Consider the following 144,179-nt stretch of genomic DNA (forward strand, 5'->3'; position numbering starts at 1 on the left):
ACATACATAAAATCTGAGGGAACTTTCCTAAGATTTAACAGATTTCATAGCTTTTCCGGATACAGGTAACATCAACTAAGGCAAATAAAAATCACTTTAAAATTTATTATGCTCATAGGGGCAACTAAAACTTAGATAGAATTGCTGTTTTACTGATGTGAAAAACCAAATGGCAGAGAATGGAGGGAATAACAGCTAAAAAGTGAGTGGAGGAAATCCCAGAAAAGAGAGAGGCACAGAGCAGGAGGCAAATTCTGTGTATAACTTTGCCCGGATTTGTGACTGACTCCTGACATATCCATCTGTTGACTGGACTCCAAATAGCCACAATTAGGCCAAAAGGACCTGTGTCAGCTGCAGCCCACCATAGTGCAGAGAAGCCAAAAACAAACAAACCTTCACTCTCCAGAGAAACCTAACCAAATCCCAGGGTTACTAAGAGAACTAGTATGCAACAGGGATGAGAGAAAAGGTGAGCTGTGGAGGCACAGCTACTAGAATTAGCAGAAAATTATTTTAAAACTACACTGAAAGACATGAAAGTAAATGTGTTTACTGAACAAACAAATATGGAATTTCAGTAGAAAAAATGAAATTATATGAATAAAGAACTTAAATATACACTATTAGAATAAAACTAGATGGTGACTCAGAGTTACACAAAATAATAAATGTTAAACAATGCTAGCGAATTATTGGAGCTCCTGGGTAGGGTAGTAGTGGTATACAAAAGGGGGTGGGATGGATAAAGGACCATTTTGTGAGGAACAGGGTAGGGAAGTGAAAAGGGAAGAATTTGTAATGTTGTGGGGAATGACTCAGTGGGGGAAAATAATTGGCCTTTTTTGTCTACAAATAAAAAAGAGAGTCATGTGTGACCAGTGATTAAAAACTAGGGGAAAGGTGACCATAGTTATCAGTGGAAAGAAATTGTATAAAGGTGCACCAAAATTAACAAGAGGAAGAAGTGAGATGATTAGCAGTTTTATCAAATTCACAAAAATAGGTAAAATGAAAAGAGATACAACCCTTAAAAGTAAATAATAAACAGTACGGTAGAACAATGAAATCCAATTTAATAGTCTAAATGTGAGTGAAGTGAATATCCTATTAAAGGACGAACAAACCAACAGGAAGCTATTATACAAAAAAAAAAAAAATCAAAGCAAGCAAAGAAAGGTTGATATAGATGCACAAGGATGTTTTGACTATGAGGGTGGCAGACATAGGTGGTTTCAGTGTAGACGAAAAGCGTCATAAGAGAACCACAACATGCAAACTTGTAGGAAAAATCGTGAGAATCTACAGGGAATGGATGGTTTCTTGCAATTCCAGCTTCTCAACTTGATCCAAGGACAGGAGCCCTGGAAGTTGCCAGAGTAAAGATGGGAAGGTTAGTAGGTACTGCCCGGAGGTAAGGGCTCCTCAAACACCACATACTCCTTAGAGAGCAGTGCTGAATTTCTGATCATTAAGGTATTACAGAATGGAAGGAGCGTGAGTCCTGAAGAGCGAATCTGCTCCACAGCGCCGCCGAGCTCCAGGGAAGGGCAGCCTATACCGCGGCTCAGGCCCGCTTGGCACCTGAGAGGGTCCGGAGACCTCCGGCTCCGCCCTGGTCACGCCCACACCTTCCCGTGGGGTCCGTGCACCCGGTGCCCTGGGCAAGTTAAAACGTTTGCTCTGCTTTTTGTGTGTGTCGGGTTTTTTTGTTCCTGGAATATAAGGTTCTTCAGCAAGATACCAGTTTATAGGAGACGACTAGAACTCCCCTAAACTGTCAGCACACATCTCAACTAGGAAAACCCTAAAGCCATTTCAGTTAACGTCACGAATGAAACACCGGTGCCTATCAGCATGATTAATATTTTCTCAGAGATTTTTACTGAATGCATTCAAAGAAGAATATGAAGTGACTAATACGGATATTAGAAAACATAAGATGTTTGATAATAGGAATACATATTTTAGTTAAGTCCAAGAGAATAGAGAAAAAATCAATTCAAATAATTATGCAAATTTGGTTAAGGAAATAGGTCATAAACGTTCAAATAAATCAGCTGCTTTTTTATGTTCTAGCAATAAAAATCTAGACATGAATGGAAAGGCAAACTCAAAGTCACATAGAAATAATTTTTAACAGGATTGAAAGCCAATATTGCAAATCTATAATATTAAAAAATGTGGAAGTCTCCTGTGTTCTTGGGTGTACAGATTTATTCATAGTATGCCACTTTTCTCAACTGTCATAAGTTTATATAAATGTTCACCTTCGAAAATTAGGAATAAAGCAAACAGATGTACATTAGTGCGGCTACATTTGGAGAGCAACTGGCAATGTTTATTAGAATTTAGGAGGATTCAAGATCTAGTAAATTTTGCCAATGTCCTTTGAATTATCCCACTCCTTTTGGGGGGAAATTTACATTCTGTGTGTGTGATCAATTTTCATGTCTCATACAAGTTTCCAAATCAGTTGATATTGCTGAGCTACTAATTTCCGTTCGCACAGCCTTCTGACATCTCACCCCCTGGGTGTATTAATGGCTTAGCCGAGCCTGGTCTTGGCCCTGGTCTTTCTTGTTACATTTGCATCCGTTTGAGAGTTGGGAAACTGGTACCCTCCAGAGATCTTTCTGCTTTGGGGGACTGGAGAGTGAGGGTGGAGGTGAATGCGGGTAGAATTTGGAGAAGGGTTTCTCCCTTTCCGGCTTATCCCCTGGTTTTCATTTCGTATTGCTGGTTGGCAGCGCCAGAGAGCCACAGCCCTCAGTCAGTCGTGAGAGAAAGCAGTGCACTGCGTTACTGAGCTAAGACACTCTGGAGCGTAGGTGTAGTCGATTCAGTTTTGGCTTATACTAGTTTCCACTGACAATGGGTTTATTAGGACATAGCCCTATCTTAAGAAGAACATGTTTTTTGGGAACATTCTGACTAGGAGCAGGGCAACTCTTACTTTCAGTCCTTGGGAACTCATTCCAACAACTACACCACATACGACAGAGCTTGTTTTGTTCAATACTGTATAACCTGCACTTGGAATAATGTCTGGGGCAAAGTAGGTGTCCAGTAAATGTTTGTGAAATGAATCAATGGATCCTGTTTGTCAAGAATTCATACTTCAGCAGGCGTACTGAGTCATATCTGGCATCTAATCCATTTCCCCAAACCTGAATTGTTTTTTAATTCCCAACCCTCCAGTTGGTTTTGATGTCTAAAGGGTAATCATTACCGCCTCTCCCTACTTCTTCCCAACAGGAAAAATTAGGGGATCTCTACATTTCTTTAAAAAGTTATTTCTCTAATACTGTTTTTGCTCTAAACTGCTTTCCACCTAAATTCAATTTTCTAAAAAACTCTATTGTACCTTGTTATGTGGATTCATGCATGTCACCAGAGGGTTCATAGGCCTTTTAAAAACTCCTCCTTTCCTGTGTTTTGAGGATATTTGCCCTGTATTAGGATCTATGTCTTATGAAAAGACTTATCTCTAGAAAATTAATAACTTAGATTTCACCAAGAATTATTAGTGTCATTGTTTACCACTTCTTTGTGATCTTCTGTTTGCTGGAGATACATATGTTAATGGAGTTTTTGCTTCTCTGAATTATTTGTATTTTGTTTAAAGAGTATAATTTGCTTTTGGAATCCTCCCACACCAGAATTCACCTCTTGCTTGAACCCTTGTTGGACGCCTGGATTTAATACAGCCCCACTGACTTCCCCCTTTGTGCGTTTCAGGTCAGGCTGATGTCAGGTCTCCCTAACTTTCAAACTGTAGATAGCTGTGAACTCTGGGTTCTTCCTCCCTTCGTTCTCATAATTCAGAGCAAAAGACTGCACAGCTGTAGGTTTTAAGTACAAAGTTATGGAAATTAAAATCCTTAAGGATCTTTAGTTTTGCTCCTTTGTAGTCAAGAGTTGAGTGATTTCCTGCTGAAGAAAACATTGTAGAATTTTCTTGCTGTCATGCAAAAACCAGGAGAAAATGGTTTTAAGTATGTTCACATAATATTGAATGTAGGAAATATTTTTCTATAGAACAGAAATAACCCAATTGCCAATTTTTTGTTTTTGTTTTTTTGGGTACCGGGGATCAAACTCAGGTCATTACATTTGTGAGGCAGGCAGCAGGAGCCAAACTTTAAAAATTATTTTCTAGGATCAAATTTTGAAAGAATAGATCTTTTTTAGAAATGTGTCCTAATGGCTGAACTTTTAGTTAAGAGCTCTACTTGCTCTTTATCCAAAAGGTATGTACTTACTATCTGCCATGTGCTTAGAATTATTTACACTCACATGCTTAGGTGATAGAAATATCCTGAGATCTAATGAAGTGTAATAAATGTTTGCAAGGACATTTATTCCATTCAGTTGGTGACACGGGAGCTGTTTTAAGGAAGAGAGACCATTAAGAAAAGGCTAGAGGGTGGGTGGGTAAGATTTCAGCATGTGGAATTCTGGGAAGGAGGTGAAAAGAAAGGATCCTAAGGATGGAGAAAAGGTATGGACAGGCAAAGGGCAAAGGGATGGATACGACAGGTCCCAGAATACAAAAGGGAAAGGAGGAAATGGGCAGGTACTGTTAACAATGGAAGGGCATTTCAGGGTCCTTCAAGTCACTAGTTTGAAGCTGTCACAGCTAGCACTTTGAAATAAATACAGAAAAATGTGAGATAATTTATACCAGAAAAACATAATAGTAGTGTTTTCTCCCCACAAAAGGTAATTTAACTTAGAAAACTAGGACTGTGGGACTCATTTTCCTGACTTCAAATAAAATGATCTTTGAGACGCATCCTGGATTTGGATTTGTTGCAATCACTGATCACCATTCACTTTGGGGTGAGAAAGGCTGGCATACCTTACAACAGGGCACCATGGCTGAGGTTAATTAACCCACTTGCACAACTAACATTGCCAAGGCATGAGAGTCTGGTTACAGAAACCTGCTTAGGGAACGTCATCAGGCGTGTCCAAATACTAGTAACAGATCAATTAGGTACTTTCAGAAACAGAGCAGTTTGCCAACATCACTACAGCAGGGTACCAATTGCACTGGTAACACACTGAAAGGAACCTCAAGAAAAAGGAAAGTTGTCTAATACACCAAAAGGAAAACCCTTTCAAAAATTCTAATACCATGAAAGAGAAAACATGTATATCTTACATGAGAAAGCTTTATTTTTCCCAGTCTCATCCCCTCAAAACCCTAGGGCCTTGATTGTGGTACTATATTATAAATGGACAATCTATTTCAAAATCTATTTTCAAAAAAATTCAAAAAAATCTATTTCAAAAAAATTCCTACTGGTACATTTATAATAGACACTGGCTTTCAAGTATGCATCTATGGAGTAAGGCAAGGTTAGTTGCTTACATTTAAAAAAATGACTTATTGAGGTGAAAACCATTTTCATCTGCTGCCAAAGATTATCAGCATAGAAAAGGTTACTCTGAGAGCTCCTTCATGGATATCACCTCTAAGCAAGGTGATCTTTTCTATTACTTTTCTAAAGTAGACAGAAGCTGTAAATTTATGTGCTCAGTGATACCAATATATCAGAGAAGTGTTTTCACTTCCTTCAAGGTAAAACCTGCTACACTAGAGAATGACAATTGAAATAAGCTGTATTAAAGTTCTCCAGAAAAACAGAACCAATAAGTTGTGTATCCACACAGATGTTTAAGGAATTGGTTCATGTGATTGTGGTGACTGCCAAGTTCAAAACCGCAGGGCAGGAGACAGGGAGTACTTGTTGCAGCTAGAGTCTGAGGCTGTCTTGGCGTGGAATTCCCTTTTACTTCGTGGGTCCTCAGTCTTTTCTCATAAGGGCTACATGACTGGATGAGGCCCTCCCATAGCATGGAGGGTAATGTGTTTTACTTAGGTCTACTGACTGAAATATCAGTCACATCTAATAGATGTCTTCATGGTGACATCTACATGGTGTTTAACCAGAAACTGGGTGTGGAGGCCCAGCCAAGCCAGCAGACAGGATGAGCCATCACACTAGCCAAGAGGCAACATCTTCAGAATGGGAAAGTTAGCGATTACTGCTTCTTCATGGAATATAATGTAGTTGGATTTAAGACTTTCTGGTTTTGTTTACACTGAAATTGCCCATATTTGATCATTTTTGATTTATAAAAAAGGGGTAACTGTCTGCCCCATGGTTAGATGCTGCTGACCTTTTCATTCAGATGGTCGATCAAGAACAAATTTCTTTCTATAGAGTTAAGTTCCTTGGAACACCTCTAGAAGTCTGCACAAAGTGGTGCACTTTTGATTAAGAAATGTTTAAGTGTTCAATTAATGAAAAGTGACAATGAAAAACTCAAGCTGTTTATAGAGACTACTTTTTCCTCTTACCAGCAAACTATTAGCATGAACTTTCCATTTAACATTTTCTGAAAGTCTCTTAGCCCCATTGGGTTTACAATACAATACATAAACTGCATTTCTAATTAATTTTCCATAAGGAAGAGTATACCTTAAACAAATTCCAAATATACTTTTTCAGAATATTCTGCTCTTGACTATTACAAAAAGCAAAAGCATTCTTCCTTCATGAACTGTCCTTTGAATATTTCATATGAACAAGATTTAAATAAAACATATTCAGTGTTAATTCCATGAATTAGCATGGAAATACATTTAGATTTGCTGGAATTAAGTGAAAAGAGGAACTACCAATACTGGCATCATTGTTTTCTTTATCCTCTGAAAGTTGTAGAGCTGAAGAATCTCTTCTATTTTACTGAGAGAGGTACTATGAAATGCACATTATTTCCACAATTGGCACCTGGATAGGTATTAACAGAATTAATATCCCTCCCTTGGAAGATGCATTACCAACTGTTTAATGGATGAATTTTAGCTGAAATGATAGAAGTCTGATAACCTTTGGTACACATAAATGCCAAGAGTGCTTTTCAAAGCAGAATTTTAGGCAAACAACCTAAGTGGAACTTGGGATAATTGAAAAGACAATTTATAGTACTGACAGTATTGAAGAAATGCGAAATGCCAATTTTACCTCACTCCCAAAAAGAAACACCCTAATAGCTTTTCTGAATTCTCAACTCAGTAGGATTAAAGTTTTGATGTTTTGACTTTTAAAAAATTTACAACTGTTGTCCTTATAAAGGACACAAGTTTTAAAAAAAACAATAGTGCCTAAAACCTTACATTTCAACAAAGAACCATCTTAGAGCCAGCAATAAGAATCTTATATTTATCAAATGAAAAAAATACTTAGAATGAAAAAAATGTCACAAGTATCACCTATGAAAATTTCAGTAAGATCTACATTATCTAAAGTCATTCTATAATTTTATTCAGGTATTTTATAGAATTCACATATTATTTTTACAGCAAACATAACACTGTAGGCCACAAGAAGCTGCAGTACTATTATTGTTTAATTAGCAGCAAGTGAATATTTTAAATCTGAGTACCTGGACAATAAATAGCCTGCTTCTTTGGATGTGAATGTTTAAAATGTAGTATCACTGCAGCTCCAAAATGTGATTGCTATTTTACAGAGCTTATACACACACACAAAAATATGATCTTTATCTATATTTTATACAAATACAACAGTAGTTTGTGAATACATTTTTAAGTACATGATATACATGATAAGCCACTTGATTTCCCAATATCACAGAAGAGCAATTTTAAATGCAATAAAAATATACAAAATTCAGTCTGGAATGCAGGTTTTTTTTCTTTTCTATTTTGACTCAAAACTTTACCATTAGAACATTTTTAGTGTACTAGTCCAAACACTTTTTCATTAGCTAAAAATATAATTTCAGCAGTCCAGCTTATGGTCAGGCATGATGCAATCCATTTCCTAATGGATTCCCAGTTTTTGTTAAATTCAAAGGGCTGTTAGTAATTTACAGCATGTTCTTCACTCCACACCCTATTTATAAAGCCCACTTTCCATTCTGAGTTACAGTCACCTTGTGGACAAAAGCTGGGTTTGTTCTGGTAACATCTGCACGTCCAAGATCTCCTTTTGCAAGTGCACACAAATACACTGTGGTGGTGTAAAAGTTTGTTAATGACATATTAAGTCATAGTATAAAAATATATTGTACACCTTTACACCTAATGCAGTCCTTTTCCTATGGATAAAAAAATACAACTGAACAAGACAGAGAAGTTTGTAGCACCATGAAAAGTTGTATCCCACGTTACATTAGCAGCATGATCCAATGTAACATTGAAGGAGTGTTTCTGAGCAGATAAGACATTCATTCTGGTTCATCTGTACCACTGAAGCTTACACAACGAAGTGTTCTATACATTAACAATAGTTCTGTGTCATTTCTAGAGCTAAGTAACTTATCAAAAGGCATGGCCTTCTGTCCTCAGAGGGTTGATAATGCTGTGCAAAGGCCTAATGGTGATCTAAAGGTGCCATTAACACGGTTATCTTGTTGTATACGATCCCAAAGGAACTCTCTGTGGGTTTTTAGCATGAAAATACATAGTTTATGTAGATCTAAACACTGAGTTGTAGACATGACTGACACAGAGTGAGAAAAACTAGACAAACTCACTCAGGCACTCATTTGTCAGAGAAAACAGTTTGTCATTGCTAGTGCTGCATACTCAACATCTTAAAGATCTCCTCCAATGTCACATGGATCTCAGTAGGCTAGAAGCAACTTGGGTGAACTGGTATTTCTTAACTTACATAACCGGGAAGACAGTGTGCTTTGAGACACGTAAACCTTGTAAAAAAATAAACCGTTGTAAAACCTTATGAAAAGACACACACTGATTCTGTGCAATATAGCAAATTGATAAGAAAACACTGTAAAAATGTACCTGTTTAAAATACCATCTACCGTTTTTGTACACAAAGCATTATATATCAAAGGCCTACATATATATCTAATGGCACTTGAGACATTATAATAAGTCTTAAAATAAAGGCATAACCTATAAGAAAGTTTCTGTAAAGGTTTAGATTCATTTTGAAAGTGCTATATCTTGTAATATGTGTAGTATAGAGGTTGACCAAGCTCTATTTTAAAAAAAATATATTGGCCTAAAATATGTGTATTGCTCACTAGATGAACGATCCTGAAAATACGTACTCTATAACATTCATTATTAGCTTAATAAAGCAATCAGCTCTGGCTCATGTTTCAGTCAGTATATGGTTTTTAAAAACCGCTACTGTCCAAATTAACACAATATATCACTATATTCCACAAATGAGTAAGAAAAATAAAGCACAAGCAACAAATAGTCAAAAATACACAGCTTAAAAGAAACCCTAAATGAAATTTAAAACTTGCACAAAGAGTGGTGCATGATCAGCCAGGACAACTGCAGTTTTAAAAAACTGGACTTGGTAAGAGGGTTTCAAAATGAAAATTTTGAAAGGGACTAAGAACTATATGATATATGTATAAATCAGTGGATAATATTGCTTACAGTGCCAAGATCCTTCCACATTCACACTTCTGTGTTCAGAGATCTAGTTTGTAGACACACAAAAGTCAAACTGAATGAGGTTCAATATCTTGTCTAAGGCCCAAATTCTACCCTAAAATATTTTGATTTAATGTTGCCCCTACCCCCCGAAACCAAGCTAAGGCACTACTAGGAATTTCAAAGATGATGATTCTGGCCACTGAAGAATGAAAACAGCACTGTCAGTAACTACTTATGAGAATATTTACTTCAGGCAAAAATGAATCAAACTTTTTACTAAAAAAAGCGCCAATTCTGTGTTACAACTTTGTGAGAGCACAGTGCAATTAAACAAATCTGCCTCGTCTTTAATAGAAATTCTATCAAAAAAGGTTTAGTGACCACTGCAGTCAATTTAAAAACACAAATTTTAGCTGAATTCCCTCTTAAAAGTGTTATTTTGAGTCTGTGGAGGCAGCAACAGGCAAAGTGGTGCACAGGGAGAATTAAGACCCCATAATCACAATTTTAACCCTAGTGCCTTGGAAGGTGGACCTCCATGTACTTGAATTCCATACAGGGTGAGATGCATGGTGTCATTCCCCGTTTCCAAAATGCTTTATTTCATTAATTCTGATACTCTCTTTCTTTATTAGCAGTGAAATACAGCCTACGAAGGCCAACGTCTCAGTTTAGACAAATTTTAAACAGGATAAAGTAGTGCTTCACACTTGCTATCTGTGACCGCTATTTAAAAGTAGATTTTCTATTTACTTGTGCTCTCTCACCAAATATTTTTTTCCTTTTTAATAGTGATTAAAGCAATATTGAACACGAATCATTCAATTAGATTTAGGTAAGCAATCTGTTTCATAGAAACTAAAGGAAGCAGTAATGAAGCAGAGCAAGAAGCCTACTTTCAGAGCAAATATTCTCCTAACCAAAAGCTTAGGAGCAGTTTGAAAAATTTTAAATGTATCTCCTTATTTAACATATATAATTTTAATGCCTTTGGAACACACTTTAATAAAATGTAATTTTTCATAATAAAATTTAAATACATAGGTATAAAAACTACTGCTCCTAGGATTAAAAAAAAATAGGAGCATGTTAAAATATCAGGAGCTAAAGCTCCTCCAGAGAGCAACTTTGATTCTATGAAGTGCGATATGTGTAATATATATAATATATATAGTGAAACCCCCATTTACCTTATTACAATTTACATTTCTCCACAAATTATACTATTCCCAAATATTTTAAATAATGTATTATACTCAGTAATCTGCACTCATTTTTAGAAATTCTTGGTAAACATTGAAATTGCAGTGATAATTGGCCCTATAAAAGGGAAAGTTCTTCCCATATAGAGCTAATGAGTGCTTAGAAATATTTTTTTTAAAGAGATATATACTCTTCTATAACCCTTTTCCCCCCCTCAGCCCTTCCCCAAAGGACAAGGTCCCAAAATAAGGTGTTAACACATGCTTAATAGATGTATTTCTTAGGGTAATGTCCCAAATGACCTTTTGAAATATATAACTGGACCTTTGAGAAGACTATGGTGAAGAAAGCCCAAAAGTATTTTATTCAATGGAACAATACTCTTGTTATCTTCACATTAACAAAGATGATAGTGCTTGTCTTACTTTTCTTTGCTATGCTCTACAAATTCAACTTATTTGCAACATTTTTCCCATTTTCCAGAGATGTGTAAAAGTGGGGTTTTACTGTATATATCTTTAGTTGCTTAAAACTTTGTGATAATTCCTCAAATTGTTTTAACTTCAAATGCTCCATCTGAAAACAGCAGGGGAAAGATAGATTCACATTTACTAAGAAAAATACCAGGGGGGAAGAATGTTGTTTTTTGTTTTCTGCTTTTGGCTCTTAGAGAAAGAAACATGTATCTTATTCAGCAAGAAGTGATGTAAGTGATATGCTCTTACTTTACTCCTGAGGAGTGTAGTTTTCAACCCTGGCAACAGCAGACATGATCACACAAGTTCCAAGGTTTAACCGTGTGCTTTACATCTGACTTCCTGCTTAGGAGTCTATCACACCTTAGAGGCTGAGACAGTCCACTCTGGGATTAACACATTATTGTCTATAGTTCCATAATAGCTCTAGATTCTGGACTGTGGACAAATAATAACAATTTTAAAAATTGCTGGTGCACTTGAGCCACCATCTGGCTGTGCAAGGCAGAAAAGATTAAGGAGAGCTAGTTTTATACACTGATCCTGAAGACCCTGATGCCATACACTCTTACTATTATTAAATGGGAAGATAGCAAGTCGAGAAGGTTGAATTGTGACAAAAGAGGCTATGTACTAATAATTAAAGGGCCAACTATTATGTAACACAGAGTACAAGTCACCATATTAGGAGTCTCTTTTTGCTACAAACACTGGTGCTTTATGTTTTGGTTTTGGTTTCCTTATACATTCTAGTATTTTAGCAAATATTTTCCAAGACAATAGCAAGTCTTCAAAATATACTGACCTGAAATTATGATATATCTAAGAAATATTTGTTATCTTTCCAAACTGGATTCTTAATTCATTTAAAACATTTGATTATGAATTCATTTACGGCTAGTAAAATTTTTAAAACTCTTGCATTATTCACATGCATTTTATAAAATTTACACTGTATTGAAAAATGCTTTTAATGAGCCAAATGTCAAAAGGTAGAGCCACTGTTATTGGACAAAAATGAAAATTGTAAGATCTAAAAGTAATTTGAACGTGGGACTTTCAAAACTTTATTAATATAATGGCTTTCCTATATGAAATAAAACTTTTAGACTCTGACAATTGGCAGTGAATCAGGACAAAATACTCAGGTAAACATAACTGAACACAAATGGTTTCAAAGCTCATTTAAAAAGCTAGTTTCTATTTTATACTGGCTTAATGAAAACTGGTATTATACAAAAGCAGAAACTTTTATACTGTCTTAACGTAGGCACTAAAATAAAAATGGGCATCTAAGGCAGGGCTACACATACATTTCTGTAATAAATCCACGTCCCAGAATCCTACTGAAAAGCCTGGTGGAAACGTGGCAAGGTGGTGCTTGTGCTTAAGCTACTGGTGAAAGCTGCTGACAGTGAGTGCAGAGACCCAAGACCTATAGTGTTTGCAGGATCCTGAAGATCCTGTGTTTGTGGAGGGAGCTGAGAAACAGAAGAATGTGCTTCATCTTGGGAATAGTTCATTCCAAGGCTCCCCACCGATAAAGGATTATAGGCAGGACCATTTAATGGTATGAAATTAAACAACTGAGAAAAATCCAATGCTGGTGTGTTGAGGGGGTCACTGATAGAGATGGAGCTTTTTGATAGGGAGAGGTCCCCGGCACCATCATCTAGGGACCCGCTCTGAGGATCCAACCCTAGCTTAGCTGATGATGCTTGAGAATCCTGCGATGAAGAGGGCATGCCACCTTGTAACTCCATCAGGTAACTCTCAATTTCCCCCTTTAATGGCTGTTCTTTTTCAGGAATAGAAATTGCATATGAGGTAGAACTGAACGGATATTTGAAAGAAAGGTGGTGAGAGGGATGAACAGCATCCATATCTATTGGGCACGTCATTCCCAAAGGTAAAGTTGTGATCATTTGGTGAGCAGATCCCGAGCTCTGCATGGACTGAAATGGAGTGTTATAGAGGTTTAACTGCAAAGTGTTTGTGAATGGCTTTGATAACAGTTCACTGGAAGGTAAGGACATCACCGGAAGGAGCTCATCTTTTATAGGCACAGACACATTGCAGGTGAATGGATCCAGGAAATCCACTGGTTCAGTTTTGACCTTCAGAAGCTCTTGATTGTGACTCTTCTTCATATGTCGAGTCAGGTGGTCCTTTCTTCCAAATCTCTGTGCACAGTACTGGCAGAGGAAGTCCTTCCTTCCAGTGTGCACCACCATGTGCCTCCGGACATCTTTTCGGGTGTAGAACCTGCGATCACAATGCTCGCACTGGTGCTTTTTCTCTTTCACACCCCCGGATGACTTGCCTGCATGAGATTTAAGGTGCTCCAGAAGCACTCCTGTGCTTTCGAAAGTCTGCAAACACACCTTGCAGGTGAGGTCACCACTGGTTGCGGCATGCAAGGCCAAGTGTCGTTTAAACCCAAGCTTGGTATTATAGTTTTTGCCACATTCTTCACACTTAAATGTCTCTTTGTTGGGGTCGTGTGTATGGAGATGATTCTTCAGATGATCTTTCCGGTGAAACATTTTTTCACAATAATTACACTTATGGGTTTTTTCAGGAGAGTGAGTAGCCATGTGCCTTTAAACACAGATAGAGTCTGTAAGTAATTATCACAATGAAAATGGTATGCATACACTTTTCAAATGGGCAGCTAACTAATATGCTAACACAGCACTCCCTTACTAAAGGAAACCACATAACTTAAAATGTACCAAAAAGATAGTCTACATACCTAAATACTACAAAACTTGAGCCATTTAAATTGCCACTTTAGTTTTTGCTGATTCTTAGCTATCATTACAAAATCAAATGAGCAAGACTGAATCTACTCACGTAAATACCCTTTTCTTGTCATTTCTTTTTACAAATGGAAATTGTACTGTCGTTAAGCATTTTATTTAAAAAAAATCAAGACACTAACACATAAAAGTATGTGATCTAGAATACTAAAAACTAGCCAAGGTCTACTCTACTTAACATTTCCTCTCTGCAAATCAGCTGAAAAATGTGTATACAAATACATACGTTTACAATGGCTTCAAATGGCCAACATAAGAGAAAATATAATCTGAAAGAAAAACAGAGTTTAATACCTTTGTAATTTGTACTTAGAAACAAAGGCCTTGGTGCAGTCTTGTTGTATGCACTTGTAGGGCCTCTCTCCTGTGTGAGAGTAGGAGTGAACCTTTAATTTCTCAACACTGTTAAAGGCCTTGTCACACAGTTGGCAAGGAAAGTTTTTTCTTGGTTTGGTTTCACCACGCTTACGTTTCCCTGAAGGGACTTTCTGGGTATCTCTTACTTCTGACAAATCACCAGGAATGACAGTGGCCATCGCAGCCTAAACCAGGCCTTCTTGTTGGACACTTGGGAATTGCCCAACTCCACTAAATGATATAGCTTTAGGTGGCTTCTCAAGTTTCATGTGGTCGTAAAAGAAAGCAAAAAGGGACTGGAAAAAAAAATAAGAAACAACTAGTTTGTAACTAAACTTAATTAAAAAAATTTTTTATTTGCTATGTGATGCTTTTGAATTAAAAAGAAACTATAAAATGGATTCAGCTGGTCTAATGTAATATCTGTAGATTTCTCTATTATTTGTCAAAACACATATTATCGCATTGCTCAGAATGAACAGTTCGTACACACCCTGAAATTCCACTTGACAGATGTACTTAGGCACAGTAGTAGTGACTTGGGGAACTTTCAGGAAGCATCAAAACATGATTGTAATAGTGGCATTATTAAGCTTCAGTTTTCACAATGGATTAGAGAACATAAATCTGACTAAAAATATAAAAATGTTTCAGGAAAATCATTTTAATTTGTACAGGTCAGCTCTAGTTACACTCTATGTGACAGGAGCAATCTGATAAACAGTGAAAACTCTTGTAAGTACCTTATGAAGCACTAAGTCCATAAAAGAAGTACTTTAAAGCCCAGACACTAGAGGCCTTAAAGAGTTGAATGTACAACCTGAAGTGACAATTTATTCTTTACATCAGGATCAGCATTCTCTGAGGGATTTGTGAGTCAAGAGTAGATATAATTTATTTTTAAAAATATACACTCTTAAAAGGTCAGACCTTTCGATGTTGTATGAGGTGAAGAGCATGGTTCCTTGTCATTTTGGGGGAATATGTTTAATTTTCCTCAACATTTTTTATATCATAGAGAACAATCATGGTCACTGGGCACACTGAAGTTAGTAGATACGCTGGAGTCATTAGGCCTCCCCACAGCTGAGGGTCTAGCCTTTGACACACCTGTAACCCGAGTGCAGCACATCTGTTGTGACTTCTGATACCGCACAATACCTGTGCAAGAATGCATCGTCACAGAGGTGTTCAGGAGGGTAAAAAGATGTGTCAGTTTCAATTCGCTTATTGGTGCTGTGAGAAAGAATGAAATGTATATATGGTACAGCAAAGAGTATGTCTTTTTAAATTTAAACAGAACCTTAAAACTGCATTGAAACCTACGTAGATAAGAGATAGTAAATATTATCAGCTCTTTCTCAGACTAAGAAAACAAATTCCTCCAAAATACAAAACTAGTATGAGTTAAATGATTCCTTGAGATTTCTTTAAGGTAGTTTAGACAGGTATTTTCAAGAGACCGCAAAAATGATACCTGTAAACTCTTTTTAAAAAGATATGATCGGGCCTGGGGATGTAGCTCAGCGGCACCATGCCTGCCTCGCAAGTGCAAGGTCCTTAGTTTGATCCCTGGTACCAGTGCGGGGTGGGGGGGGGGTAAGCTGATCTTTAAATTGAAAGCTTAAATGTGGTTAAATGACTTATCAATTACTAATTGATTAGGTTTTCATCCTATTATATATTTAAAAAATAAAAACCAACTTTTTTTTTTTTAAAAGTAAGAAAAATTTATTGAGAGAGAGCTTCTAAGAGAGACAGAAGGGGGACTGGAAAGAGGGTTGCCCACTAAAATTTTGTTTTGGTTTTTTTGGTACCAGGGATTGTACTCGGGACCTTCTGCTTGCGAGGCAGGCAGCAGAACCACTGAGTTAAATCCCCAGCCCCTTGAAAAAACCAACTTCTTATGTCAATTTTGTTCTGGCATTAGACTGACACTGCCTTCACAAGTTAGGTATACACACTTTAACAGATTTGTTATACTTTTACAAAAGCTGTAAATACGTACATTTAAAAAAAATTAAGTGTATCTTATAATAGGTCTTTTTGTATTTTAATGTAGAGGCTGTCCCTATGCAAAGTATAGCCATGACCCATTAATTTGATTAAAGTAGTGAAGGCATATAGGTAAAGTTAAAGAAGTTTTTCTTGATTAGGTAGCCATAGGCAAGGCCCTCATGCTGTTCAAATTGTCTAAAAGTCCTCCATGCAGTTTAAAAGTGACATTTACATAATGCACTTGACATTAGCAATGCCAACACTGTGTGTTTCCTCTGGTTTTGGATTTTCTTAATCTCACGTACTTGTTCTTTTCCTGTTATAGACTTGTTCAGAAGATAGCTTCTCTTCCTCCCTTATAAATTATAGCCATTCTTTTGTTAAGATAAACTGTTATAAAGCATTCTGTATTGGCAGGAGAAAAAACTGATTTTCAATTATTTGATTTCCTAATGTAAATCTTTAATGCATTTACTTAGAAGATCATTTTTCAATTGTAGAAGCAAAATGGGATATAAAGTATCTACATCCTTGCATATAATTAAAAGCTGAAAATATCTCAAAGATTGGTCATAATTGCCATCGTGTTACAAGACCCAACTGTAATGTGGAGAACCCTAATTGAGAAAAATTACTTCTACGTTACTGGAAAAAATGTATTAAAACTGCATCATAAAACAATTTATAAACATTTGATTCTATTAAAATTGGTAATATTCAACATGGAGTAACAGAGGAATTATTATCTTTGGATGTACATACTGAGCAATGAAGAACTGCACTGATTTCAAATATTACACTTTCCTAAGACCAGCTGAAATTTTTTCATGGCTAATACTTTTTTACCTTAATAAATTACAGAACTCAAATTAGTTATCAAAGGTGCATTTAAATCTACTGGATAAATATAATGTTGTAAACTCAATATTTAATAAAAGATCATAATATGTATATCAACTAAATATATTAAAGGTGCATGCATAGAATTACAGTGATTTTTGTTTGATGCTTACCTGATTACAGACAGAAAAAGCTCCAGACTATGATCTTAGCCAGTCCCATTAACTCTTCGTGGAAGAGAGTGGAATCCAATCTTTCCCATTTTGGCCAATCTATGAAAAAAAAGCAAGAATGGACTATACTCTAAATAGAACTAGCATGTAAATGACAGAAAATAAAGGATGAAAGAATTGCAATTTCATGGCACATGCTTACATTCCTCATACTCTGCCAACAAGTCATGCATTAATTTTCACCAACTGCATATTTTTATTAGTTCTAAGCACATTTACACAACCAAATAAATGCAGAAATAAAAAGTCAAACAGTGTTACCTAGATCAATGGCAATTTGGGATGCTGAATGACTCCCCACTTGTTTCCCAAATTCAATTTAATTTTTTAGAAAAACCTAACTTGTCTACCAAAAGAAATGGATATTAGGGTTACTGTTTGTAAACTAAATAAACTAATAAAAATTTCATTAATTTTAATATTGTGGAAGAGACAAACTCAGTTCCCTCTTGGCATCCATATCTAGAACTGCACCAAAGAACCCATCTCACGTTGAAAGCACTCCCACTGTGCACACTTGTATAACTGGATTTCTTGGAGCCACACTTTTGTTACCTGCTAATTTATTTTTAATAACACTGTAAGTACTGGTCATTCGTAGCAACAATTCTGTGCTGTTTTATATTTCAAAAACATGCAAAGGTAATTAAATACAGGTTTGATATTGGAACAGGAGGTGTTAGGAAGAAAGCATATTTTGGTTTACTAGATCATTGTTGAAAAATCTTAAAATAGCTTAAAACACTTAAGAGAAACTAGATTTCTAGTAGACTGACAGCACGCATGTGTTAATAATTTGTCATTTTACCAGTAAATATGATAAAAGCCAAAAGACAAGAAGGTCTAAAGTAATCTGTTATAAAAGTACAAAGCATACAGAAATTAGTAAAGTCATTTGGAAGATGAACATTCAGAAATCATTATTTATGAGAACTCAAGATGGTAATATATAAATCAAATAGATAAAATAAAATAATGAAAGGATGTGTCCATGACAGATTAAGTAAAAATAACTTCAGAGCTCGAATACTAATCTAATAATTTCCCTTGAAATAAAATTTTCATACTTTCAGAATTTATGGATATATAAATAAAATATTTGAGGACATTCAAGCATCATTATAAAATTACTAAGGGATATATGTGAAAACAGCCTTATTATCACAGTTTAAAAGACAAGAAAAACAAAAAGTTAGATCAATAAAAGATTTCAAAAAGTTAAAAGCAAAAGCTCCATTCTTTGTAAAGCATAGGTCATGCATAAATGGAAGAATTGAATTCTGCACATCAAAGTTGCAAAACAGTAAAATTAACTTTGTAAATACTTACTTGCACATAGTTTTTGGTGGGGTAGGTAAGAATATGAAAGACCATTTTGTGTATTATGCTGTCTTAATAATATAAGTACAAGTATAATATTTCCAACTCTAATACAGTATCTCCCTGGAGTTCAATGAATTTGAGATTTGGATATATTTACCATCATTGCCATTTTGGATCAACAATTTGATAGCACTGTGGTATCAAAAGGGGCTTATGCCCTTAAACTCCTATTTCGCTTTTATTCTACTGCATTTATGACAAGGGCAGGTTAGCCAACCAGTTTGGGAATGGATAAGTCCTTTCACTATACTTCAAAGATCAGAAGAGGGACAGTACCAGTTTTCTCTATTAGAGCTTCCAGCTATGATCTCTAAAAGGAAATAAATTTTAAGACTTAAAAAGTTTAAAAGACAGATTATAAAGTGAACTTTAAATAATTTAAGTAACTTATTTTTCTTCTTTTCTCAACCAATATAAATTTTATTGCTTTTCAAATACATTCATGATTTTTTAAATTTATAATTACTATTTAATGATATTTTTCAATAAAAATACTTTCAGTATTTTAATATACTTTAAACTTATGTATTTTGTTTGGAGAGATTCCAGATGAGATTAGGCACGTTCAGGGTGGTATGGTCATAGATTGGAGAGATTCCAGTACAGTCTACAAAGTATCCCTGCTATATAGCATATAATTTGAAATAAAATAATAAAGCCAAAATTTTAAGTTAGTTATCTTAAGACATCCCAAGTTATGATTAATTTCCCTAAATTCAATCAATTTTGAATTCTTTTGAGTGGCCAAATAAGAAACTGTTATTTCCCACAACAAATGAAATAAGGCGTTAATTAGAATGCACTATTATTTGGAATATATCTGTATCTATCTTGCTTGTATTTATGTAATCCTAATTAAAATTTCAACTAAAATTATCTGTGTATTCTCTTTTATAGGACAAAGAAAAACCTTTTAAAAGCATTGGGATTACAGTTGTGAAGTCTGCAACAAAACTTGTACTTTTAAAAAAAAGTTAAACTTTCTAAGTGAGGAAAATTCTTCTTTGACTTGGTCTGAGGAATTGTGAAGAAAGTAGAAAATTGCTCTAAGATGAAGCCACTTCAGAATACCCTTCCAGTTTTTGTTGGTACCAGAACAGGCATTTATACCCGCCACAGTGACACAGACTACACAGCAATGGTAGAGGAAATTCTGCATGTCCTTGCACACGTAAACAGGTTTATCTTCCTGTGTTTTACCTTATTCTGAAAGTGACTCACACCAAAAAAAATAACAAAAAGTGAATCACACATCAGAAATAAGACCAGTTTCTATGAGATGTTGTCCAAAGAATAGGATAGTGGTTAAACTTTGTATATTTTAAATTCTACTTTTGGGGGTGAGTTTGAGAAAAGGCCTTGCTATGTATTCCAGGCTGGACTTGAACTCACTCTGTGGCCCAGGCTGGCCTCCAACTTGTTGCAATCCTCCTGCCTCAGGCCTTCAGAGTGCTGGGATTACAAGCATTCGCCACCTAATAGGCTTATATTCTACAGTTCTGACAGTCACTTTGTTAACATTACAAATTTCTATAATACTTACCTGCATCAGAAATTCTTTCATATTTAAAAGTCAAAGAGACTTTGCTAAGGGCATATGTAATCAATCACCAACACTTTAGTCTCCCTTGTGCTAATCACACATTATTAGTAAACAATTTAGAAATGTCAACATTTGCTTAAAACATGTTTTCCATAGAGAGTAAATAAGGTGGATTACAAAAGGGAACTTACCAGTTGATAATGTTTTATGTGTATAAAACACTAATAAGAGTTTTGGATAACACGAAGGAATTAACAAGAAAACAAATGAAGACAGTTAATTCTGAAGGACAACAGCATACTCAGAACATTTTTAAAAAACAACTTCAATTATTGTGTGTTAATTTGGAAATGCTTACAGCAGTCAATTAACATGTCTGTAAAATCACTTCTTAGGAGAAGAAAAAAATTATCTTACAATTATAAAAGTCTATGGGAGAATGAACAATTGACTGCAGGCAGCAAAGGGCAGGACTACTGTCAGTTTTATTCACTGTTATTCCCCAGAAAAGGCAGTAAAATAACTGCAGAATGAATGAAAAAAAAAATTAAAGCAGGGCAAGTGTTTACCAGTAATATAATGACCTGGCTTGCTCAAGTGCAGTAGTAGACACAGAACATATGTATTTAAGTCAAAGATAAAATAGCATGGATACAATTTGGTTCAACAAATTGAATAACAGAAAGGTATTTTGTTGAAAATTAACAACCATTTGAAGTCTTAGATTAAAATAATAGCAATTACAATAATAAAAATCTCCTTAAAATACTTATTTTGCTTCAGAAAATAAGTATTCTCTGGATGATCTCATCACTAAGGAATCAAATAGCAGGAGTAAATAACATCAGCAAACCTCCATTCTAATGAAAATATCCAAAATGAAAACATGACTGGTGCCTGTATGGCTCAGCACAGAGGAGGAAAGATGCTAAGACAAGGGTAGGGCTGGTGATCCCTACAGAAAACAAAAAGCCAGACTGTCCCAGAAGCAGGGTACACAGTAACTATAACTCATTTGAATTATAGTAGGTCCTCAAATAACTCATTTACAACCAGAATATGAAAAACTATAATACTTATTTTCCTACAGTAAGTGTCAAAAGATGCCTTTTTAATTGCTATATTTGATACTTTCAACTGATATTGAATAATTCATTCAAATGTAGTTCTGGGTCAATCTTGTTTGAAATTTATCAAAAAGCTGTACTGATATTTGAAAATGTTTTAAAATATAAAAATAATAAAAAAAAATAGAGAAGTGAAGGAAACCTTCTAATCTATTTGCTTTTAAGAACCAACAGGAAAATGTCAACAAATTTTAAAACTGACATTCCAATGTTCCAAGAAACCTCAAAATCACTTCTCTTATTTATCCATACATTTAGGTTGTTCTTTCTCAAGCCATGTGTTCTCTGGATACCCAGACAAAACAGACAACCTGATGAAAATGGAATATTAAAACAAATGTTACCATCCAGTTCAGAAATACTTTCCTTGGTTACTTCATGGAGAAAAATGCCATACTGAGTTAAAAAGTTTTTCTTTCTTAAAAGCTCTCCCATTAACTTAGAACCTAGCATTTTATTTCTAGAGTTGGTAACATTTTTACCACCTATAAGTTAAGTGGCACAGTGGGGGTAGATGGGGTTCCCCTATGACAGTATGTTATTATCAAAATAGGAAAACTAAAAAATACAGATGGGGCTACAGTTGGGTATTTTCATTTTCTTCACATAGGGAATTAGTACTTGCAAATGAGAGAACAGTGCAAGAGGCAGGGAATGATGCAGAGAGAGAAAAGTAAGTGCAAGTAACTGAAATTATAATAATACAAGGTAAGACTAATCGATACTTTATTTTTAGAGGATTTCCTGGGCTTTAAAAAATAATTTGTATAAAACATTTCCAAAATACTCAATATGTAGCTAGTACTATGAAGTAGCCCACAGGTCACATATCCCAAATTGTACTGAGTTTCCTGTCTTATTAACATTAACTCCTTAAGTTTATGTGACACCTACTATAAAAATATTCACACTGACGGACCCTAAACAACCACTCATGTATGGTTATTTTCCTAAAGCTATTAAAATCACAAGTATGGAATAATCCAGGTTTCATGTTTGAATTCTCAATCACTCATACTGAATCTGTGTATAATTTCAAATCAAATGGTAGAAATCAGGGGTGAGATTAGAAAAGTGCTAAAGAAACAAGCTAAAACTTAGTTATAAAAGTTCATTTGAAGAACTAGTTTTTTTTTTTGGTACCGGGGATTGAACTCAATAAATGCGTGCTTTAAAAGGGTTCATGCTCTACAAGGAGGTATAAATGTTGCCTGATGTGCTGTTGTTCAAGTAGCACTAAAAATGTAATGAAAATACAATCAACAACCAGGTAAGGCTCTGTACATATGATCAAGCTGTCCTCGTTAAGTTATGCCCATGTGGCTGCCCAGGATAAAATCACTTCTACAAGCAACCACTTTTCTTTACTCCCACACAGGTGCAAGTAAGTAGGATTGGCTCTACGCAAAAGTGTCCAGTCAGAGGAGGCTGCTCCCTCCCTGGCCTCCAGAGGTCCCTGTGGACCCCTCTAGCTGGCATCATTAGAAGAGTCAATCCCTACGTATCCCTTGACCAATTCTACTCGTGTGGAAATAAATTTGAAAATTATCTTTCAAAGCCTTTTACTGCCAGTGTGGATGGTGGCTCTTCTTGAAATGACCTGTCTAACCTGACTCTCCTGTGGTGACCAGAAACTAGACTACAGGGAACCTATTATTCCTTGTGTCCCCAGCACCTGGCCAGTAGCCATATGGTAGACATTTAATAAATATTTGTTGAACAGAACTGTAGTCCCTTTAAGGGAATTTCAGGAATCAAAGTGAGCAGGTAAACATGCTTCCGAGCTCCCGAATCTCTAATCGGTTAGAAAGCAAGCTCAGGAGCAAACCCAATAGAATTAAATGGTTAGTGTGCTTTGGCACAGGGGTAAAAACTAGGGGTGCAGCACAATCACTTGAGAGTTTTGGCTTCTGAGTCCCCCACAGTAGGCCCTGATTCGGTGGGCCTGGGAAGCGGAGGTCTGGTGTGTGCTACACAGAGGTCTGCTGAGTATGGGGCCAAACGTGATGAGTGTTTTCAGAATATTTCTGCCTTCCAATGCTCTGTTCTAATAATTCCTTAAGTACATATAATCTAAAGCCTAACTGATGGTGACTTATTGTTTGGAAATAGACAATGAAGCTTTATGGGAAGAAAAAGGGAACAAAGTAAATTCTAAATTTTTAAAGAGAATATTCTTCATGTGAAATTAAAATGTAAGAACGATGTTGAAAATATCAGAAAATTTCTGACTGATTACAGATGTAGGAGAATCAAAAGAGAAAACATGTATAAGTGGGGTGTGGCTCAGTAAAATTTCTTCCTCCTATTCTAGCTACTAAAAATAGCTTCATTAAATATAATTTAAAAGCAATGAATAAGAAAATAAACAAGAAAATCTGTAACTTACAACTCTAAAAAATATCCTTTTTAGAAAATATTTATAGCACACAGCTAAAAATGTACGCTAACTTGATTTAAATGCTTAATCTCCATAGAATGTGCTTATTAACATAAAAGTTTATCCAGATTAATTTATGCACCTTTAATTTGATTATAAAGCTCTGTTCACATATACTGTGAGCGCCTATCTGGCCCCCAGGGTGATAGTGGCTGCCTGAGGTCAGTGGAAAGTTTAGGAACTTGAGCCCATGCCCTGGCATGGCCCTCTTTGTTTTTTCTTTATGTTGTACTGGGGATTGAATCCAGGACCTTTACACTAAGCTACATCCCCGATTCTTTAATTTTTTATTTTGGGACAAGGTCTCAATGTTGCTAAGTTGCCTAGTCTGGGTTCAAATTTGTGACCCTTCTGCTTTAGCTTCTCAAAGTGCTGGGATTCCAGATGTCTACCCCCACACCCACCCAACTCACCTTTGTTTTTTCAGGGTCCCCATCCTAGGGGTTGGGGTTGTAGTCCATAAACCTGAACCCTATGTTTGAGGGCCTGTTGACAGACTTACCTGCTGGTGCCAAATTCATATGTGCTTGGATTTCCAGTACTGTGTCACTCACTGAGCTGCATCTATAGGTTGGGAAATCTAGATACCTGTATGTGTCTTCTTCCCAAGAACGCCAGCAAACTGCTCTTGTCACACTGGGTTCCTTATTCTACCATCTGCCCCATCCCAGGGAGCAGATCTAATCCTCCTCTCCACCTGCCCACAGTTAATCAGATCCTTCCCAGAAGATGGAAGAAGATATGGCAACATGGGATAATCTACTGCTACGAGCAAGATCCAAAGAAGGGAGTACTTAATTAAGAGTACATATGTGCTATCTGGGGAAGACAAACAAATAAGCCTTTACAGCAGCTATGTATTTTGTCCAGAGTAAGGAAGACTGCTCCTTGCCTTCTATTAGACCGTAATTATTACTGAAGTCCTGCTGATCACAATCCTTTTTGATGGACCCTAAGACTGTAAGTGGCATGCTTATTATGTGGCATGCTTTTCAAAGCTTTTAGTATTATATCTTACATTATTTAGGAACTGGAATAAGTGACCACTTTGAAAGTCATGCCATATAATGATAAAAGCCACCTACCTGAGACCCCTTGCTCCAAACTCTAACAAGGCAATCTTATTAATAGACCATCACAGAATGAAGCATTCTGGGTGCCAAATACCACCAAGGCAGCACCAAGAGGCAACCTAAAAAGAAAAAAAGAGTTAGTTTGAAATTCCAAAAGTCATGCCTAACCTAGTTAATGGTATATGAACCAAACTCTTTATCATCACTTATTCATATTCATTGCACTTTGTGGAAAAATCTATCTTAAACTCTGTTAAAAACAAATATTTATAGTATATTGAAAAATGAAAAGTAAACATATCAATATCTCTAGGTTCTTGTATTTCCCCCTTGTATCAAAGTAATCTAGATTATTCACATTTTATTCAGTAAAATAGTACTCCAAGCTTACTGCTATTCTCAAGTTGGCTTCTTATTTTCTAAACACATCCACTATCTTCTCTGTAACACGGTTTTCAGAAAGAATCTTTTGTGTTGTCTATCTTGTTCTGAGCAATGGCTGAAGAGAAATCCTGCCCCACGAGTGCTTTCCTTGGTTTCTCTGTTCCCACAGAAGGATGCAAACCACCGAGTGCCCTAAAATGGAGGTAGAATAGAGAACCAGGGTCAATTTTTTGCTCCTGAGTTCATCTTTATAATACAACTAACAGGTGTTACAGAGTGAATTCTCAGGGGCAGGCCCATCTTTAACCACAGACAAAGAAAAAACAAAATGAACTTTGCGGTATTACGTATTATGAGCTACCCTAAGCATCTCCTTGTTGGTGCAGATGATGAAGTCTGACCTCTAGGTCCACAATCAAGATGAACAGGAATGCCAGAAAGTCTATGTAGAAATCATGGCTTTGTGTCCCTAAACCAGAGAGTCAATGCTCAATTTTACAGTTACCCTTTTATAAAGATAAATACCTGACACTGATCTAATAAATATGACATATGGTACTAATATGAGTTACACTTAGTGCTAACCGACATGATCCCTATTCTCTAGGAGTGTGGAAGCTAGTTGTGGCTGCAGAGTATATCTCTGGTTGAGGCCCTGAGTTCAATCCCCAGCACCCTCTCCCCATAAAAAAGAAAAGAAATATGACTGTTAAATAAAACTTGCCGTAACATGGTCCAGGTGGTGATTAGTGTGACAAATCACCAGTTAAAAACAACAAAATAATATATGGGATAAACAAGTACCATAAAAGGTCAGAAAAATAAAAAGAATATTAGGGATTTTGCATATTTTTTTGCCTTGAAAAATCTACAATTAAGAAAGGCCAAGAAAGCTGGACATGGTGGCGCACTCCAGAAATTCCAGCTACTTGGGAGATCAAAATAGAAGCTTGTGGTCAGTCTAAGCAGCTTAGTGAGACCCTGTCTGAAAATAAAAAATTTTAAGAAGGGGTGGAGATGTAGCTCAGTGGTAGAGTGCTTGCCTAGCATCACTGGGTTCCATCCCTAGTTCTCCTCCCCCAACAGAATCCCCAAAAGGGGTGAGTGTGTGTGTGTGTGTGTGTGTGTGTGTGTATCTGAAAAAATAGGCCTGTCAGAAGAATTCATCATGAGTCAGAGTTGTAGATTATTGTGGTTTCTAAGATGACCCTTTGGCTGTAGTGTCCTGTAATGTATAGATTTTGTAAAGATTCAAATGAGTTAATCTTTTGAATCTTCTATGGCCTGAAAATGTCACTCATGGTACGAAAGGGGGCAGTTATAAAACACTGAATGGATCAAAACCACAGAGAAATAACAAATACTTGGGGAGGTAAGAGGGAGGAAAGGAGATAGAATGCTTGTTCAAATGAGACAAAGAATTCCAAAATCAGTGAAAGTAACATTTCCTAGAAGAAGGGCCACATACAGCCTGACCATATTAACAAATCTCCATGTAAAGAGGAAGGGAAACAAAGGCCTATAGCTCACTTTCAGAGACAGAGTCAAACCAGATTACTGGTTAACTCGTCCTGGAACCCAACCACTACCACTCAGAGATAAAATTAGATAATTTAAAGGGGCAAAGGGGCAAGGAAGAAAAAGGTAACATAACCCACAAACAGACAAAGCTGCAAAGGGGTGCTGAATCACCCTAGAATTCTTTTTTTTAGTATCAGGGCTTGAACTCAGAACCTTGCGATTGGGAGGCAGGCATGGTGTCACTGAGCCAAATCCCTGGCCCTACCCTGGAATTCTTGCAAAGCAATCTCCACTTAGGTAGGGAGACATTGGGGTTCAGTAAGAATACTGGGTAAAACAAGAGGGAGCAAAAGACTGATAAGAGGAAGAAGAGAGAAGAGAAGAGAAACATAAAAGAGGAGTGGTGGTTGGGTGAGGAGTAAAGGACTTCCAGCAAGAGAACGCTTTCCTTCAAAGAGCTTCATACCTAAGAAAAAGCAGGAGGGTTAGCTAAAGGGGAACTCAGGACCCCAGGGAGGCAGGGAAAACATGGAACATTTTTGAAGAAACAAAACACAATAGGATCCAGAGAAGGAGGGGAAGTTCTTGTCGATGCAGACCCAAGAGGGATGTATGTTTATCCTGGTAAGTTTTTTGGTAGCAGAGGCAAGAAATTCAAGGAGTTTGCTCAGTTTGGTCAGGGTTGAGAAGGATCCAGTGTCTGATAAGAAGGAGCAAGGTACTTGGCCAGAGGATAAAGAGCTACTGAGGGAAGCAGAGAGGTGCTCAGGACATCCTTGAGGATTTTACAAAAACAAAGAGAACTTGCCAGAAAGGGTTACATCTCTTAGTTACTGTATAAATTGTTGAAACTTTTCTGGAATATGTTGTGGAAATACATAATCAAAGGTTTTTTTTTAAAAGTTCATATATATTGACTTGATAATTCTAAAAATTAAAGCAAAAATGAGAAAAGATTTAAGTATAGAGATGGTCAAAGTATATTTTATTTATTTAATTTTTTTGAGAGGAGCCTGCTACATGATCAAAGTATATTTTAAAATAAAATTGACAGTCCCATAAAAGAGGTGAAAGTATATCTCTATATGATACACTACAGCTATTAAAAACCATGCAGTTTAAGAACATTAAATCACGTGAAAAATAGCAGTTAAAGAGTGTTAAATCATATATAATTTTTTAAAAAATTTAAAGAGCTGGGTACAGAATAAATGTGTACACTTATGATCCCTCATTTGTAATGTATGCTCTTGAAACTAGCCCTCTTCCTCACTAATATCTTTAAACGTACCTAGGCAAGTTATAACTAAAAGACTGGCAAGACGCAGGCTTTATACTTTTCAATGTCATATAAATGTCTTTACTTTTATAGACAGAAAAGTTATTTTAGCAAAAATAATGTTTTTCAACAAATGCTACTGGAACATGTGATGTCCATATACCAAAAAATGAACTTAAGAGCTGTATCTCACACTATGTACAAAGCTTTATGTACATCACAGACTTAAATAGAAAACCCAAACCATAAAACTTCTAGAAGAAAAGCACTCTGAAAATCTGAGTCAAAAATTGCTTGTTTACAGTACCAAAAGTACAGCCCATAAGAAAACAAATTGATAAATTAGATTTCATCAAAATTTAAAACTGTTGTTCAAAGGATACCGTTAAAAGAATGAAAAAAACGCCACTAGAAGATTTGAACAAAACCTTTACACAGTGTGTATTTGATAAGGAATTTTATACAGAATAAAGAACTTTACAAACTCAACATTAAGAAAACAAACAACTGGAAAATGAACAAATAATCCAAACATTCATTTTACCAATGAAAATATATGGATGGTAAAAAGCACATGAAAAGATGCTCAACATCACCGGTCACTAGGCAAAGCAAATTAATACCACAATGAGACCCTTCTGTGGTGCATAAGCATGATGAAGTCCACCCACTGGAAAGACCAAAATTAAAAATGCTAAATATCTGACTAAAGTGTTGATAATGATGTGAAGCAAGTAGAATTCCTATCTGCCATTGACAGGAAGGTAAAAATGGTACAATTATTTAGGAAAACAATTGGGTTATTTCTTGAAAAGCTAAACATATGTCCACAATATGACATAGCCATTTCTTGTATCTTTCCAATTTTAGTATATGTGCTGTTGAAGCGAGCAGTGACATAGCCATTTCAATCAATGTATTTACACAAGATATGGAAAAATGTCTTCCCAAAGATTTATGAATATTCAAAGCAACTTTGCAATAGTCAAAACTAGATACAATACAAATTTTCATTAGTGTGTGAATGGATGAACAAGTTATAGTAGATTCATATAATAGGCTACTAATTAGTAACACAAGGAAACAAAATATTGATGTATACAATAATGTGGATAAACCTCAAAATCATTATGCTTCATGAAAGAAGCCAGGTAAGAAAAGGGTGTATGTTAGATGAGTCCATTTATATAAATGTCTAGGAAATTCAAAATACACCACAGTGACAAAAAGCAGATCCATGGTTATCTGAGGACAGGAAGTAGGACAAGGAAGGACCATTCACAAAAGGGACGTGAGTAAACTTCTGGGCACGATGAACATGCTCACGACGCTGATCGTGGTGATGTTTCAGAGATGTACACGCATGTTTCAAGGGGGAACCTTGTATGCTTCACATGTGTGCAGTTCCTAAAATATTAATTATACCTGAATAAAAGCTGTGAAAAAAATGGCAAAGTCTTCCTACTGGGAAAAACCCCAATTTCAATAAATACGAGAAATGAATCTACATCTAAATTTACTAAAACATGAAAAGCTGAACTGATAAGCTCAAATTCTTTATAAGAGAAATGATGCAAAAATGACTGAAATCTCTTTTCCATTCAGAGAGAGATAAGAAAACATGAGGAACATCAGTTTAAATGTTAGCCGTCTTCAATCCTTGCTAGGAAGGATACTTATTTAGGTACTTTTAAAAGCCACATTCTCAGCTGTCAAACTTGGAGGAAGCCAGTGCAGTTCACCTGTTCGTTATAAACGTGTATATCACATAATATGATTTAAGGGCTCCAGGAATACATTCAAACTGGAATTGAGACCTGTGGATGATAAATACTTCTGGGATAAGTTCCAGTTATCAAATACCAAAGGAACTGAAGTGTTTGAATGTGGCCTTTATACAATCCTTTTAAATACAGAGAGCACTCAATTTACAAAAGATCAATTTATGATTTCTTGACTTTACAATGGTACACACAACCCTTCTATAGTCACTTTCAGTACAGTAACTAATAAATTACATGATATACTCAGTGTGTTACTCAGAAATAAATGCTGCTCCAAAATGCCTGCTGTGGAATTTAAAAAAAGGAATACTCTCCCCATCCCATACCACAGGTTCAAGAAAAAGACGGGACTATTTCATGTGAAAAAAACTATGCATTCCTATATAATGTAAGATTTATATTAAAAATGATTAGTTGAGGCAGTTACTTCTGACCTTTTCATCTTAGTCACATAGTAAGGGTGTATCTTAAATTTTAGGGTAGTCATGGTCACACATAAACCCAAATCACAGCTCAGATAAAACCAACAAATGTGAGGCCACAGTCGTTTTATCAGTTAAACTGAATGGTAATTTGGGCAATATGTGATTGAATATTGACTATCTACAGCTAGACTGACCCCTGCCTGTGGGCTTAGCTGTGGTTGGTAAAAGACGATAATGTACTTGTGAAAATGTTATGATTACTTAAAACCAGAGAAACCAGGCACATATTAGAAAAAAAATCTGCTCTACTGAAACATAATAATCAAAATCCCACACTGAATTGTACAACATGGGAATGTCTCTTTTACAAAGCTTTTCAAATTAATCCCCTTCCCTCCTCCTGAAACTGAAGCAAGGATTGGAAGGAGCTGTGTAGAACTGAATCCTGTCTCCCAGAGCCAGGCTGGTGGAGGGAATAGGTATGGAAGGAAGGCACAGGGAGATGTGGGACCAATCCTGGGGAAAAAAATGAATATTCAACTAAGACTCCTACCACAAAAAGGACTATTCTACCAGGCAGTAACTTTTCATAGTGTTAAAACAAAGCATGGTATTTGATATTTCTAAATTACTACACTTCTATAATTTTTACACCCTTGGTTACTCCTTGGAGAAGAAATGTTTCTAAACTACGTTGGATTGCTTTATTTTGTTTTAAACAATTTTACTGGTATTGATCACAAAGGAATGAATGATACAAAGACCAGTGTGTACTTTCCCATGTATTTACTTGTGCAACACTGGACAAAATTTTAACCTTTCTGAACTTCATTATCTTTAACCATAAAGAAAAAACAGTTAATTCTTAAGGTAACTGGGAAGTAAGAGAGAAGTCCACAAATAATCACAGCTGAAACAGAATTAGTCACTGCTATATGCTGACTGGCGGTCCTTTTTCTTGCTGAACTGAAACCCATTTGGACAATATAAAATTATGGATTGATCCATGTTGCAGAAGAGAGGCGATCCATGCTGGAGAAGAGGGGGAAAGTCTTTGGAAGCAACGAAAACATCAAAGAAACTTGATTCTGTCTTCAGTACAGTATCTTCAGTACAGTATCTTCAGTTGGTCTTGGTGAAGGCCACAGAACAAAAATCTCCATTACAGAAGAGACTTTGCCTTTTAATGTCCATTTCTGTACGACCAATCTAGAATATGGATGCACCTGGAGTCACTCAAATATTTGTTGAATGAATAGAAAAGGAAGAAGAACAGGCAAGGAAGGGAGTTTCTATCCTATTGGCCAACTGGATTTATGAAAGAAAACAGCTGCCAAATCTGTTTGATTACCTCAATGAATGACCAAGAACTGACAGAATGCTCTAAATTTAAAAATTCTCTTGGATTCCCTTGAATATCCAGCAATCAAGAAAACATCACTCTTTCCTGTCTTGGCAAACTCTCAACAGATAGGAAAATGCTGCGGTCACTGTGCCATCTTGTGGTCATGTTTAGAAAATTCATCCTCAACAGACCAGCTAGAACCGCTACCTGCACAGTGGTGCTAGGAATGAGCTGTAAGAACAAACCAATATCATTTCATAACTATCAAGGAGCTTGTAGCCTATTAGGGAAGGTATACCAGAAGAATATTATTTATCACTATTGATAACATAAAACTAGCAGAGTGAAAAATGTCACAAAATAAGTGTAGATTAGGTACAATGAAAACTCACAAGTATAAAAGGTTCTTCATAACTTCAAAGAGGAGAACTTGTGCAGAAAGAGTCAACTGAACTGAGAGTGGAGGGAGGTAAGATGTGGAGCCATGCAGGTGAGCCTGGAGGAGTACAGAGTGTACCCCAGAGAGGCAGGGCCTGGGGAGTGTGCAGACTAGTGACAATCAGGTCAGGCCTTCCTTGATTGGAGCTGATGACGTCCTAAGAAAGGTGTGAGAAGTAAGGCTGTGGAATGGGACCAGATTGGAAGTGGTGAGAGGGTCACTGACTTTGCAGGTCTAACAGGAGAAGGAATTGGTTTGACTTTGCTGTGTTTACGGAAGCAATCTCACCTAGAGATTACAAGGTCATGCAGACTAGCTCTGTGGTGTTGAGTGATTTAACCTTTTTCAACTTCAGTTTCCTCAGCTGTAATGTGAGATAATCAAGCCCTACTGAGTTGTGAAGAATAAATGACACTGTTTGAAAAGAACATTCCACAGTGAGCAGCACTCAGTGAGAATGCTATTAACACTGATCAATAGCCATAGGGTTAAGACTTTGAATGGCAATCTATTTGACAGCTGCCTGTCGTAGAAGCAAAAAGAAGAGAACATTTTAGGAGGCAGCAGTGAAGATAAGGAATAAATGCTGCTTTCTTTTTTCTTTAGTTGATGTAGGCTTTTGGTAATCATAGAAAACACATTTCAGGTTGAGTGCTATGGCAAAAATCCAGGCCCTAAGCATTCCTTGCCATTGGGAAAAATGATATCCATTGAAGAGCAAGGTATGGAAATGAGACAGCTCTATGTAACTGTGGTTTTTGTTTTTTAAAGATGGCAGAAATTTGACATGTTTAAATGTTAACCGGATGGATCAAGTGAAGAAGCAAAGGCCAACAGAGAAAAGATAACGAACTGGAGAGGACAGAGCCCATGTGACACGCAGAGAGGGCAGGGTAAGGTGGTATGTGCAGATGCTGAACTAGACTGTAGCCAGCACAGGAAGAAGGCACAGACAGTAATGGAGGAGGAGAGGGTACCTAAGCAGTTTACAGACGAACCGGTGTTGGCGCTAAGAACATTCCAGCAAACGTGAGGGCAGGCATGAGAAATACAGACTGGTGAGCTAGAGGACCTTAGGAGGCTGGTGCTGGGTGGAAGGGAGTAAAAGGAAGGGACAGAAGGTTCGAAGACAAAGCTAGAGGGTAATGGAGGGTCAAATCCTGACAGGGCCTGGACTCACTACTTGTGCTACTTCTATATCACCTACTAATGCCATTGTCCCTAGTCATCTGGAGATACAAACAAACAAGGCAGAGACAAAGATTCTTCCAGGGTTCAGAGTAGCAAGGTAGGTGCAGAGGGTGGCTGACAGAGTAGAATGTCCCAGAACACGAGCTACAGCCAGCTTGGTAGCACTGAACTAGAGAAAATGAGAACAGCAGGAACACACAGGCAAGAGAAAAGCAGGTGCTAAACGCTTAAAAGCATGGTGAGAGAGAAGCAAGACTTGATAGGAACAAGGGAGTAAGCAAAGGTACAGGACACGAGGCTATGGTCAGCAAGGGCCATTTCAGGGTGGTTCTAAGCAAGGATGGTATGCTGCAAACCATTATGTGAATGTGGCGTAGTTTTAGTATGTACTGGAATTTCAGGGCATCTTGATGACAACTTCTGAATAGCCCTGCTCCTTTAGGGTTTCCAGCTGACATCCCTCAGACAGTCAAGGTGCCGATTTCAATCATGTTTTAAAACAAACAACTGTTGGGCACCATGAACAGTTTCTCCCTTAATTTAACTGCTTTCCAAATCCTGATTCAGTTTGGAAATTAATTATTTCCTCTACATCACCACAAACGTGTAATATCGTATAATAATAAGAGCAACATCAATGATCTTAAATATAGGGGAGAACTAGAAAGGAGGAACACAGGTTCTGAACAAAGTAGATGTGAAAAATCCACGTACATCACACATTGTATTATCAAGGTGCGTGCCATGTGCCTTTAGTGCCAGTAATTCAGGAAAGTGATAACAAGTTCAGTTACCAGAATTTGTGGTGCAGGGAAAATTATCTAACCCTAGATCAAAGGCAAATCTGATGGCAACAGAAGCTGACTGCAAAAAAGTAAAAAGATAAGATAAATACAGAAAAGAGAAAGCAAAAAACATAGACAATGGTTAAGACTTCTTTAAGCAACTGAGGCCATGCTGGGGAAGGCTAAGAAATGGACACTCCCACATACTACTGGTGACTGGAGGTCTTTCCTGGAGGTCAAAATGGCCAAGCAATGGCCAAGAGAAAAAGGGGCACTTCCTTTTTTGCGCATTCATTTCACATCTAAGAATTTAAAGAAAATAACCTGAACTGCCCACAAAGATTTATGCACAAGGCCATTCATCACTGAATTATTGAAAGACTGGAAACAGCCTATATGGACAACTAGAAGAAAGCAAAATAAACTGCAGTGCTCATTTGCCAAGATCTAACATTTGAGGAATACACAGAAGTAACACATAAGCACATGGGAAATAACCTACAGACACATGAGATGTATAAAAGTAGCATACAAAACAAGGAAGTTCCCAATTCAGTTTTTAAAAAGTATTACAGTTTTAAAGAAAAAACAACCGGAAGAATATATCTGTTAGTATTTAAAATGTTTTAATAACGAGAACCCTAATACTGCACCGGATATAAATACCATACAGCTATACTTACTATATTTAAATGACAGCCTTATTTTGCCAACAGCTTATGACACTCAATTCAATATTTACTTCTTCCACATTGTCTTTCCAAATTTCCTTTCTAGAAGCCTAAAAATGCAGAAGCTGAGTCTTACAGAACTGATGGCTATGAAAGTAGGTAAAAAACACAACAGGTATGCAATAAGCAAAATGCAGACTTGTATGAAATGCTATAGGGACTAAACCAAAATCAAAACAGTAGCAGGCCCCGTTTCTTCAACAAATAAATTTTAAGGGGAAAAAATAGGAAGGTGTAACCTTTGGATCAAAAATAACTTGAGAGACACATCAACTAACTACAGGGGTGGGCCTTATTTGATTTGAATCACGAAAACTGATTTAACAAAAATTAAGAGACAACTGTGGAGATCTGCACGCTAACTAGGTATTCTGATGATATTAAGGAATTATTGTATTTTGGGGGATAATAACTGTTTGGTGGTTATAGCTTTAAAAGTTTGTACATTCTGGAAATACCAAAAATATACAAATGATAGGAAATAACTTCACATCATAATTATCTGCAGGAGAGGAGATGCTTGGAAGTAGGGGCATGGGAAACAAGAGTGGCCCTGAGGTGGCAGCTGTGGAAACTGGTTACGAAGATTCATTCTACTCTTTCCTCTACTTTTGTTTATCTTTAAACTATCCTATAATAAAAGTTAAAAATTATTGTTAAAGACAGCATTACACTTAACCTTACAGAGTAGCCCTACACACACCTACACACACACACACACACACACACACACGTTACAAAGAAAAACTGTGGACAGTGGTGACAGAAATGATTTACATACAGTGTATGATGCCTACAACTTTTTTTTCCATTAAGTTTATTCGGTACATTTTAGGTATACAATACAGTTACATTCATCATTGGGATCTTGTACCTGTACATGATGTATCTTGGTTCTTATTTTTTCCCCATTCCCCTGCCCTCCCTTCCCTATTTACAAAGACTGTGTTTCCATTTTTTTCCTTTTCTTGTATTTTTTCTTTTCCCTAGCCTTCCTACTTCCCCTACTCCTTTACAGCCTTTCTTCCTATTTCACAGTATCAATTATACAACTTCAGGGAACTAAGAAATATACATGATCATTTGTAAAACTTTGACCCTGCCACAAAGCTCACGGGCCAATCAACTGATACTCTATGCTACCTAAGCCTAAGAGTGATTTCTTAAGAATCTGAGACTGATGTACAAACAACATAGTAACAAATAATTTTAGTAGTCATGGCCTTCAATATATATATATATATATATATATATATATATATATATATATATAATTTTTTAGCAGCAAATATTCTTGAGAGGGCTCGAACCTTTGGCCTGTCAAGCAGTATGTAGCATATAATGACTAGGTGCTGTTTAACTCTAATAAAGGTAAGAATAAAGGAGTATAGCAAGGTTAAGAAGCTGTCAGGCTGTGCAGGGGTTGTACAAGGAATGGTTGTACTGGGGGGATTGAAATCGTGGAGCAGGGAGACCCAGCACCAGGGAAAGCACCTGCAGGACTTGGAAGTGGTATACGTGTGTCAAAAGGCTTTTGCCAAATGGGACCCTGGCCGAAGCTGCTTCGGCAAAATGGTGAAGTGGGAGCCTGGATTGGTGTGGTTTCGGAAAGAAGGTCAAGTGGTAAAACCCTGTAGGAGAAAGGCGATGGAGATGACAGAGCCCAACAAAGGCTGTGAACCATCACAGTCTGAGAATCTCAAAGACCGCCACTGGCTGAACACAACTTCATATTCAATGGACAGAGAAAGACATGATGAGACGTGGGCAGAAGAGCCCCAGAACTAAGCAAGGCAGAGGCTAGAGTGCAAATAAGGTTGGTGGGGAGAGAGAAGACTGTTGATAATGTGCATCCAAGAGACTCAATTTTCTTAGAGAACATGGTGAGGTAAGGTTACCTTATGACTATTAGAGATCACAATTCCATGGGTAAACTATTATAGTTATTAGGTAGAATTTCTTAGAACAGACAGGATTGTTTAGAAAACAACAGCCTTTTAAATATGTTAAAGGTTAGGCACCAATAATGAGGGTTTTTTCCCCAAGCTTCTCTCATTTTATATCCAGTTACTTAAATCCCCTGGGTACCATTTTCTTCCTCTGTGAACCACAGAAATAGCCACAGCACGACTTTAGGATTCAAGGGAACTGTCAGGAGGATTTCAAAGCATCACTGTGTCTAAGTGCCCTGAACAGTGAGCATGCACACTTCATACCCTGACACGAAGTGCTTCATCATGCCAAGTTACTATTATTCCAGAGAAGGGGGGCAATTCACCGTTTCAGTAACTTGTACCTTCAGAGAAACTCACCAGCCTTAGACCAGTGGGGAGGATGTGCAGGAAACAGGTGGCTAGAGACTGGTACAGGGTGACAGGACCTGCATCACGGACTGGGAGAGGCTGCAGATGGGGAGGCAGACTCCAGAAGACCCCAGGCCCACATCCAAGAGCTGAGACAGGCAGTTGAGCAGCCTGACCTGCCTGAAGCCAGTTCACCCTAACTCCAAGTACCCAGGAGATGCTAAATGCAAAGGGGCTTTTTTGGGAAAGGGAGGATAGGACAAGCCATGAGGGAGCCAGCTCCCCAAGAGCAGTGGGTTCGTGAGAAGGCAGGACCCATGGATATCTTTTTTCAACTGTTACAGCTCAGGATGCTTTAGTCTCGCAAAACTTCCTAAGGGCTTATGGTGTGCAAGTGAGAGGTAATATCCAGGTAAGACCAACTTCTGAAATGCCCACCTTTAAGGGAAAGCAGATCAAGGTCTTCACTGTCATCATACAGGTGCCACGGGACTCTGCGAACACACAAGCACCATTCTGAATTGGCCTGAATGTACGCTGTCTCGGATGATTTGGAAAAAAAGAATACCAAATAGAAGGGTTTTGGGAAGCCAAAGGCATGCTGGGTTGAAAAGCTTTGGGTTTCCAGTAATAACCTACTGTGCTGACTGAATCAAAGGCTTCTTAAATCTACTTATTGTCTGCTGTCAAGATGGATGTGTTCACAACCATATCAAATTCTGAAGAAAAAAAATCTACATGAATAAATATATACCTATACTGCATGCTTTCAGCTTTTTTCTTTTCTTTTCTTTTTTCTTTTCTTCTCTTTTCTTCTTTTTTTTTTGGTACCGGAGATGGAACTCAGGTTCTTATGCTTGCGCAGCAGGTGGTGAAACCACTGAGCTAAATCCCCAGCCCCTTTTAGCTCTTTTCTTAGGGCAAAAGGGATGCAACATGACCTACTGTCTGGAGATCTGTGACTTTAGGAAAAGAGACTGGAGTTCAAGGTGCCTTTGGGGACCCAGCACCGACTTCCACTTGTCTGTCCCACTATGGGAAAATCCAGTGGAATCCAAGGACACAGCATCTCTAGGAACTGATGTGCACTACCAGAATCTGCCTATCTTGAGTCACAGATGAGCTATGAGGGTCTTCCTGCTCATTTCTCCCTACTGTCTGCTGTTTGTTCACTGTCCTTCACCTGACCCAGGGTTCTTCTCTGTGGGCGGGCTGGGTCTCCCCTGACTTGGGTGCGTGTCTCTTTCCCTCCTGGCATATGGACATGCATGTGCCTCTTTCTCTATAAATGTATGCACGCCCTCCCTAATCCAGATGCCTATGTGTAAATGTGTGTGCAATATGTGCCCGCTCCCTTCTGAACCGCTCTGCTGTCTTGCTTCCCCACTTTGGGGTAAATATCACATGCCCTCCCTGGCATGTGCACACACCCCCTCTGTCCCTCTGTCCCACCTTGCGTCTGTGTATGAGCCTCTACTGCCGCCCCCCCCATGTGTGTTCAGGTCTCTCTTCCCCTCTGAAAGTCTCTCTCCTGCTGAGGGGTGTCTGGGTCTCTTTTTCCTTGCACTCTTTCCTCTCACTGTGTGTGGGGGCCCTCTGGGATGGTGAGTGTCTAGTGTTTCCTTCCTTCCCCAGAAGGGAGAGTGTCTCCCTTCACATCCTGGTGTGAGAGGAACTCTCTGTCTTGCCCATCCATGTCCCTGACCTTCCACCTCCTAGATGTGTGGCACTCTGCTCCTCAACTACATGTCAGTGTCTGGTGATGTCTGCCTCTGCAGTGGGGTCTCCTCAAGAAAGGGAAAGAAACATGGCGTGGTCTGCATATCGCCCTTCCCTCTGGGTATGAGCTGTGTGTATGTCTTCTCTTATCTGTGCATTTTCCTCCCCATCTCTCTCCTGAAATATTGAAACAGCTTACACAGACCTGTAGAGGCAGGTATAATTTCCCTAGGTGAGTTTGCTCCTCATCCTCACTGTACTGAAGTCTGTGTGCTTCTCTTTTTCTAGGACTTTAGGTTTCCCGTCTCTGGGTGCTCCACATGTGCCTGTGTCCTCCTCCCTCACTGTGTATTAACCCTACTACCCGACCTTGCTGTCTTGAGCTTTAGAATTAGCAGAAAGCTAGCTTCCTCCAAGATAGCAAACCCAAGCCTCCTCTTGCTGAACTCTCTGTGGGTTCACTGCTCTCCTGTGACAAGACACCCTCTTGGGCAGATGACTCACCAAACAGCGTCTGATCACTGCTCCGGGTTTTCTCAGGCTCCGTGCACCACGATTCCCCTTTAGACTGCCCAGACAGTACAGTCTCTCTCCGCAGGCGCTCACTGTGCTCAGTTCTCAGAGAAAGTGGGGAGGAGAGGAGAGGGTTGGGCGCTCAAGGCCCTTGCCCTCCAGCGTCAGCCCAGCAGAATGCCGGGCGGGGCGTGCGTGGGGCTGGGCAGTGCTCTAGGGCGGTGAGGAGGTGCCTGAGTACGTGTGGTGGTGCCACTGCAGCTGAAGGAGAGAGGCCAGGGCTCCCAAGTGTGTAGGAGGGAGGAGGTGAGGGAGCACGTGTGGGGAGGTCACCGGTCCCAGGGAGCTTTGCTTTTAGGGGCCCCTTGAGGAAGGGATGCCTTTAGGGTGCCACTGGGAGAGAATGGCAGGGTGAAGGTCAGGCCAAGGGCAGAGGTAGCAGCCAGCCTGTAAAGGGCAGCTCATGCTGCTCAGGAGTCTCACCACTCTGGCTGAGCTGACAGTCTCTGAAGAGGGCCTAAGACATCTGGCCAGGTGGCTCTCTAGCCAGTCCCCTGCTTCCTCTCTCTGCCGCCGGTGTGCAGAGCCCTATGCCATGTCAGGGGTTCTGTCAAGAAGCACGCCTCTAGGTTTTTGTGGCTTTATCTGTCTCAATGCTCAGGCCTCCACACAAAGTCCCTTTATCTAGAGGTCTCCCCTGCTCACTGTCTCTAAAGAGTTTCTCCTCCCCCAGACCTTCAACTCTCTTTATCCTCATATTCCTTATTATCTTCCTACCATCTGCCACAATCCAAAGGAACTCTGTTTATTGTCTGTTTCCTTTGCTCAACAAGGGTAGGATCTGTCTTAGTGCCTAACTTGAGGCAGGTATTTCTCCAATCTGCATAAGACACAGGAAGAAAAATGTTCTTATACATAGCTGTAGAGATGCTGGAGTAAAAAGAAAAAGAAGCATTGAGGACCAGGAGACAGGCAGAGATGGAGGCTTTATTAGCACAAGGCTACAAGTCAAAGATACCACAAGAGAGAGAGCTGGTGTTCAGGTAAAGTATAGACTAAGATGAGAAGTAGATTAGGGAACTCTACAAACTCTGGGAAAGGCCAGGATGCTGGTAGTTAAGTACAGGTGGAAGAATAGTTGCCATTAAAAAACAAACAAACAAACAAACAAACAAACATGAAGGAAGTGCCAGAGAACATTAGGAGGTGGAAAAGAAGGAGAGGCAGGAATTTGCAGACGTGTAGAGTGCTGCAGCAGTCACACAGAGATAAAGTGGAACGATGCCACTAGATTTGGCATTAATGGCTGCCTGTGGCTGTTCTCTCCAAACGTGTGTTCAAAATGAGGCAGGACAGTTGTAGAGTAAGGGGAGATGAAAGGCACAGACTGATCACAGACCATTCTTTCAGGCCGTAGGGCATCAGTGCGGAGAAGGATGACTGAAGAGGGGGCAGGATGCAGCCAAAAAGTCTTGGGTTTTGATCTGTTTTTTGAAGACGAAGAAGATTTGAACATACCTTTCAGGTACAATGGAAGAAATAGGAAATGTCAGATCTGAGGAGTGTGTGATACGGCAAGGACTAAAGCGGGGTTACAGTAATCTGTGGCTTGAACAGCCCCAGCACACGCCATGCACAACCATCCTGACAAGACTAACTTTTCCTGGGGCCCCCAAAAAGGGTTTGCACCATTACAGAGGGATCCAGAGGGAGGCAAAGAGGAGCCAGGTGAGGAGTTGTGCTGATGGCCCCAGTCTTCCTTTGGGAGCCAGGCAAGACATCTGGTGAGAGTGTGGTGGAAAGAAAGCTTCAGGAGAAGGTTCAATGTCAAGAATTGGCGGGGACAGGAGTAAGCACTAGAAGCTGGCCGTGGCGATGCGCCTCTGCAATCCCAGCACTCGGGAGGCTGAGGCGGGGGTCACTGCGAGTTTGAGGCCAGCCCGGGCTACATAGTGCGTGCAAGGCCAGCCTGGACTGCCTAGCAAGACCCTGTCTCAAAAAACAAACACACCTGCACCCCAAAGAACCAAAACAAAACAGAACACAAGGAATGAGCCCTAGAACTGAGAACAGAGATACAGATAAAAGAGCATCGTTCCATCACTGAAGATCCAGCTTGAGTCTTAGAGGGCTTTGTCCTCTCAGTGGAACAAAAGTCCTCCCGCGTGGTTGGCCTTCCAGACCTGAGACATCCTGGGCCTCGCACTGCCTTCTTCGGGCACGTGTCTGCTCACTCCCACTACCCTGACCCTCCGCGGCAGGACGAAACTCCACGTGTGCTCTGCGTGCTGGGTCACTCATTCTCCTTCCAGGCCCTTGCTCTAGGGCCACCTCCTCTGTGAGTTTCATTCTCTTCTTCCTGTCCATGTTCACTCTAACAGTGTCTGTACAACACAGTAACTAAAATTTCAACTGGATGTGGAAAAGTCACTAGGGGCCTCAGAGCCCTAGGACCACTAATCATAATGGTTGAAGTAAGAATTGCAAAGAACTGCGAGTTTTAGGCATGTTGAAAGCCATCTAGATGGTTAACCAAAGAGGTACTTGAAAATAAAAGTCTAGAACTTGCTTGCGAGAATAGAAATAGTGATAACATACAACCAGTCTTTCTCAATAGAAGCATGGCTCTCTGGAGTTAGGCAAAAGAAACTTGAAGTCTTCACACTCTGTAAAATCTCGTGATTTCAGACAGTCTTTACAACTCTTACATTGCTTTATTTGCTTTATTAAAATAAGTTTAGCAAATCCAGTCTTACCTCAAGATTGCTATAAAAAATAAAGAATGAAATAAAGCAGAATTTTCTAAAAATTTTCTTTCTCTCAGGGTGATAATATTCCAATCCTGATTCAATATTTAATCATCTTTCCCATACTAATCAAGTTTTTGAAAAGTTTTTAAAGAGCTATTTATGTGTTGTGGGGGAGACAAAAAGGGATAAAGCAAGCAATCCCTAATTCTCCAAACTTATGGAGAGAATCACATGAAGAACACCCTGGACTTGGAATTTTATAATCACTGGGGTACACCATATGCTGTATTGAATTATTTCTAATCTCCTGGGTGGGAAGATCATCAGTGCATTTCTACCTTGGAATCCTAACATCTAAAATTAAACAAACTAAGCAATACTTTTAACTGTCACTCTGTAGAATTATACTGTTTAGTGAACTAAAACCATTAAAAATGCAGAAAGAAATGCCAATTCATTATTTTGAAATCATATGGCTTTGTAATAAATTTGTTTTAAAGTGAAAATTAATTAAACTGTGCCTAAGATCCCTACTATAAAATAAAGTATAGGTTTCTATCTTTAAAAATATCTGTTAACTTAGAAAGTTAATGAATTTTTCCTCTATTCTTTGTTTTGGTACTGGGGATTGAACTCAGGACCTTGCACTTGCAAGGCAGGCGGTGGAACCACTGAGCTAAATCCCTGGCCTGACATGTAGTGCTTTCTAGCTTGAGTTACTTGGTATCAACTTTATGCCTGAAAATTTAACTTTTGCAACAAATTTATCATTTAACTATATTAATATCAATATGGACATAATTTAGGTTTACTCTAATAAATTAATTCCTAATAATTAGCTTCTATAGTTTGTCCATTCTAAAATCTTATTTATAAAAAGTAACAGAATTCCAGTTCCTGAAGTCATTAATGCTTCTTGCATACACATTTTGTCTGCACTTCTTCTCACAGACTGCTGTGAAAATAAAATGAGATAATATAGGTAAAGGCAAAAGACTGTGATCCAGCCAAAGTATTTTATGACTGAAACAGAGCATTAATACTCAAAATATTTGGGGTGATATAATTCAAAAGTCATGTCGGCTAGTGATTCAGGGAATAATTTAACCAATCAAGTTAAGTTTATTTTTCTTTTAAGCAGAAACAGTCTCTTTTTGTACTTATTTTTGGTTTTAGAAGGAACTTTTGCATATAATTTAGCTAAAATTTTGAAAAAAAATCTTGTAACACCTCTCCTCTTTAAAGGATCAGAATCCCTATATCCTTGTTTGAGGAATTTCAAGCGAGATTTAAACTAGCTCAATTCTACTTTATTCTAGTGAAATGACAGATGAAACAGATAAAGGTAGTTATCCTCAAAAATTTTCCTAAGTTCATTTTTTGGCAGTTGAATATCATACTTCTGAACTGTATAACTTTTAAAAATCTAGATTTAGTATACCAAAAAGAAGAGTATATCACAGTATTTTTTACATTAACTTCAATATGTATGTTCACTTTCCAGAAATGGTTTTGGATGTTACTGCGTGACGACAAAGCACAGAAAATGCACTACAGGCACAGCTATACACAGGGTGGCAGCACTGAGAACAAAGCAGATTCAAACAGCAAGAACACTTGGAATACCAATGGAAGCACAAAAGTGTGCCTGAAATCTGATTAGAAAAAGTTCTTAGACATATGGGTATTTTGGATTTGATTAAGAAATTTCTTTTAATTCTGGCAGAAGTATCATGCATTACAAAAAAGTTATTATGGATCAGTCTCTGAATAAGCTTAATTGAATTTCTCTTAAATAAAATTGCTTTCTGTCCCTCTTCCTGCACTGACCAATAGAAGGTAAACTGAGTATGGTTAAATTCAACCATCACATTAGATCCAATGTTTAAGTACAGCAACTCTATCTCTAGTACATATTTAAAAATAACCCAAGATAATGATTAAAAGTGATCCAAGACTGGAATTTAAGAATAACATGATCCTGGGAATAGGAATACTTAAAAAAAAAACAACTAAACTAGTTACAGAATTAAGAGTTTTAAAGTAACTGTTTGAATTAGTTTATAATGCCCCCAAAGAAGGATTTTTAGGAAAAATATCTGTAATAGTAGTTTTTTAAAAATACTGAAAATCACTATAACAAATGCTTAATGATTAAAAATTCAAAAACAATAGTCACTTGACTGAGTACTAGCCCATTCATCACTACTTTTCTTTGAAAAATAGAAAGTAATTGAATACACTAAGGTCTTTTAAGTAATTTTTGCCATTTGAAAAAAATATTTTTATTAACTGCCAAAGGATACACGCCTAGGAACTTATACAGACCACCAGATTTTTACATGTATTCACTCTGTTTACAAACTTCTATTCCTCATAGTTTAGCAGTAAATCAAGTTATTCAGGTAAACATTAAAACCTCATTCTATGTCTAATTAAATTTATTACTTGATAGTTTACTATCATTTTGATTTGGGTAAACGTTTTACATATAGCATGTTGTAAAATGTGGTATGTGCCAAATTACTGCTGAAGAGTATTTGTCTCAGACCTTCTTAGAAAGTGAGGCAAATCATACTAAAAGCTAAGCCTAATACATGTACTTTACACAGAACAGTTAAGTCAGTTATTTACACAACAACTAGATTTGAGAATGCTCAGGTATTATGAAGAAAAAAAACAACAAAAAAAGAAAAGAAAAGCATAAAATGTCATTAACCCCCTTTGGGTGTGACCTATACTTAGAGGCACAATCCTTCTTTGAAATATTTTAAACTCCTCCAAGAAAAGAACTAGTAAAGCTGCTTCTACCACTCTTGGTATGATTAACCTACTTTATTAAATGTCTAATTCTGTTTCAGTGCTAAAATTGTGTGCATTTGAATAGTGATTTTCAAATAAAATATTACTAATATTGGAAGAGAAATACAACCTGGATTAAAATTCTACTCAATTAAATTACCCCAAACAAAAGGAAAATATCAAAAGACATGGAAAAGATTTTAAAAGTACAAAGAAAACAGATTCACATCTGAGATGTAGCTTTTAATGAGATATCCTGGTTATGTTAATATTTGTTTTCAAGGTTATGATAAATCTTATCCAAACAGATACAGTGACAACTCTCCCATAATCTAAAAATGTATAAAAATTTGGTTTTGAAGTAATGCTGCTAATTTCTCTTCTTTGAAATGGAATAATTAAAGAAAGTACATTGAGGGAATGCAAAATGCAATGTAAGAAAAGGAATTATATAAAATGGCATTTTTCACTTAATTCCCTAAAGTTGATAAAAATAAAACTTACTTATAACTCTCTTAGGGTATGATGAAAAGTAATGTGAGCTCTATGTAATTTTAGTATTAAGACAATACAAGAAAATAAAATCAAGTTATTGAGAAAACCTAATAGATTAAAATTCAACTGGTACTATTTTGAATCTGTACACTTTAGCTACTTTAACCTTCTTTCCAGGTTTAATTTCTTAAAATTTTCTCGATCAAGAATAATTCAATCAGTATTTACTAATGTATCTTTAAGGAAACAAAATTGATTATGACACTTTCAAATTTTATCTTTTAGTCAAAAGCATTACATTTCTCATTCTCTAACTGATTTCTAATCTGAGTCTCCAAAAATGTATCTCAAAGTTAAAGGCTCTAATGTTTAACTACTAATTACAAAGACACCATTTTTTAAAAAGTCAGATGGCAGCACTGTAGTTATAACATTTATTCTGAGAATATTCTCATATTAAAATATGAATACATAGAAAATCAGTAATGATCAACCTGTGCATGTGTAACTCCAATGCTGGCCTGAGAAAATAATTGAAATATTTAATAACTGAAAGTCTAAAATGAGGCTTTCATTTTCAAAAAAAGGTAGAGTTTAAGATTCTGCAAAGTTATATTATCCACAAGCTGTAGGGGACTCTTATCAGTTTAAAGATGCCTCCTGAATCCAGGGTATTTTCCAATACTAAGGACAACTTCCACTCCCGAATGTAACAATAACAGGTTTTAATTCTCCATCAAAAAAAGCAATAGCTAATTAAGAAATGATAAAGAAAAATTCCTTTAATCAGCAGCATACATCTAAAACATTCCAGAAATTAAGAACTTTCTTGGTAAATGTTCTTGTCTTATGAAAAGCTTTTCAAATGTTATTAAGTGTATAAAAAAATACTTAAAAAGTCCATAGAACAAACCATTCTTAGATTAAAGTTTTAAAATTTATTTCAGCAACTTACAGGAAAGTTTTAAGTATTCTAATAAACAATGAAGAAAATAATTTTTAATAGTTTTTAAGATTTTCTTAACATTTCAGAAAAGTACACATTTAAAACAATCTTTAAAATCTTTTTTAAAAATAGTAGAAAATAATCTTTCCTTATTTTCTTAAAAAAGAACTCCAAATAATCATTACAAATTATTCTTACAATTTAATTTAGTTTAATCAAAATCTAACACAGGGAAGAAAGGCTTTGGGGATCTATTTTTTAAAGGTCATCATGAACCCAGCAGTTTGTATTAAAAATATTCTTACAGATTCCCCCCAACTAGCTCCAAGTTACTAAAATTGATAACTTTTGCTTTATTCTGGTTATTCTGTGTTCACATATGTTGAATTTTAAATTTGCCATAATTGCTATTTCATTCTGAAATTGTTGTCTACCTAGTTCTTTACCATCAGTTTTAAACGTTTCAGTTCACATTTTTGTTGTTCTTATGTACTTTTCCATTGTTTAAAATTCTTATTTTTAGAAGACATCAAAAAGATACTTTTGCTTCCTAAACCTTCACATTTCTAGGTATTCTATGGTTTTAAATAAGGAAAAAATTTCACTTCAAAACAGCAAAGAAATACTTTATACAAATTGCTTTTCCTATTAACCTAGGGTACAGTTGCTTAAGTTCATCCATTCTGCCCATGCACATAACTTCTTAGGTAGTCATCTCAAATTCCCAGCATGTACTGTGGTGAGTTTTAATACCATTATCCTGTAATAACCCTGTTTACAAGACATCCAGGGACTTTTAAACACTAACAATTTTAATGCAATCTCACGCCACTTCACTTTTTAAAAATGAGAGAGCATTTTTATACTTTTTTTTGTATTCTGATAATCATTTTTTAAAAAGAGTCAAATCCTTAAGATAAAAAGTACCAATGCATATGATAAACAAAAATACTCAAGTACTCATGTTTGCCCCACACTACCATATCCTGGTCAATACCACCCTACAAAAAGAAGGCAGGGACAATTATACACACTAAACAGAACGCAAACTACGGGAGAGTGGGTCAATTTAAAAGTATAAATCAAATTATCCTTATGTAATGATTTCTAGTGGCTCTCATTCAGATATATTTTTCATAACTTCAAGTGTTAATAACTATACACTTCTATTTTATAAAAGTAGCTATATTACTTTTATAAAATAAGCTAAACATTTTTAATTTCTCAAATTAAATTTAAAAATTAAATTTGTAAATGATATATAAAGGTTGCCCTGATATAAAGGAAAAGCAGTAACATGGTGATTTCAGATTCAGGTATTTCAAAAAATTTAGGCAATAAAATAAATACAAAAAGCAAAGATTAGTTACCTCTAAAAGTGTTCTTATGGTAAAACAGAAAAGAATTCCTATGCATGAATTCTAAAATCATAGTTAACTTTACAGTTCATCAATTGGATATACCTTGCCCTCACATTTAACTTATTTGTAAATACTTTTTCAGGGCTACCTAAACACTTACTAATTGGTTAAACATGTTGCCTATATTAATTCCTGTTAAAGAAATTAGAGGTTCACTTTTGTCATTTGCTAGTGATGATATACTTTTAAAATATTCATTGTTTTAGAAAAGGTGTTTATCAGGTTCTTGAAACATTTTAAAAATGGTTCAAGGGATAATGTATAGCCCTTTCACCTTGAAAATGTTCACTATCTTAGATTTTGCTGGACAGATTCAGTTTTCTCCTTGTGAAACTCTTTTCTCACTTAAATAACTAAGGAATCTAAGATGTTATTAATATAAACAGAACAAATTTATATTTATTCTTATACATCTGCAAACACATCAAAAAGAACATGTACTTTAGACAGCATAAGTAAAGTTATTCATTAAAACTTTTTTCTTGATTGTGTATTTGTGTGTGTATATGATAAATTTTCACATTATTTTAATTTCCCAAATAATGGGATTCTAAATAAAAGATGTCAAAACATTCCCAGAAAGATGATCAGTTTGATTACACAGTTCAAGAGGTAAAATGACTACTGTAACAAAACTTCAAAGATGAATATAGAAAAATGTTTTAGTTGCCTGGCTTTTGAAATCTCAGTTAAGAGAGAAACATAGCATTTAATTTAGAGAACAACAATTTAATCCTTAGAAAGATAAATTTCCACAATGCCAAACCAAAATGTATATAGTAACAACCAGGATTATATTAAAAATGAAGGAAAAGTCCTCATATTATATTGATACCAAAACATGAAAAGGATCATTAAAAATTTTAAACTATATTGATAAAAGCAAATTCACTAATAAATCTAGGTGTAAAATGTCTGCTTATTAAAATATTTAGGTTATAATAAACATACATAGAATATTATCAGTATTACCCGCACTTACAAATCATCTTCCACAACCACTGAATTCTTTATACAATTTAAGCATATAAAATTAAGCATATAAATTTTAAATAAGAATCTCTATGAGGTTTCTCTAATTCTAATGGAAATAAAAATATGGACTATACAATATCCCTAGATTAATTCTGTAAATTGGTATAATTTAATAGTAGCTTCAAACAAAGGCTGCTCAACACATAGTATTTCTAAGGCATCAAAAACCCTTAATTCAAACAATTCAAATTAGATACTGTGCCCTACCTTACCTAAATTGGACTCCCTAAGGAATTACAGATTTTATATTTGTGCAGTCTGACTGCATTTTCTAATTCAGACAAGTAGCTAGTTGTGTAAAACCCAAAGATAAAGTTTTATAACACACTATGTAAGAAAGAAAAAAAATCACAATACCAGCACTTTTATTTTAGGTTGATAACAGACCAATCATAACTTGAAGCATCTCAACAACCTAAATAACTCAACGTTCTAATACAACTGGAAGAAATACTTTCCCTTCACTTTTATAGAGGCTGAATTGTTGATATTAGCATCTGATTTGTCCAAGTGGCAACTACTCAAGACCTAAAAGTCTCGATAATTTTAAACACAAAGAATAATCCTGACTATAGCTAATAAAATTGTCTTGAGCCTCCAAACAATGAAAATGCAAGATAAAACCAAAGGGTTTTGCAAGTATTGGTGGGATTCTGAAACCTCTGGACCGAAGATTACGTGGCGAGTTCCTCTCTTTTCAATTAATAGATTAAGAATTTTATCTAATCAATTTTGATTTAGCAGTGGTTCATGGCATAATTTTTTTAAATGAATTCTTAGAAAGTTGTAATTGTTTCCAAAATGAGAAACCACAAGATGATGTATTCCAATACTTCAGATGTAATGTGGTTATGGAGATATTTACAAAAAAGCACAAAGAGCTCAATTATGAACACAAGTTACCATACAATAGACTATAAAATACTGATTTATTTATACAGTATGGCAAAAGAACTCCATTCCATACAAGAAGCTTAACAATTCAGCTCCAACTTTAATCCATTTCTATAAATCATAAAAACAAAGGAAAATAGAGGTTTATTTCAGAAACACCATAAACCTGTGGAAAAGTAACACAAGTAATTTCTAGTCAAGATTAACCTTGATCCCAATAGAGAACAGCTAACAACTTATACAGCACATTTTAAATTTGGAAAATACTATAGATATTTAAAACATAACATAGCTGATAGTTGTTTATGATGCGTAACATTTCCTGTTAAATAATACAAATAAATTCAAAAGATGCAAACTGACAGGTCTCAGGATTTTAAAATATTTTCAATTCAAAGGCAAGAAATTACAGCATAAGAAGAGGCTGGACTTTAAAAATGAATATATATGTAAAGTTTTCCGTGGTGTTGGTGTGTCGTCTCCCCGCCCCGCCACAATGACTACTGCTTATACTGTGAAAGAATCTTCATCACTGTTTTTAATTTCCAACCAGAAGTCCTCAATGTACTTAAAGCCAAATTGATTATTAGGTATTTTATAGCTTTTACAAAATGGCTGTAAAATCACATTGTGGGCATGCATAACTCTTTGATCTCACCGTACAGAATTTATAACTGTTCAATAATGCTATACCATTACACCACACACCTTAAACTTTTTCCATTTTTCCACAATTCCTCCCCAAATCAGCTTCCAAAGCAAAGCAATGTAACACGAAAAGTTCCTGGGAGGGCTTATTACAGAAAAGAACAGCTTGAATACAAACTAAACTATACACATATCCATCTTCTGTTCAGCTTGTTTATCCCTCCTCTCCCTCCATCATTCCTAAAGGTGGGTGCATGTGAATAATGGAAAGAGAAGGCTCTTCCATCACCCCACCCTCCCAGCACTTCTGCTTTAGGTCCTCTGACAGTGAGTCTGTGTAGGTGATGAAAACCATAACAGAAGAGAAGCTGTCCCTTTAAAATGCCCTACTCTGTCCCATATCCCACGTGGAACCAACATCAGCAGCACTTTCCCATTAACATCAATGTTATGCATAAGTTATCCTTTTATATAGATAAAGCCAGAAAACCTCAGCCCAACATTCCTTAGAGAGGATGAACAGGTGAAGCAAACGTGTCAGGAAGAAGAAACCAAATCCCCAACCCTCCCCAAAAGGTACTCCAGTCTTGCACTCCAGTGGCTCAGGGCAGTATCACCGCTCTATCCCTCCTTTGAAGAGCCCGGTTTAAAGAAGGGAGGAAGCCACTAACAAACCCTGAAGCACAAACGCGACGAAAATGCGATCTGAAGCCGGAAAGGTTTATTCTTCCAATCACACATATTAACTCTATTAAGAAAATGGCATCACTTTCTTTCCACTAAAAAAAAACAAACAAAAAAACCCCCCAAAACCCCAACAACCCACCCAAACCTCGTAAAGATCATTAAAAAGGAGTTACAAAATAGCAAATATGGTGTTTATCTTATCTCAGATCAGTCCACATTACCAATAAGATTAGTAGTTTCTGCACCACCACCTCCCCCCTCCCTCCCCCTGCTCCTCTAGCATCGGATTTTCACGTTTTCTCATTGTCGGTTGAGTTATAAAAGGCTTTTGCTCTCCGAAAGTTTTAAAAAATAAATAAATATTAACTCCTTGGTCTCTGCAAAGTCAAAATGGACTTCAAGGGAAAGGCGGTTCATACTTTTACCTTTAGCGAGAAAAGGGGGAGCATCCCGGATTTTTAGGGATTTTTTTGCGATTTTTAAAAAATTTTTATTTGGTTATATGCCTGAGTTCTCCCTCCATTTTGGTTGTTTATGATACTGACAACAAGCTGTCCCTGCTCTGTGCCGATCTCCTGCTTTCATTTAGCACCCCCTCCCCCTCCCCCCTCGCAGCCACACACCCCGGGCTCACACCTCCCCGCAGACCCCGCACCCCGACCCCGACTCGCCCACCTGAGGAAAGGGCAAAAACAAATTCATTTCTCCAGAAAAGAAAAACCTCTTTTGAAAAAGGGGCAAAGTTACCCCAAGTCACTCAAAGTGCCCCCCAAATATTGCCGACTGCGGGTTTCCGCCAGGCCCTTTGGGAGGCGACCTTCCTCCGGGATGTTTTGGTGGAAAATGCGGAGAGTTTACTCTCAAAACTGAATTTATATTAATTTTTCCCTTATTTTTCGGGTCTCTAATGTCTTCCGCTCTCGCTGCTGCCGCTGCCGCTGTCACAATATTCACAGCACCAGAGAGGAGGAGGAGGAGGAGGAGAGGAGGAGGAGGAGAGGAGGAGGAGGAGGAGGAGGAAAACTTTTCAAACTTTCCAGACCCTGCATAAACTTTCTTTTCCCACCGACCTCACCTTCGGGTCCCCAGCCGCAATGCCCCCGCCCTGTCAGAAGCGACTCCGAGTGCTCGCAGCCCCGCTTCATGATTTTATTCTATTTTTATTATTATTTTTCTCTCTGGGGTCCTGAGCAGGGGCTGAGAGTAGCACAGACTTTGCCTCCTCCTGCCGCCGCCGCTGCTCCTCTGCCCCTTCAGCGAGTCCCATAATTTAAATAACCCTGATATTTCTCCCGCTAAGCGCCTCTCCACCGCCCCGGACCCCGGGAGAACTCACCGCGGGGCTTTAACATCCTCCCTCCGGCCCGTCCGCCGCCTTTACACCGCCCGCGGAATTTCTAATAATTTTTTTCTCATATTTCGGGCTGGACGCGGCGGGCCTGGAAATTGTCTCCTTACGCCTCTTTCCAGCAGCCATTGTAGTGTATGCGCTGCCCCTGCAGCCCAACTTGCAGCTGCCGCTGCTCGCCGCCGCCGCCGCCGCCGCCGCCGACGTCGCGCCCACCGCCACCTCCCCCGGCCTGCTCGGCCACCGCCCCCGCCTCCCGGCGGCCCGCCCCCGGCCCCCACCCGCCGCTGTGTCCGCCCCCTATGCTCGCTCCGCCCCAGGGCCGACCACTCGGCGCCGCTGCCGCCGGGGCCCCACCTTCTTGTTGGTCGAAGGTGCTGCCCATCAAGCCGAAGTATTAAGAAGCCGGCCGCGGCGCGGGGGGGGGGGCGGGGGGCGGGAGTGGGGCGGTTCCATGCGTTCCTCCCCGCCCACTCCTCCCGCCTCGGCCCTCCTCCCGCCTGTCGGGGGCGCGGCGAGGCCCGCCTGCCCCTGCCGTGCAGAGCCTCGCGCGCCTGTCAGTCTGGCGGCGCCACACGCCGATTGGGCAGGCGGCAGCGGGGCAGCGGGGACAGCACGTTGGGATGCGCACTACTTAAGGTCCTGCTGCGTGAACTATTGACGTGTTTGGAACTGGAGGCTGCCTGGCGCTAGCGAGGCGTCCGCCCGAGGTGAGTGGTCCCCCCGCCTTATGGCGCTCCGCGGCGACTACGGGAAAGCCGGAGGAGCGGGGCGCACCCGGGCCGCCCGCGGGGTCCAAATCCACGTTTGCGGCTCAAAGACTCTCCCTCCAGGCCTCGCCTGGCCGCGGCGCGAGCCTCTTCCTGTTGCTTCTCTGGCCACGCGGGTCTTTTTGGCCGGAGGTAGGAAAGGAAGGTGATCTCTGCCCGGTCCGAACACCCTCGGTTTTTCTTAACCCTTCTCTCCAGCCTTTGAAGCTATTGCAATCCCCCCGTTTCCGTTTCCCGAGTTTTTCTGGTCCCCCGCCTGTCTTCCTCGAAGGGCCAAGCTAGTTGTGTTCACCTGTGCCCGCCGTCCAAGATCAGACGCTGACTGGCAGCACCGCGTCCGGCCGCGCGGCCTCAAGCCTGAGTCCGTCCGGTTTCTCCTTAGGACTCCCCGCTCACCAATGCGCACCCTCCTTTCCCCGGCCCTGTGCAGCCAGCAGGGGGTTAACGGCCTCCGGTGTTTCTGCTTCACGATTTAACGCAGACCCTGCCTAGGCTCAGAGTAGCCAGTGGGCATGGACGTGTTCAGTGAGGGCCCGTTTCCCCTTCCTCTTCAGAGCCACTTGACGATTAGGACCGTGAGCAACTGTTTGAGAAATCAAGAACTATGTTAAGCGTATTGCACGTTAGAGTGCATTTTGGAGTTATGACTCAGATGTGCAGGAGTTTTGCAGCCCTTCTCTTAATTTGTGTGTGTGCGTGTGCGCGCGCGCGCGTGTGTGTGGTTTCTTTCTGGCTATCCTCCTGGAAGTATAGAGCCTTGTAACTGTTGGGTAGTGCTATCTATACCTTCAGAGAGTAAGTAGATATGCCCTCTTTAGTGAAGCGCTTGGTCTTATCCTTCTGCCTTGTTTCTTGCTGTAAATTGACATTCCCTTCTTTTCCAGTTCATACATAGGAATTCATGCAAAGGAGGTGACATTCGAAAATTCAAACTTAGAGTTGTATTTCGAATCTGGAAGGAAAATGAAATGCGAATAAATTCATGCAAGCAAGCATGATCTGGGTGTATGTAAGGTTATCTAAGTGTCGTTTTTAAACAATTTGACTAATACAGAATCAGATACTTTCATGTAAAGCACAGGACTTCAATTCTGTGTCTGATGGTTGTTGAGATTATTATAGACAAGGTGTATAAACACCTAAGCAGAGGTCTGTGTTCTCATATCACAGAATAGTTGGGAAAAAAGGCTGTAAACTTAATGCCTTAGAGTCAAGCCTGCAAAAGAAGTGTGTTCCTGTGAGAAAGAAGCTTCTAGATGGAATTGAACAGCGTCTTCAGTTTCCTTTCTGCCAAGATGTTTCTGTTGGCTGGGTATGTGCATGTGGTGTTCAGTAAAAATTATGACATGAAAGGATGAGTGAGTACTAAAACTTAAGGAAGCCTCTGAATAACCAAAACCCTTTCCATTCTTCTTTGCAGAGATTAGTCTCTGTTAGCCAAGTATTTCCATAATAGAAGCAATTGATCTGGGTGACTTGATTGAGAATACCTTCTTTTATCGGGGCTTATGGAATTTTATTGTCTTAAATACACTTTCTTTTAACACAGTTGATAAGTTTTATGATCCCAGCTTGGACAAGGAAAGTTGAAGCCATTTCATACAAAACTTTTGACCTCTGGTTATATTGTCCAGTGCATTTTTTTATTCAGTAAATTGTTGTAGGCCATATTACATTATTTGCCGGGTATTCCTTTGATCTTTAGGTAGAAAACTGATCAAGCTGGAACAGGATTTGGGAATATAAGCCCCGTCAACTCCTTAAATTTAGCCCAGAGCATTTTAAAGTATAATGTGTAGTTCATCAATAGTATTCTGATACATTGAAACCCTCCCAAAAAAGAAAAGTCACTTGAAAATAACTTTTTTGATCGTTGTTTTTAAATTTTCTCTTACAGTCTTTTCTATGGCTTTTTTTTTTTTTTTAAAAAAGAAAAGTCATACAAGTTGTAGTTGCGCTTCATTTTGAAAAGCAATTGTTCTGGAATATGGTTGACATATTACATGAGTAGATGACTTGGATTAACTGGTTCTTATGGAACTGATCGTCTGTAATCAATAAACTTGGAAAGATATATTACTAAGTTTTGAGTTGGAAAATGACAGTAGCATTCCCTGACTTCATTTAACCCAAGAAATTACCAGTTAAATTCAAGAGTAAATAGAAGATGTAAATATAGAAATAAAAGAAGTAAGTAGATGTAAATAGAAGTAAATTTTTACTTATGTTTTAAACTCTGGGACTTCTCAAAATGTCAACTAAGTAATAATTTAGCTTTTTGTTATATCGACTACTCTAGTGTTGGCCAAGGGCAAGTGCTGTGTAACTTTAGTTGATAAATGTTTTTGCTAAAGTCATAATGTACTAAATTGCTTATTTTGTGTGTGCTGATCACAATTCTAAGAAATATTAGATTTTGTTAATCTAGTTAAGAAATGAGAGTAAACTATACCTGAATTACGGTCGAGTTATCATACTGAACATTACAATCAAGTTTGCCCTTTGTGTTGAGGTACCCTAGCAACACAAAGGAGAAACACACCTAAGTCAGTACTTAAAGTGCAGAGGATACATGAAGTTTTTTTGCTAGGTCATCATTATGCTAAAGCTAAAGTTTTTAAGTACTTTCAGGGTTAATGAGATTTTAAAATTTATTTTCTGTTATACATTGCCTAACACTTTTTGTTCTGTCTGTCTTCAGTAAGAAGACTGAGGATGCCTCTGGTGACAAAACAACTGAGAGATCCTGACATAAATCCTTGCTTGTCGGTAGGGGAGTTTGCTGTTCATTTTCATTTTGGGGGCATCTGTCTTCTGCAGGTGTTGAATAAAGTTATTGTTGTTAAAAAAAATGCTTGGCCAGCACATTTTATTCCACTAGAGCATTTTTAGATGTTCATAATTTAGGTAACAAAGTTTCTTCTTTAGTTTTGTTTATTTGCATATATTAAGTTGTCACTGTAAAACTGTACAAACATAACACTTGAGAAAAATCTTTAATCCAAAAATTGAAAACTGGAAGTACCTCAGTTTTAAATTACCACTAAGATTTGTACTTTTAATAGCAATAATTTCATCATTTCCTTGAGATAACCTGGCTAAGAGTAATAGGCTGATAAATAAAATTAACCTATTTTAAGCCTAAAGATTTTCACAAAGGTATCTTATAAATAGAGTAAGTTTTTATTTGCATTAATTTGAATCACTTGCAAAACTTTCTTGTGGCTTCGTTGTGAGGAATTGTACTCCCCAATCCTATATGCATTTGTCAAAAATAAATACTCATTAAACATTTGGTATAGAAATTCAACTTTGTTCGGTATATTAAAATCAGCTTTCACCAGCTTTATTAAATAAATCTGTTAGATAGAATATGTTTCTGAGATCTGTGAAGCAAATTACCTGCTGTTTATTTAAAGCTTTCTTTTGCACAGTGTTTCATAATCATACCTTTCACTTTGAAGTTTGTTATCCAATCTGCTTCCAGTTTAGACAGTTTAAATTTTATTCTCAAATGATACCTACTCTTCTAAACTAGCCCTGTGTTACTCAGTTTGGTTTAAAATGGTATTAATAACTATTAAAATTGTTTACATAATATTGTACTTACTTGTGTAACAGAGTAAATAATAGCCAAAAATGCATTAAGATGAATGGTGTTAATTCAGGTTTCCTTGATGTAAACCACTTATTAGCAATTTACTTGGAATCTGGAAGCAAGCATTAAAATCAAACATCAAGTTAGAATGAGAATTAGGGAAAGGCAGCAGAACTGCAGTGTGAGTTGGAATACTGGTTTCTGAATCTGGATGTGCAGCAGTGATTTTGAAACATATTATGTCTTGCTTCACTTTCTGGATCAAATGATCACAGGCAGTGCTTTGGCTCAAATTCCTTTGATCAGATGTTTAGAAAACTGGCTGAGTATGAAAAGGAAGATGTCTACCTCAAAAGAATGAATTATGAGATAGTTGGCAAGGTTATTCAATTTTTATTAATCTACCTATTAAAATGAACAAAAATGAACAGTTTCACATTATGTTTAGCTTTAGGAGGAAAGCAGCTTCAGAAGTTTGTTTTTAGTCTGTTTTAGATCTCATTCTATGTTGTAAATGATTACTCTTAACATTTAAGGAGACTGATGCTTCTGCCAGATGTATGGCTGAAAATAACTATAACAAGGAAAGGTGTTCCAGTTGTTTCTTGAAGTACAAAAACTGCCGGAAATTCTGGGTAAGCCTAACTTGGTGAGCTTCCTGTTAAACCTGTCTCGAAACTGAGGCCTAAGATTAGTCTTTCCCAGTGGTGGCCATAGGGAAACAACTTTTCAGCCTTCTCTGTGTGCTATTGTAGCCCTAAAGAATCCTTGAGAGTTTTTTGTTGTTTTCTCCAGCTCTAAGGTATAGGAAGGCAGTTTTAGTATAAATGAATCCTCCTGGGTATCTGTAGCCCTAGAGCAATCTCCTTAACCTTGTTATATATAACACAGTGTAGGTAACAGTATAATGTTGGGTAACATAATGTAGGTAACAAAGATTCACATACCACATTAGATTTTCATTTCTTGCCTTCTTATTGACATCATGATAATTAAAATGGTCCTCCTTTTCTCAAGGCATTGATACATAATTTCTGTTTCTCTGAGGGCTGTATCCAGCTACTTCTTTTCCCTTTGCTAAATGGACTGTTGCTTTATTTAGCAATTACGCAGTAGCTATATATACATTCTTGTACTGTTGTACTTCTATAGTATTTCCTTGTCCCAATTACTGTTAACATGTCTGTGGGAATAAATGTTAATAGTTTGAAACATTTACTTAAACTCCCAGAACTAGGTTTTAGATTTCTTAAGCTGGATTTTTAGAATTTTCTTTTTGAGAAACAGTAGCAAATTACTGGAAAATTATATACCATTTAGTACTTGAGTGATTCTGGTTTCTTTTATTCTTACACACAGAATTCTATCATGGTCCAAAGAAGACAGAATGGAGTGAAGCCATTTATGCCTACAGCAGCAGAAAGAGCTGAAATCTTGGGAGCAATGGGAAAGATGCCCTATTGAATGTTTGCATTAAAATTTATGATATAACTAGAAGCAGGTGAATATTTTTTAGAAGTGATTACTGTAATGTTTTTAAGACTTGTCTGGCCTCACCCAGACAGATTTTAAGTTTTACAAAGAGACAGAATTCAGTTAGTCATGCATCATTGATATTTGCTCTCAGTGCCATCATGATATGTCACTGCCATGCTGTACCTAGAAGGCTAGGGGTATTAGAGAACTATAGGAGTTGAATTCCTCCTCTGGGTCTCAAAAAGAAAAATATGGACAAATAAGACTTAATAGGGTTGACAGGAAGCAGTGTTTCTAAGGAAAGACAGTGATGTGAGCATGGACATGATAGAAAGCATGACACATTTGGAGCATCTAGACTGTTCTACCTAATGTCTAAGTGGATCCCAGCACTCTGGGAACTTGAAGCAGGACTGTATGTTCAGGCTCAGCCCGGGAAACTTTAACTTTGTGAGATACTGTATCAAAATTTAAAAAATAAAAAGGCCCGAGGATATGAGTGAGAAGGTCCTGGGTTCAATCCCCAGGAAACGACACCCCCCCCCCCAAAATAGAACTTAAAAAGATCAGACCTCCCAGATTTAAAGACCCAATCCGAAAATGGGCATCTGAAATGAACAGACTTTTCTCAGACAAAGAAGTGAAAATAGCAAATAAATACATGAAAAAATGTTCAACATCACTGGTCATTCAAGAGATGCAAATGAAAACAACACTGAGATTCCACTACACTCCAGAAAGAATGGCTGCTATCATGAAATCAACCAATAACAAATGCTGGCGGGGCTGTGGGGAAAGAGGAACCCTGCTCCACTGCTGGTGGGAGTGTAGACTGGTGCAAGCACTGTGGAAATCAGTATGGAGATACCTCAAAGAACTAGGACTGAAAGTCCCATTTGATCCTGCTATTCCTCTGCTGGGGATCTTCCCCAAAGAATTCAAAGAATCATACCACAGTGGTATATGTACGCCCATGTTCATAGCAGCACAGTTTGTGATAGCTAAAACTTGGAAACAGCCCAAATGCCCATCAACTGGAGACTGGATAAAGAAAATGTGGTTTTTTATAAAATGGAGTACTACTCAGCCATAAAAACTGAGAAATTAGAGACATTTATAGCTAAGTGGATGCACATTGAGGCAATACTCTTAAGTGAAATAAATAGGACACACATGTATAAATACCGAGTAGTTTCTCTAGTGTGAGAAACTGAAAATGTAAATAAGGACTAAATGTATAATAGGTAATGTGAAATAGGAAGAAAAGGGGCAAAGGGGAAGGAAGTGGGAGGGCTAGGGGAAAGGATAGAAGGGAAAGGGTTAATATGAGAAAATGGAAAAACAGGAACAAAATCTTTGTAAATAAGGAGGACTGGAGGGGTTGAAGGGAGGGCTGGGCAAGGGTGAAAAATAACCAAGACAGATTATGTAAAGGTGCAAATTTCCAATGATGAATGTCATTATATTGGATACCTAAAATGTACCAATGATTAGAGTGAATAATTGATAATGCAAAATAGGAAGAAAAGGTCCAAAGGGGTAGGGGTAGTGGGAGGGACAGGGAAAAGGAAAGAAGGGAAAGGAAAAATGCTGAGAAATGGAAAAAATGGAAATAAAGTCTCTGTAAATAGGGAAGGGTGGAGGGGGTGAAGGGAGGGCTGGGAATGGGGAAAAAATAAGAACCAAGATGCATTATATAAAGGTAAAATTCCCAATGAGAAATGTAATTGTGTTGTATACCTACAATGTACCAATAAAAGAATTTAATACAAAAAATAGCATGATGTAGAGAAGACTGGAATAGTAAGTTGTAGGTAGATGAGTGGTGGGTATTAGTCCCAGCCCCTAACATCTCTGTATCTGCTTCACTCATTTATCTTTGTTTAAATAGGTCTAATGTACTCATCAGGAGAGAAATGGGTGTGGAAAGATTGGCCAAAATAATGACATGAAAAAAATTGGTGTTCTCTTTTTAAGGAAAGGCTCTGAGATACAGGATTCTGGACTGAAAATCCACAAATTTTGAATAATCTTCTGAACCTGCACCTTTAGTTCTTGAACCATGGTAAAGGAAAAAATGAATTCCTTTAGAAGTAAGATTGCTATTTGCAGGATGAGATGGACAAGAAAGAATATGGTAGCTCAGCAGGTAAATTCAGCACTGGGATGAGACTAGAGTCTAACCTGATTTTATAATATAAAGATTACTAATACTCAGCATGCTGAGATTGATCATGTAGCAGCTTTCCTTACATCCACTGTGTTTTAAAATCAAGGTTATTTACACAGGGTTTTTAAAAGACATTTTAAAATAAAACTTAATGTATTTTTGAAAACCAATGAAAACAAATTCCTGTATTTTTTTCTCATCACTTGGTCCTAGATCAAGAACATTATTTTAGTGGTTGGTGACAATGAATTGAGACCAAAACCCAGCTCAGAAATTTTTAAACCACGTGACCTTGACTTTTTCTTCAGTATTTTTATTAGTAGTACATGTTTTCAGTTCATATTGTTTACATTCATTGTGTAAAGTTTGTACATGTACATAACACAATTCTTCATCATCCCCTTTACCTTCGTCTTGATCCCCTTCCCATTTGGAAGACTATCTCTCTACTTCCTATTATCTATTTTTATTTGTTTATTATTTGTTTTATTTTGCTATTTCTATTTTTGGTTACATAAAAGAAACCATGCCATATTTAATCTTGTATGTCTGATTTATTTCACTTAACATGGTCTCAAGGTGCATCCATTTTCCTACAAATGACTCAGATTTATCTTTATGGCAGAGTAGTAACCCATTGTGCATGTATACCACATTTTCTTTATCCATTCATCTGTTAGTGGACATACTGGCTGTTGTCAAGATTTAGCTATTATGAATTATGCTGCTATAAACATGGGTATGCATACATCACTGTAATATGTCTTTAATCCTGCCTCGGGTGAACCTCATTGGCTATGATACTGCCACTGCACAAAGCTTCCATAGTAATACTAGTTTACATTCTCACCAACAATATAGAAGGGTTCCTTAACCCTGCAGCCTGGTCAGCATTTGTTATTTGCTTTCTTGATGATAGCCATTCCTTCTGCAGTAGGATGGAATTTCTCTAATGGCCAGCAAGGTTAAAGACTTTTTATGTATTTATTGGTCATTTTTCCTTCTGAGAAGTGTCTATTCATTTCAGTTGCTGATTGTTGAATGTGATTCTATTTGAATAAAAAAAGATTATTTCAAAAATTCCTTTATATTGATTGCTGTAAAATGATGGATTAAAATAAGACCTGAAAGGAATTACTACATACTTCTGTGAAAAGCATTTCAGTACATTTAAGCATGTGTAAGAGTTCAGAATTTTAATGTGATTTCTTTGAATGTACATATCAGTATCAGTATTCATTGTATAGCTTATAGCTATTTGTCCTGATAAAGCTCTTATTTTTCATTTATTTATTTTTACCACTTTTGCTTTTTTTGCTAAGTATTTCAGATATAGACATGGATGCCTGCCTTACCACCAGTGCCCTCCTGTGTGCATTTCTTCCTGGATATGTATCTATGAGGTTGAATTGCTAGGTCATGTGGTAACTGTTAAAACCTGAGAGTCTGACAAAATTTTGCGAAGTGGCTGCACTGTTTTACAATCCAACCAGCAGTGTGTCAGAGTTCTAGTTTGTTCACATCTTCATGAGTACTTGTTAATCTGACTTTGATGACAGCCAAGCTAGTGGACGTGAACTGCTACCTCCTTGTGATTTTGCTTTGCATTTCTGTGATGGCTGATAATATTTGTTGAGCATCTTTTATGGGCATATGAGCTGTTTGTGCACTTTGGAGAATGTTTATTCAGATTCTTTGCCAGTTTTTTTGGGTCCTCTTATTGAGCTGTAAAAATTTTTATGCATAATACAAGATAGGAGATACAGGGTCTACAGAAATTTTCTTCCATTCTATTGGTTGTATTTTCACTTTGTGGTATACTTTTCATCACAAAAGTTAATTTTGGTGAATGTTAAGCTAAATAGTATTAACCTTTTTTAAGTTGAAGACAGCGTTAATCTGTTTAGGGTGAAATACCAATTTCATTTTTTCTTTTGTTGGTTTTGGTGTCATTTCTAAGAAAGTATTACCTAATCTAAGGTCACAGAAGTTTATACCTGTTTTCTTCAAAGAATTTTATGAGTTTTATCTCATGTTTAGGTCTTTGATCAATTATGAGTTAATTTTTTACATGTGGCTTTCCAGTTATTGCAGAACTGTCTACTGAAAGAGACTGTTCTTTCCCCCAACTGAATTGTATTAGTACCTTTGTTCCAAATCAGTTGTACATATGAGTTTTTTTCTTTACTTTCAATTCCATTGATTTATATGTGTCTATCCTTATTCTAGCACCACACTGTCTTGGTTACCATAGTTTTGTAGCCATGGTATAGCTCTTTCGTGATGGGTTTTTGTGTATGTTTTCTATGAAATGCTTTAACGACAGACAAATTATTTTGAGATTTTCAGTCAGCAAACTCTTGACATATGCATATGTAATAGTTTCACTCATGCAGAACTATTCAATTATAAATTTGTTTTAACGATATTCTCTAATTCCTAGTTAGCTTCTTTATACTTCCCCTGATAACTTCAGTATACTCTTGGGGCCAGGGATTTAGCTCAGTGGTTCCACTGCCTGCCTTGGAAGTGCAAGGTCCTGAGTTCAATCTCGGGTACAAAAAAAAAAGAAATCTCAGTATACTCTTCTTATAACCTGATTGTTCAAGATCTGATTATACTACTTTCGAGGGACAGAGTGTCAAGGGTTTTCCTCATCACTACTGTTATATTTGTGATTATTGTACTTCTCTTTCCAAGATTGTGCTTTGGGAGAAGGGAAGCTAATTAACTTGGTAAATTAATTGTGTCAGGATATTAGCGAGTGCTGTGAGGAATTTTGGCATCGCGTAAGCCTTTGTTATTCACTGTCAACAAAAACACATGCGTTTTACTGTGTTCATGTTCATCTCTTATAGGAAGTATCTCATTACAGATACTCAGTGGGATGGTGCACTGTTTCTGTAGTAGGTAAAAGCAGTCCTTTTGATAAGCACTGTATTTATTTGTAAGTTCCTGGAAGACATAAACTGTCATTCTTGCTTATATTCATAATGTCTAGTCTGCATCTAGTACGTTATAAATTATCAACAAATGTAAATGTGTGATGAGTTGGTGGCTTTTAAAATTGAAAAAATGTGCAGGTTCAAACAATGCAAAAGGGTAGACAGTGTACATTAAATCTGCCCTAGAAACAGTCAATGTCAAGAGCTTTCAAGATCTTCCACCTTTCATGAATATGAGTCTATTTTTGCTTTGCACCAAAGAAACATTGTAGTATATGAGCTATGTGGCTGTGGCACTTTGCTTTTTTCTCTTACTGATGTAGTTTGGAATAATTTTTTTGTTTTGTTTTGTTTTGTGGTACCAGGGATCGAACTCAGGACCTTGTGCTTGCAAGGCACACACGGCACCAATGCGCTAAATCCCCGGCCCCTGGAATAATTTTTTTAACCAGTGATTATAGATTTACTCCATTTCTGTCAGGAATTGCATTTTCTACTGTATGGTGTATCATTATTGAACAAATCTATTGATGAGCCTACTAAAATAAAGTTGTAACAATCATTGAACCTGGGTCTTTCCGTGCATGTTTTTATCAATAATGTAAATTTCTAAGAGTGAAATCTCTAGGTAAAAATTTCTGCATGTACAATTTTGTACATGTTGACAAATTATTTGCCCTCCAAAGAGAAGTGCATCAGTTTATACTCCCATAAATAAAGTAGTGTTTCATTCCTGATCCCTTCAATCCCACTGGGTATTTTAAAACTTTGATTCTTACCAGTCTGATGAGTTAAGAATGAAACAAGTGTATTTATTTCCTTTGTCCATTTTTACTTGTGGATTATTGGTATAAATAATATGGGAGATCATTCTTATATTAAGGAAATTACCTCTTTGTCATATGTACAGTATTCTGTATATTTTCCTAGTTGATCTTTTTTTTTACTTAAAAATTTCTGCAGTGTTTTATGTTATCATTAAGTGCTTCATTCTTTTTGTTTATGGCTTCTGAACCTCAAGAATATTTAAAAGTCCAAGTCCTAGTACTGCTATTACAGTTCAGTTCAACTCAATACATTTTTGCAAAGTGCACATCATGTGTAACTGTGGAACATGAATAAGTCACCATTCTGGTTCTCAAAAAACTTCACTGTGCTGCAAAAGAGAATGAAATAGCACCACAGTAGGAATAATAAGACACTCCTAAAAGGGTAAGGTAAGCAGCTTTATTAAGCTAAAAGGGTCACACACATGTGCCATATTTGTAAAGCTTTTACTGATTGAAAGCAGAGTATGTAAAGGAAAGTAGGAGAAAACTAGAAAAGTAGAAGGGGCTTAGATTTAGAACTTTGAATGCTGTGCTTGGTACTTTTAGACCCTACTCTATATGTAAGAGAAAGCTATGAAGGATTTTGAGATGGAGAGGTTTAATCCAATTTTGTTTCAAAAGTTACTTTGGAAGCATTAAGACAGGTTATTAGAATGTTTCCAGATTATTAGAATGTTTTCCCCATCAATTTTTGTCCCACTTCAATTCCTTCTTACTGCAGCTAGGAATATCTTTCTAAAATGTGAATGTAGTAATTCCTTCACTTGAAATTCCCAAGACCTGCCGACCTTCTCAGGCTAATGCCCATATTTTTCTCCCCTGGTTTACATAAACTTCTGAGACCTGGTACATGAAAGGAGCAGGTTGGGAGAAGTTAGGAAGGGATTTGTTTTGGACTAACCAACCCAGCCCATCATGCATAACCTTAGATTTCAGTAGAGAGAGAGATGAAAAATATTTAAATCCTTTTCAGACACAGCGTCTTCCTGCCACACTCAGCATCCCCAGAAGCGCCCTGTTTTCTGAGCCTGAACAGTCATACCCTGCGTGCTGCCGGCATCCTATCCATTTAAGCTCAGTACCCATGAATTGTCTCTGCAGCCGTTCCAGCATCCCCGTAGGATTCATCACACTTCATTTTATCCCATCTGCAGCGATCTCAGTGCCAATCACACTGTGTGCCCTGGTAGCTGGGTGTAGTACTAGATGTGGTAAGATTAAACAATTGAAGTCTCTTCAGTGCACCCGCCCATTTTTACTTTTTTAGAGGAAGAATATGAAAATAAAATACAGCTTATGGATCAAATGTTTTATTCTAAAAGAGAAACTAACACAGAGGTGGAATTTTTTTTTTTTTTTCAGTTAGAAAATTTCCATTGACAACTTTCAGTCTTTGGAGTGGTTTCTGCTGTTGTTGCTTGTGTCTGACAGCGTTGACAGGCTGCAACTGTAGACTGTTATTTGTGAGGTCTGCAGGCTTCCTGCTACACTCAGCTCCCAGAAGCCTGAAGGATTTCTCACAGAGCAGCTGGGCTTTTCTTCTGACAACTGGATGGTGCTATTGCACAAGGAAATGCCAAGTCTGCTCCAGAACACCTGCTCTCCTCCAGGGGAAATTAAATTACACTTAAAAATCTGTTCACCTACAAAAAGTCTAGCCTACAACAGTCACCTAAGTGTCCCCTCAATTTTTTCTGCTTTTATCACTGTTTAGCGACCACAAATAAATAGGCTTTGGATTACCTCTGATGCTTTCAGCCTGTGTAGTCCTCCTAAACAAAGAAGAAGAAAGTGAGAGTGATTTTCCAGTATTGCACTTTGGCAGGCTGAGGGAAACGGGGCCAGTTATCTGGAAGGTCAAGCAGGGAAAGAAGAGATGATAGGAACTGAAGAGATGCTCAGAGAATGGAAGAGTAGTGCTTCAGCTGAGCACAGGGCAGGGGCTGCAGAGTCACCATCCTGACGGCTATGGTGTTAGATTAATGGTCAGCTTCTAACGCCCAGCTGAACTACATCTGTGGTTCTGGGCATGGAAGACCTGCCTGAGGATTGTTGCCAATGGCATAAGAAGAGAACTAGAGGAGAAGATTTTGTGCTGTTGATTTTCTTGGGGAAGCTTGCTGTGGCTGCTTTTCCTCATGTGAACTTGGCTGTTCTCGGAGGAGGAGCTTGGGCCCTCCCTGTGGCTGGGAATTACTGTTGTTCTTGTCAGGGGAGCTCTGATCTCCTTGAATGTTGCTTCCTGGCTCCAGTGTAAATCCTTTAGCCTCATGGCACAAATCCTTCACCCCACCTGTGCAGACTTTCTAGCTTCCACCACTAACCATTGGGGCTTTCCCATGCAGATCCTCGATGCAGACTTGCATGAGATATTGCTGTGGGGTCTAGGCCTCTGGCTGGACTCATGGAGGACATTGTCTGTAGGCCTTTAACTGGACTTGTGCAGGACATTGTCTTGGCATCCAGGCCCTTGGCTGGATTCTTTGTCTCTAGTGTGTGAACAGATCTCTTGCACTGCTCTGTATTTGACTTTTTGGGTGAATATTATAAAATAATCCTGTGAATTATGTGACCTATATTAAATCTGTTCCCTTTCAAACCCTGACTACAACAGATACATAGTCATTTAATGGAAATAAAGATCCTGACCTCAGGACTTAAACTAAAAAGTCCTGCTTAATACACTGAAATAAAACATGTCAAGATATAGAAAGGGCATTGTGTTGGGATATGAGTTCTGGCCCTGCTTCTTGCTGCTTGGATGGTCTTGAGTAAATTGCTACACCAATGAACATCTTTACTTCTGTGAAATGTGTACTTAAAAAAATAACTTATTGGTTATTGTGAAACCCAAAGAAAGTTGTCCATGTGTTGTGCAAATAGACAGTATTAATATTTGAAATGTGTGTCTGTATGTAGATACTGGGTTTGTCATAAATAAAGCCTTAGACACTCCTTAGTTAACCCTAGTAAAGCCATAACACCAGCTACTACAACCATCTCACTTCATGTCTCCACTTAAGTTTCCCCTAATGAAACCAACAATAAAAACCAGAATTTTCCACCTTTACTGGGAAAGATTATGAAAAGGCAGATTGATTGTTTATTTCACTCTTTTTCTTTTATAATTTCAGTCTACAATTTGATCCAGAATATTTTCTCCTTGTAATTTTCTTCTCACCCTCTATAACTATTCTAGTCCCTTCTTATACATCTGAAGTGTCCAGTAGGTAAGAACAAGTACAAAAGTCTCACTTGGAAGCAATGGAGAAAGCCTGGAAGGAACTGGACATATTTACCAAGTCATGAGAAGAAACGTAATATTGTCCAGCAATATTCAGAGCATGACTCACATAATGCAACTGCGTGTTGTATGGATTTTCCCACTATCCACAAACAGGAGCTGTCTCTTTTCAAAAGCTGTCCTTGTTTTCTCTCCAGAAACCATCTCTAGGACATCACTCTGTATGCTAATTTTGGCTTGCCTAGTTCTGTTCTTGAAGTAACTTCAACTTCACACAAAGCTGCTTTTTCCCCCTTCCCTGGTCTTTAGTACTGAGTACAGGTCTCCTTAACTCTGTGTGTAGTATTTTGGTGCTGAGCAGTTTGTCCCTGTATTGTATACAGAAGTTCTATCCAGAGAGATATGGGAGGAAGAGGAAGAAAGGGAAGTTGAAGGGATCAAGTATATATATTCCCTGTGATGAATGTATTTACTGTATATCAAAAACATACTAATAAAAAAGAAAACTCATTGAAAGTCCTTAGGACTGTGTCTATTATTTAATGTCATATTTTTGACTTTGAAAATAAAATGCATAAAATAGGCAAATCATAGAGATAAAAAGTGGATGTGAGATTGGAAAAATGGGAAACGACTATGGAATGTCTGTTTCTTTGGGAGGTGATAAAATGTTATGGAATTTGTTAGTGGTGATGGCTGCATAATACTACGAATACAAAATTGGTGCATTATACACTATTAAGTGGTTCCTGTGCTTTAAAAATTTCTCTGCCTATATTGCAAAGGTAGAGACCATTATGGTACTTTATACTTGTGCAGCACATTGGAGTTTAAAAAATTATCAGAAACATGATTATATTTAAAATGCAATACAACCTTGCAAAGTCATTATTCTTCCTGGTTTGTAGATGCAAGACTGAGTCCTGTGCAGTTCCAAGGACCTGACTGTTGACTGCATTGCCATGTTGCTCCAGTTTCTCTCTTGGTGAACCTGCCTCCTCAGTGACTTTCACTTCCTGTGCAGCTCCTGACTATTACTATTATTCCGATCACCATCCATTGCACCTGTTAGTACTTACTGGGTTTGTAAACAAGTGAAAGCCTTCAGTAGAGGATGGAAAAGTGAGAACTTTGATATTCTAGGAGGAAGTTACAAATTAGCCAATGCCATTGATAGGATAGCTGATTGTCTTCCAAAGCTTTTCGTCCAAACGGATTGATTTTGTCTGCTGTCAACCTTGTCTGCTTCTCTGCTGTTGAAATCATAGTGAGAGGTGACGCTAATTAGAGATGACCAGATGCTCTATGTCATTAAATCACAAGAAAGAATAAGGGAAAAGGCAGGGTCACTACAAACAGGACCATTCCCCCACCCCCGCAAGTAGGTTGATTTTCTTATTTCTTATGTTAAGGAGTTCCCTCACACATATATGGCCTTCTTAAATACTTGGGGAGTTGAGGGTGGGGATAGGTGTGTTTTCAGTTTATAATACATACACTTGGGAAGGGGAATGTCATCTCTTTTCCCCCCTACACTTCAAACGTATGTCACCTTGTAGAACAGCATTCCAATCCCTTGACGACTTTTGTATATCATTCCACTTTTGAAGAATGTCATTCTCAACCTTACATTTCCTTACCTCTCAGGAAAACCAAACCACCACCACCATAAACTCAGGTTGGCTAATTCTTATGTAGTCCTGCTAACCATGGGCTACCTCTCGAGCCTTGTGCATGTGACACTGTACTAGGACAAAAGTGTCACCTTGACTAGTGTTGGGGTCAATTACCTCCATCTCTTTGTCTAATCTGTTCTTTATTTTTAATTTTGGTATTGGAAGAGAAGATGTGAAAAGCTGAGGAAAGAAGATATAGTATGAGAGGGGGGTGTGTCAGTGGTGGTTGGAAATGTGACCTCTGTTTGTTTGATTGGGTAGATTTATAATCTTGCTTTACTTCTTTCTATTTGAGGGCTCTGGATAAATTCCTTCAACTTAAAAGTCTCAAGTTTTGCAATTGGAAAATGCCAGCCTCAGAGAGCGGTTATACATAGAGTAAGATAATGTCTGCAGAAAGCCTAACATGGGCACCAATAAAACATACTTGCTATTGTTGGTCCCTAGTTCTGCTTTTTGAGGAGAAGGAAGAATAAAAGGTGCTCACCATTCAAATAACAGGGTTTAAAACTGGAAAGTCAGACATCTTATATTTTTTTATTTGCTGGAATATATCAGTGCTATCTACCTCCATGTTGTAGAGCTCCCAAATAGCATTCTAGTTTTGAGTGAGAATTCTTTAGTGCTGAGTGATTACAAGACTAGTTATAATAATCTCAGTATCTGGGTAGCTGTAAGGGAGAGGGTTAGCTAGATACAATTGTATGATTTGGCAACTCAACAATCTTTGAGAAGACATAATAACATATTCACAAAAATAGAGCATAATGGTAAAGAGCTTGAATAGAGACCTTCACAAAACAGTTGTGACTTAGAGCTATTTAATAGTTCTCTAAATAGTAAAATAAGCAATAGAATGGGTTTTCTTAGAAGGAATGAGCAGCCAAAAGAGAACACATTATATACTGGAAATAGGGCAATCTGATAATATGAATTAGAGTGGGCCAAATGGGTGTAGATTAAAGAAAAGTTCTTGGCAATGAAGAATGGAGAGGAAAGCAAAGAAAGAAAAATAACAAGGAAAAAGTCTAATTTAAAATTTTGCCAAAGCATTGCACCTGGATGGACGAGGAAAGCAGGCAAGGGAAACATTTATAGGTCAGTGAGGTATTCATAATGACCTGAACATTAGCAAAGCATCCATCATTCAGTACTTATTCATTTGTACAACAAATATTTATTGAGTACCTGCTATGTGCTATACTGTCCTTGGAACTTGAAATTCATTACTGAACAAAATTAGCAAAAATCTTTGCCCATATTAAATGTATATGGTAGTGGAGAGAGACAGACAATTCACAATAAACACAATAAATGAACTAGACAGCATTTTAGAATGTTGCAAGTGTTATGAAAGAAAGGACCCAGAAGGAAAAATAAGAGGGCTAAACGTGAGTGCCTAGAGGGCTAGGGGAGTGGAGCAAAGAAACACTGATGCTTGTAGGGGGTAGGTATATGGATGTACTGAGTACCCTAGGAGTCTGGACAGCAAAGCTCATTCCTCTCTGGCAGTTCTGGTGACTCCACTCACATGGCTGATGTTGCTTCCTGCTATTGTATCTGACTTTGCTTTGCTTATGAGCATCTCCTGGGTTTTGCCGTGTAGAAGAGGTCATGCAAAGGTCTGTGTAGGTAGGACTTTGAAGACCCTGGGAATCACATTTACTGAAGTAATGAAAACGCACCCATGGACAGCAACATCAAAGCTTTCCAGGGCCCAGGCAGCAGCAGAGGTCACCAAAGATGGCAGGACAATGAGTAAATGCAATGAATTTTAGAACAACACACACCCGGGAATGAACCGGTTAGGGTTAGGTGTAAAATAGAGTCTGGGCTTAAGTTCAAAACCATTTTCAATCGTGAATTTATAGAATGCTAAACATCTTTGAAGAAAAATTAGGTCTTAATTCAATCAACTACCTGCTGACATGCTGCTAATTTCCTACATGATCGCTTCGGTTTACTGCTTTTATCCAAGACATTATGCTGCATACTCATTGTCAAGCTTGGACCTGTGATCAAAATGCTAACAATAAAATGATCTCAATATTAGTTTGAGATTGGAGTAGTGCAATCTCCAGTAGAAAGAAGAAATACTCCTCCCCCTGCCCTTTTTAGGAAATATGTTGTCCATCGCCCTGGATGCTATACTAACCTCATTTTTTAGGAGAGCTGCATCTCTCCCAGAGGCAAGCCTATCAAATGAGCCCACGTCAAAACCTACAGTGACTGTCTCAGCAGCAGGGGAGTTTGTCAGCCTCTGGTCTAGTACTGTAAGTTCATGCCATCCTGGGGCACTGCTCTCAAATCCCATCCCTGGAGTAGAGAACCAGTTCAGAGGCAGTGGTAGAAACCTGTGGGAAATTCAGAGAACTTGTCAGGGCTGCCCCCAGGATGATCTCAGCATCTCATAAATGCTGCACACATCAGAAGACATGACAGGACAGGAGTTCCCTGAACTACCTATCTAGTTAAACATTGTCTCCCCTTGGATGCTCCAAGTTGGTGACTGGAAACTTAAAGAGAGTCAGATAATACAGTAGCTCCTCAGTATCCATGGGAAATTGGTTTCAGAACTCCCTTACAGACACCAAAATCCATGGATACTCAAGTCCCTTACATAAAATGGTGTAGCATCTGCATATAACCTGTACACGTGGCCCTGTAGACTTCAAATCATCTCTAGATAACTTACAGAACTTGTTTATGGAATACTGACAAGAAAGGAGTCTGTACATGTTCAGCACAGATACAAGATTTTAAAAATATTTTCTATCTGTGGTTGGTAGAATCTGTGGTACAGAACCTGCAGATACAGAAGGGTGATGGCATGTCACTACTCCGATATGCTGCAGGCAGTGCTGTCTGAATGAATGGAATGCATAAGAGAGAATCACCTCCGTACACTGGAACGCCAGGTAGAGTTTTCCCTTGATAGCCCACTCATATAAGAGGTAAATCTTTCACAATATTCCACCCAAGTTAAAACAATGGAGACAACTGGAAAAATGTAACCAAAGGAAGAAAGAGTGTATATGTATCTTAACACCAACAGGCAAATATTGAACACATGAATGGAAAATAGGCACAGGAATTTTTTTTCAATTAGTTTTTAAGTGTGGTGGATTCTTTTGCAGCAGATTTTCTGGGCACTAGAAAGAGGATTACAGGAAATGTGAAAAACAAGTGAAAAACAGAACAAAGCAGAAGCAGCTAGGGGCATGAGAAGCACATTTACTTTTAATTTGAATCTAAACATTTTTACAGACTGTCAGGGTTTGTTGGTTTGTCTCCACAACTCTGCTACAGGTTTCAATTGTTCCATGAGAGAGAAATGAAAAAATGTTTCATGGAATTGTGTTTTTCTCTTTTGGTTTTCCTTGCTTTGGTGCAAAAAGTTAAAATGAAAAAGTTTACCTTGTGGCTTATTCTAAATAAATTCAATTCAGCATCCAGGTAGTATTGCTCAATCAGCCAATTTAAGTACTTATTTTTAAAAGTGTATTTTTTTACTTTAAACACTTAAATCCATTGTGGTTTATCATGTCAATATATGTTTTGGCAAGTGCACAGCTCTGAAAAGGCCTGTTAAAATTCCTCTAGGCAGGCTGTGAAAGACTCCAGCTGCAGAAACACAGCCCCCCACCTCAGAGAGCATACATGTGCACCCCACACACCTATGGCACATTCTGAAGCTCACAGCCCTTCTGAAGGGGAGCCACATTCAAGCCTCTTGGGTAAATGGACCACCCAACCAAATATGCCATTTTTCAGTAGGTACAAACAAAATCCCCAAACTGTAATTTCTGTGGGTGAGTGAGCTCACACTCTGAAATAAAATGAACTTAAATTGGTATAACTGCTTCAATTAAAATTCAGACCCATTTTTTTTCATCTGTACTTCAATAACAACTTTGGAAGACAAGGCAGGGCAAATACTAAGCTTTCTATTTTCACAGATGAGGAAAACTAAGACTAAAAACATAGTCAGCAATGGTCCATATTAGACCAGTGAAAATTTCTCAAATTAAAAATAAGAACAGAAATTGTTTTTATTATTATACCAACTATTAAAATAGCACAAGACTTTAGGCATCTCAAATGAGACAGCTCAAGAGGAAAAAATGTTTTTCCATTTAGAATATTACTGGGTTCTGCACACTCTTGATTCATCCAGAACTTGCTTTCAAAGGTCCTTGCTCTGTTCAGAGAAGATGGGTATTTGTAATACGCTCCAGTCAGGAATAGGAATATTATTTCTGCCAAGAACATTTTTCAGAGGTATGCCACAGTTAATAATTACAAGTTGTTTCCCAAATAGAGCAATAGTATAACCACTACTGCTGCTTTTGCTGCTACTACATTACTACTTTTCTGTTTTTGGTACCGGGGATCAAACTCGGGACTTTGGGCTTGCAAGGCAGGCAGTGGCACTACTGAGCTAAATCTCCAGCTGCTATTACTATTAATAATAACAATAAGTAATATTTTTAAATGCTTGGTATGCACCAAGTACTGTGCCATACACTTTCTGTGTACACATTGCTTTTCCTTGTCATTTATTTCTCATGACAACTCTCATCTTTATATGGCAGCAGAAAATCCTGTAACTCAAGCGTAGAACATTTGCCCCAGTCACATAATTAGTATGGGATGGAACCAGAATTTTAACTCTAGCAATGTAATTTCAGACCTGCAAGCCTAAATGTCATGTGACATTGCCTCCTGTCCTAATCCACCTGTGCTGCTGTAATAGAATATCACAGACTGGCCAGTTTAGTTACCTGAAGTTGTGGAGGGTAGGGAATCCAAAATTGAGGGGCTGCATCTGGCGATGCCTTCTTGATGGATCATAACATGACAGAAAGCATCACATGGGGAAGAGAGGAGAAGGAGAGAAGAAGGAAAGGCGAGGAGAGAGGGAGAGGGAGGGGGAGGGGGAGGCACCCTTTCACCCTTTTATCAGAAACCCACTTCCATGATAACAAACCCATTCCTGGAATAATGATATGAATACACTCATGAGAACAGAGCTTTCATGATCCAATCACTTCTTAACGTCCTCACTTCTCAACATGTTGCATTGGGTTTAAGATTGTAACACACGAATTTTCACAGACACATTCAAACCCTAAAACATTCATAGCACCACTTACAGTAATAATTGCTGAAATGTATTGCTCGCTTATTATCAAACGTGTTACGAAGCATGTTTTCACACATGAATTAAAGGAGGTTTGATGCAGCGCAGTGACTTGCCAACAGTTACATGAGTAGCAAGTTAAAGAACAAAGATCCGGATTCAGATGGTCTGATTCCCCACAAAGAGAAACTAAACCTCAGGATTCTACTTCCCCTCCGTGTGAAGGATGTCACAGATTGAATTACAGGTCTTGATTCTCTAGGAAAAAAAAAAGCCTTAGACCTTACATCATTTTCAATGCACATATCCAAATCAGGAATTTAAACTGAAGAGAAAATACTTTTATTTCATTGAAATATTATGAATGGCAAAGAGCTTGAATGACCTGAAAAATCCAGAGTGCTAATATGATCAGGAAGGACATAGAGAGGGTACAAGAGTCCTTGTCTTGGGAAATTACTTTCTTATTCGTACTGAGCATACTCTGTACCTGGTTAAAAAGTGTTGTATTGCTTTCTAATAAAATCTAGCAAAAGGATCTGTGACAGCAGGTTCTATTGATATCTCTCTGGATACCGTGGCTTTGGAGAGAGTAATCTTTACACAGAGCATGGTGAACTATGAAAACTTAGCTCTTGTCCATCTTTGTCAGGGTCTGGGAGTAATCCATTAGTACTGGAGATGGCTCACTGCAAGGCTAACAGGTGTGTTGAAATGTTCATTCTGCTCCACCATGAGCTAAAATGGAGACCACCATAACCATAAGATGTAAGAAAAAAAGAAAAAAAAAAGCTGTCTTTATTGCCTATAGCTGTAATGAAGGGAATTGTTTTGCATAATGGGAGTACCCCTTACCTCTGTCTTCTCTATCCAGAAAAATCAGAGAAGATACATGTCCAGTGTTCATATGAGTGGCTTCTTTTTCCTTCGGTATACTGGTTTGTATTTAGGACATGTGCAAGGTACCATAATGGCAATGGCTTTCCAGTTTTCCAGACTACACTTTGATGGAGATATAAGCCTTTGGAGGACCATACAGCCTTGTTTTCCTGTCATTGCAAAGAAGTAATAATAAAAAGAGAACATTTGAATAGTTATGTCAGAGGAGCTTTTGTGAATATAGTCCCCAGATCCACTTTTAGAAGAATTTTACTTCTACTAGGGAGCAGGAAGTGGCCATCCTCGAAACCCTCCCCTAGTGGGGAAAAGACTCTCGTACTGCAAAGGAGCTCACTGTACTTGACCTACCTTAAGCTGAAAGGCAGTCCCAAGGATGAAAGGCATTTAGTCAAGGTCAGAAGTGAAATACAGGCACATCTTCAAGAAGACCAGCAGAGACCAGCCCCTCAATGTCTGTCTAGAAGTGTTTTGTGGATGAGCTGCCTGGTGGTGAGATACACAGCCAGACATTCTGGGAGTGAGCCCACTGTGTGTTCTGTGTGATCTCTGACAGGCCACTCAACTAACCTGGTGCTCACTTTCCTCAGGTTGAACTTTGTGTTTTTCATCTCTTGCCTGTTCACTCTGAGTTGCTTTGATCTCTGGTCTAGACTTGTAGACCACGCTTTAAGAACCATTGATCTAGTAACCTAAAAAACAAAACAAAACTGCATTTACCTCCAATCTATTGGAAGTATGAAGGAAGAAAAGCTTACTCATTGCTAGAAATGTTTCAGAGGTATTAATTACAGTATTTGGAGATGTGTCAGTCAACCAAAGCTGGTTTAAATCATGGTCAACTGTTTTATTAAGTCATTTATCATTTTCTGAAACTTCTAGTCTATAATTACCTAATTATCTTCTACCAGTTTGTGTGGGGGAAGTCTTCGGTATCTAAATCCTGAAGTAAATATGTCTTTCAAGATCATCATACTTACATTCTATTGCATTTCAAAGTTTTTCTGCTCTTGAGTTTTTGTTATCTGATCATTTTTACTTGTCTTAGCTTCAGAATCATAGCCTTTCAGAAGTAAAGGTGATTTTAGAAATTATTTAATCCCATCTCTGTTTTTGTTAATTTAATATTGAGAACAGGAAAGTTGATGCAATTTGCTAAAGTTCTATAGCTAGTTAGTGGGAAATTCCTGCTCCCTATCAAATGCCCAACCTTTGAGCTGCAGATTTCCATAAACTCAAGATTCTAGTGAGACCCAAAAGGTTTTGGATAATTGGATCTGAATTGAGAGACTGGATACAGATTCTGGGACTCAGAGATGCCCATGTAAAGAACCATAGTGTGAGGAGTTGGGCAGCCAGCTAAACACAGGGAAGGGAGGGGACAGTGATGGTAGAGTTTGAAGCATTTGATTTTCTTTTCAAGCAGAAAGTGAATCCTAGGTGTGAGTTAGAGTAGAAGGGATTTAACTAAATTAATCAATGTTTGAGTCTTTTCAAATGCTAAAAAGCCAACAAGACTAAAGTATTTTTGCCAAAATCTGAACCATGAATTTGTAAACAACACTGTTAAAATTTGCTTTACCTAAAAAACAGTAATATAATGGCATTTTTACTATGATTCATGAATTCATTCACTCATCCTTTGGCAGATGTTTGTTGAGCCCTCACTAAATAACAAGCATAAAGGGTGTACAATCTCTCTGTCTCTCCTTTTACACATATGAATATGTATTTTTTTCTGAAGCACTTGAAAGTATATTACTCTTTACTCCTAAATGTATGTTTCCCAAGAACAAGGAAATTCACTTACATGACTATGTATAACAACCAAAATCAGGAAACTTTACATAGATACATGGTTATTATTCAATACACAGACTTTATATGAATTTTGCCAATTGTCTCATTGATGTCCCAGGCAGCAACTTATTTTTTTCTGATAAAAAATCCAGTCCAGAATCAGTTGTTCCCTTTAGTTTTCACATAGCTTTAGCTGCCTTTCATTTAGATCAGTTTCTCATCCTTCTTTTGGTTTTCATGATTGACATTTTGAAGAGTACAGGACACTTATTGTAGAATTTCCCTCCACTTGGGTTTATCAATGATTTCCTCATCTCTGAGATCTGGTCCTGGTTATTTTTTTGGTAGGAATATTACCTAGTGCTCTTGTGTTTTCAGTGAATCAGATCTGGAGGCACATGATGTAGTTTGTCAATATTGCTGATAAAGTCAGACTTCTTATTTTAAATGGTAGATACTTTTGTTTTCTTCAAATTAAAGTAGTGTCACTATTAAAAATTATTTTGAAATGCTTATTTAAATTAGCATAGACTCGCATTTAATGTACATTAAAGTTTAGCCATACTTCCAGAGAAAAGGGGTGTGCACAGACTGCGATACCAGCCTGCATTATAGTATAAATGCAGATCTGGGAAAATTCAAATATAACTCTGTGCTGATGTAAGCAAGATTATTTTGTTGTTTCTAGCTTCTACATATGCATATTTTCTAGGAAGTATTTTAGCTATATGTATTTTTCTCAACTGTTGGCTAAAATTTATGAATCAAACATAAATGTTAGCATTTGGGGATATTGTATGTATTTTTGACCTCCTTGTAATAACTTACTTAGTCCTCAATTAAAAATGTATGAATTCAGAATGATATTATACTATTTTAATCTGTGAAAGATCAGTGTTATTCCTATTTGTAGCTATACAGGAACATGATCCTTTAAATCAGTGATGAAATTTCATAAAAATGTTGGGTTTTTGGGTGAAATTTACTTTATTTTTTACAAATCCACTACAGAATCTGATAAGTATCTGAAAGTTGGTCTTGGAAAATGTTAATGGATATATGCTTAACTTTTTTGCAAAACAACACTAGATTTCTGAGGCATCTTTGCTTTTAAACTGATCTTGTTAAAATGTGATTTGCCTATAATCTTGGAAAAGGATGTTTTCTTTTAATAACATTTTCAGCTATAGTTGAGGCACTATGGATGTGAAAAGAATAGATAAAATGCTTGCTGCTGAGTGGACCCTACAATTCTTTCCTTTGAGTGGAAAATGATTCTCTTTTTGGAAAAAGTCAGATTTGCTCAGTCATTCTACATAACCCCAGAACAGCAAGGTGGCATGAAGAAAGTGGACTGAAATAGAATTTCAGAAACACCATTACTTACTTCAGCGATACAATAGAGGGAGTCTGGCTGGGATAATTTCCATTTCTATTGCTGTGAACGAATTTTTCTTGGGAAGCTACGGAGTTCATGTTAGACTGATGCGGCAGTGCGACTCAAGGGTGGAAATGGTGGTGGCTCCATGCTGCCATCTGGTGGGCAACTGGTACACTGTCGCCTGTACTGAGTCCTGATTAGTGAGCCCACGTGAAAAATTGGAAAGTTGAGACTAAATTATGCCAGAGGAACTTCTCTCTTCTTTTGGTATTTTTCTCCCCTGTGGAATGTCTTCCCCTCCCTTTAGGTAACTTGATTCTTTTTGTATTTTTTCCTTTTCCCATCAGCCCAACAACAGGAATAGAACTAACAACAACAACTAGCATCTATTGAGTCTTTCTTAGCTGACAGCTCACTAAGTACTTTGTAAATATTATTCTATGTAAACCTAGGAAAAAAACAAAAGAAAATGATTATTTCACGAATAGTTGAGAAAACATAGTCAACAATGGTTGATTCCATGTTGGATTACTGGCCCATCTGGGTAGAGCCTGAAATTTTTTTCTTTTCTTTTTTTTCCCCTAGTACTGGAGACTGATCCTAGAACCTTCCTACAACCCCAGACCTCATGATGATGATGATGATTTATCTTGACACAAGGTCTTGCCAAGTTCTTAAATTGCCCAGGCTGCACCACCATATCCACCTACAGCCTGACTTCTTAATCACTACATTCATACCTCCTTGTCTCTGTGTGAAATTATTACCTGTACTATGGAAATTTTGACTGGTCTCATTTCTAATTGTGAAATGAAGGATTTAAAAATGCCAAGCAAAAGATGCCAAGCATTAGTGAGCAGATTTCAAAAATATTTTGGGGCTATAGAATAGCCTTAACAAGTGCCCCTTAAAATTTGCTTATAAGTACGGACACCATATTTCTAAGGTGATGAATCTAGAGAAAATTGAGTGAATTGTGAAAGTCAAATGGATATTCTATACCAAAATTAATGATTTTTACTTGATGTTTACACATGACCAATGCAATGTTTACTAAAAGGGTAAATATTCATTTTATGGTGCATTTGAGTTGGATATAACTTGTCTAATTTGGAAAATTTAGAATTCTGATTTTAAAGCAAGGTGATTTTTAGAATATTCAATAAATATATATTTTGTATGATTTCTCAACATATGTTTTAACAAAAAATAATAGTCAACCAGCCATCCATCTAGCCAAACACCAAAGTACTGATTTTTGGGTGCTGGGAAATGAACTCATGGCCTCACGTATGCTAAGCATGAGATCTACCACTGAGCTACACCCTTAGCCTCCAAGTACTTATTCTTATTAACCTTACAGACATGATGTTGACTAGTCATTATATTTCCAAGAATTTCTTTCTGGTTTGTTTTATAAATAAGCAACATGGGGCTAGGGATTTATCTCAGTGGTTTTGCTGCCTGCTGTGCAGGTGCAAGGACCCGAGTTCGAGCCCAGGAACCAATAAATAAATAAATAAATAAATAAGCAAGCCACATGTTTATATTTAAAATGTAGACATTAGATTGTGGCAAGTGCTAGGTGTTCCATAAATACTGTGTATATCTTACAGATTCGGCCATGCCTGGAGATATATGGGAGACCTCCCAGGATTAACCCAGCTGAGATAGAAATAGCTTGAGAAGGATTTTCTTTAACAGGCTTGGCATACTCACAAATTATTTTCAGGGTCAAGCTTTAGAGTAGAAAGAGAGAGTTGTGGCAAAGTCAGTATGGTAAATTGGCTTTGCTCAGACTGCTCTGCACATGCTACTGTCCATGCCCAGTCTCGTGAGGAAAAGAGCCTGTGACACACACTGAAGGCCACAGCCTCCACATTGCAGTAAGCTGCTGAGTGCAACTGATAGGACAGTGCTGGGCCACGTGAGAATGGAGGGCATTGTCTTCACTTGTCCAGACAATGGTGAGAGCATGGTGGAGAGTGGAAGAAAGCAGAGGCACTGAGTCATATACTAGAGTTTGGCTCTTCCAAAAGCTATTCCCAGTATCCTTTCAACTTCCTTTACCAGAAAGACTGGAAAGGTCAAACACTCACATTTTGTTATAGTTTGGATCTAGAATGTCCTCTAAGGGCGTGTGTGTTACAGGGTTGGTCCTCAGCATGGTACAACTATAAAGTGGCAGAAAACTTTAAGAAGTGGGGTCTAGTGGGATATTTGAGGTCATTGAGGCATGGCTTAGTAGAGGACAGAGGGATGCTGATCTTTTCTTGTCTTTTTCATCCCAGCCATGAGGTAAATGGGATTCCTGTACCATGTGCTAGGATGTTCTGCCCTACCCCAGGCCCCCAAACAATGGAGCTAAGTGACCATGGGCTAAAGCCCCTAAATGTGTGAGCTGAAACAAACTGTTATGACTTGTATCTAGATGTCCCAAAGGATGGGTAGCCTGATGGAATATAAGGGACAGAAAGAAGGCTGCTGCTGCTGCTTTGCTGCCTTCTGCCTGCCAAGAGCTATTTCTCCTCTGCTAGAGTTCTTTACTTCCTTAACATACTGCTGTACTGTAGATTTGCCTGGAGGCGGTTACTGGATGCAGGATTTTCCAAACCCAACTGTACAAGCAGAATCATTCTTTCACAGAGCACTGAGAGATCATTATTGCACTGTGCACACCCTTTGAGAAACACTACTTTACAGATATAAAAAAGAGTTCAAATTAATGAGGACTCATTCAACTGTACATCACCAATTTAAGAATTAGAGCCTCTGGCCGGGGATTTAGCTCAGTGGTTTTGCCGCCTGCTGCACAAGCACAAGGACCCAAGTTCTATCCCTGGTAAAAAAAAAAAAAAAAAAAGAATTAGAGTCTCTCCTTTGATGCTGCCTGCAAGTATTTTTCTTGGCTGGACTGGCTGCTCTCCCCTAGGAGTCAGCCTAGGTAAAGTGGGAAAAAAATTAGGTTTTAGAGTCAAACAGATTGGCTTTGGAATTTCAACAATTTATTACATGCGTGAACTTGGATGAATTCCTTTCATTTCTTTGAGTCTCTTTTTCTTCATCATTAAATTCAATATAGCATCATGATCTCATTTATATGCAGAATCTGAAAAAAGTTGCATTCATAGAAGTAGAAAGTAGGAAGGGTCCAGAGGCTGGGACGGTGGTAATAGAATTACTACACAAATGGTACAAAATTCCAGCTAGGAAGGAGGAATAGGGTTTGAGATCTCTGTACAGCAGTGACTATCGTCAATAATAATGTATTGTACATTTCAAAATAAGTAAGTAAACTTCAATTTTACCACAAAAAATGTTAAGTGAAATGCGGAATACCTTAATCAGCTTGATTTAAGCATTCATATTGTATACATGTATCAAAACATCATGATGTACTCCATACATGTAACAACATGCTGATTTGTTAATTAAAAATCATATTAATTAGAGGAAAAGTCTTCCAACTAATCTACTTCACATGATTGTTTAAGTGATACACCAGCTTAGTGACTAGCATACAGAAAGTGCTCAATAAATGCTATTTCTTGTTATGTTTGGACTTTTCAGGGGAACTCAGCAGGGGAGTCACAAAACAAGCTCTGCGTGTTTGGTTCAAATCCCTGTCTGAAAACCAAGTAAGTCTCTTGTGAACAGGGAAGTATCGTTCATGCTGTGCTCATAAGGACTAGAGAGTATATTTTGGGTGGCATTCTCTCTGTTTTGTTTTTCTCCCATCTAGACTGAAAGCCCATTGGTCTGATCTGGTGATTTCATCTGCTTAATTACATCCAACACAGTGCTGCTGAAGCCTTTTTGACAAAGGTTCCAAGATTATATTTAATTGAACATTGTTTGCATTTTGCCTTAAATAATAGAGTTCTGAATTTCACGTTTGTATCAAAAATTCTTCTTCCCTCACAAATTTATTTTTTATTTATAAATTTTTTATTTTTAAATTAATTTTATTGGTACATTTTATTGGTACATCTTAGGTATACAACTCATTTACATTTATCATTGGGTGTTTGTACCTGTACATGATATATCTTGGTTCTTATTTTTTCCCCATTACCTGTGCGCCCTTCACCCCCTCTGCCCTTCCCTATTTACATAGATTTCATTTCCATTTTTTTCTCATAGTTTTTCCTTTCCCTCTTTTCCTTTCCCCTTCCCCTCCCTTCACCCCTTTGTCTTTGAACTTTTTTCCTATTTCAAATTATCAATTATTCATTTTAATCATTTTAACTCTTGTTTACACTATCAGTTTCTCACACTAGAGAAACTATTCGGTATTTACACATGTGTGTCCTATTTATTTCACTTAAGAGTATGGCCTCGATATGCATCCATTTAGCTATGGTTGAGTAGTACTCCATTTTATTAAAAAAACCCACATTTTCTTTATCCAGTTTCCAGTTGATGGGCATTTAGGCTGCTTCCAAGCTTTACCTATTACAAACTACACCGCTATGAACATGGGTGCACATATATCACTGTGGTATGAGTCTTTTAATTCTTTTGGGAAGATCCCCAGCAGAGGAATAGCTGGGTCAAATGGGACCTCTAGTCCTAGTTCTCTGAGGTATCTCCACACTGATTTCCACAGTGGTTGCACCAGTCTGCACTCCCACCAACAATGGAGAAGGGTTCCTTTCTCTCCACAACCCTGCCAGCATTTGTTATTTGTTGATTTCTTCATAGCAACCACTCTTTTCTGGGGTGAGGTGGAATCTCAGGGTTGTTTTCATTTGGATTTCTCGAATGACCAGTGATGTTGAACATTTTTTCATATATTTATTTGCTGCTTGTACTTCTTTGTTCTGAGAAATGTCTGTTCATTTCAGATGCCCAGTTTTGAATTGGGTCTTTGAATTTGGGAGGTCTGATTTTTTTCAATTCTTTGTGTATTCTAGATAGTAGTTCTTTGTCTGAGGTACAGCTGCTAAAATTTGTTTCCCATATTGTAGGTTGTCTGTTAGCTCTGTTGGTGGTTTCTTTTGCAGTGCAGAAGCTTTTTAATAAGATGAGATCCCAGTTTCTGATTCTTTCTGCTAGTTCCCGTGCTGCTGAGGCTTTGTTCATGAAGTCTTTTCCTATGCCAACGTCTTCAAGAGTTCTACCTAACTTATCTTCCAGCAAGTTTAGTGTTTCTGTCTTAATATTTAGATCTTTAATCCACTTCAATCTTAATTTAGTGCATGGTGATAGGTATCCCCCGCAAATTTATTAACAAAAGAAGTGGTGGTTTTTTTCGGGATTCCTTTTTTTTTTGGTACCGGGGATTGAACTCAGGAGGTAGTTTTATTTTTAAATGAATAATAGTCTACACTTTGGAGATATGCTACTCACTAAGTTTTGTTTTTTTAAAAAATATACATAATTTAGAAAAAAACTACAAATTTTAAGGAAAATATGAACAAAATGTGATGTATTTATTAGCAGGCAGGAAATATTTACTGAAATGAAAAGTTAAAAAATATAAATGTTTAAAAAATAATCTAGAAAAATACTCAATAACATATGCAATGTACAGAGCAAGTAATTAGCACAAGGCCTAGGAATAATTTTAAAATGGGGAATCTCTGAGTTACTCAACATTTTGTTATGCTGCATTTTCTCAGTAGATGGCACCCTTCCCCTACCTTTAAAGCTTTTGTTTACACTAAGGTGTAAAGGGTTGATAATTCATTGCAACTGTTACTAAATCATCTTTAAGTCTTTGCTCATTACTTTCAGCCCTACAGCACCCAAAGTACTTTGCACATAGAAAAATAGATTTCATGGTTAAACCAGTGTTTTAACTACAGTAAAAAAATTTATTTCCTAGATTTGCAATGTTTGATTCTTTTGTCTTTTGATGATTTGCAACCATAGTCTCCCAAATTCTCTTCTTTTCAACATGCTAACTTCACCTTAAACCTCTTACTCTAGGCAGATGACCCATCTACCATTAAGAAGATTAAGCTATTTATTTTTCCATCTATCCATCCATCCATCCATCCATCCATCCAGTTATTCATTCAGTCTCTGTTATATGTCTGACTCTGCTAAACTCAAAGGATGCAAAGATGCATGAATTATAGTTTTTGCCTTACAGAACTCAAACCTTATTTCGAGAAAACAGAGAGATACATAATTACATTATATACACAATTATGCTTATTATAATATTAGAATATGCAAAGGGCATAAAGGAAGCCCAGAGAAAGTGGACAAAGTCCAGGCTGTGAGAGCGAGTGTTCCCTAGAATTAACATTACTTAAACTAAGTCACCAGAGATGAAGAGGAATTGGTTCAGCAGACATCAGGGCAGTGCTGCACTCCAGGTAAGGAGTACTAAGGCAAAGGAGTGGAGCAGACATATGTGACAGATGTGTAAGGGCTTTTCAGAGTAATTCAATATCAAATACTGCCAGCAGTTCTCAGTTCTGGCCATACATTACCTTCATTTTGGAATCTTCTAAAAGTATCACTCCCTGGGTTTAACTGCTAGATTTCTAAATTTAATTTTTCTGGAGATGCCTAGGCACTGGTGTTTTTAAAAAGAAATCACTCCCAAGAAATCCAATAAAATCTATCTGAACTAATAAATAATTTCAGTTAGTTTGTAGGATAGAAATCACTTGTTTTTCTATATACTAGCAATGAAAAATTCAAAAATAAATTAAAACATTTGAAATAGAATAAAATAGAACAAAGTACATAGAAATAAAGTTAACAAAAGAGTGCAAAATTCTGTGGAAGCTGCAAAATAATGCTGAAGGAAATTAAAAATTAGTAAGTTTGTTAAATTTTGGGTTAATTGTTGCACAGCAAAAGATAACGAATATACTATGTACTTGTTGGTTACAATGTTCTAGAAACATGCAATAACTTTTTAGCGTTATTATGTTCTTGCTGATTTTTGTTTACTTGACCAATCAATTATTAAATAGGGCTTGTTAAAATTTCCTGTATAATTATGAATTTGTATATTATTCTTTTTAGTTTTGTCAATTATAGCTTTATATGTTAGCTTTATCTATTTTGAGGACACATAATTAAATAACTTTAAACAAATGGGTCATTCTTAAAGGAATAATGGTAAAGAAATTATCTTGAAAACTAATACTGAGAGGGAAATAAATTATAATTTATCCTTTTTAATATGAACTACACCACTGGGAAACCACATGGCAAAGGAGGCAACCTGTCTCTTAGTGAAAAAGGGTCACTGCAAGATGATAAAATGTTTGACATACTAATACACATTCTACCTCTGGAAATTTCTGCTATTTGTAGAGCCCTGTTTTGAAAAGGAACCCTGGTCCATTTATGGAATTGTTGGGGATTAGGCTTTTCCATCTCCATCTTAGATACTGACCTTCTGCAGGAGGGTGTCAACCCCTTCTATTTCTGTTTGTGTTATCAAGTTCGTCCAACACATTTTAGTGTGCCGTGTACCTATTGGCTATTTTTATTTGGGGTTCCTTTGTCCTAAGATGTCTATTGCTAAGACAATAGATGTCCTTTTAGACATCTATTGCTTCTCTGTTGTTCAAATTCTTCTGTTACCAGTTTTTCATCTGTATGTGTAAGAAACTTTCAGATTTACAACACAGATCATTCTTTAGGTGAATCAACTTGTCTAAGTCCTTTGAAAATGGAGTTTCACCTTTTCTAGTTTGACAGCTCAGCCCCTCTCAAGAGAACGGCCTTTACTCACAATTATGATTAGATAATTGATGATTGTAACTGTCCTTTACTCCCCAATAATCTTTCACAACACATAAGCATTTATTGGCTCACTTTTTGCTTACAGGTCTACAGGTCAGTCGAGAAGGCTTTGCATTAAGGTGCTGGGGTGCTGGTTGGCCTAGAACAATGCCTCTTGAAGTGTCTTCTTAGATCATTCCCACTGAAACTCTTTTGCCCAAAGCAAGAAACATGAACAAGTGCAGCATTAGTGGAGCATAGAAATATCCTTTGCCCCAAAAGGGAAGAAGAGGTGAGTAAATATATTTAAAAAAATTTTTCTGTATAGCTGAAATCTATTTAAAGCAAGTCCTTGTTGCAGGTATGGGACGGGGTACTGACAGGAAGATATAGCAGTTTTAAAAAAATGTCTCCTGCATGTTTAAATGATGCAAAAATTTTACTCCATAAGCTTGAAAACATTTCACAGACAATTCATTCCTATTATCTTTAGACGCCATGGCTGTGGCAGTGCTTCCTTCTGCAAGGTAAACAGCAGTGCTCAGTTTGGAAGGAACTGCTCCGTCACTGCCATTGTTGTTGACCTCACAGTCCAGTGGTTCAGTGGAGATGACGCAAGTGGAAGGGCGCCACCACTGAGAGAAGAGGGAGTCTTCACACGTTTCTTGATCTTTTCACCTGATCCTGACTCGCCATCCTGTGTTGAGTCACTCTGTACACTGCAGCCATCCAGGACATTTGTGGCTGAAAGATCCAGAGAATTGGGCCTCTGTGTTCTTCTGGGCTTTGATGGCCCAGGATCTGCCATTGTGCTTGAAACACTGTGTAAGAACATCTTGTTTGGATCCTGGAGTGCTATTGTTGTTATTAGAATTAGTTTGGCCACCTTCTAGTGGCCACTCCCTCCTGTCATGAGACGATCCAGACACCTTCATCATGGCCAGCTTGCTGTTCTCGTCTCAGTAAAGGTTCATGCTTGTCAGGACTGGAATTTACTATTTAGCCGTGTGTCCTCACTAATAAACTGATTCTGCAGCATTTCTTGGGTTCTGTGTGTCACTATATTGGCTGTCTGGCCAGATGGTACTGCCCTGTTTGCATACTGGGTGGCAGTGTGAGAGTTAAAACTATGGTTTCTCCCTGCCACACCATTCATGGTGACTGCCACCATGTGAGATTCTGCTGCATTGATTGTGTTCGTCTTAGCAACTCCACTTTCTACTTGTTTCAAGTTTGATTTGTGCTAATTGCCAAATTTTAATCGGGGCTCCTTTGTTGAATTTTTGGTGTTCAAAGGCAAACAAGTAGGTCTCTTAGGAAGGTTCTGTTGCTTAGGGAGAGAATAGATCTCAGTGGGCAGAACATCAGGAATTAAACATGGTTGGCCATTTGTAGCCTGTGTAAAGTCCTGCTTTTCAGTCACTTCCACTGCAAGCTTTATGACTGGGTAAAGCAAGCTAGAACTGATGCTTCTCAGTGGATCTGGCCCACTGAACTATTTAAGAGAATTCTCCACAAAGTTCTCATCTGAGCTCTCTTTGAGGTTCTTATCAGCTTCTTTTGGGTCTAGCTTATTGGTCTCCAAATCTTCTGTCAGCTGCAAGCACACAGGGGTTGGACCAATCAACTGTGCAACATTTGTGGCACGGGGATTTGTTTCATCTGGGTATGGCAAATCAGATATAGTGGTGATGCCAGTACTTGGAGTGAGGCCAGTCGTGTTTGTGGTGGTCGTGTTGGTGGACAGGCTGGTGAAAGTTGTTTCAGGGCTAGGGATTCAAGCTTGTGCTTGCTGTCATTCATAATTAACTGAGTTTCAGTTCCTTTTCCCTGTAGTCAAAGGTGTGCTGGACATTGAATGCTCAGAGGAAATATTCTTCACAGTGCTATCAGTGTGAGGGATGGAGTCTTCAATGTATGAAGAAGAGGAGTAATCTGGGTAAGGCCCAATTTTTGGCACATGCCTATTATGTGACAGGTTGCACTCATTCTGCGTAGCAGTAGACATTGGATTGACTGTTGGGCTCACAGGTTTTTTTTCTTTCCCATATCATCATGAGTTCAGCCATCCTCTCCTTAGCACACTGCGCTTTAAGCCATGCCTCTGCATCTTGGTCCCAACAGTCTTCAGTTGTCTTCTTGAGTGACCTCACTACCAGGCTATTTTCTTTCCAGGCTTCTGGGAACTTGGGTCTCTGTTTTTCCCTAGACACAATAGCTTGCATATCCTCAAAAGTGGGATGGTTTCCAAGTTCAGTCTAAAAAGCCATCTGGTATTCTGGTACAGAGTCATCTGGGAATATATCTCATAAATATCTCCCAGTAGATCTGTCCAAGTGTCTACTCACTTCAAAGCTGATTCACAGCCCCTCAGGTTTACAGCTCCTTCAAGCACTTCTGGTGCCATATAACTAATTGTACCAACCTCACTGATGGCTGCATTATCTTCTTCCCCTGGGGGCACCAGTCTGTTTCCTGTCAGCCTCATGGACAACCCCAAGTCACTAATAACACAGGTTCCATCATTTTTCACCAGCACGTTTCTGCTGTTTAAGTCTAGATGGCAAATTGAAGGTTTATAATGATCTCCTCCTGGTAATTCTGTGTGAAGATAAGCCAGTCCTTTGGTCACAGAATGAGCCAGATGGCAAAAGCTTACTCAGTCACTTGCATGAAGACTCAAAATCTTGCATAGAGACCCATTGGGATAGAACTCCATCACAAGCAAGTATTCCATGAGCCCATCTACAGTAACTCTCTCATCTCCAACTATAATGCAAGAAATATTGTCATGTTCCATCAAAGGCACTTGGTAAATATTTTTTTCATTGATAGAATTCTGATGATTTGCAAAAGAAAACAATTTTACAGCAACTGGATGCTCATCCAAGGAGCTTTTATATACTACTCCATATCGACCTCAGCCAATCAGCTCCAACAGTTTCAGATTATCTAAGTTAAGAGAGGGCTCTGATGCTGCTACTTCCATCATGTTTATACTGTGTGGACCTTGCTTATGGATTCCTGCCACCATTCTGTATCCGAAACATAAGGGCAACTATCAAAACAGCTAATACAGAGACTGATCCCAAAGCAATGATTATTGTCTCATCTTGGTTAAATGAATGAGGTGGACTGAGTGAAGTTGTGTCAAGAGGTGGGAAAATTCTCGGTAAAATTGACATTACTTAAATCTGCACTACAGCAGCAAAAACGGTATGTTCCATTCTGAAGGGGGTGGTGGTTACTACACATTCTTCATAGTGACACTCTTGGGGATCTCCGATGTGAGACCAACATCTGCACACGAGGTGATGCATGTCCTTGTCTTGGACCACTTCTCACAAAAAGGATGGCCATGTAAATGACCTGAAATTCTGCCCGTTAGAATTATTTCCATTCATCACTTCTTTTCAGCTGCTCCTACCCCCATTGGGTTGCAGTGCAGCAGCAATCTGTTTTTGATTTGTACCAACTGAGCCGACCTTCATCCCATATGGGAAGTTTTGGCCACATAGCTACTTGATATCCTGTAGTCAGTTGCTTTCTCTTCCAATGTGCAGCTGAATTGTCACTGTTGATAACAAGGTCTTGCTCCAGAAACCTAGAGGTATGTTTGTGTCTCTGATTGGACTTCTAGTATCATGTGATCTTCTGGATTATATGGCCCAATAGTAGGGCTGTCTGTATAATATCTTGGCTCTGCTACAGAGCCCTTTTTGATTTTGGGCCATACAAGACGGCAGCCTGCACACTATTACTGATGTAAACATCAACCAATAAATGAGCCAGTTGCTAAAAACCTGCAGGGGAGTGAGGAACGTTTTATAAGGAAGGGGAAAGTGTTAAGGAAGTGTGAGGACAAATGGAGTACTGCCTTGGTGTGATGGGGGCAGTCTCGAGTTTAAATTGCATCACAGAGTTATACCTACTACATCATGAATCAAACAGACATTGGCCACGGGGGGTGGGGTGTTGTCGGCTCTGGTTAGCAAGAGGAGTGCTGTGAAAAGATCACAGGAGTGAGCTGTTAGCAATCACTTGCAGCAGCTATGAGTAGGACTGTGATTAAAAGAGATCTGGATAGGTCACTGAAAGCACCTATGACATTCTCGTTGCAATTGAAAGAACACAGAAAAGAGAAAAAATTTAAGAATCACCCATAGTAATAATTACTCATGGAGGCAACACCTGATATTTTTGGTGCACTTCTTGAAGATTTCCCGCAAATTATTTAAGGAAATTTAAAAAGTTTTAAACCATTTGTTACCAGCAGTTTCTACTCATCGTAAGATTTTTAGAAACATGATTTTCATTGCAATGCAAACATTTAAACATGTCTCATTACAATGAAATGTTAAATTTGAGAAAAAAAGGGAACCTTTGATTTGACATGAGATTTGGATAGGATCTGAATAGGGCTTGTTTGGGTACAGGTTGATACTGTCACTGGTTCAGTGAGAGCAGAGAGCATGTGTGGAGAGAGTCAGCCCATAAACAAGAAGAGGTGGACGGTCTGTGCATAGGGGATCATGCATTACTTGATGATGGGTTCATAATGATTGTGAAGGGCCCACAAATTTATAGATCTGCACAGAAGGCAGATAACATAAGGAGGTAAGCATCAGGCCAAGGGAAATGGTGCATACCTTAAAGTGGATGTTGCTAAGGCAAAGAGTGCCACGTCACACTTTCTTGTGATTTAAGATGAGCTAGAATTCATTCTAAACACACAATTCAAGAAGTGTGTTTATGCATGTGTATGTGAGTGTGCACATGTGCTTGTGTGTTTATGAAATTTCCTGAGTTTTAAAGATTGGCTCATTTTCTTCAGACAGGGTTTCGGTCAAATTCAGCAGTCAGGGTGACATTTGCTGTAAACTTTGAGCAATCACACAATTCTTTCCTCATGCTCAGAGGCTTCAAAAAGATTAAAGTCATATAATAGCCCCTAGCACCCTAATCTCTCCATCTCACACCTCCTCTCTGAAATTTCACCCTCTCACATATTTATTACCATAGTCTCTGCCTTTACCCTAGCTTCAAACAAGCCAAGCTACTCCAAGCCAAGCTACTTGTATGTCCTGGGAAGCTCAGTGGTGAACATCTCTGTGAAAATGCCTCTCCAGCAAATCCCAAGCTCTATTAATTTTTTTCTAGAAAAAATATCTTGTAGATGTTAAAATAAATACAGAAGCTTCAAACACTAATGAAAGTAATGTAATTTAGAAGAGCTGAATTCAATATCATTTATAATACAGAAAAAGGAGAAATAATTATAGAAAAAATAGATTGTGATTAATCAAGACATAATTAATTTCATTAATTCACCAATTAACCAATTAGAAGCAAATAAAGGAAAATAATGATCAAAGCTCCTCCCTTTCAAAAGCCTTTAAAATCATGCAATTTTATAAGTACAGTTCACTGAATTTTCAAGGGAGAATTAGTTTGTTTTATATAAATTGTATAAAAATTTAAAAATCATACTTGCACTTCTAGAAACTCTTGGAAATTTAGGGTCATATGGTGGAATAGTAGGGCTGTCTTAGAACTCATGGAAAATTTTAGAAAACTCTTTGAGTTTTAGGTTCTTAGAAACTCTTGGAAATTTAAGCATAAAAAGGAACTTTATTTGATACAGTTGGTAGAGCAAAAGACCTGTAGTAGATCTTATATTTCATGAAGAAGCTCTATGCACGTTTCTTTTAAAATCAGAGACAAGGTAAGGGTGGTCACTGTATTCACCACTGGAAGGTCTAACCAATACTGAAAGAAAGAGAAATAAGAGAAATGAAGATGGGAAACTTTCTGTAAGGTGGTCTTAGGACTTGGTCTCTTTATTCCATCATTCTTTAATGAGATGCTTGAATCCTGTATTGAGCTGCACACTTGCCCCTACTCCTGTGCACTAGCTGTATGAGTAGACTCTTCAAGGATCCCCGCCGCCCCCCGCCCCTGGGGCAGATAACCTTCCTGCAAAGAGGCTTCAACATTCATTTGGGCTCCTTGACCCCCAAATGACATTTCTGCTTGAGTATTTGCTGAATCTTTTCCCTGGATCCTACCATTCTGAGCAACTCTAGTCAGACTATAGACACACAGCAAATTCTACTAATAGCATTTCTACCATATTCTCTGTACCCAAATTGGGCCCTTGATTTCTGGCAGTGTAGCAAGTCTCTGCTACACTTTGAAATACCAGCTCCCCTTCCTTCATAGATCCTCTCTCTCTCTCTCTCTCTCTCCCTCTCTCCCCCATCTCTCTCTCTCCATCTCTCTCTATATAGAATATCTATCTCTATATATCTATATATAATTATATATTTGTTGCATTTGTTCTCTGCCCCTACTTTTTTCTTTTACCTTTTTTGAACATTTTATGTCTCCTCCCTAACAGCAGTTATACTTCTTTAAATAGTTTTTTTCCCCATTAAGTTTATTGGTACATTTTAGGTATAAAATACAGTTACATTCATCATGAGTCTCTTGGTTCTTGTTTTTTTTCCCCTTCCCCTGCCCTCCCGTCACCCCCTCCACCCTTCTCTATTTGCAGACTTTGTTTCCATTGTTTTCCTTTTCTCATATTTTTTATTTTCCCTTTTTTCCTTTCTCCTACTCCTCCTACTTCCCCTGCTCCTTTACACTTTTTCTTCCTGTTACACAATATTGATTATACATTTTTAAAATTACAATATTAAGATCTAGGAGACATTACCACAAATTTTACAGAATTTAAAAGGATATAGAAAGAATATCACAAAAATCTTTTTTGAAATAAATTTGACAACTTCTAAGAAGTACCTTGGAAGACAAATTAATGAAACTAACTCTGGAGGAAATATAAAATTTGAATAGCACCTATTAAAGAAAGTATATTCCTAGTTGAAAACCTACCTATATGACAACAGCAGGCTCATATACATTTTAACTGACAAATTATATCAAATAATTAAAGCAGAAAAAAGACGGAACACTTCTCCCCTCATTTTAGGAAATCAACATTGTGCTAACCCTAAAACTGGAGTAACATAATAGAAGAAAAAAGTATGAACATAGACAGAAATTTGTTTAACAAAACAAACTATTAGAAGTCAGATCTGGCAGGATGTAGAAAGTGGTTTTGTTATAGGGATGGCAGTGTTGGTTCAGCATTGGAAGATCCACCCCCAAAAGTCATCATTTTAACAGAGGAAAGGAAAAAGCCATATGATCCTGTCACTAGTTGGAGAAAAAGTATTGGACTAAATTCTACAGCTGTTCATGGTAAAAGCTATCAGGAGACTAGAAGCAGAACAGAACCTTCTCAACAGATTAAAGACATGCACTCCATACTTCCAGCGAGAACGCCTTATATGAATGGAGAAGATACAATGCTTTCTCCCTAAGGTGGGGAACAAGGGCAGATATGCTTACTCTATACCTGTCCATTAAACTTTGAAACCTAGGCCCCACCAAAATAGTCTGGCAATAAAATGACACAGTTAGGATAGGATTGGCAAGGTAGAAGCAAAATCTTTATATGTAGATGAAATGATCATCTGCAGAGAAAATACTAAGAAATCTCTAGGAGCCCTGGAACTTGTATTTGAATTTAGCAGGATTAGAAAACACAAGGTATATATAAAAATTCAGGTCTGTGTATACTTTCTATAAATGAAGAATTGGATATTGAAATTTAAAAGTTATGTAGGAGTACAGAGGACCTAGAAAAGTTAAAAAAACAAACAAACAAAAACAAAAACAGTGTTGGAAGACATTTAGTACCTAATTTTAAGACTTCTTCTAAAGCTACAGTAATCAAGGCAGTGTTGGTGTAAGGAAAGATATATAGATCATTTGAATAAAACAGAGAATCTAGAAATAGAACCACACATATATGGGCCACTGAGTTTTGAAAGATTATTTGACATTAGCATTTTATAGAATATAAACTCAATTCAAGAGCTGAGGAAGAGGTAGTGTTTTCAGCAAATGGCACTAGAACACTTGGTATCCGTACATAAAAAATTAACTTCAACCCTTTATTTCCATACATGAAAATAACTTGAAGGGATCTATGAACCTAAATAAGAAAGCCTAAAAGTATAAAACTTTAAGAAGAAATTATAAGGGAAAATGTTTATGAATTCAGGGTAGGCAAGAACTACCTAGGATACAAAAGACATGATGTATAAAAGAAAACAATTGATAAATGAGATTCCATCAAAATTTAAAACTTTAAATGACATCATTAAAATGAAAAGTAGTCCTTAAACAGACCATATTTACAATGCATATAACCTATGACCAGAATATATAAAGAACTCTTACAGCTCATTAATAGACAACCCAATTAAAAAGTAGACATAAGAAGATGATAAATAGCCAGTATAGCACAAGGAAAGGTGTGCAACACTAGAATCAGAAAAATACTAATCAGTACAATAATAAAATTGAATTATGCACTCATTAGGGAGATGATGTTAAAAGTTTTAAAAGCCTTGTCATGACTTTTTCTTTTTGTTGGATTCTCCCCCTTTGCCTTTAATTTGTCACACTCAATGGATTCATTCTGCTGGGTTTCCTGGGGTTGTGATCCTCATTGTCTTTTCCTAGGGTATTGTCTAAAATTTTTTGGAGAGCCGGTTTGATATTCATGAAGTTCCTGAGGTGCTCTTTATCATGAAAGTATCTTATTTCTCCATCCATTTTGAAAGATAGTTTTGTAGGGTACATCAATCTGGGTTGGAGGCTGTTTTCTTTTAGGGCTTGAATACATCACTCCAAGCTCTTCTTGCCTTGAGGGTTTGCATTGAGAAGTCTGCTGTGATTCTGATGGGCTTTACTTTGTATGTGATTTGTTTCTTTTCTCACTGCTTGTAGAATTTTGTTCTTCTGTTGGATTTCTGGAATCCTAACTATTATATGCCTATGTGTAGATTTTTGTTTTTGATCAAGGCTAGCTGGAGTCCTATATGCCTCACTTATCTGTATGTCAAGTTATTTTCCCCTCCTTGGGAAGTTTTCTGCCATCACTTCTGTGAACAGATTTTTTTATGTCATCTGCACTCTCTCTTGTTTCTTTATTGACTCCAATCAGTCTTATGTTATTCTTCTTTGCATCATCTAGCTGCTGCTGGATTGATTTCTCATGTTCCCTTATAATTTTGAAGCAAAGTTTCTTTTCCTGGTCACTAATTGCAATCTTATCTTCTATATCTGAAATTCTATTCTCACATTGGTTCATTCTGTTGTGCAGACTTTCCATGGAGTTTTAAATTTCCTGGAAATCTGTTTGCATCTGTTTTATGGATTCCATATGTTTCCTATATTGGGATTCCATTACGTTCCTCAGATCCTCTATTTTTTTTCTGTGTCCTCTCTAGATTTATTAGTCATGTCTTGCACCATGAGCACAATCTTTGCTGTTATCTGAGTAATTATTTCTGATTTCATTTTTCCCAGATCCTCTTTTGTTGCCAGTTCAGAGAGTCCAGGTAGTTGAGTATCAGATTGTTCCATCTTGTTTCCCTTTGGGGTTGCTGCAGGTGATCCAGAAGTCTGTTTTTGAGGCTTGTTTACCTGTCTTCTCATTTCCATGGCGGGGGGGGGGCAGCTTCTGGCGCCCGCGGGGCTCAGCTTCTCTGCCCTAGGAGTGTGGGATGGCAGTGGGGGAGCTTCCTTCCAGGTGCTGGGACCAGCTCACCTCTGCCCTAGGAGCTTGGGATGGTGGCCGGGGAGCTTCCTTCCGGGTGCTGGGACCAGCTCAGCTTCTCTGCCCTAGGAATGTCTTCTTTAAATAGTTTTTAATAGTTGCTCTAGAGTTTATGATATAAATTTTTAACTACTTTAAATCTACCCTTAAATAAAATTATAGAGTTTCATATAGCAAGTAGTTACCAGAGTACCAGAGTATTCTCATTTCTTTCTTCTCATTTTTGTGATTTATTCATTTATTTATTTATTTGGTTCTGGGGATAGAATTCAGAACCTTCCGCTTGTGAGGCAGGCACAGTGCCACTGAACTAATTTCCTGGCCCTCATTTTTGTGATATTGTTGTCACTCATTTTAATATATCCTTATGCTATAATCATCTAATACATTGTTATTATTACTATTATTATTTTTTTGTACCGGGGATTGAACTCAGGTCCTTATGCTTGCAAAGCAGGCAGCAAAACCACTGAGCTAAATACCTGGCATTATTATTACTTTAAATATGTACTCGTTGTTTAGATCCATTGAAAATAATGAAAATAAAAGGTTTTACCTTCATTTTTTCATTCCTTAACTCTCTTTTATTATGTAATTCAAATTTCAGGCCTATATAATTTCCCATCTCTCTGAAGAAACTTTAACATTTATTTTAGGGCAGGTCTGCTGATGATGTATTAATTTAGGTTTTGTTTGAGAAAGTTTTTATCTCTTTTAATTTTGAAGGATAATTTTGGTGGATGTAGTTTTTTCTTTTAATACTGTAAATATTTTATTTTCATTTCTTCTTTTTATGCATAAATTCTGATGAGAAGCCCTTTGAAAGTCTTATGTTTATTCTGTACATGAGGAGTTTTTCTTCTCTAGCTGCTTTAAAGACTTCTTTGTTTTTGATATTTGGCAGTTTGGACACAATGAGATTAAATGTGTGGGCATCTTTCTCAGAACTTCACTATGAGAACCTTCTGGGATTCCTGGAGGTGGAGTCTGGTTTAATGTGGTCCTCCTAGGACTTTCACCTTCAAGAACTTTTCATTCTCATACTAATTCATACTCACCCCCCAGCAATTTGTTGAAATTGCAATTTCAGTGTTCCTATTAGTTTACAGTTCCAGGCAGTTTCTGTTCCAGGTAAGAAAATTAGGCAATATTTCCAGATTTCAGAGTTGTGTTTTAGTACTGTATATCCTCTGTTCTCTCATAGGTCCAAGAAAAGTGATCTTTTTGTCTTCTTTTTTTTTTTACTACAGGAAGGACAGAAATGATGGCTTTTAAGCTATTTAAATGTTGTAGATTAAATCTGAAATCTGGTTTTATTTCCTTTCAATGAGTTCTGCATGAATTTGTCTAGTACCTTTAACAAAATACTTGCTACCCATAATCTCAGCTTTGTGGCTTCAGTAAAAATTTCAAGATATGAAGAAAAGTTCCACCTAACATCCTCTAACATACATTTGCATATCTAATACATAGTACCCGGCAAAGTGACTGAAACTAATAGGCATTCAGTATATGGAAGAAAGAGAGGAAGGAAAACAGGAAAGTTACAAGTAAAAGAGTGAGGAAGAAAGGAGAAAAAGCATAAAGGAAGCATAAAGAGAAAGGGAGCCAAGATTAAAATACTTTCAAAATTATATAAAAATAAATGGCTTACAAAGAATATACTAAATAATAACATAAATATAAACTCAAAGCTGGGCATTGTATTTTCTTTTTAAAAATATATACAAGAAAATTAGGAAAATACTCAAATTGCAAAGAATCAAAAGAATATTTATTCTGTAAAAATTAACTGTGTCACTCGACTACCCATAGTAAAATCTCAAAATACAACTAGCACATAAAAAAGCAAAAGTAAATGTCAATATAAAGACAATTCAAGGGATACCAGACACATGACCACAAACTAGAAGTTTAAGATAAATATCTAAGAATAAAGGTGGTATATAACTGGTTTATTTATTTATTTTATTTTATTTTTTGCATTAAATTCTTTATTGGTACATTGTAGGTATACAACACAATTACATTTCTCATTGGGAATTGTACCTTTACATAATGCATCTTGGTTCTTATTTTTTCCCCATTCCTAGCTCTCCCTTCACGCTCTCCACCCTTCCCTATTTACAAAGACTTTATTTCCATTTTTTCCATTTCTCAGCATTTTTCCTTTCCCTTCTTTCCTTTTCCCTGTCCCTCCCACTACCCCTACCCCTTTGGACCTTTTCTTCCTATTTTGCGTTATCGATTACTCATTCTAATCATTGGTACATTTTAGGTATACAATATAATGACATTCATCATTGGAAATTTGCACCTTTACATAGTCTCTCTTGGTTCTTATTTTTCACCCTTGCCCAGCCCTCCCTTCAACCCCTCCATTCCTCCCTATTTACAAAGATTTTGTTCCTATTTTTCCATTTTCTCATGTTAATCCCATTCCCTTCTATCCTTTCCCCTAGCCCTCCCACTTCCTTCCCCTTTGCCCCTTTTCTTCCTATTTCACATTACCTATTATACATTTAGTCCTTATTTACACTTTCAGTTTCTCACACCAGAGCAACTATTCGGTATTTACACATGTATGTCCTATTTATTTCACTTAAGAGTATTTCCTCAATGTGCATCCACTTAGCTATAAATGTCTCTAATTTCTCATTTTTTATGGCTGAGTAGTACTCCATTTTATTAAAAAACCACATTTTCTTTATCCAGTCTCCAGCTGATGGGCATTTGGGCTGTTTCCAAGTTTTAGCTATCACAAACTGTGCTGCTATGAACATGGGTGCACATATATCACTGTGGTATGATTCTTTGAATTCTTTGGGGAAGATCTCCAGCAGTGGAATAGTGGGGTCAAATGGGACTTCCAGTCCTAGTTCTTTGAGGTATCTCCATACTGATTTCCACAGTGCTTGTACCAGTCTACACTCCCACCAGCAGTGGAGCAGGGTTCCTCTTTCCCCACAGCCCTGCCAGCATTTGTTATTGGTTGATTTCATGATAGCAGCCATTCTTTCTGGAGTGAGGTGGAATCTCAGCATTGTTTTCATTTGCATCTCTCGAATGACCAGTGATGTTGAACATTTTTTCATGTATTTATTTGCTATTTCTACTTCTTTGTGTGAGAAATGTCTGTTCATTTCAGATGCCCATTTTTGGATTGGCTCTTTAAATTTGAGAGGTTTGATCTTTTTAAGTTCTTTATAGATTCGAGATAGCAGACCTTTGTCTGAAGAAGAGCAGGTGAAGATTTTTTCCCACATTGTGGGTTGTCTCTTCACACTGCTGGTGGTTTCTCTTGCTGTGCAGAAGCCTTTTAATAAGAAGAGATCCCATTTGTTGATTGTTTGTGCTAGTTCATGGGCAACTGAGGTTTTGTTCATAAAATCGTTTCCTACACTGATGTCTTCAAGGGTTCTACCTAACCTCTGTTCCAACTGGTTCAGATTAATATTTAGATCTTTAATCCATTTTGATTTTAGTTTAGTACATGGTGAGAGATATAGGTCTAGTTTTAATCTTTGGCAAGTTGAAGCCCAATTTTTCCAGCACCATTTATTAAAGAGGCTATATTTCCTCCAGTGAGGGTGTTTGGCTCCTTTGTCGAAGATGAGATGGCTGAGTGTGTCTGGCATTGTTTCTGCATCTTCTAATCTGTTCCACTGGTCCTCAAGCCTGTTTCTTTGCCATTACCATGCTGTTTTTATCACAGTAGCTTTGTAGTATAGTTGCAGGTTGGGGATTGTGATACCCCCTGCCATGTCTCTGTTACCTAGAATTGCTGTTGCTATTCTGGGTCTCTTCTTGCTCCAAATGAATTTTTGGATTGTTTTCTCGAGGTCTATGAAGTATGCTGCTGGGATCTCAATTGGAATTGCATTAAATCTATATAGCAGTTTTGGAAGTATGGCCATTTTCACTATATTAATCCTTCCTACCCAGGAGCAGGGGATGTCTGTTCATTTTCTGATATCATCTTCAATTTCTCTTTTCAGAGTGCCATAGTTTTCAGAGAAGAGGTCTTTGATTTCTTTCGTTAGGATGATTCCTAGGTATTTTAGTTTTTTGGATGCTATTGTGAAAGGAATTATTTGCCCTATTTCTCTCTCAGTGAGTCTGTCATTGGTGTAGAGGAAAGCTATTGATTTTTGTGTGTTGACCTTGTAACCAGCTACTTGAGTGAATTTGGTTATTAAGTCTAGAAGACTTTTGGTGGAGTTCTTGGGGTCTTCTAGATAGAGTATCATGTCATCTGCAAATAATGACAATTTGACTTCTTCATTACCTATCTTTATTCCTTTTATTTCTTTCTCTTGTCTAATTGCTGTGGCTAATGTTTCCAGAACTACATTGAACAAGAGTGGTGATAGTGGACATCCTTGTCTTGTTCCTGATTTTAATGTGAAGGATTTAAGTTTTTGATCATTTAGTATAATATTGGCTGTTGGTTTTTCATAGATGGCTTCTATCAGTTTGAGGTAGAGAGCATCTATTCCAATTTTTTGTAGGGTTTTTATCATAAATGCATGTTGGATTTTGTCAAATGCTTTTTCTGCATCTATGGAGATAATCATATGGTTTTTGTCCTTGGCTCTATTGATATAGTGTATTACATTGATTGATTTTCGTATATTGAACCATCCCTGCATCCCTGGGATGAATCCCACTTGATCAGGGTGTATGATCTTCTTGATGATCTTCTGCATTGTTTGCCATTATCTTATTAAGGATTTTTGCATCTATGTTCATTAGTGAGATTGGCCTATAGTTCTCTTTTTCAGTTGGGTCTTTCTCTGCTTTGGGGATCAAGGTGATGCTTGCTTCCAGGAATGAATTTGGGAGTATTGCTTCCCTTTCAATTTCTTTGAAGAGTTTAAACAGTAGTGGCAGCAGTTCCTCTCTAAATGTCTTGTAGAGTTCAGCAGCGAAGTCAGCAGGGCCTGGGCTTTTCTTAGTTGATAAGTTTTTAATTACAGTTTCAATTTCATTGGTTGATATTGGGTTGTTCAGAATTTTTAGGTCTTCTTCGTTCAACTTTGGTAATTCATATGTATCTACGATTCTGTCCATTTCTCCTGTGTTGTCCATCTTATTGGCGTGTAGGTTCTGGAAGTAGGTATTGATGATTCTCTGGATTTCTGCTGGGTCTGTTGTAATTTCACCCTTTTCATTCCTACTTGCATGGATTTGGGCCTTTTCTTTCCTTTTTCTGATAAAGTTGGCTAAGGGTTTGTCAATTTTGTTTATTCATTCAAGAACCAACTCTGGTTCATTGATTTTTTTGTATTGTTCTCTCAGTCTCCATTTCATTGACTTTTCCTTTGATCTTTATAATTTCCTCCCTTGTATGAGCTTTGGGTTTGTCCTGCTGTTTTTCTAGAAGCTTGAGGTTCAGCATCAGGTTATTTAATTGGGCTCACTCTGTTTTCCTAATATGAGTATTCACTGCTATGAATTTCCCTTGTAGGACTGCTTTCATTGTGTACTATAGATTCCAATATGTTATATTGTCATTGTCATTTAATTGAAGGAACTGTCTGATTTCTTCTTTAATTTCCTCTGTGACCCATTGGTTATTCAGAAGTGTGTTGTTCAATTTTCATGTGTTTATGAAATTCTTGTGGTTTCTTTTGCTATTGATCTCCAATTTCACAGCACTATGGTCTGATAATATACAGGGGATAACTTTAATTCCTTTGCACTTACTTAAACATGTTCTATGATTGAGGATGCGGTTTATTTTGGAGAATGACTTGTGTACAGCTGAAAAGAATGTGTATTCTGATTTTGTGGGGTGGGACACTCTATAAACATCTGTTAAGTTCATTTGTTCAAGGGTTTGATTGAGTTCTAGTATTTTGTTGCTTGTTTTATGTCTAGTTGATCTATCTATTTGTGACGGTGGGGCATTGAGGTCCCCCACTGCTATTGTATTAGTGCTTATTTGATTTTTCATGTCTGTTAGTATTTGTTTTATATAGTTGGGTGCACTAGTGTTTGATGCATAGATATTTATGATTGTCATCTCTTCCTCTCAGATTGTTCTCTTTAGAAGAATGTAGTGTCCTTCTTTGTCTGTCTTAATCAGTGTTGGTTTGAAATCTACTTGATCTGAAAAGAGGATAGCTACTCCTGCTTTTTTTCAGGTACCTGTCGCATGGAGTATTGTTTTCTACCCTTTAATTTTCCATCTATGAGTTTCTTTTTGAATTAAGTGTGTTTCTTGTATGCAGCATATTGTTGGATCTTGCTTTTTGACTCATTCTGCCAGTCTATTTCTTTTGATTGGTGAGTTGAGACCATTAACATTGATGATTATAACTGATATATATTGACATCATTTTCATGAGTTTTTTTTGTTGTTGTAGTCTCCCCATTTGCATTTAATTTCTTGTCATGCCCAATGGCTTCATTTTGCTGGGCTTCCTGGGGTTGTGAGCCCTGTTGTTTTTTCCTAGAATATTGTCTAAAATGTTTTGGAGTGCTGGTTTGGTATTCATGAAGTTCCTAAGGTGCTCTTTGTCATGAAAGTATCTTATTTCTCCATCAATTTTGAAAGATAGTTTTGCAGGGTACATCAATCTGGATTGGAGGCGGTTTTCCTTTAGGGCTTGAAATAACATCACTCCAAGCTCTTCTTGCCTTGAGGGTTTGCACTGAGAAGTCTGCTGTGATTCTGATGGGCTTTCCTTTGTATGTGATTTGTTTCTTTTCTCTCACTGCTTGTAGAATTTTTTTCTTCTGTTGGTTTTTTTGGAATCTTAACTATTATATGCCTATGTGTAGATATTTATTTATTTATTTATTTATTTATTTATTTATTTATTTTAGTTCTTTTATTGGTACATTTTAGGTATACAATTCATTTACATTTATCATTGGGTGTTTGTTCCTGTACATGATATATCTTGGTTCTTATTTTTTTTCCCCATTACCTGTGCACCCTTCCCCCCCTCCGCCCTTCCCTATTTACATAGATTTCATTTCCATTTTTTTCTTTTCTCATAGTTTTTCCTTTCCCTCTTTTCCTTTCCCCTTCCCCTCCCTTCACTCCTTCGTCTTTGGACCTTTTTTCCTATTTCAAATTATCAATTATTCATTTTAATCATTTTAACTCTTGTTTACACTATCAGTTTCTCACACTAGTGAAACTATTCAGTTTTTACACATGTGTGTCCTATTTACTTCACTTAAGAGTATGGCCTTGATATGCATCCATTTAGCTATAAATGACTCTAGTTTTTCATTCTTTAAGGCTAAGTAGTACTCCATTTTATAATACAACCACATTTTCTTTATCTAGTTTCCAGATGATGGGCACTTGGGCTGCTTCCAAACTTTACCTATTACAAACTGTGCCGCTGTGAAAATGGGTGCACATATATCACTGTGGTATGATTCTTTTAATTCTTTTGGGAAGATACCCAGCAGGGGAATAGCTGAGTCAAATGGGACCTCTAGTCCTAGTTCTTTGAGGTATCTCCATACTGACTTCCACAGTGGTTGCACCAGTCTGCACTCCCACCAGCACTGGGGAAGGGTTCCTTTCTCCCCACAACCCTGCCAGCATTTGTTATTTGTTGATTTCTTGATAGCAGCCATTCTGTCTGGGGTGAGGTGGAATCTCAGTGTTGTTTTCATCTGCATCTCTCGAATGACCAGTGATGTTGAACATTTTTTAATGTATTTGTTTGCTGCTTGTACTTCCTTGTCTGAGAAATGTCTGTTCATTTCAGATGCCAATTTTTGAATTGGGTCTTTGAATTTGGGGGGTCTGATTTTTTTCAATTCTTTATATATTCTAGATAGTAGTCCTTTGTCTGAGGTACAACTGCTAAAAATTTTTCCCCATATTGTAGGTTGTCTGTTAACTCTGTTGGTGGTTCTTTTGCAGTGCAGAAGCTTTTTAATAAGATGAGATCCCAGTTGTTGATTCTTTCTGCTAGTTCCCGTGCTGCTGAGGTTTTTTTCATGAAGTCTTTTCCTATGCCAATGTCTTCAAGAACTTATCTTCCAGCAAGTTTAGTGTTTCTGTCTTAATATTTAGATCTTTAATCCACTTCAATCTCAGTTTAGTGCATGGTGATAGGTATGGGTCTAGTTTCAATCTTTGACAGATTGAAATCCAGTCTTTCCAACACCATTTATTAAATAGGCTATTTTTCCTCTCATGATGGTGGTTGGTCCCTTTGTCAAAGATGAGGTGGCTGAGCATGTCTGGAGTTGTTTCTGCATCTTCTAATCTATTCCACTGATCCTTGGGTCTGTTCCTTTGCCAGTACCATGCTGATTTTATCACAGTAGCTTTGTATTATAGTTTCAAATTGGGGATTGTGATACCGCCAGCCATGTCTCTCTTGCTTAGAATTGCTTTAGCTATTCTAGGTCTCTTATGGTTCCAAATGAACTTTTGGATTGTTTTCTCTAGTTCTGTGAAGTATATTGTTGGGATTTCAATTGGCATTGCATTGAATCTATAGAGTAGTTTTGGAAGTATGGCCATTTTCACTATATTGGTTCTTTCTACCCAGGAGCAAGGGATGTCTTTCCATTTTCTTGTATCCTCTTCGATCTCTTTTGTCAGAGTCCTGTAGTTTCAATGTAGAGGTCTTTTGCTTCCTTTGTTAGATTGATTCGTAGATACTTCATTTTTTTGGATGCTATTGTAAAAGGAATTGTTTCCCTAATTTCTCTCTCAGTGAGTCTGTTATTTGTGTACAAGAAGGCTATTATTTTTTTGAGTGTTGACCTTGTATCTGGCTACTTTACTGAATCTGTCAATTAAGTCTAGAAGTCTTTTGGCAGAGTTTTTTGGGTCTTCTATGTAAAGTATCATATCGTCAGCAAATAGTGACAGTTTAACTTCTTCTTTTCCTATCTTTATTCTTTTATTTCTTTCTCTTTTCTAATTGCTATGGCTAATGTTTCCAGAAATATATATATATATTTATTTGTACAGGGGATCAAACTCGGGTTCTTGCGCTTGCACAGCAGGCAGCAAAACCACTGAGCTAAATCCCTAGCTCCAGAAATATATTGAAAAGGAGTGGTGATAGTTGGCATCCTAGTCTTGTTCCTGATTTTAGCATGAAAGTTTTTAGTTTTTGACCATTTAGCATGATGTTGGCTGTTGGTTTTCCATAGATAGCCTTAATCAGGTTAAGATAAAGACCTTCTATTCCAATTTTCTGTAGGGTTTTTATCATCAATTGTGCTGGATTTTGTCAAATGCTTTTTCGGCATCTATTGAGATGATTATATGGTTTTTGTCTTTGACTCTGTAAACATGGTGTATTACATTTATTGATTTACGAATGTTGAACCATCCTTGTATCCCTGGGATAAATCCAACTTGGCCAGGGTGTATAATCTTCTTGATGACCTTCTGTATTCTGTTTGCCAGTATCTTGTTGAGAATTTTTGCATCTATGTTCATTAGGGAGACTGTTCTGTAGTTCTCTTTTTGGGTTGGGTCTTTCCCTGGTTTTGGAATCAAAGTAACACTTGCTTTCAGGAATAAATTTGGTAGCCTAGCTTCCCTTTCAATTTCCTTGATGAGTTTAAAGAGTAATGGCATTAGTTCTTCTTTAAATGTCTTGTAAAATTCAGCAGTGAAGCCATCAGGACCTGGGCTTTTCTTTGTTGGTAAATATTTTATTACATTTTCAATTTCACTCATTGTAATTGGGGTGTTTAGAATTTCTATATCTTCTTCATTTAACTTTGGTAATTCATATGTATCTAGGAATCTGCCCATTTCTTCTGTGTTTTCCATTTTATTGGAGTAGAGGTTCTCGAAGTAGATATTGATGATCCTCTGGATTTCTGTTGGATCTGTTGTGACTTCACCTTTTTCATTCTTAATTCCATGTATTTGTGCATTTTCTTTCCTTTTTTGTTAAGGTTGGCTAAAGGTTTATCGATTTTATTTATTCTTTCAAAAAACCAACCCTTTGACTCATTGATTTTTTTGTATTGTTCTCTTAGTCTCCACTGCATTGGTTTCTGCCCTAATCTTTACAATTTCCTTTCTTGTATGAGCTTTGGATTCATTATGCTCTGCTTTTTCTAGGAGCTTGAGGTTCTGCATTACATTATTTATCTGAGTTTTCTCTTTTTTCCTAATATGGGCATTCACTGCTATGAATTTCCCATGTAGAACTGCTTTCATTGTGTCCCATAGATTCCTGTATGTTGTACTGGCATTATCATTTGCTTGTAGAGACTGTTTAATTTCTTCTTTAATCTCTTCTGTGACCCATTGGTTGTTCAGGAGGGTATTATTCAGTTTCCATGTGTTTGTGGGGTTTTGTGGTTTCTTATATTATTGATCTCCAATTTTATTGCACTATGGTCTGATAATATACAGGGGGTAACTTCAGTTCTTTTACATTTACTTAGATATGTCCTATGAGCTAGCATGTGATCTATTTTGGAGAAAGGCCCATGTGCAGCCAAAAAGAATGTGTATTCCAATTTTGTGGGGTGGAACACTCTGTAAACATCTATTAAGTCCATTTGTTCAATAGCTTGGTTCAGTTCTAGAATTTCCTTGTTAACTTTTTGTCTAGATGATCTGTCTATTTGTGATAGTGGGGTATTCAGGTCCCCCACTACAATTGTGTTAGTGTTTATTTGGTTTTTCATGTCTATCAATATTTGTTTTGTATAGTTGGGGGCATTTGTATTTGGTGCATATATATTTAGGATTGGCATCTCTTCCTCTTGGATTTTTCCCCTCACAAGGATGTAGTGACCATCTTTGTCTCTCTTAATTAGTTTTGGTTTGAAATCTACTTTTGTCTGCAAATAAGATTGCTAACCCTGCTTTCTTCTGGGTTCCTGTGGCATGGAGAACTTTTTTCCATCCTTTTACTTTCAGTCTATGAGTTTCTTTTAGAGTTAGGTGTGTTTTTTGTATACAGCGTATTGTTGCATTTTCTTTTTTAATACATTCTGCCAGTCTAGTTCTTTTGATTGGTGAATTGAGGCCATTAACTTTGATGATTATAATTAATAGATATTGATTTATCCTTGTCATGATTTACTTTTGTTGGCTCTTTTATTTCTTATTTTTTCCCTCTTTCCCTTTAGTGTCTTACCTCGCCTGGTGGATTCCCTCTGTTGGTCCTCATGGAGTTGTGACCTTCATTGTTTTGTTTTTTCCTAGGATATTTTTTAGAATTGCTTGTAGTGCTGGTTTGGTGTTCATGAAATTTCTCAGGTGTTCTTTGTCATGGAAGTATCTAATTTCCCCATTGATTTTGAAAGATATTTTTGCAGGATACAACAGTCTAGGTTGGAAGTTATTTTCTTTTAGGGCTTGAAATACTTCACTCCAGGCTCTCCTTGATTTGAGGGTTTGTCTTGAGAAGTCTGCTGTGATTCTGATGGGCTTTCCTTTGTAGGTGATTTGTTTCTTTTCTCTAACTGCTTGTAGGATTTTGTTCTTCTGTTTGGTTTCTGGGATCGTGATTATTATATGTCTATGTAGATTTTTTTTGATCATGGGTATTTGGAGTTCTATATGCCTCACTTATCTGTATGTCCAATTCTCTACCTCTGTCTGGGAAGTTTTCCACTATTACTTCTGTGAACAGTTTTTTTTATGTCAATTGTGCTTTCTCCTGTTTTTTCATGGACTCCTATGAGTCTTATGTTATTCTTTGCATCATCTAGCAGTTGTTGGATTGATTTCTCATGGTCCCTTATTATTTTTAAGAAATCTCTATTTTCATGGTCTCTAACAGTGATTCTGTCTTCTATATCTGATATTCTACCTTCAGATTCCCTTAATCTGCTGTGGATACTGTCAGTGGAATTTTTGATCTCCTGAATATCTGTTTGAATCTCTTTCATGGATTCCATTTCTTTCTTATGTTGGGCAATCATGATTGATTTCAATTTCTTTCTTATACTGGGTATTCATGGCTTCCAGCATGTTTCTGAGCTCATCTATTTTTTTTTTATCTGTTTCTGTTCTAGATCCTCTAATCATGTCTTTCACTCTACTCACCATCTCTGTGGATATCTGGGAGATTATTTCTGCTTTGAATTTTTCTACAGCCTCATTCATCTCTTTTGTTACTTCCTGTGCTCTCAGTTCAGGGTGTCCAGGTGGTTGATTATCAGACTTTTGCACCTCATTTCCCCCAGAAATTGCCTTTTGTTGGGTGGAAGTCTGGGTTTGTGACTTGCTTAAATGTCTTTTCATTTTTGTTTTTGGTACTCTCCCTGGTTTAGTTCCTGGGTTGATATTATGAAGTTGTTTATTGTAAGTGTCTTTGTTGATCTATTTAAAACCCTTATGGAATGACTGATTCTCAGAGATGTCTACCGGATATAGCTGTTGTTCTGGTTTTGAGACTATAATGACTCTGAGGCTATCTCATTTTCATTATACCAGAAAAGAAAACTGTTTAGATCAATCACGACACCTTAGGGCAAGTCATACAATCAGCAACTATGTGTAGATTTTTTTTTGGATCAAGGCTATTTGGAGTCCTATATGCCTCACTTATCTGTATGTCAAGTTCTTTCCCCCTGCTTGGGAAGTTTTCTGCCATCACTTCTGTGAACAGTTTTTTTATGTCATCTACACTCTCCCCTGTTTCTTTATTGGCTCTAATCAGTCTTATGTTATTCTTCTTTGTGTCATCTAGCAGCTGCTGGATTGATTTCTTGTGGTCCCTTACAATTTTAAAGCAATTTTTCTTTTCCTGGTCACTAATTGCAATCTTATCATCTATATCTGAAATTCTGTCCTCACATTGGTTCATTCTGCTGTGTAGACTTTCAGTGGAGTTTGTAATCTCCTGGAAATCTGTTTCCATCTGTTTTTTGGATTCCATTTGTTGGCTATGTTGGGATTCCATCATGTTCCTTAGCTCCTCTCTAGATTTATTAATCATGTCTTGCATGCTGGGCATAACCTCTGCTGTTATCTGAGAAATTATTTCTGAATTCATTTTTCTAGATCCTCTTTTGTTACCAGTTCAGGAAGTCCAAGTGGTTGAGTATCAAAGTGTTCCATCTTGTTTCCCTTTGGGGTTGCTTTAGGTTGTCTGGAAGTCTGGTTTTGAGGCCTGGTTATGTGCCTTCTCATTTTGACTGGTGTTGGTGGGTGCTGCTGGTGTCCGCAGGAGCCACCTACTCTGTGCTGGGAGCAGTGGTTCATTGGCTTGGAAGCTTTCTCCTCTGCACTGGGAGTGATGGTAGGTTGGCCCGGAATACTCCTCCTCTGCTCTCGAGTTCTTGTGATTTCTGCTCAGCAGGACTGTTTTTCTGTGGGCCATTTTTATCTTTCTTCTGCCAGTTTCAAAAGGGAAAGTTTTTTTCTCTTTCCTCTACCTTTCTCCTTCCTTTCCCCTCTTATCATAGCTTTCCTGCTTCTTAAGCACCACTGCATGTGTGTTATGGGGGTAAATTACTTTTTTCCTTTTTGATCATTAGACCATCATCTGGTGCTGCCCAGTACCAGAGATTCTGGACCTGTGGCTTGTAGTGGCTAAGCAGAACTTTTGGTGGGGGTAGTCTGTAGGTTCTGCCTGATAAGAATAAGATACATAAATATATGGGGAAGAGCCTAGCAGAAACTTTAACACTCAACCTCCATTCTTACCTTTTCCCACAGTAATAAATTCCCTGGTCTTTAGCTGGCTCATGGTGGTGCAACATATAAACTATATTTCTCAGCATTCTTTGCAGATCAGCTTAGTCATGTGACTAATCCTCACCAATAGGATGTGTTGTTTGTGAAGCATGCAATGTCCACGGATGGTCCTGAGAGGGCATAGGGTTGCATTTGGCCCTCTGGATTCTTACAGGCTGGTGTGAACATAATGGGTGAGGTTTCAGTGATCCTTGATGGTTTGGCTCTGAAGCATGCATAGCTGAGCACATGTACAAAAGAAACTTGATTCCTATGTTAGCCTTTCAGTACTACAACAACTGTCTAAGATAATTAACTTACAAAGTGGAAAAGTTTATTTTGCTTCACAGTTACAGAAATTTTAGTCATGATCAGTTGGCCCTATTGCTTTGGGCCTATGTTGGCATATCATGGTGGGAGTATGTGGTGGAGCAAAACTGCTCCCCTTATGGCCAGGAAGTCAAAGGGAACAAGAGAAAGGGCTGGGGTCCTACTATCCCCTTCAACGGAATACCCCGACTGACACTGAAGACTTCCTGCTTAGCCCCATGCCTTAAAGTTCCATCATCTCCCAATAGCACCACACTAGGGACTGAGTCTTTGACACATGGGCCTTTGGGGAACATTCCAGATCCAAAATATGGATCTCTGTGAAGCACCCTAATAGCCCTCAAAAGTTACCTCCAGACAGTTTAAACATCAGAGAGAAAGACACTTCTGCTTTCTTTAAGCTCCGTTGCATTGCAGTTGTCAATTACCACTAGTTATCCTGATGCAGAGGCCAGCAAGGAGCTATTGTAACAGGGAACAGCCTGAAATATGGCCTAGGCAATGGGGATGGCAAGGAAAATATGCTCATTAGGTCAAGAGAAAGAGCAGACTGGATTTGACTACTAATTTGATAGGCTTGTGATAGGTAAAGCAAATGAAAAAGTAGAGCATTGCACCTGGGTATGGCTTGGACTGAGGAGTAATGGGCATGGTTAAGAGCCCCCAGAGGAATCTACAAAGTGAGAAATCCAAGGATTGAACCTAGGAGATCACTGAAAAATTGAGGAGTCAGCAGTGGAAGAGGCCAGGACCTAGAGGGGTCACCAGGACCAAAGGCTGAGAGATTAATAGTGCTCACTGTGGGAAGTAAAATATGATATGGAATGAAACTCTTTAAGATCTTTCATAAGAATCACCATTTCAAGGTACACAGGAAGCCAGATGGCTTAGGAGTCAAGGCAAGGTGAAGAGTGGGCTCATAAGGCTGTGCCTTAAATGATGTGGCTAATGGAGAGAAGACAGCTGCTGTTATACCAGGGTGAGGTTTGGCAAAGTCTCTTTATTTGTAAATTTCATGCTATTTTTAGTGTTTTGAAAGGATGCAGGGGAATAATTTTTGGTGAAGAGTTGAGAAGTGGGAGAGAAAACCTTCAATGAAGCATCGGAGACAGTGAGTGGGAGGACTCACTGATTGCAGGATCAACCTTGAGCAGGTTCACTGTTTCCATTAAGGCAGAGAGAGAGAGAGAGAGAGAGAATGAGAGGTTGGAGGGGGGAAGATAGAGAGAGAAATACAGACAGAGACAGACGGAGAGTGGCAGAAATGAATGCTTTTGCAAGTATTGGTTTAAGGAGTTAAAGATACTTATTTTTTAGCTTATTTTCTATGCATGGTGGAGGGAATGATACCCTGAGCAAAGGTAGGGGACAGTATTTCAGTGGGTTTGAGAGCAAAGAAAGTCTGAAAGGCCACCAGGAGAAAGGAGACAAATCCAAATGGAGACACCAGAAGTGGGTGACAAACTTACCTGGCTTCACAAGCAGGGCCAGGGAGATTTCATTTCTAGCCTTTGTGAGATCCAGTGGTGAAGATCAATGTGGGGCACATCGACGAAGGCCTAGGTGTTGGAGCCGTGACAACGAGATGAGCGTCAGACACCAACGCTCGCACTGCTGCTCTGGCTGGAGGCAAGCACGCGAAACTACCCAGGTCTGTGTGCCCGGTGTGATAAAAAAAATACAGTGAATATTTAATTAAAAAATTATTACATGAAAAGATAGTGCCATTTGTCCCTTTCAAAATATTCCCACTTGCTCCAAACACTCATATTCTATCATTTTGGCACTTTTGAAACAGTTCTGGAAGTCCTACTTTGTGAATGTCTTTAGTTGTGCTGTTGTTGCTGTTTCGATGCCTTGAATCAATTCAAAACATTTATCTTTCATGGTCATTTTGACGTTAGGGAAGAGCCAGAAATTACACAGGGCCAAATCTGGTGAATAAGGTAGATAAGCATACATTGTAATGTTTTTGTGAGCCTGACTTTCCATTCACTGTCATTTTGATCATGTCTCATAAAGACATCCATGAAAGAACTTTCAGAACTGCTTAAGAAAGTGATAAGAACTGTAAGACTGAGGGCCTTACCAAACGCTCTGAGGAGCTGACTGTAGCGAAGAAAACCTGGGAAGGAACACACCGGACAAACTGGAAAGTAAAACAGACCTTTATTAGTCTGGCCAGACGGCACTCCCAAAGCAAAGTAGCTTAGAGAGGCCCCTGGCTCAGAGTCCAGGGCTGTTTTATAGGCGGTTGCAGGGGAAGTTAGCAAGCAGAACTTACAGAAAAGAGAAAAAATGTTGATGGTCAAAAGATGTTTGTAGATTGTCTTATAGATAGCTGTGTCCGGAACATCAGTTTTGGACAAACAAGGAGTTGGGTAATTCACTTAGGAACTCTATGTTTGTTACAGATTTTATCTTGTGTCCCAGAACTAACAAGCACATTTTAACCATTAACTCACAATCAGTCACTGTGGTGGGGCTGGGGGAGCTTTTATGATTACAGAGTTATGCGGTCCCACAGAACAATGAGATGAGTGTGTTCAAAATGTGTAGAGGGGAATTAAAGGAAGTGTGTCCTTTACTGTAGTAAAATTTTTAAAAATTCAAACATTCACTGTATATTTTGATTATACCTTGTACCCTGCATGGGACCAGGTCAGAGATTTGTCATTTCTACCCTTACAAGCAGGCTTCTCAAAGGATGAACCCCAACGGCTGATGCAGTTATCAGTTTGGTTTCCAATAGGGTGGTGATGTTATGGGAAAACAAGAGAACAATCTGGGGAAGAGACTCTCTTCAAAGACCCACTTGTGGTTTTCTCACTGAGAGCAATGCAAGATCATTTTGTAGCCGGAAAGGGAAGTGAACTGGAGATACTTGGGTGAGCCCGACAGGTCACTGGCCAGAAAATGCTGAGGGTGCCTAGGACATCATACTTTCTCTCACAGAGGAGCTCTGCTTGGGATGTTATTAGTTTACGTTTCATGGCTCAAATTCTCAGTCACTGTTCTCAAATGCTATCTCTCAGAGGTGGGAATTAGGCTTTTCCAAGCATCTCCAACTCACTCTGCCTCCAAGATCCTAAATGCCTTCATTAGACAAACTTTGACCCTTTCAGCATTGGGACTCTGAGTGGGAAGGTCAGATATGATCTGGTTTTCCTTTTCTATTTTGGTGTCTGTTATAGACTGAGTGTTTGTGTCCTTCCCCAAGTCCCATTCACATATTGAAGCCCTAATGTCCAACATGATAGTATTAGGAGGTAGGGCTTTTGGTAGGTAATTAGGATTAGACAAAGGAATGAAGGCGGGGCCCTTAAAATAGAACTAGTGTCCTTATAAGGTAAAATTCTTTCTCTCTCTCTCTCTCTCTCTCTCTCTCTCTCCTGTTAGAAGGCCATGTGAGGACATTGTGAGAAGCCAGCTGCCTCAGCTTCCAGAATTGTGAGAAATAAATTTCTGTTAAGTTACCCAGTCTGTGGTATTTTGTTATGGTAGCTTAAACTTTGACAGCATCTCAGTATGAAACTACAGATAAAAAATTTAAAAAACAAAGCATGGTCACACATTTTCACCCATCCAAACTCCTTATAGCAAGAATTCTTGGTTTTTGACTAGCTCAGGGGACCAGAATGCTGTGTTTTGCAGCCCTTTTTTTCAGGCTTGCTTAGGTGCTGGGATCTTTGATCGTGGCTTCATTAGGATTCCATTTCAGCTGAAAACAGGCATGAGACACATGCTGAAAGCACTTGCTCCCCAGAGCCATTAAATCACCTTGTTATTTATTACTCTCTAGAATCCGCTAATTTACATGTGGTCTCTTCTCATAGGATTGCCTCAAGTAAATCTGAATCTGTTTAGACAATTTTATGGGTATTGTAAAACCACAATTGAATTTCAAGCCTTTGTAGTAGTCCAGCCAAGATGTACTTCAATTAGAAATAATTGCTGTAAATGCTGTTATGATGTGGTGGATGCCCACTCTTCCCCCCAGACCTTTGTTCTGTTAAATCTCCTCAGAGTCTCTTCTTTATTCTTCAGCTAAATAGACAGGCTCTCAGAATATACGCTCTTGGAGTTGTAATATAGCAGTAATATTGTGCTTCTCTCTTAATTAACCTTGTTAACCAAGGATTTGGAACATCATTTGGTTAATCTGAGGGCTTTTGATCCTTGCATCACACATCTATAGTTGAGTGAGGATACCTCTGTGAAACATGTGCCTGCGTTTGTTGGCATCCACTAAATACCTTTTGCATTCTTTCAGTCATGATGTGATATTCTTGTTTCATGGAATAATGTTTGTGAAATGCTTAGGTTGGTGCCAGGCAAAGTAAATATTAGGTATCATCATTATTATTATTATTATCATAAAAGGTTTTTTAAGGAAGGGAAATAGAGGAACAGACTTGTCAAAAACACGTGGGCCACTCAAGATGAATGAGTCCACAGTGTATTCCATACTCCACACTGCCTGAGATCCTTGTCCTTCTAAGAAAATCTTGCCCTCAAGATATTCAAATTCCTGTTTTTTTTTAACCCTTATGGAGTCTTCTGAGGTACCTCCCATCCCTTCCTGCTTCCCAAGAGGGGAGGGACAAAAGGCTGTTCTTCTCCCTGTAGGGCACGTTCCCCCACCACCTGAAGTTCCAGAGATATGGTAATGAACACATTTTTCTTAGTCTTGTTTCATAGTTAATCTCCAAAGCATGAAAACAGTTTGCAAGTTGATTAAACTGTAAGAGCACAACAGCTCTGAGGTGAGGGCTGCACTGATGAATGCAAATGTGTAAAATTGTTCAGTGTATGAAAAATACATCAACATGAATCCCAACTTGAACTGTTAAGTTCCATATTTAAATTTAACCACATGAATATGGCTTTTGGATCAACTGGTGGCAGTAAATCAAGTCAGTAGAATTTCATTTTAGAGTAAGAAATAACCATCTCTTGCAGGAAAAAAAATGTGATTTGAGCATTTGATCTGGGATCACTGGCCATGAGTGTCCTTCAGGAAAGGCCCATAAAGGTCCCTGACACAAAGGGACATAATGGACCTTCAGTTGGACAAATGGCACATGGTCTGAGTATCCAGGGCATGAACAGTAAGTATGAAACTGCTTTGGAAAGGAAGGCGCTGGGTACTGGGCTTTTCTATGCTTGATCTGAGTTTAAAATGGCCAAAGCTGAGAGCAAGGTGATGAGGAATCCAGAGCTTCTGTGTACACTGCAGGGCATTTTATTTGGGCACTCCTGATGCTCTTCCCAGGCCCTCGTGTCCCATGAAGGCAAACACAGACACCTGGCCCACGGGATTCACCTCCACTGTGCCAGAGTTGGGGCAGCTCATGAGAGAAATTTACCTTTCTCTCACTTCTGTTGTAAATGGAAATGACACAAATGGGCTATCTTTATTTTTTAAAACAAAGAAACAACCACCCTAACAACAAAACAACAACAAAATCCCAAAACTCGACAAAAAAGGAGAAAATGATGTCAGTTTCAGACACTGAAAATTCTAATCCAGATACCATAGTAGAAATAATACTTCTCTCCAAATATATCCCACTGTTAGACAAAAATACTTTTCTTCTTTGAACTAATCATTATGTAGCTCTGGGTATCACATGGCATCAGCCACAGAGTTGGTCTTTAGGTTTTCTTCTTTTGCCCAGTGAAGCCATCCATTACATTAAAGGCGCCTACATAGTCAGCTATAAGCAGTCCTGTCTTGACGGGCAGGACACTAAAGAGAATGCAAAACAAAATTAACTTTCTTGGTTATTATTTGTGAAAGCATCTTCACCAGCTTAGTTGAAATCTGTCACTTCTTGTCATAGGTGAAGTCATTCACTCATGCACACATTATGCAGTCTCAGTGCTACCTACCTCAGGGTGGCTGGGCCTTGTCCACTACATAGGGTTCATCTGCTCAGGGTCTCTAGAGCTCTCCTAGTTTCACTTAAATTATTCAATTCACTTCTCACCTCAGTTTCCAAAGCATCACCATCCTGTACATTGACTAAGAGGGAGCAGGCAAGTCTAGTGCTTGCAGCACAGGCTTTGGTGGTAAAAGCATCTGGCTGGGCTCAGAAAAGGGAATCTCAGAATGGAGATTAGAAGCGTTCCCTTATAATCTCCATTCTAAGATCCCTTTTTCTGATTTTACATTTCTTCATAGCACTTATGATCCCTATTATACCTTTTCTTTTACTTTTTTGTCCCCCCTCCCCTGCAAGAAGACAATTTCCATGATGATACAAATTTCTCTGTATCTTGTTCTTTGCTCTATCCCTAGAACCTGGGATGGTGCATGGCACACACACGGCATTCTCTAAATGTTGAATAAATGTTTGAAAGAGGGTTTGATATAATCCCCTTTATGGAGCCTCTCTGTGTTTCCTCTAGTCTTCTCAGGACTATCTAGCCCTCTCAAACATGACCCAGAACTAATATGCTATAAAAGCACATATACCTTCACAGTTGTTCAGAGCAGAGAAATTAAGTCCCATGTTATTAGAGTTGGCTTTGCTATACTCCAATCTGCTATTAGGCAAGAGAATACACACCATGCTGTAAATACACATGCTGCACAATATGCAGTGCATTACACTAATCTGGACAGTCTCATAATCATTGTCTCTACATTGTAAATGAAAAAACTGAGGCCTGGAGAATACAGGGCATGCTAAGACTCACAGACTTGGTAAATAGTAACCCTAGATTTCAAATTGCTTGTCAAAGATCTTTTGCTCTGCCCCACATACCCTCTGTCAGGCACACTGATCTCTCTTGTGTGACATGAAGCCTAGAAAAGGTATAACAGTGGTGGCAAACCTATAGCATACATGCCACAGTGGGCTGTTTGTTATCACTGAAAGCTCTAAAAGGTTAACCATTACTGGTATAGGATGTAAGAATGGCATTTGGTTCACTGCACAAAGTAGATACAATTCACTAAGAAGAAAAATTTCTAAATGCAGGGAAGGCATGTAGTGAGGATGAAGTATAATACCTCTTTTCAAATAATTGAAAACTGTCACTATAAAGAGGAGTGGAATTGCACAAAGAGCTTGTGGAGGAAGCCAGAGCTAGCAAGAAGCATAAGATATCCATTGCAATTCAACAGAGGATGGGCAAACTGCTTCCTTGCAAGGAGATACTCTTATGAGGTGATAATATTATGATGAGCAAAAGAAAAAAGTATCTCTCTTTAAAAAGTCATTTCAGGGGCCAGGGATTTAGCTCAGTGGTTCTGCCACCTGCCTCGCAAGCACAAGGTCCTGAGTCTGATCCCTGGTACCAACAAAACAAAACAAAACAAAACAAAACAAACCAAGTCATTTCAGTCTGTTTCTAGAGAATTCAATAAATCCACCTCCTTGTGGTAATAATACAATACGAAGAGTCAAGGAGGGTCCAGACCTGTTCCCGGACTCATGGCAGGCCCTACAACTGTGCAAATTTGGCATTATGTCAACAAAAAGATCAAAAGATGGGTTCACTAGCATGTAGAAGATTTTCCTTTTTAAAATAGAAAAAAAACGTTCAAATGGGAAGGGGAACAAGGGAGGGGGGAAGGGGAAGAGAAGGAGGAAAAAGAAAAAAGAATAGAAGGGAAAATAGAAACAAAGCTTTTGTAAATGGGAAGGGGGAGAAGGGTTGAAGGGAGGGGAGAGGAAGGGGAAAAGAAGAAGAATCTAGATCTATTATGTACAGATACAAATTCCCTAGGATGAATGTGATTATGGATATCAAAAGTATATCAAAAAATTAATTAAAAATTCACTAATTTAAGAGATATATTTTTAGGTGGCCTCTCCTAGTGGGATTTAGAGTAAACTATTGTGTGGCATGTTAGAGAAGTAATAGAATCTGATATATTACCTTTTTAAAAACATCACAAGATATAAAAACTTTGGCATATACAGGTACAGCTGTTCCTGCAGAATAGCATCTATTATTTTCCTGACTACATATTCTGGTTCCAGAATTGGCAACAGAGTAGGGGAACTAGAAGATAAACAACAAAGCAAAACTCAAATTAACAAGTTAATAAGAATAATTCTATCAAATCAGGGATAAAAAGGTTGAAAGACAGTATCACTTATTTTTTCACCTTCATGATTTTATGTACTTTTATATTTACTTCCTGGTAACATAACTAGAATTTGAAATGGAAAATAATGATTCTAATCTATATGCTGAAGTTACAGTAAACATCAATGTGAAACTATTTTTAAAAATCTAATGTTTTAAAGCAACTCACTGAAAACAAACTGATTGCTGTCTCCATGGGATGCAGAACTGGTGATCTGTGCCTCCTATGGACACGATGTATCTCTCTCCTCCCAGACCACTCACATGTTGAAGCCTAATCCCTAACGTAATGGTATTAGAAGGTGAGGTCTTTGGAAAGTCTTTAGGTCATGAGGGTGGAGTACTCATGAATGCTTATTTGTGTCCTTATAAGAAGATCCATGAAACAGAGATTCTACCTTCACTCCCACCCCCAAAACCAAGTGAAGGTAGAATAATGAGAAGGCAGAATATGCAAACCAAGAAAAGGCTCTTACCAGACTCTGGATCTTGGACTTCTAGCCTCTAGAACTGTGAGAAAGAATTTTCTGTTGTTTAAGGCACTTACTATACGGTGTTCTGTTACAGCAGCCCAGACTAAACTTTCCTTCAATGATTTCCAGTCTTTCTGGAATCAGGAAAGAGGGCTCAGTAGGGGTGGGTGGCAGAGAGGGTCTGTGGCCAGGACAACCTCAAGATGAATAAGCAGATCTAGGACCACAGAGCAGCTACTAATTGGACATTGCTTTAATAAACCATTTCCATTCCACTGAGTATCTAAAACGCATGCAAAGAAAAAATTCTGAAACCATTTTAAAATTAGGCTGAGTGTTAGCAAAATATCTTCTAAATACTTTCTTTTTTTTTTTTGGTACCGGGCATTGAACACACGTCCCTGCACTTGCCGGGGCAGGCAGCAGAACCACTGAGCTAAAGCCCTGGGCTTTTTAAAGAATTTTTAAAAACACAACAAAAGCAGAGAGAGAGCCAATCATTTTAAACAATTTTTTATATTAAAAGGCATACATACCTAGTAGTACAACCCTCAAACATTCCTGTTTTTATAAAAAACGGACACACAATTGTAGTTTTGATCCCTTTTTGTTTTTGGGCAAATGTTTCTACAAACATAGATTCAGCAAATCCAACGGCTGCAAATTTACTTGCACAATAATCTGAAAGAGAAATGACGCTAATGTATACAGGCACGCCTTCTTTCTTCTATTTTGCCATATTGTACTTTGCAGAAGCTGAGATTTGTACCACATGAATGCTGACAGAAACGTACAGAATAAAGGTCACGCTAATGGTTTCAGACGGAAATCAGGACTCTATTGGGAATTTGACGAGAGACCATTCATGTTACATTCTGGCAAAGAACTTATCTACATTTTGTCCATGCTTTGAGACTTTGTAAATTAAAAGTGATGAACTAGTACATCAAATAGAAGATATTTCAAGGCAGCAAGGCATTCAGGCTACTGCATAGGGATTTCTTGATGTTTTAGCCAGATTTACAGGGAGAACTGGGAGCAAAGAGCAAAGTGGAAAAATCTGGAGTTTGGCTAGAAAAGGAACACCTTTAAAACTGTGGTAAAGGAGCATGTGGTTGCTAAGGAGATTAGTGCATTGAAAAGAAGCCAAGGCTGGGTATAGTGGTACAGGACTGCAATCCGAGCTACTTGGGAAATTGAATCTGGAGGATTTAAGTTTGAGGATAGTCTGCACAACTTAGCAAGACCCTATCTAAAACAACAACAACAACAACAACAACAACAAAGAGGTTATAGTACAATGCCCTGGATCTGATCACCAGTACTGTACTACTTAAAAAAAAAAAGTAAAGTACTTTGCACCAGGACACTGGGAAAGATGCCCCAAGGATATCTCAGGAATCAACGAGATGTCACCCATCACAAGCTCAAAGACTTCTGTTTGAGAAGAGAGCCCTGGGATGCCCCGTTCTAACCATGCCAATTAGGGAACTGTTTTCTCTGGATTTATTTTCCTCATGTTCAGCCATCCAGGCACTCAGAAACAATTGAAGTCATGGTTCCAGTGGGCCCAGGTACAGCTTGAGGCAGTAGCAGACTCTGGCAAATCCCATGCAGTCTTTGTTTTGCAAGCAGGCAAAATGAAAGAAGTAGGGACTCAGAAAAGGTTCCACTAAAAGCTCAAAGGAAAGCCTGAGCAGCCAGATGGAATGTGGCAGGAGCAAATTTCTTGTAAACAGTCCCTTACAGGGTGATGTATGAAGCTGTTACAGTAAAGCCAAAGCTGCAATGACTATCCAGGAAGTTAAAGATGCCACCAAGTTGGAATGTCTGCTGAGGAAAGGTTCAGGCAGTGAGCAGCGCTACCCAAGAGAGGCCATGTGGCCAAACAGTCACGCAGGGCTACTCAAGCCCTTGGTGGCCCACATTTTGCCACTGTGTGGCTTGGATGTCAGGCAATGGAGCTATGGGACTTGATGTTCAGCCTCCTGGGATTTGGGCTTGCTTTGGTCTGACTTCTTGCTATTTTTCAGTCTTCTTTTTTGGAATGGGAATCGTTGTCCTGTGCTGCTGTATCATGGAATTATGTAACTTATTTTTTGACATTTATAGGGCCTTGTAGCTAAAAGTTTGGCTTGAGTCTCAGAAGAGACTTTGGACTTGGACTTCTGAGCAATGCTGGAACTGTTAGGGTTTTGGGGACTTGTGGAGATGGACTAAGTGCGTTTTCCACTGTGAGACGTACATGAGCTTCTGGGAGCCTGGGGCAGAATGTGAGGGTTTAGATCTTAAATGTCCTCCAAAGGCTCTTGTGCTAAAGACTTGGTTGCCAGCTTGTGGTGCTACTAGAAGGTGGGGGAAGCCATAAGAAGTGGGGCCTATGCTGCTGTGGTGGCACATGCCTGCAGTCCCAGCTACCCGAGAGGCTGAGGTAAGAGGACTTCAAGTTCAAGAATAGCCTGTAACGGAGTGCCTTAAAATTTTAAAAAAGGGCTAGGGTTGTAGCTCAGTGGAGTGCTTGCCCAGTACATGCAAGGCCTGAGTTCCCTTCCCAGCACCAAAACAAACAAACAAAAATACAAAAAACAAAAGGTGAGGCCTAGTGGAAGGAAGTTAAGTCATTGGGCATATGCCTCCAAATGATATACTGGGGTGTTGGCTTCTTCCTTTCTCTCTGTGCTTCCTACCCAATGTTGTCGTTGAAAATGAATTGCCTGCTCTCTCCATGAGATGCAGACTTCTAATGATCTTTTACTTCCAGATAAAAAACAAAGGGCTTACTGGCTTCAGCTTTCACTTCTTAAATACTTTAAAAATGCAGGGAGAAGTAGAAAGTGGTATTTATGTTCATTTTAAGCATTCTGTCTTTAATCACACTTGCTTCAAAAATACCTATATATTCAATTTGTTGGATGAAAAAGTTTTGGAAAAGTAATGACATTTAGAAGGATTAATGCTTTCCTTTTCTTCACAGTAAGAAGAGGCATGCCTACTGGCTATGTTATGAAGCAGCTACTATGAATGGCAAGAATCAGGTTAGAAGCACTGGGCACAGGACTGTCAGGCCCTAAGGGTGCCACAGACAGTGGGTGAGAGGCTAGAGGGAGGGAAGGGAAGAGAGGCTTCTAGGACCATCTGAGTCATCTGGGGTAAATGTAGCTCACTGAACCCTTGGTCCTTAAGATTCTAATGAGCAGAGAGCCCAGGACCCACAGAATAGGCAAGGAGCCAAGATCCACACTGTGGGGAATACAAAAAGCTTACACTGTTTTTCAGGTGAGCTGGGGATGGAAGACTTTCATATCTAAAGACAAAGATGTTGTCTCAGAAACAAGCTTAGCAGCTGTAAATATGTCTATATTATCTCAAAGGACATTGACTCATCAGACATGTCATATAGAGATAAATAATAACCCCTGATGAATTCAAAGAAGGATAGAGGGAAGGAAGTCCAGGGCCCAGGGAGTATACCGTGATAATATTTTGGGTGGCTGATGGTTCTGAAAACACTTCTTTGTGAATCTTGAACCATGAGGCTTAGTTCAAAAGTGCCTAATCGGCATACTTTGTGTTTTATTATCTGAATATTGCTGTTATGTTTCTTTTTTTTTTTTTTTTTTCCTTTTTGGTACTGGGGATTGAACTCAGGACCTTGTGGTTGTGAGGCAGGCAGCAGCACCACTGAGCTAAATCCCTCTGGTCCACTGTTATGTTTCTGTTGGACGAGTTTCAGAAGACTATGCAAGTTGGGACCAAGGATGGTTATTCTAGAGTCTCCTTGTAGGAAAAGTCAAGACATTTGCTCCTCCCAGAGCCAGCTCTTGAGTTGGCCCCCCGTGACTAAAAATCTTTGTGTATCTCTTTACTCCTGCCTGCTCCTATTGTCAAATCAGTTGGGTGTTACAGAGGAGATGACAAGACCACCATTTCTTGCAGGTCTTCAACAAGTAAAAAACCAAAAAGGTTAATTTTAATTTTCTTGAGATGAATACATAGTTTCCAAACTCACAGCAGTGGAGACTAGCCTTCCTTTCCATTCTGGTAACAGTGCCAGGTGAATTTAATCATTGTGCACAAAGGAATATTTACATGCAGTTGGACTGTGCCCTTTGGAATCATTACATCTTATGCAATCTCCAGTAAAAAGCACAGTTCAACTTCATATAAGCGTAACTGACGGGCAGTTTTGTAGTACCATGTAGTCCCATGTCAGCCTCTTGTCTTATTGACTATATTTCTTGGTTAATTGTTCTTTATTATTAGGGCATCAAGTCAACACTGACAGTTCAGAGCTACAATATAAGTTAAAGGTTATTAGGAATTCTGCAATTGTAAAATATTACATTTCTCTTACCTGCCAGCCCATTTACTCCAACTAATCCAGCTGAACTTGAAATGCAAACCAAATGTCCATGGTTATTAGCAATCATAGTAGGTAGAAAGGCTTTATAAGTCTAAGAAAAGTAAAGAAAAAATTTTAACATTTAATAGCACATTGTATATTTTTTCTCAGCTGTTCATATGATTATTATGATTAAATTTTTTAGTTGATAAAAAATACCTTAAGTCAAAGCAATGAAAGCGACCAGGGCAAAACAGAAATGGGAAAAAGACATAAAAGCCACAAGAGTTGAGACTTTTTAGGGGATTGTGATCTTTGCCTTTATTCTAACCATATATAACTGTTACATATAGTTAATTACATGTAAGTATTATATATACATTTACATATAGTTAATTATATAATTCTTCATTCTAAACATACATATAGACATATATGTATATATCTTACAAAGGAGAGGGACATAGGGACATTGGGAACAAGAGATATTATTTGCAGTAGTAGTTCCCATAGGAACAGGACGATTGCTAAGTTCTGGATCTTTGCATCTCTCCCCTGAAAACATTACATAACACCGAAAATACCACCAGCACCACTATACTTTTGCTGAAAGATGGGGACAGAAAATCTAGAAATTTCAAATTACAATTGAAGGCTGCTAAAGGGGAATTGGGCAAGGTGTGAGGAAAAACAAGGGAGGTCAGAAATCTCCAGCTAATACTCCAAACGAGAGTCCTGACCAGGGAATGAAGAGCAGTGAGCAGGGTTGGAACCAAATGGGTCAAAAGCTGGGAGTGGCAGCAAGGTGCTATGTCTAAAGTGTGGGATAAAGTCAGAGAGGGCTGGTCTCATTCAACAAACGCCAGCAAAGTTCAACTACTGGAAGTGACTGCATCACTTCATAAGTCAGGGCTGTGATCATGAATGCTACTATCGAGAGAACCTCTCCTTTCTCCAGTCAGGTACCAAATAAGGGTTTGATTTGCCCCAAAGAGATATGATTGATGGTTGCTAATAAATAATGCCCCTGTTCACTTTTGAAAGAATCCCTGCTTAGGCAAATTATAAAGTTACACTGGCCATGTCTAAGTATAGTTACTTGTTATGTAGCCTTGAGCAAATCTTTTAAGTTTGGTGTTCCCTACTGTGTTTCTCACTGAACTGTTTTAAGGCTTACAGTCATCTCTCAGTATTTTGGGGATGATTAGTTCTAGCCCACCCTCCCAACTACCAAAACCCAAGGATGCTCAAATCCCTTATATAAAATAGTATAGTATTTGCATATAAGCTATGGACATCTTTCCATATACTTTAAATAGTTTCTAGGCTTATATCTCACACAAAATACATGCTATGAAAATAGTTGTTACACTGTATTATTTAGAGAAAATGACAAACATTTGTCCATATTCGGTATACACACAATTTTTTTTCTGAATATTTTGACTCCTGCTTGGTTGAATCCATGGATGTAGAACCCAAGGACACAGAGGGCTGACTATATATGTGAGCTGCTTGGGACAGCAACATTGCTAGCAATCAGTAAACAGAAATATGACCATGAAGACAGTTTTGTCTCGATAGGATTCCCCGAAGAGAGCTATAGATTAAGTTGGATCAACAGAGGACAACTGAGTGGGCCAGGACAAGTCCAAAATTAAAGTATCAAGGCTGGGAGCATAGCTTGGTAGAGTGCTTGTCTAGTGTGCACGAGGTCCTGGGTTCAATTACTAGCAACACACACACACACACAAGCACACAAACACACAAAATTATGATATCTGTGCCCTACTTAGAGGCTGACAAAATTAAAGAGCAAGAGGAAAGCACTGTAGAATTCCAGAACAATGTTATACTAATTAGAAGAAAAAAACAATTACCCATAAATGTGCTTTAAAATTCACATTAAATGACTTTTCCATAAGCTCATCTGGGCAGTCAAGGAACTTCTTGCCTGTTACAATTCCAGCATTGTTAATTAAGATGGAAACATCTCCAACTTCTTTTTTAACCTGAGTTGAAAAACAAGAATGATACCACCATGGTAATATTTCTTTATATGATGTAGGATTTATTTTTCCATGGTTATAGATATTATATTATATTTAAGAATAAAGTTTTTTTTTTTTGTAGAGTCTGGTCTAGTAGAGATCCAGTTCTGATGCTATTTTCTTTCCATGGTTAAGACTATTCTTATACTCCGACTAATAATTTTGTTCTAAGCTCTATATTAGTAGAAGATCATTTTAATCAGTGTGATGGTATATAAGAATAGCTTTTTTTTATAACCAAATGACATACAGGTCAAGAGCTAGCACACATGGAGATGGGGCAGGGTAGGGAACCAATGCAGGAAGAAGATAAAACATATAAGCTGAAGATCTGTGAGTCATTTCTTGCTTCAATACTGGCTGGTGTGGGTGTTTAATCATTTTTGTTTAGGAAATAAAAGTTCTAGATAAAACACTGGAGCCTCTCCTATTGCAACTTCGGAGTGTAATCTCAGCTTCTACGTGAGAAGTGGGCACGGAGCTTTCCAGGGTTAATGACAGGAGGTGGTACTCCTCTCCCTGTGTTCTTGGTTATGTTCTGAATTTCATTACTGTGATTCAGATCACAGAGCAGTGGCCCTGATGCACGTCTCCTCCTGCGCCTTGGGGCAGACTCACATCAGTACCATTGTGTATGTGCCTGCAGGTGTATGTGTGTGTACACTTGCCCCTGTGGATGGTGCAAGGTGTATTGCTACAGTATGGTGTAGGGGAACAAGTGTCTCTGAGGCCAGCAGAAGCTACCATCTTCTCATGTAATCTTTTGTAAGGTCCAGGTCCCAGCATCAGGGTATTGTGTTTTGAGCATTTACACTAGCCAACTGACTCTGTAGCTTAGGACACATTTAAGATAGAGTAGAGACTAAGGGAACCTTATTATTATTACTATTTTTTTGGTACCGGGGATCGAACTCAGGTCCTTGCGCTTGTGCAGAGGCAGCGAAACCACTGAGCTAAATCCCCGGCCCAGGAAACTTATGTTTTATGCAAGAGTTTTCAGAAAAAAGCACCAGAAGTTTGCAATCTGCAAGTCTGATTTGGTATGTGGCTAAAATATTTTATGAAATCTAACTTGAACAGCAGTCAAAGGTGCAAACGACTTTCTCTCCCATACTTGAAGCAAAAGCAAAGGCCTGAAAGGGATTTAGGCCAGAAGACAGTACCAGTATTAGAGGCTGAAATCCAAATTCAGGATCAGGGATGGAAAAGCCAGAGCTTGCACCAAAGAGAAATAGATAGGCTCATGTACCCTAATTGACTGTTGATGAGAAATTCTAACATGGTAAGATGCTCATGCTTGGAGTGAACTTGCTGGTACTATTCTTCTTTTATAAGGGCCTAGGGGTCACAGCTAAGGAAGAATGCAACAAGTTCTAATTCTTAAGTAGCTCTCTCTCTCTCTTTCTTTCTTTTTTTCTTTTTCATTTAGTATTCTCCTTAGCATAAAAGTGAGGCAACAGTGTATTTAGTTGTTTTATAACTCTTGCAAAACTCACATGTGAGCTGTGCCCTTCTTTTATCTGGGCTCACCCTATGAATGTCTACAGTATAAAAACAAAAACCTGCCAGGGGAGGTCCTCAAGCTACCATGTGTGTCAGAGTCCAGTGCTGAACTGTCAAGGTTACTGATGAGGATTTTCCAAACACAAGGTTTTACAACCACAACTGATTAGTTGTAGTGGTGGTAGGAAAAATTCTGCTTTTACCAGTGATCATATAGTCCATAATCTTGGACATCAGAATTCAGTAATCAGTTTTAAGGAAATTTTCATATGAATAAATTCAAAAGCTTAGGTTTTTGTTTCTTTTTGGTGGGGGACTGGTGAAGGTAACAATGTAATTGGAAATATGCTAAGTCAAAGTGATTTTGATTTGTACAGACTACGAGTCAGTCATTAAATTCAGGACATTTCCACATGCCACATCAAGAATTAGTGACAACTACCTACCCCTGGCTTGCTCTTATATTTATTCCTCAAAATAACCTCTGATCCAGGATGCCATGTAGCAACTCTAGACTTCCTCAACTCAAGAGTAAGCTATGGTCTAGGGAATAAGCTCTAAAAATTATCAAATACTCAGCAGAGATAAAACACTGGCATACTTCCCTAAGAAATTTCTCCTTGATTACTCTCCTAGGGGATACTTCTTAAAAATTCTCTGATACTTCCCCATTATCTAGAATAAGAAGTGAAAATGGTTGGCTTACAAGGGTGCAGAGTAAATTCCTCTAAATTCAAAAGAGCACACCAATAATTCTTTCCAAGACCACAAAGTGATAAAAGTTGCTAGTAATATGACATTTCACCACTTTAAAAGGAAGCAATTGAGGCAGAACTAAATCACAGATCCAGCGAGGAGTAAGCCAGTTATTTATAAAGTGCTTCACAATAGTTTTCCCTATAGCTGAAAGTTGTCAATTGTAACCAACCACTGCTTAAATCTGGCTGGAGAAGTCATTTGTGGTTGGCATAAATCATGTCAGGTGATTGGTGCTTCATGTATAAACAGCCAAATCTAGGAGGTTGGATGTGCATGGAGGGTGCCCCGTGTAAGCCTGGAGAGCTGGTAAGCTTTGGATCTCCAGTCTGTACTAGGAAGCCTACAACTGGAGCTGAGGTGAGAAAGATGTGAAATAAGAAGACAAAACTTCACCTGCTAGTGACCTGTAAAATTTTCCTGTAGGAATTGATGAAAAAAGTAACAAGGTGTTGCCAGTGGAGCCTGCAAAATGTGACAGAACCCTGCAAAGTACCCAGACTGCTCATAGCAGGCTTGTATGTTCCTCCCTTCTAATTAAATTGGGCAATTCTGGGAGCTACAAACAAAGTGACCAAGAGAGTGACTTGTGGTGTATGCTTGCCAATGTGAGGGCATAGAAATCCTTTTGAGGAAATGGGCGGTCGCTCTATGAACCAAGAACCTTCTTACCATTGGTATATTAAAGCTTTGGTTTCCTGGAACTTTCTTTATATTTGCATCTGTATAATTGCTGAAGAAGCAAATGCATTTAAGAGTCTTAGGATGAGTAAAGTATTTTGATTTTCTTATGTCTACTTATGAAAAATATGCATTCAAATGAGAAGCACGGTGGTAAAGTAGACACAGTTTGGATTTAAAATCAGACTAAATGTGAGTGCAAATCTAAGCTCAGTTGCATCCTAGGTCTGTAACTACTCAGGATTCAATAAACTTAAGTCTCAGCTGTGGCTAGCTACTTATTAGTTATATTTCTTAGGTAAGCTACATGCCTGCCTTTATTTGTGAAAGGTGAATAATAGTGTTGTTATAGTTTGATTTAAAATGTCCCCTAAAAGGCTCATATGAGAATTGATTATATCAGGAAGGCACTAATCTCATCAAAGGATTAGCCCATTTATGCGTTCATGGCTGAATGGGCCACTTCAACTAGGGCCTAGCTGAAGGAGGTGGGTTACTTGGGGCATGCCTTTGAGGCACATATCTTTTCTTGAGCTCTTTTTTTGCCCTTCCTGTCTGCTTTCTGGTTGCCATGTGATTAACAGTTTTCCTCTGCCATGCTGTTTTTACCTAAAAGCCAGATCATGGACTGAAACGTTTGAAACCATGAGCCAAAATAAACCTTTTCTCCTTTAAGTTGTGTATATCAGATTTTTGTCTCACCAGTGGAAGTGTGACTAATACAAGTGTATTTTACTTTGTAGTTCTGTAATACAATACATTACATACAGGGTACTTAGCACAGCAACTTCCATACAATAAAAACTAAAAACTCCAAATTCTCACTGCCAGACTATATATATATATATATATATATATATATATATATATATATATATATAATTTTGGTACTGGGGATCGAACTTGGGACCTTGTGCTTTTGAGGCAGGCAAATAGGTTTTGAGAAAGACAAATGAACAACAAAACTGATACGATATATGCCAAAGTATTCACACAGGGATCTTTCTGCCCATAAAAAATGATGAGTCCCCAAGATTTACCTGATCAGCCACTTTATAGACTTCTTCCTTTTGACTGCAGTCACAGGTGTAGGCACGTACCTTCATGGCACCAGCTTCCTGAGCCATCCGGCATGTCTCCTCATTTGCCTCTGTATTGACATCCCAGAGAACAAGCACAGATCCAAGACGGGCAAATTGCAAGGCTAAGAGCCTCCCGAGTCCACTCCCAGAGCCTGTTATGAGGACAGTTTCACCAGCCACATTCTTTCGTGGCTTTGGAATGAAGGTAAAAATCAGAGCCTTCAGAACACTAAAAAGTGATTTTCCTAAGAAAACAAGCAATTCCTTTGTTGTTTTCAGGTAGGAAGCCATGTTCTTCTGTCTGACACCTACAAAGCAAGATAGTTTGCTTAGTATGTGGAGCTCCATTTTCTCAAATAGTGAAAGTAACTGAGCAGCCTGATTTAAACACTGTTTCCTGGTAGCAGCCTCTGAACTCAGAAAGAGTACCAAGTCACCATGGGCAGCCTCCAGCAATATTCTTCCCATTAGGAAATCCATACCAGGTGTCCCAGCCAGGCCACCATGCCCCCTTTTAGGCATACCACTATTTCAGTGAATGCCAGAAGACAGAGGTCTACTCAGTGGTCTCCAGCACTGTCGTACAGTCAGAAGACTCATCATTGACCTGTATGACAGGAAAACTCATAATGCCAAGACTAGACTTCAGTGTGCCTGTCTCAATGCTCCTCCTATGCTGTGAGACCTAAGACAAGTCGACGGTTTATCCGTGTCTTGGCAGATGCTCCCAAGTACTTCAGAGCTTAGCAGCGTGAAGTTGTCTCCATCTGAGGTTCAGGATGCTTGCTGTTCACTTGCATAGGCAGTGATGTCAACAGGTTCATCTCCAGGTTGGAATTCTGCATTTCTCACTGACTTCCTTTGCAACTTTGGTAAAAATCATTTCATCTTTTGTACCCCTATTTCTTTCTCTACAAAGAGTTTATACCAATACTTACCACACATGGAGCTGTAGGAGTAAAAGAGAATACAGGTGAAATATTAAGGAGCATTATAAGGTCATTACTAGTCCATATGAAACATCTGAACAAATTAGGGATGTGTGGGTATGCATGGTCCTTCACACAGCGCTCTTCCAGGAGTCCTGGGGAATGAGGAGAAGCTGGTTGCATTTTAATGCTTACCAGCTTGTACATCATCTCCCCTTCTAGCTCCCAGTCTCTATAAAGCGGCATGATCATAAAGTAGATGATTTACTAGGGGTGCCAAGCACATAATGACAGCAACATACTCACTAGAGCTATACTGGCTATTCCTGCTGGCAAGAACAAATTCTCCTCCTTATACTAATGAAAGTCAGTCATAGTAAGTACTGTATATGTATACATGAAAGTAAATGTACATTTTCATTACATTGTAAAGATGCGTTCTTAGGAACATACCAGTGTCTTAAGTCTGATCAGGCTGCAGGCTTCTTCCGTGTGTCTTCTTGCCACAGCCTACTCAGTACAAAGATTGAGTTAGCACTAGGCAATGTGAGCAGGCACACTGTTTCCCAGGCCAGGGAGGCAGGCAGGAGTGTGCAGGCAGACTCCCAGCCACAACTTCTGCTGAAAGAAGCGAATAGGTTAGCAGTAAGGAGCAGGAGGTGCAAGCACTGAACAGCAGAGAGACAGGAACCTGGGCAAAAAAGTCGAAGAAGAGCCACCAGGAAGGGAGAATGGAAGGCAGCTCGCCTCTGTGTGTGTGTGTGTGGGTGTGTGTGGGTGTGTGGGTGTGCGCGCACACCGGGGGATTGTCCACACCCGGAAGCTGGGGTCTGCGGATGCTTCCGCCAAGGGCCCCCACTGGCCCACTGCTGCCTCGGGCCTCGCCCCCTACCCACATCCGGCCGCCACGCTCTGGCCCTCGCCCGGCGTCCGTTCCGCAAGACCCTGGAGGAGGCACTGAACCGAGTCGCGCCACTTCCTCCTAGGGCCAGCCTCCAAAGAGGGCCGGTCTTGGTAACTCACGCTTGCAGTCCCCGAGAAGCCGGGCTCGTTTACCCCTAGGACCCCGAGAGGTTCAGGCGTTTATCTCGGCGCCGCCCGCGTCTGGGGTGGGGCTGCCGGTGCACCCGGCCCGCCCAGGCCTTTTGTCTTTTCTCGGGCAGAGAGCTTGAGAAGGTGAAAATTCGATCTTGGCTACTGGGTGTGCACACTCAGATTTCTCTTACGTTTAAGATTTCCAGTGCCCAGGCTGCACCCTGGATTATTAAATCAGAATTTCTGTATTGGAAGCCCACCGCCACCTCCTCCTGCGACCCTGGTGTATTTGCAGAGCCCCGGTGGGAAATTCACCTGCAGTGTCTGATTCTCCGCTGGGATCCAAAGTCAGCAGCTCGTCAGTAAGGCCTGTGGGCATGAGTTTAGGAGACGCCCTTGAGTGGGTAGGGACTGGCTGGAGCAGTTACTGTGGTGGCAGAGGGCCAGGGAGACCTTTATTCTATGAAGGTGAAATTTAAAAATGGAGCAAGAATCAACACTGCACTCTGACTGGTTTACTGAAGATCTCTTAGTTGTGAAGATTCAGAGGATACAGCGATGATATATCTGTCAAGAAAAAATGATAAATATCCACTAATAAAATTAGAGAGTGAATGTAAGTCACCACTGGAATGCTTATAATAGAGGGTGGAGTTTAGTGGGTGGCACAAGGAGCAGAGATGACAATAAATTAAATTATGGGGTATTGAAGGGAAAACGGAGTGAGGGTGGGATCGGTTTTGGAATTCACCTGAGGGCCAGGTGGGGCAGGCTCAGCCAACCAGGGACAGGTCTAGGGGTAGGAGAAACTGCACTTTTGTTCTTTATTTGGTGAAGAAGAAATAGGGCTGTTAATCCTGGAAAGATAGGAGCAGAGAAGGCCTTGAATGCCTTTCAGTGCTTAGGAGGTTCCTAGGCCAGCTATGGAGAGCACTGAACTAGTTGTCCTGTGGGAAAGTCCTTTGTGGCAGATGTGTGTGCACTGGTGTCAGATCAGCTTTCATTTCCCAAGCGCATTATTCAAGTGCTGTGCAGTGGTCCGGGGAACATCAGAGCTTCTAAGAAGGATTGGGAGACATATTCATGGACTGTATGCACCATGAGGGTGAGAGATGGGCATCTCAGTTGCCTCTGAGGTCCATAAAAGAGGGACCCTTAACCAATCTTGGAGGGGAAGCTAGGCTGTAGGGGCCTTCCACACTGCAGAGGTAGAATGGGCCAAGGTGCAGAGGTGAGCAACAACTGGAAATGAGAGTGGATGGAGCCACAGAGAAGTTGGCTGATGGGCTCCGGGTCATGTAGCCTGTGAGAATTCAGATGATTAGACAGTGGAAAACACCAGCCTTCCATTATCTCCATGGCTTCTCTGAGCTGCCACTCTTCTTTCTGGTCAGAAGTTGGAGGTGGGCTTCAAGAAAGAAAACTTGAAAACCAGAAATCTCATCTATATTGAATATGGGTGTAGGCAGTGGAGGGTACACTACTTAAAGGAGCCAGAGACCTTGCTGTGTGCAGAAGACCTGGCTTGCATTTGAGGGAGGGAGACACAGAGAAGTGGCCATCACCTTGAAAGCTAAGAAAGAACTTTTAAAGTGAGAAATGGACTGTTCATGTCAAAGATGTTTAATAAGCTAATAAACATATGAAGAAATGGTCTTAACTACATCTACATCTTAGATCTTGGAGCCAAATAGCTGCATAATAAAAAGTTTATTGACTTTCAGGTTGACAAACATTTTGAGAAGGGAATGTCTTTATATGGAAGTGGTGGACATTATATAATTCTGGAGAATTATATGTATCAGGAGGTAGAATGATATACAGTAGACCCTGATTATGACTGGCTTGACATATGAACAACTTGGCTTATGACTGGAATTTTAGCTTTAACTAATAAAGTCTTGAGTTAGGACCCAAATGCTGGCCACTTGTGCTTCCACATGGTCTCAGATGCAGATCTAACCCTTAAAGAGTTCTGGAAGGAACATGACAGCATCCTTTCCTGCGTGGGGTTAATGGAGAAACCCTGGGCCAATGTCTCTCTAAGAACACTGAGATCTGCCTGGAAGAAAGTGTGGCCTAAAGTTATACAGGAGAGAGACTTTGAGGGCAGTTGACCGACTTGGGTTATAAGCAGCCCTTGGGAACGAATTGAGGTGATAAGTCAAGGGTCCATTGTATATCCTTTGACCTAATTCTACCCATAAGACTTTATCTTTCCCAACATTATCATTGCTAACAAACTTTTTTTTCTGAGTAATTGCAGTGCGAATGGCAAGGTAATGAATTTATGTAGATTTGACCTAGATGTGCCAAGATTGCTCAAATTGTGCAAAAGATGAGTCAGAAACAGCCAGTGATTCATGGCCCAGATAAGCTTTGTCCTCTTTTCCTTTTGTCTTCATTTTACTGAGGTGTAATTTACATACTATAAAATTGCTTTATTTTTTATTTTTTGAGACAAGATCTTGCTATGTATTCCAGGCAAACTCAGGCGATCCTCTTGCTTCAGCCTCCTGAGTGCTGGGATTAAAGGTGTATGACACTACACCTGGCTCTAAATCACTTATTTTAAATACACAGTTTGAGTTTTAGTAAATTTATACACTTGTGCAATTGTACATTAACACAATACAGTTGTGACACTTCCATCACACCAGTAAGTTCTCTTAGGTCCATTTTATTTTATTTATTTATTTATTTATTTATTTATTGGTACTGGGGATTGAACTCAGGTCCTTGTGCTTGCGCAGCAGGTGGCGAAACCACTGGGCTAAATCCCCGGCCCACTTAGGTCCATTTTAAAACTAACATTTAGCTTAAAGTTTATTGGGAAGTGGAGGTAACATAAATGGTATAGATTCTGGCCCCAACCTGTGTGATAAACTTGTGGTTAGATATTCTACAAGGACTGCTTTTCTCATTTTTATTTTTCACTTAAATCAATTTGATGTTTCTCCATTCTCTTTCCCTACCCCTAACACCACTTCCCAATTCAGTCCTCTGATAGGATAGCCTTGCTGGGGTCCAGCTTGAAGTGGTTGATTTCTCGGCCATTCAGAGTCTGACTTGATATGGTTGTTCTCCAGGCCATTCTTTTGGTTTTTATAGGCTATTAGGGTTTTAATGTGTCCCCTTAAAATTCATGTATTGGAAACATAATCCCAAAATTCATATGTTGATGATTTATTTGGAGGTAGGCTTCTGGGGAGAGAATTATGATTAGATGAGGTTTTGAGATTAGGGCCCCTGTGATAGGAGTAGTAGCATAATAATAATAATAATAATAATAATAATAATAGACATGAGCACACAGGCTCTGTCATGTCTGCTGCCATAGTATGAGGCTGTAGGAAGGGTCTCATCAGGTGCCAGTGCCATATTCTTGGGCTTTTAGACTCTAGAACTATGAGAAATAAATGTTTTCTTTATAATTTAGTCTGTGGTATTCTGCTATAGCTGTAGAAAACAGACAAAGACACAGACTTTATACTTCTTTTCTATTCTCCTCATCATATGTGCACCTAAGATAGCTAATATACCTCTCTACCTCTTCCTGACACACAAAAAGGGTAAGTTTAACTTTCAAGATTCTTACTTTCATTTTATCCAGGGAATGAATCTCATTTCTTTTCCCAAGAGATCATTTAATTAGATTAAAATATTTTTAAAAATTTAACTATAATTTTTAGATTCAATATTGGAAAACTTTCTCTGGACATCTAGTCATCCATATAAGCAGAAATAGAAGTCATCGTACTTATCCTGGTAAACCTTTTTTAAAATTTGAGTTTTAAAATAATATGTAGAACATTCCAGGAGTCTCCATGCTGAGTATATATGGGAGGCACCTATGCTATATCTGCAAACATGGGCTGAAATGGACTAATTCAAGAATGAGTAGTTCCTGAGGAAGGGATCCATAAGAACAAAAGCAGAAATAGCCTTGGTGGAAAATGTTAATGAGGGCATTACATTTTTTATACAAGTGTGAGGGAGAATCACCATGACACTTTGTGCCTTTGCTGTCTCTCAGAGCTGGAATTCAGAAGTGAGATTATTGTCACAGGCTTACCTAATAGCACTCATTGTTTAAAATCAAAGTCCAACTTTTTCTCACAGTAAGTTTTTATTTTTTTAAATTAGGTTGACATTGAATACTGGCATTGTCCTTTAAATTATCTGTCAGTCACTCTGCACCAAGTGAATGAATTAAATATGTAGCTTCAAGATCATGATTAAAAATGTACTTGATGGAGGGGTTGAAGGGAGGGCAGGGGAAGGGGGAAAAATAAGAACCAACAGAGACTATGTAAAGGTGTAAATTTCCAGTGATGAATATCATTATATTGTATACCTAAAATGTATCAATAAAATAAAAATTTTAAAAAATGTACTCGAGGGCCATGGATTTAGCTCAGTGGTTCTGTTGCCTGCCTTGCATGTAAATTCTTTTAGGGGTTACTCAAACAAGTTTGAAAACTGTTGATATATATAATTTTTCTTTCTTTAAAGATGTGTGTTCTTTCTGTTCCTTTTATGCTTATGATTTAATATTTTATCATTTTAGTAATGGATTTTGCAATTTATAACTCTTTATTTTTAAAACTTTTAAATTCTATTTCACTTTCCAGGCCACCATGGGAAAAATAAGCGAAGGATGATCCAATTACCAAATATGGTAGAGAAATGATTGAAAATTAGAGTTGAGTGGAAGGAGATCTTAGTGATTTAGGTCACCCTCATTTAAATGACATATACCATCTAGTCCTTTTAGGGTTTTCTTTAATGGCCAAAAGATGGACCAAATATCCAGAGAACTGGCAATGTGTTCCTATAGTAGAATACCCTATAGCAATGAAAAAGGCAATTAAGATGTGTTATATACATACAACTCTACACAAGGAATGTAAACATTATGTAAGGCAAACATGTGCTAATAAAAAAAAATAAAGCAAATTTAAGCCAAAAAAGAAAAGGAATGAATTACTACTACACATCTGACTCTTATAAATATAACACTGAGGTAGAAAATGACACATACTTGTGCATACTACATGATTTCACATACAGAAAGAGCCAACCCAGCAATGCTTATCTATGTAATGGAAATAAAAACAGTGATTAGCTTTGGGGAGTTCTGACTGAGAGAGAATATGAGGAAATTTTTTGAGTTCTGCTATTGATTTCCATTTAGATCTGGGCAGTGACTACATAGTTGTATTAATTATGTAAAAATTTTTCTAGGTGTACACACTTGTGTCCATATTTCTGAACTGATGTTCTATTTCAGTAAAAATTTCTTGAAAAAGACTTGTGCTTCTTATGGCCAAAACAAAACAAAAATAAACCATGACAACTATTTTGAGTTAAGTATTCTTTGTTTTATCTATTTTTATTGTTTCTGATAAGGATGATGACATCCAGGTGAATACTTTACCACTTAGGTGGCTTCTGCTGGTAACTGGGCTCTTTTGCTGGATTGCATGTCTACCTGTAACTCTCTGGTTGATGCAATCACTGTGAAATTGTGTGTTGGATTAAGTAGCTTGCTTTCTCTTAAGCTCCATTTTCTGCAACATCTGTTATTTTTGGCAGGATGAAGGCAGGGTTTGAAAATGCCAGGCCCACAACAAGATTTTCTTATCTAGGTATGAAGACTCAAACTTGGCAAAGACTCTGTGAACCTTTCCTGTGAGCCCTTTGGGGCCTGAAGTGCTAGAAACCAGCTGCTGGCTTCTACAAACATGCAGAGTGTAGTGGACCACACCCTTGGCAGAGGAGGAGCAGGACGCTTCAGACAGATGCAGGCAGCATCCTGCCTTCTTACCCACCTGCACCAGAGTCTTTGCACTACTCCCAGTCTTTCACTACCCCTTTTCTAATTCTCTCCATCCCACCCATTCGTTTCCACAGTAATGGCCCCATGTTCAACAGGAATCTCCAGCTCTAAGCCAAACAACCTCTGATTTTTAGACTTAATTGATTGCTCAAAAGTTTAACAGTAGACTCATGTTCTTGGAATAGATTCATTCACAGAGAACTTCCTTATTATTAAATTTATAATTATGATTTTTGCATATGTCATGCCTAGATCTTATCTTCACAATTTAAAAAATGATACTGGTAATAACTTTTGGAGAACCACTTACTTAGCTTTGCTACGTAGAAAGGTCTATCTCCCCTAGAATGTGATCCAGGACATTTGACTCCTGATAGGACCAGAAGCAGTGTTACTGACTTTCTCCTTTCCCCTCGTTCTGTCCCTACTTATGTACTATTTCTGGGTGAGTTTGGAACCTAGCCTGGCCTCTTCCTGAAACATACTTTCTTCTTGTTAATGGGGTTCTGGGGAAGGGTGCTGTGTTAGTCAGCTTTTCATCGCTGTGGCAAAATGCCTGAGATAATCAGCTAAAAGAGGAAAGATTTTGGCTCATGGTTTCAGAGGTTTAAGTCCATGGTCTCCTGGCTATATTGCTTTTGGTCCAGTGGTGAGACAGAACATCACCGTGGAGAGCACACGGTGGAGCAAAACTGCTTACCTCATGATGGCTGGGAAGCAAGGAAAGAAAGGAAGGTCAAGTTCCAATGTCCTCCTTAAGGGCAAACCCGGAAGGACCCAACTTGTTTCACTGAGTGCTGCCTTCTATGGTTCCACCACGTCCCTGTAGTGCCACAGGCTGGTGATGAAGCCTTTAGCATATGGATCTTTAGGGGACACTTAAGATCCAAATCATAACAAGGAAAAAGACAGAGGGTGAGAAGACAGCCTTAACTTAACAGTTATTGGACACTGGCTTAGCAGAAATCCAAGGGGAAGATGAACTACTGGCTTGTGTTCAGAGGCTGATAGACAACATAGTCATGTAAAAGTACACCATCATCACCTGTCTACTGATGTATTTAATCAGTCAAGGACAATTGAGGATGTCAGTGTATGCTGTGAAAACTGGATTGTCGCTGTAAAGCACATTTGAGTGAAACTCCCAAGTAGAAAAGCCAAGGATATGATGTTGGTGTTAGGGCTAAAAAGGACTTTGGAAATCAGTTTAATTCAGAAATTTCATAGCTTTGGTTTTGTAGAAGTAAATTGGGAGATGTAGTATCCTCACCCCAAATCAACCAAATCTTCTGCTTTGCATATTTTCTGTACTGGGGAATAGCAAAGGTTATAGTTATCCTCTGGAAACAGCCTGAGTTAGACAGAGAGTACGAAGTTGTGAGATCTAGCTCTGTCCCTCACTGTAAGTGCTACATTGGACAAGCTGCTAATTGGTCTCTTTGAGCTTCATGTTCTCATCTGTAAAGTGGCATAACAATACATGCCAATGTTGGTTATTGGAAAGAATAAATTATGAAAACAAAAAATACTGATAGTTAACATTTATGGAGTACATATGTATGCCAGGCATTTTCTAAGTTCTTTAAATGTATGAACCCATGAGTTTTATTACAGATAAAGAAACACACACAGGTAGAGTAACATGCCCAGAGTTACAGTTAGCAATTACTGGCACCAGGATTACATTCCAAATAGGGCCACAATCATATGATGTTCCTCCTCTTATCACAGTTAATAAAATATTGAGAGTTTTAATACTAAGAGCTAAAATATTGATAGTACTATGCTAAGAGCATTCTGTGGATTGTTGTAATTCAATTCTTACAGAAATTGAGTTGTGGCATGTTATTATTCTGACTTTATAGGTAAGAAAACTGGGGCTTATTGACTTTTGGTAAATGTCACCTTGCTGGTAAACTGGGATTTTACTGCACCATGTTACTATTCTTTTATAAAATTAATTTTATTGGTACATTTTAGGTATACAGTATAATGACATTCGTCATTGGAAATTTGCACCTTTACATAATCTCTCTTGGTTCTTATTTTTTCCCCATTCCCCTGCCCTCCCTTCAACCCCTCCATCCGTCCCGATCTACAAAGACTTTGTTTCCATTTTTTCATTTTCTCATATTAATTCCATTCCCTTCTTTCCTTTCCCCTACCCCTCCCACTTCCCCTTCCCCGTTGCCCCTTTTCTTCCTATTTCACATTATCTATTATACTTTTAGTCCTTATTTACACTTTTAGCTACTCACACTAGAGAAACTATTTGGTATTTACACATGTGTGTCCTGTTTATTTCACTTAAAGAGTATGGCCTCAATGTGCAACCACTTAGCTGTAAATGTCTCTGATTTCTCATTTTTTATGGCTGAGTAGTACTCCATTTTATAAAAAAAAACAAACACATTTTCTTTATCCAGTCTCCAGTTGATGGGCAATTGGGCTGCTTCCAAGTTTTAGCTATTACAAACTGTGCTGCTATGAACATGGATGCACGTATATCACTGTGACATGAGTCTTAATTCTTTGGGAAAGATACCCAGCACGGGAATGCCTGGGTCAAATGGGACTTCCAGTCCTAGTTCTCTGAACTATCTCCATACTGATTTCCACAGTGGTTGCACCAGTCTACACTCCCACCAGCACTGGAGCAGGCTTCCTCTTTCCCCACAACCTTGCCAGTATTTGTTATTGGTTGATTTCGTGATAGCAGCCATTCTTTCTGGAGTGAAGTGGAATCTCAGCATTGCTTTCATTTGCATCTCTCGAATGACCAGTGATGCTGAACATTTTTTCATATGTTTATTTGCTGTTTCTACCTTTTTGTCTGAGAAATATCTGTTCATTTCAGAGGCCCATTTTTGGATTGGGTCTTTAAATTTGGGAGGTCTGATTTTTAAAAATTTTTTATAGATTCGAGATAGTAGACCTTTGTCTGAGGAACAGCAGGTGAAAATATTTTCTCACATTGTGGGTTGTCTCTTCACACTGCTCTTGGTTTCTCTTGCTGTGCAGAAGCTGTTTAATCAGAAGAGATCCCACTTATTGATTGTGTGTGTTAGTTCATGGGCAACTGAGGTTTTGTTCATAAAATCTTTTCCTACACCAATGTCTTGAAGAGTTCTATCTAACCTCTGTTCCAGCCAGTTCAGCGTTTCTGTTTTACTATTTAGATCTTTAATCCATTTTCATTTTAGTTTAGTGCATGGTGAGAGATATAGGTCTGTTTTTAATCTTTGGCAAGTTGAAAGCCAATTTTTCCAGCACCATTTGTTAAAGAGGCTATCTTTCCTCCAGTGAGGGTGCTTGGCTCCTCTGTAGAAGATGAGGTGGCTGAGTGTGTCTGGAGTTGTTTCTGTATCTTCCAATCTGTTCCACTGCTCCTAAGGTCTGTTTCTTGCCAGTACCATGCTGTTTTAATCACAGTAGTTTTGTAGTATAGTTTCAAGTTGGGGATTGTGATACCCTCTGCCATGTTTCTGTTGCCTAGAATTGCTTTTGCTATTCTGGGTCTTTTCTTGTTCCAAATGAATTTTTGGATTGTTTTCCCAAGGTCTGTGAAGTATGCTGCTGGAATTTCAATTGGGATTGCATTAAATTTATATAGCAGTTTTGGAAGTATGGCCATTTTTACTATGTTGATTCTCCTACCCAGGAGCAAGGGATGTCTTTCCATTTTCTGATATCATCTTTAACCTCTCTTTTCAGAGTGCTATAATTTTCAGAGAAGAGGTCTTTGATTTTTTTGTTAGGTTGATTCCTAGGTATTTCAGTCTTTTGGATGCTATTGTGAAAGGAATTGTTTGCCCTATTTTCTGTCTCAGTGAGTCTGATGTTCGTGTAGAGGAAAGCTATTAATTTTTGTGTGTTGACCTTGTATCCAGGTACTTTCCTGAATTTGGTTATTAAGTCTAGAAGACTTTTGGTGGAGTTCTTGGGGTCTTCTATATAGAGTGTCATGTCATCTGCAAATAATGACAATTTGACTTCTTCATTTCCTGTCTTTATTCATTTTATTTCTTTCTCTTGTCTAATTGCTTGTGGCTAATATTTCCAAAACTATATTGAACAGGAGTGGTGATAGTGGACATCCTTGTCTTGTTCCTGATTTTAGTGTGAAGGATTTCAGTTTTTGACCATTTAATATGATATTGGCTGTTAGTTTTTCAAAGATGGCTTTTATCGATTTGAGGTAGAGACCATCTATTCCAATTTTTTTGTAGGGTTTTTATCATAAATGCTTGTTGGATTTTGTCAAATGCTTTTTCTGCATCTATTGAGATGATCATATGGTTTTTGTCCTTGGCTCTATTGTTATAGTGTATTACATTGATTGATTTGTGTATGTTGAACCATCACTGCATCCTTGAGATGAATCCTACTTGGTCAGGGTGTGTGATCTTCTTGATAATCTTCTGCATTCTATTTGTCAGTATCTTATTAAGGATTTTTGCATCTGTGTTCATTAGGGAGACTGGCCTGTAGTTTTCTTTGTTGTTTGGGTCTTTCCCTGGTTTTGGAATCAAACTAATACTTACTTCCAGGAATGAATTCGGGAGAATTGCTTCCCTTTCAATTTCATTGAAGAGCTTAAACAGTAGTGGCAGTAGCTCCTCTCTAATTCAGCAGTGAAGCCATCAGGACCTGGGCTTTTCTTAGCTGGTAAGTTTTTAATTACGTTTTCAATTTCTTTGATTGATATTGGGTTGTTTAGAATTTTTAGGTCTTCTTCATTCAACTTTGGTAGTTCATACATATCTAGGAATCTGTCCATTTCTTCTGTGTTTTCCATCTTATTGACGGATAGGTTCTCGAATTAGGTATTGATGATATTCTTTCAAATAAACAATTTTGTTTATTCTGTTGAATATTGTATCATTCTCTTAGTCTCCATTGCATTGATTTCTGCTCTGATCTTTATAATTTTCTCCCTTGTATGAGCTTTGGGTCTTGCTCTTTTTTTTTTCTAGAAGCTTGAGGTTCAGCATCAGGTTGTTTAATTGGGCTCGCTTGGTTTTCCTAATATGAGTATTCACTGCTATGAATTTCCCTTGTAAAACTGCTTTCTTTCATTGTGTCCCATCGATTCCAATATGTTGTATTGCCATTGTCATTTAATTGTTGGTACTGTCTGATTTCTTCTTTAATTTCTTCTGTGACCCATTGGTTTTTCAGAAGTGTGTTGTTCAATTTCCATGTGTTTATGAAATTCTTGTGGTTTCTTTTGCTATTGATCTCCAATTTCATTGCACTATGGTCTGATAATATACAGAGGATAAATTCAGTTCCTTTGCACTTAATTAAACATGTTCTATGGGTGAGTATGTGGTCTATTTTGGAGAATGACCCCTGTGCAGCTAAAAAGAATATGTGTTCTGATTTTGTGGGGTGGAACAGTCTGTAAACATCTGTTAAGTTCATTTGTTCAAGAGTTTGATTCAGTTATAGTATTTTGTTGTTTATTTTTTGTCTAGTTGATCTATTTGTGACAGTGGGGTATTGTGGTCCCCTGCTCCTATTGTATTAGTGTTTATTTGATATTTCATGATGTATTTCTTTTATATAGTTGGGGACACTAGTGTTTGGTGCATGTATATTAATGATTGTCCTCTCTTGCTCTTGGATTATTCCCTTTACAAGGATGTAGTGTCCTTCTTTGTCTCTCTTAATCAGTGTTGGTTTGAAATCCACTTGATCTGCAAAGAAGATAGCTATTCATGCTTTTTTTGGGGGTTCCTGTCACATGGAGTATTGTTTTCCATCCTTTAACTTTCAGTCTATGTGTTCCTTTTTGAATTAAGTGTGTTTCTTGTATGCAGCATATTGTTGGATCTTGCTTCTTGACCCATTCTGCCAGTCTATTTCTTTTGATTGGTGAGTTGAGACCATTAACATTGATGATTATAACAGATACATATTAATTTATCATTCTTATGACTTTTTTGTTGTTGTAATCTCCCCCTTTGCATTTAATTTCTTGTCATGTCCAATGGCTTCATTTTCCTGGGTTTCCTAGGGTTGTGATCCTTATTGTCTTTTCCTCGGATATTGTCTAAAAGTTTTTGGAGTGCTGGTTTGGTATTCATAAAGTTCCTAAGGTGCTCTTTGTCATGAAAGTATCTTATTTCTTCATCAATTTTGAAAGATAGTTCTGCAGGGTACATCAATCTGGGTTACAGGCTGTTTTCCTTTAGGGCTTGAAATACATCACTCCAAGCTCTTCTTGCCTTGAGGGTTTGCATTGAGAAGTCTGCTGTGATTCTGATGGGCTTTCCTTTGTATGTGATTTGTTTCTTTTCTCTAACTGCTTGTAGAATTTTGTTCTTCTGTTGGGTTTCTGGAATCTTAACTATTATATGCCTATGTGTAGATCTTTTTGATCAAGGCTAGTTGGAGTCCTATATGCCTGTCTTAGCTGTATTTCAAGTTCTTTCCCCCTGGTTGGGAAGTTTTCTGCCATTCCTTCTGTGAACAGTTTTTTTTATGTCATCTGCACTCTCTCCTGTTTCTTCGTTGACTCCGATTAGTCTTATGTTATTCTTCTTTGCATCGTCTAGCAGCTGCTGGATTGATTTCTTGCGGTTTCTTACAATTTTAAAGAAATTTTTCTTTCCCTGGTCACTAATTGCAATCTCATCTTCTTTATCTGAAATTCTGTCCTCACATTGGCTCATTCTGTGGTACAGACTTTCAATGGAGCTTTTAATCTGGAAATCTGTTTGCATTTGTTTTATGGATTCCATTTGTTGGCTATGTTGAGACTCCATCATCTTCCTCAGCTCCTGTATTTTTTCTTTTTTATCTATGTCTGCTCTAGATTTATTAATCATGTCTTGCACTATGGGCACAATCTCTGCCATTGTCTGAGAAATCATTTCTGATTTCATTTTTCCCAGATCCTCTTATTTTGCCAGTTCAGTGAGTCCAGGTGGTTGAGTATCAGATTGTTCCATCTGATCTCCCTTTAGGGTTGCTGTAGGTGATCTGGAAACTTGGTTTTGTGACTTGTTTATGTGTCTTCTCATTTCAACTGGGTTAGGGGTTTGCTGCTGGCACCTGTGCAGCTCACCTCCTAGGTGCTGTGGGTGCTTTGTTCCTCAGTGCTGGGAGTGGTTGTACAGCAGCCCTGAAGATTCACCTCCTTGATGCTTGGGGCCAACTCTGCTCCTTGGCATTGTACTGAAGAACTCCAACACAAATCTATGTCCTCTGATATTTCTGCTCTACCGCTGCATAATACCTATGAGTTGTCCTGGTGAGCTGACAAAAGCTCCATTTTAGGTTGTGGAGCAAGGATTCCACCTTGTTACTGGTTTTGAAGAAGATCTAGCATAGTGTGTGATGCATAGAGACAAGGCTGGGCTTAAGGACCTATGAGGCCACAAAGGACCCTGTTCTTAGAACAGCCCCATTTTTACTTTAAGTCTCTGCCTTTACTCAGCTAAAGTCCCTCCTGACTTATCTTTGAACTTGTGTTTTGTCAGTGAAGCTCACTTGCATAGTGGGGCATACACAGGAGCACAGATGGTGCCCTCAAGTAACAGCAGGCACATGTAGTTGTCCTGTAGGCACAATCCATGCATTAGTGTCTAAGGTTCTAAACACAGCAGGAAGTCATATATAGCAGTAGCTCTGTACACACGTGCATGTTTTGGAGGAGT

General features: G+C 38.2%; 3 protein-coding genes, 1 long non-coding RNA gene and 1 pseudogene across 21 annotated transcripts; 1 reads left to right on the forward strand and 4 right to left on the reverse strand.

Moving 5' to 3' along the window:
• Window positions 1–7,570: 7,570 nt before the first annotated feature.
• Plag1 (PLAG1 zinc finger) lies at window positions 7,571–52,604 on the reverse strand. 9 transcript variants are annotated; one of them, XM_087190321.1, is made up of 6 exons: window positions 52,392–52,601; window positions 25,350–25,534; window positions 24,971–25,077; window positions 17,333–17,431; window positions 14,468–14,617; window positions 7,571–13,743 (listed from the first exon to the last, which is right to left on the reverse strand). In XM_087190321.1, the coding sequence occupies exon 6, from the start codon at window positions 13,737–13,739 to the stop codon at window positions 12,486–12,488; it is 1,254 nt and encodes a 417-aa protein (XP_087046447.1). In that variant the 5' UTR covers window positions 13,740–13,743; window positions 14,468–14,617; window positions 17,333–17,431; window positions 24,971–25,077; window positions 25,350–25,534; window positions 52,392–52,601; the 3' UTR covers window positions 7,571–12,485. The 9 variants fall into 9 exon arrangements, 8 of the variants coding, with proteins under 8 accessions (XP_087046447.1, XP_004871577.2, XP_004871578.2 ...); XM_004871520.3 differs by having other exon boundaries at window positions 14,259–14,617; XM_004871521.3 differs by lacking the exon at window positions 24,971–25,077 and having other exon boundaries at window positions 14,259–14,617.
• Window positions 52,605–52,965: 361 nt separating this feature from the next.
• On the forward strand, window positions 52,966–63,929 carry Chchd7 (coiled-coil-helix-coiled-coil-helix domain containing 7). The gene is made up of 4 exons (XM_004871519.3): window positions 52,966–53,113; window positions 55,875–55,942; window positions 57,308–57,406; window positions 58,131–63,929. The coding sequence occupies exons 2-4, from the start codon at window positions 55,889–55,891 to the stop codon at window positions 58,233–58,235; spliced, it is 258 nt and encodes an 85-aa protein (XP_004871576.1). The 5' UTR covers window positions 52,966–53,113; window positions 55,875–55,888; the 3' UTR covers window positions 58,236–63,929.
• A 1,567-nt stretch (window positions 63,930–65,496) lies between these two features.
• On the reverse strand, window positions 65,497–81,197 carry LOC147824114 (uncharacterized). The gene is made up of 3 exons (XR_015442681.1): window positions 78,340–81,197; window positions 75,111–75,304; window positions 65,497–65,964 (listed from the first exon to the last, which is right to left on the reverse strand). It is a non-coding gene; the product is annotated as an uncharacterized LOC147824114 (long non-coding RNA).
• A 3,882-nt stretch (window positions 81,198–85,079) lies between these two features.
• LOC101725541 (bone morphogenetic protein receptor type-2 pseudogene) lies at window positions 85,080–93,341 on the reverse strand (annotated as a pseudogene).
• Window positions 93,342–113,024: 19,683 nt separating this feature from the next.
• On the reverse strand, window positions 113,025–131,112 carry Sdr16c5 (short chain dehydrogenase/reductase family 16C member 5). Of its 10 annotated transcripts, none has more exons than XM_013068050.3 (8): window positions 130,986–131,112; window positions 130,089–130,256; window positions 128,665–129,014; window positions 124,514–124,645; window positions 122,646–122,745; window positions 118,828–118,972; window positions 117,606–117,731; window positions 113,025–115,464 (listed from the first exon to the last, which is right to left on the reverse strand). In XM_013068050.3, the coding sequence occupies exons 3-8, from the start codon at window positions 128,995–128,997 to the stop codon at window positions 115,371–115,373; spliced, it is 930 nt and encodes a 309-aa protein (XP_012923504.1). In that variant the 5' UTR covers window positions 128,998–129,014; window positions 130,089–130,256; window positions 130,986–131,112; the 3' UTR covers window positions 113,025–115,370. The 10 variants fall into 10 exon arrangements, with proteins under 10 accessions (XP_012923504.1, XP_021105219.1, XP_087046460.1 ...); XM_021249560.2 differs by having other exon boundaries at window positions 130,089–130,253; window positions 130,986–131,105; XM_087190334.1 differs by lacking the exon at window positions 130,986–131,112 and adding an exon at window positions 130,862–130,974 and having other exon boundaries at window positions 130,089–130,253.
• Window positions 131,113–144,179: the final 13,067 nt, after the last annotated feature.

This window comes from Heterocephalus glaber, unplaced genomic scaffold, assembly GCF_053883595.1.
Source record: "Heterocephalus glaber isolate CG9 unplaced genomic scaffold, H.glaber_assembly_v1.0 deba00001553, whole genome shotgun sequence".
Classification (NCBI taxonomy): Eukaryota; Metazoa; Chordata; class Mammalia; order Rodentia; family Bathyergidae; genus Heterocephalus; species Heterocephalus glaber.

Bases quoted from the DNA above. Each gene is read 5' to 3' on its own strand.
- Sdr16c5 (XM_013068050.3), bottom strand. From the start codon at position 128,997: ATGGCTTCCTACCTGAAAACAACAAAGGAATTGCTTGTTTTCTTAGGA. The intron at 122,746-124,513 runs GTAATTGTTTTT...TACTTTTCTTAG, and splicing joins ATTTTAAAGCACATTTATGG to ACTTATAAAGCCTTTCTACC. The intron at 115,465-117,605 runs GTAATATATCAG...CATTCTCTTTAG, and splicing joins CTTGTGATGTTTTTAAAAAG to TGTCCTGCCCGTCAAGACAG.
- Chchd7 (XM_004871519.3), top strand. From the start codon at position 55,889: ATGCCTCTGGTGACAAAACAACTGAGAGATCCTGACATAAATCCTTGC. The intron at 55,943-57,307 runs GTAGGGGAGTTT...TTAACATTTAAG, and splicing joins ACATAAATCCTTGCTTGTCG to GAGACTGATGCTTCTGCCAG. The intron at 57,407-58,130 runs GTAAGCCTAACT...TCTTACACACAG, and splicing joins AAAACTGCCGGAAATTCTGG to AATTCTATCATGGTCCAAAG.
- Plag1 (XM_021249546.2), bottom strand. From the start codon at position 14,500: ATGGCCACTGTCATTCCTGGTGATTTGTCAGAAGTAAGAGATACCCAG. The intron at 13,744-14,258 runs GTATTAAACTCT...CTGTGTTTAAAG, and splicing joins TCTAAGTACAAATTACAAAG to GCACATGGCTACTCACTCTC.